This window comes from Rhinatrema bivittatum, chromosome 2, assembly GCF_901001135.1.
Source record: "Rhinatrema bivittatum chromosome 2, aRhiBiv1.1, whole genome shotgun sequence".
NCBI lineage: Eukaryota > Metazoa > Chordata > Amphibia > Gymnophiona > Rhinatrematidae > Rhinatrema > Rhinatrema bivittatum.
In genome coordinates, this window is record NC_042616.1 from 585,469,048 (window position 1) to 585,609,190 (window position 140,143).

General features: G+C 44.6%; 1 protein-coding gene across 1 annotated transcript; it reads left to right on the forward strand.

The window, feature by feature from the left end:
* Nucleotides 1-28,640: 28,640 nt before the first annotated feature.
* AKAIN1 (A-kinase anchor inhibitor 1) lies at nt 28,641-119,147 on the forward strand. Its single transcript, XM_029587159.1, has 2 exons — nt 28,641-28,740; nt 118,300-119,147. Exons 1-2 carry the CDS (start codon nt 28,641-28,643, stop codon nt 118,491-118,493), a joined length of 294 nt encoding a protein of 97 aa, XP_029443019.1. The 3' UTR covers nt 118,494-119,147.
* The last annotated feature ends 20,996 nt before the right edge of the window (nt 119,148-140,143 follow it).

Consider the following 140,143-nt stretch of genomic DNA (forward strand, 5'->3'; position numbering starts at 1 on the left):
CAGAGTGTCATTCTTTGAACCATCAGTATGGTATCCTGCATAGTTCAAAGTGCAATACTCTGACCTCACACTGCAGCTGAATAGGAAACTGCCTGAAGTACTGCACTACTACTGCATGTGCTGTCCACTTCTACTGGCATGTATGCTCCACCTGGTCACCTGCAGTGATTCTGCAGATAACATGTAATTCTGAGTCAAGGGCCAAACTGCAAGAGACTAGGAACCCTGATCTTAGTGTTATAACATGAGATTGCTGTCCCTATAATCACCTCTTAGCTTCATACTTATTTTTCTGTGTAAGTTTGGAAATAGTCTTGATTTCACTTTCAGACTTTCTGTTTTTATCACGTGCTATATTAACTAGGGGAATAGTGTTTTAGCCCTGGATTCATCAATCATGTTGTCTAAGCTAGATGCTCTTCTAAACTGTCTCTGTGGATTTGTCTCACAAAAAAATAATATATCCACTGTTTAGTTTAATTAGAAACGCACAACCTTGCTTCTTCCCACTTCACATTTTAAGAAAGATTATTTGAAGGGCTTAATATGAGTTTTCTGGTATTACCTGTAGTTGTCATTATTTCAGTCTTTGGGGAGCCACTGCTACAGTATGTTATTTTGTATAATGTTTGCTATTGTTTACTATTATAAAGTGTAAAAGGAATAGGTGAAAATATTTTTGTTGGTACCTTTTCTCTGTTCTAGTGCATACTATTTTCTAGTTTTCAGCAGCTTTTAATGGGAAAATCTCAGTTTATTTTCTATTTGATAAACCTTTAGGTTTTGTGTAAAATAGATTTCTTGTTTTTAACTTGGCATTTCTTTTGTGTAATTCTTTTGGTATAATTTAATTGGCAGAAAACAAAACAAAGAGCTGTGGCAAAAAAGAAATGTGATGAGAAAATACAAATATATAATAATGTAAATATAAATGTAATAAAATATAAAGATATCATAATAAAATAAGTAATAATAACACAATCTGAAACCAATCAACAGTAGAAATAAGTTAACAATTTATTAAATAACCACCAAGTTCAAAAAATAAAATATTTCCAACATGGCTATGTTTTAGTTAATTGCCTGCATCAGGGGAAAGAAAGCTGGAGTGAATTTTACAAACAATTTAAAGACATGAAAAAATAAATAGAATCACACAAAATACAAAACAATATATCAAGTAAATGATGTTTTTAAATGCACATGGGAGTGTCTACATGTAGACAATTTCAAAAGCAGATGTGAGCCATCTATCAGATGCTTTTGGTGTAATTTGGTCCAAAAAGCTGAAAACTGTGATAATGTAAGAGGAATCTGGGGTTAGGGGTGGGGTGTAGGAGAATTTATTGTAAGTTTTGGTTTTATACTGTCAATGGGGAATTTGAGAGGAGAGTTGTCATGTTCTTTTATAGAATGTGGGATGGGTTTGAGGGAGGAGTTATGTGGAGATTGTTTGGATTAAGGTGGTATATCAAGTCCAATAATAAAAAGTGAATTTTAAAAGTGTTGCGCATGTAAAAATGAGTACATGCACACAAAGTGAAGAATTAAAAAAACCCAGCATGCATCAACATCAGGAGATATGTGCACAATGTGGCGCAGGAGGTGGACCCTTGGGCCAACGTGGGGTTGACACTACCCGCAGAGCGAGCCCTACGGGTCCCCACTGTCGGCAGGCAGAGCTGGCTGATTGAAGGAGGCCAGCTAGAGATTCGCCAATACCAGCCCTCGTTCCTCGCAGGTTGAGCCCTTGGGTACCAGGGCCGGCTGGTCTTAGGTGGGCCTCCGTCCAAGGTCTTCCCAGAAGCAATGTGAGAATCAGGCAGGGGCCAGCAGCACCAAAGAGATCGGAGAACAAGTCCAGACAAGGCTGAGTCCAGGAGACCCAGGCGCCAAGGGAACTAGGAGCAAGACAGTGTTCTTGAGTAGGAACAGGCCGGAGCCTGAGAGGCCAAGTCCAGAGTAGATTCAGCAGAGGTGTGGTAGAGCAGGCTGAGATCAGGACAGCCGGAAGGCAAGGAGAAGTGGCAAATGGACACGGGTCAAACCGGGAGTCAAACAGAGGATGGTCAGGCAAGGCAAAAGTCAATCCAGGAGTCAAGCAGGAACATAGTCAGATGAAGCAGAGGTCAAGCCTGGTATCAATCAGTAGCGTAGTCATACGAAGCAGAGGTAAAAGCCAGGTATAAATCAGTAGTGAGACAAACAGGGTAGAAACTGAACTCAGGAACAGGAATGAATACCAGAAGGAAGGCAGAATCAGGAATCAGGAACACAGATGAAGCAGGAACAAACCAGGAATCAGGAGCACAGAGGAAATGACAAGCGTGGAGACCTGTTGCCAAGGCAAGGAAGTACTGGCTGGGCCCAGCCTTATATTCCAGGACCCAGTGATGTCATCATCTTGGGCCGCGGGATGGTTTCCCGCCACGGCCCCTTTAAAGGTAGGCTAGTTACGCATGCGCACCTAGGGAGAGGCATGGCGTAAGACGATGGCGTCTCCCTGCGGACTGCGCCGGGAGGCCCGCCACAGAGCTGTGGCATCCGCAGAGGAGCTGGGAGCAACGGGAGCAGCCCGCGCACGAAGGCGGCTGCCCACAGCTGCAAGAGAGGTGGAACCAGGTGCTGGAGCAGGCAAACGGGGTAAGTGGGCCCGACCGCGGGCCTGCCGTGGCCGGCACATGCAACACACAAGTCTGGCTTGCATGCGCCCACCAAATATTAAAAGCCACCCAGATGCATGCATATCTCCCACTGTGCGCACATCAAACAAAGAATTAACAAAATGGTGGACCATGGGTGTGGTCTGGGTGGGACATGGGCATTTCAGGGCATAGCCAAGAGATGTGCACATAAATACTTACAAACCTGGGCACGTGCCCAGATCTGCTGTTGTCTAACTTTATTTCTGATAGGGATGAGGTGTAAGTTAAAAAAAAATTAAAGAAATAGCATTCCTGAGAGTTTTTAAGAGTCTGGGGTAACTGGGGGGATTGTAAGTTATTCATCCAGGGGGCTTTGGAGGACCTAGCTGTTAACTTGGTGAACTGGTGAATGAACTGGTGAAACTGGCAATGGTGTGGGGTACACACTCCTGTTAAACCTGGGGTGTCCACACTGATACCCTTATATAATGCCTTTTATGCTTTGGAAACTGAAGCTGCTCCTCCAACAGATAATAAGTGGATGTCTGTAAAGGAAGACGCCACCCAGCGCAACTGAAAGCCCTTTGACATTATCAAACCTCATTAAAGAAAGCTCCATCTGATAGGAGATTCAGTCATTAGAGGAACTAATTTGGGACTTCTTTTCAAGGGCGACACCAAAGTTAAATGTCTTCCAGGATCTTCAGCTGGTAGAAATGCAAACCAGGTAGTTGGTGCAATTATAGAATAAAGTAAAGATTTTAATATCAATGTTGTCATCTTTCTGGGGATCAACAACCTCTCTAGAAACAGTATCCAAGAAGTACAGAAAGATTTCCAATTTCTGGGATAGGAGATTAAACCCATAGTAGAGAATATTGCTTTATCTGAAATATTATCTGCTCACAGAAAGGGAAAGGAAAGGATAAGAAAGATAGAAAATGTATAAATGACTCAAAATTTGGTGTAAAGAAAGTAGATTTGGATACAATGGAGGCTGTGGTCGTATATGGAGCAGTAAAAGACTATACAATATGGATGGCCTACATTTGACAGTCCAATATACAAAAAATTTCTACTCAGCAGGTGAACAAAATGATACACAAAAAAAGAAAACTTGAACACTTAGAAAAACCAGTTATTGTGAAAAAAACTGCTCAATAACTTCTCAACTAATATATAGAAATGGTGGGCAATGGTTGTTTCATACTTATACAGTCTATGGTACCAACCACGATACCTTATGTTTCAGATTGTAATCATTAACTTACCACCAACCACCTTATTTAAATATCAAAGTACCACAAAAACATGGTTCTGAATTTTTTTAAAGAAAATTTTTTATTGCACTTAAAATTGACTGTCAAAAGGCTTTCAGGCCAATGCAGCAGCATTGCTTGGCTCAAAGTGCAACTGGACATGTGTTTGGATGCATGTCCAAAATCCCAACTGCAAAACAGTGGGTAGTAGGGATGTGAATCGTTTTTTGACGATTTAAAATATCGTCCGATATATTTTAAATCGTCAAAAAATCGTTAGGGCCACGATACAATACCAATTCCCCCGATTTATCGTTAAAAAATCGTAAATCGGGGGAAGGGGGAGGGCAGGAAAACCGGCACACTAAAACCCCCTAAAACCCACCCCGACCCTTTAAATTAAATCCCCCACCCTCCCGAACCCCCCCCCCCCAAATGCTTTAAATTACCTGGGGATCCGGCGGTGGTCCAGAACGGCGGCGGTCCGGAACGGCCCCCTCAATAGAATCGTGTTGTCTTCAGCCGGCGCCATTTTTCAAAATGGCCGCCGCAAAATGGCGGCGGCCATAGACAAAAACGATTCGACGGAGGAGGTTGTTCCGGACCCCCGCTGGACTTTTGGCAAGTCTTGTGGGGGTCAGGAGGCCCCCCCAAGCTGGCCAAAAGTTCCTGGGGGTCCAGCGGGGGTCAAGGAGCGATTTCCTGCCGTGAATTGTTTTCGTATGGAAAATGGCGCTGGCCATACGCATGGCCGGCGCCATTTTCCGTACGGAAAATGGCGCCGGCAGGAGATCGACTGCAGGAGGTCGTTCAGCGAGGCGCCGGAACCCTCGCTGAACGACCTCCTGCAGTCGATCTCCTGCCGGCGCCATTTTCCGTACGAAAACGATTCGCGGCGGGAAATCGCTCCCTGACCCCCGCTGGACCTCCAGGAACTTTTGGCCAGCTTGTGGGGGGCCTCCTGACCCCCACGAGACTTGCTAAAAGTCCAGCGGGGGTCCGGAAGGACCTCCTGCCGTCCAATCATGTTCGTCTATGGCCGCCGCCATTTTTCGGCGCCATTTTGGAAAATGGCGCCGGCTGAAGACAACAAGATTCAGGAGCAGGAGCCCGTTCCGGACCGCTGCCATTCCGGACCGCCGCTGGACCCGCAGGTTATTTAACTCATTTGGGGGGGGGGGGTTCGGGAGGGTGGGGGGTTTAATTTAAAGGGTCGGGGGTGGGTTTTAGGGGGTTTTAATGTGCCGGTTTTGCGATTTTTAGATTTTTCACGATTTTCACGATTTTTCACGATATTTTACCCCCCCAAACGGCAACAATACGATTCCCTCCCCCTCCCAGCCGAAATCGATCGTTAAGACGATCGAGGACACGATTCACATCCCTACTGATTATTCCTCTCTCTATGCAGCCCAGCATTCTTCTGGATTTATCTATTGCCTTGGCACATTGCTTTGCCACTTTCAGATCGCCAGACATTATCACCCTAAGATCTCTTTCTTGCTCCATGTATATCACTCTCCCCCCCCCCCCCCCCTCGCTTTCATCATATACAACTCTTTTGGATTATCACATCCCAGATGCATGACTCTGCAGTTCTTGGCATTGAATCCCAGCTGCCAAATCTTTAACCACTCTTTAAAGCTTTCTTAAATCACTTTTCATTTTCTCTAGTCCTTCAAGCATGTCCAATCTGTTGCAGATATTAGTATCATCCGCTGTAGAGACCCGCCGGGTAGAAATCCATTGCTTGAGCTTTCCCAGGCCAGTTCCCTCTGCAGGATCCTACGACCAACAGAGCTGGAATATGGGCTAAAAGCACACGTGAGTCTGGAATAGCTTTGGTTCTCCCCTTCACTTCTCCCCTCCAGTACCGTCACTAATAGAAAGCAGTTCCCTGCTGTCTAGTTTGTCCCCCAGTGCAAAGACTTATATATAAGGCAGTTCAAAGCTGGCTGCCCTGCCCCCAGCCCGGTGACTTCTTCACCGGCTGGGGAGGATTGCCACCTCTCCCTTTGTAGCAAACCCACAGGCTGAATTATTCACTTTTCAATGCCAAGGATTTCAGCTTTTCCCACTCCTCTCACTGCAGTCCAGTTGGGGACTTTATCTGCTGCCAAATGCCAGCTACTTCCCCTCCTTCTTTCGCCATGCTTTCCTCTAGGGATGTGAATCGTTTTTTGACGATTTAAAATATCGTCCGATATATTTTAAATCGTCAAAAATCGTTAGGGCCACGATACAATACCAATTCCCCCGATTTATCGTCAAAAAATCGTAAATCGGGGGAAGGGAGAGGGCAGGAAAACCGGCACACTAAAACCCCCTAAAACCCACCCCCGACCCTTTAAATTAAATCCCCACCCTCCCAACCCCCCCCCAAATGCATTAAATTACCTGGGAGTCCTCCGTAGCGGCGGTCCGTGGCTAAATCGGGGGAAGGGGGAGAGCACGAAAACCGGCACACTAGATCGTGAGGTCTTCAGCCGGCGCCATTTTTCAAAATGGCCGCCGCAAAATGGCGGCGGCCATAGACGAAAACGATTCGACGCAAGAGGTCGTTCCGGACCCCCGCTGGACTTTTGGCAAGTCTTGTGGGGGTCAGGAGGCCCCCCCAAGCTGGCCAAAAGTTCCTGGGGGTCCAGCGGGGGTCAAGGAGCGATTTCCTGCCGTGAATCGTTTTCCATACGGAAAACTGCAGGAGGTCGTTCAGCAGTCGATCTCCTGCCGGCGCCATTTTCCGTACGGAAAATGATTCACGGCAGGAAATCGCTCCTTGACCCCCGCTGGACCCCCAGGAACTTTTGGCCAGCTTGGGGGGGCCTCCTGACCCCCACAAGACTTGCCAAAAGTCCAGCGGGGGTCCGGAACAACCTCTTGCGTCAAATCGTTTTCGTCTATGGCCGCCGCCATTTTGCGGCGGCCATTTTGAAAAATGGCGCCGGCTGAAGACCTCACGATCTAGTGTGCCGGTTTTCGTGCTCTCCCCCTTCCCCCGATTTAGCCACGGACCGCCGCTACGGAGGACTCCCAGGTAATTTAATGCATTTGGGGGGGGGGGGTTCGGGAGGGTGGGGATTTAATTTAAAGGGTCGGGGGGAGGTTTTAGGGGTTTTAGTGTGCCGCTGGACCACCAGGTAATTTAAGGCATTTGGGGGGGGGATTTAATTTAAAGGGTCGGGGGTGGGTTTTAGGGGGTTTTAGTGTGCCGGCTCACGATTTTAACGATTATGACGATACTTTACACACACAAACGGCAACAATACGATTCCCTCCCCCTCCCAGCCGAAATCGATCGTTAAGATGATCGAGGACACGATTCACATCTCTACTTTCCTCCTCCGTTTGGTTTCCCCACCAACTTTGGATATCCGGTAGCTCCTTCTTAATCAGGTCACCACCTGGTTCCTGGTCTTGAGCAATCTTCTTTTCCCTCAGCACTGTGGCCCTCTGGGAGGTGAGGTTATCACCTCCCCCAGCCCTAGTTCTGCCTACACTGGCTTCCCCTTCCTCTTCACTCCCCTTTAATCTGAGTAAATGGATGAACCTCCCATTACATTCATCCTCCCTTTTTTCACAGGTCCCTGGTTCCTTCCCATTTTCAGAGGGAATTGCATCTTGGGAGAAGAAGTCTGCATTTCTGTGATCCCTTCCGGCCCAATGCTGTACTGTAAATTTAAAAGGTTGTAGGGCCGTGTATCACCTCATGAGGCGAGCATTTGAAGTTTGCATCTGGTTGAGCCATTTTAGGGGGGCATGGTCTGTGATCAAAGTGTAGGTTCTACCTAAGAGATAATATTGGAGAGTTTCCATGGCCCACTTAATTGTCAAGGTAATTAAACAAAGGGAATTTCTTTTTATACCACTCTCTGATGTCATATAACTGTATTACGTCACAGAGAGACCACATACATAGAAATATAATTTATTATTTATTAGAAATCACAAGGTATTCACCTCTCTAGACATTTTAAAATCTAAACTCACACATTCAACCACCATTCATACACCAACATAAAATCTATATTGCACAAACAATGTATCAACACTCCTAAGATACAATTAACAAGTATACATCATTTTTACTACTTTAATTTTTTCAAATGTTTCTTGGCTTTTTTCTTGTGTGACCACATACATATTTCTATGTATGTGGTCTCTCTGTGACGTAATACAGCCACTTAATTGTCAGACACTCTTTTTCTATGGTGGCATAATGTTTTTCATTTGTCCCTAACTTTCTGCTGAGATAGAGGGCTGGATGTTCCTCATCCCCCACTCATTGAGAAAATTCTGCCCTCAACCCTATGTCTGAGGCACCTGTCTGCAGTATAAATGGGTACTGAAAATCAATGCATTGTAATACTCGGTTCTAACATAATTTCTGCCTTAATTCCTTGAAAACCCCTTCAGTCTCACTATCCCACCTAACTTGATTTGGGTGGTCCTTTCTTAGCAACTCGGTTAATGGGGCTGTGAGATCTGCGAAATTGGGAATAAATCTCCTATAATAGCCTGCTCACCCTAAAAAGGCTCTTGTTTCTTTGTTTCAAACCGGGGAGTTTTCTCACTGGCCTCTATTTTCTTAAGCCTGGGTCTTATACGTCCATGCCCTACCATGTGTCCCAAATACTAGACTTCTGCTTTTCCAAGCGCACACTTTTTTGGATTCACTGTTAATCCAGCCTGTCACAGTGATTGCAGGATCCCTGTTAGATGTTCCATTTTTTGACTTGTCAAGTTTTTGAAAAAATTATAACATAATCTAAATATGCTCCCACATAAGTCTGATGTGGCCTTACGACTATGTTGATCACCCGTTGAAAACTGGCAGGAGCCCTGTGTACTCCAAACTGGAGCACTTTAAACTGGTATAGACCCCTGGGAGTGATAAAGGCCATTTTTTTCCTGGCTCTTCTGGTCTAATAGGATTTGCCAGTATCCCTTGGTTAAGTCTAGGGTTGACAGGTATCGGGCACTTCCCAATTGCTCGAAGAGATCCTTAATTCTTTGGGTATGCACTGAAGCAGGAGATGGCATTTACTTGTTGAAAATCAATGTAAAATCGTGTCATCCCATCAGCCTTTGGGACTAAAACCATGGGACTAGCACATTCACTATGTTATTCTTCAGTCACCCCTAACTCCAGCATCTCTTCTAGTGGTTTATCAAATTCCTTCCTTTTGGCTTTGGGGATTCTATAGGGTTTCTGCCTCACTATTTTCCCTGGCACCATGTATATTTTGTGTTGGATTATCCTAGTCCTCCCTGGATATTTAGAAAATATGTCCTGAAATCGATCAATCACTGCCTGCACCTCCTGTTTCTGTTCCTGGGTGAGTGTGGGGACAATCTCTATGTCTTCCTTTCCTGATAACTGGCCTACCTCGGGGCCCACATCCACTTCCTCTTCCTGTCCCTAAGGCATCTCTTTCAAACTAGGGTTTTAGCAAGTTTACATGGAAGACTTGAGTTTTGTTTCTTCCCTGGGTAACCTCATAATCCACTGGTCCCAGCTTCCTGTGGATATCACAGGGCTCTCACCACTTGGCTATCAAGCAGTGTGGGGAAGTGGGTACCAATACTAGAACTTTATCTCCTTCCTTAAATTCCCTCGCTCGGACCCCTTTGTCATAATAGCTTTTCTGGTGTTCTTGGGCTCTCTGTAGATTATCCCTAGCTATTTTGTGGACCTTATACAACCTTTCCTTCAACTGCACCATATAGCTCACTAACTGGGACATTCATCAAAATGTGTTATGGCGTTAACGCATGCGAAAAGAATTGTAACACACGGCGTGAATGCAAATTTTTGGGAGGGGTGGGATTGGAGAGGAGTTTGGGCAGGATTTAGTTAAATGAGGGGCAATATCGCACCGTGTGATAGCATAACGCATGCTATCTCATGTTTTTAATGCTGGAAATAACTGCACCTTTTTCCTGGCATTAGGCTGTGCAATATGCCTCAAATGGCCATAACACAATTTGTGATAAATTTATTGAATTGCATTTGGCCATTTCTGGGCTTGGGGTGGGGGAGAAGGGGGAGAAGGGGGAAAAGGGAGGAGTGGAGTAGAGAGAGAGAGAAAGAGAGCGTTTCGGGGGAGGGCCTCACTGTGTGCACCTTTTTATATCTCTATAGGAAGGCCATCTAATAGGTCGAGGTGAGGTGTTGGTGGTGATTTAGGGGCAGCTTCGCATGTAGAGTGAAACATACAAACAGCACAGTTCACCTTGGTGAAGATTTGACGTCATTTGGAGTGAGGAAAGTCTCACAAAATGAAATTTTGTACTGTGTTATCTCACCCTAGCTTGATGGAGCAGTGTCCGAGTCTCTTTTGCCTGTTCCTCTAATAGCCTCAGGAGCAGTAGCTATTGTTCATTCTACTGTTGCAGGGTCACCTGGAGGAGCTTGCGTGTAGTTTCCTGTTGTTTTTGCATCTGTTCGATCAATATATTCTCCGTCTCTATCCCGCCGGCACCTTCGGGGAAACAAACAAAAGGAGAAAACCCGAGTGCGGTCTCCCACAAGTCCAAAGACCCCCCCCTCCACCCCCCTCACAAGCTTTGCCCCTTACCAGAGCTTAGTTTAACTCCTGCCTTTCTAACACCGATAAATTCCTTCTTGAAGTCCCGACAGTCAAAATTGCAAGACTGAACATCACCTTCTCCATGATAGGCCCCCCTGCTTTGAAATTTTATACCAATGACACTAAGACTCATAACTAACCCTAAAGGATTTAGAAAAAAACTAAAAACCTATCAATGTGTCACTGCCTTCTATCTCCATTACCCTGAATAATTGCTCCCCAATTTCCATTTTATTACCCATTCCATTCATATCACGATGTTCGTCTTAACATTCCAAATCTATATTTTAAGTTTCAGTTTTTACTTTCTGACTATAGTTTTTGTTTTATCTCATATTATTAAATTTTATTTTATTATTGTTTACACTTAAAAGTCTGTTTTATCATTTTATCTGTTAGGATTCATTTATGTATGTTTTTATATGTAAACCGCCTAGACCATTACCCATGTATAAGTGGTATACAAACTTTTTAAAATAAATAAAACACTTGAACAGCTCCCTTTACCTGGTTATCATCCCCTCAGAGCCCAGGTAATTACTTTCCTTTCTCTTGAGAGGAGCTGTTGCCTGTGCCAGGGAGGTTTCAGCTATCTGCTTCTGAGCCATCTGGGTGGTCCTGTCGCAATCCCACTGCTTCCGCCAGTTGTAAAGACCCACTGGGTAGATGTTTGCTGCTTGAGCTTCCCCAGACCAGTTTCCTCTGCAGGATCCTATGACCAACGTTGCTGGAATATGGGCTAAAAGCACATGTGTCTGGAATAGCTCTGGTTCTTCCCTCTAGTACTGTCACTCTGCTGACTAGTTTATCCCCAGCCCAAGTACTTCACTGGGTGGCAGTTCAGTGCTGGTTGTTTTGTCACCAGTACAAGGACTTATATTTAATGGTAGTTCAAAGCCAGCTACCCTGCCCCCAGCCCGGTTATTTCCTCACCGGTTAGGGAGGATTACCACCTCCCCCTTTGTAGGAAACCCACAAGCTGAATTACTCACTTTTCAATGCCAAGGATTTCAGCTTTGCCTACTCCTCCCGCTGCAATCCAGTTGGGCACTTTCTCTGCTGTTAAATGCCAGCTGCTTCCCCTCCTTCTTTCCCCCTGCTGTCCTCTTCCGTTTGGTTTCCCCACCAGCAATGGATATGTAGTAGCTCCCTCTTAATGAGGGCAGCACCTGCTTCCTGGTCTTGCACAATCTCCTTTTCCCTCAGCCCTGTGGCCCTCTGAGAGGTGTAGTTAATTATACCCCCCCTCCACTAGTTCTGCCTACACTGGCTTCCTCTTCCCATTCAGTCCTCTTTAATTTGAGTAATGGGATGTACCTTACATTACTCTCAAATAGACAAACTTTACATTCTATTCCTTCCACAATGTTGCTCACAAGATATTGAACAGAGTTGGTCCCAATACGATCCTTATGGCACACCACTTATCACAGTTTTCTCTTCAGAGTAGGTTCCTTTTACCATTACGCTCTGTCTCCTGTAAATCAACCAATTTGTAATCTACTCTACCATCTTGGCGCCGACACCCAAGCTTCTCATTTTATGCACAAGCCTCCTTTTCATGACTGTATCAAAAGCTTTGCTGAAATCCAAGTAAATCACATTGCATGCTCTTCCTCAATCCAATTCTCTAATCACAATGAAAAAAATCAGATCTGTCTGACAGGACTTTCTCCTGGTGAATCCATGCTGCCTTAAATCGCCACAGGGCTACTTAGCTGAATATTTGCTGCCATTAGTCAAATTATTTAAAACTTATGTGGCTATATTTATAGTACATGCCACATACTTTTAGTTAGTAAACATGTTGTTGGATAGATGTATGCATATTTATATATTGTGTGCATATTTGCACGCATGGTATAAAATACATGTGCATACATGCCAGTATCCATACAGATCACCTGAAGTCTTAGTGCCATCTCCACTCGTACCTTTCTGTTTGGTACGAGTAGAGACTGCACATACTGATTGGCAGCTTAAACATATGAGGCACCGTTAAGCCTATGGAGCCTTCAAGAGATTATGAGCTACTTGTTCTGCATTAAGATACGTCTGTGCTGCGATTTATGTGCGATAACCCATAGGAATAATTCCCAATTTGCTACAAAATTCGACAAAGTTATTTGCAAAACCCCTGAGGCAGCTACTTGGATGTGGCGAAACTCAGCCTGAGTCGGGCATTTTTATTGTTCTCACACGTCTCCAGCCAATAAAGATATTGAAAAAGACATTCTTTGGCATCTACTTTCCTATGTTTGCTCATGGCTTTTCTAGATTGCCTACCTTGTTGCTTTATGGGCCCATACCTAGATGATAACCTTGTCTTTTCTAAGGATCTTGCTACACACCGTGCAGATGTGCGCATGGTCCTTGAACATCTCCCTGAGAATCATCTTTTCACAAAGTTGGACAAGTACCTCTTTGAACAGTCTGGTTTGCCCTTCCTGGGGTATATAATCTCACAGCAAGGATTTTCCATGGACCCTGAAAAAAGGAATTCAAGACTGGCCTTGGCCCATAGGCCTCCAAGCATTGCAATGATTCCTTGGATTTACAAACTATTACCACCATTTCATTTCCTGTTATTCAACCTTGGCAGCTCCTCTCACTGCGATGACCCATAAGGGCCAAGATACCCGGAGCTGGACCCTGGAAGCCATTACAGCCTTTCAGCACCTCAAAGAGGCTTTCCTTGCTGGACCCTGCCTTCATCATCCTGACCCAAACCGCCCCCTTCCTGATCAAAGTGGAAGCCTCTGCTATTGGGGCCGGGAAGGTTCTGAGTCAACATTCAACATCTGGATCTTTGGTTCCATGTCCTTTCTATTCTCGCAAGTTCTCCCCTGCAGAACAAAACTATAGTATTGGAGACCAAGAATTACTCGCTATTAAATTAGCCTTGGAGGAATGGTGCCCTTTATAGAGGGTGCTCAGCACAAATTTACGATATTTACTGATCATAAGAACCTTGAACACTTGAGTCATGCCCAGTGTCTCAATGCCTGTCAAGCCTGATGGGCTTTGTTCTTCTCTACTTTCAACTTTGAACTCTGGTATCGCCCAGCTGAAAAGAATCTCTGGGCAAATGCCCTATCTCATTCCTTTGAACCCGAAGACATTCCCGAATAACCCAGTCATATCATTGACCCAGCTTCTATCTGCTTGTCTGCGACTCACCCAGTTTCAGCTAGGAAAACTGTTGTGCCCTGTCACCTCCGTGAAAGAGTTCTCTGATGGGCACATGATTCCAAGTTTGCTGGCCACCCAGGATGAGCACAAACTCTAGCTCTGCTGCAGCGTTTCTTCTCGTGGCCCACTATTGTTACGGCTATGGCTGCTGTGCAACCACCTCACCACCAGGGGTCCCTCTAGAGCTGGCTCTCCTGACAGGCCCAGTCTATCTCCCTTCTCCTCTCTATGTTCTGGGCTTTCCCTTATAACCCTGCCTGACAGTTCCCTCGGTGCTTCGGCATCGAGCTCGCCTGGGCTCCCTGCTCTAGCCTTCCTTGCTTGCTGTGCGTGTGGTCCTTTGACCTTGCTTTGCCTAGCCTTGCCTTCGGGCCTTTTCTCTTGCCCTGCCTTGCGTGGCCTTCGGGCCTTCTGTCTTGCCTTGCCTTGCCTTGCATTGCGCGGCCTTCGGGCCTTCTACCTTGTCTGTCTTGCCTTGCCTTGCGTGGCCTTCGGGCCTTCTACCTTGTCTTGCCTTGCCTTGCCTTGCATGGCCTTCGGGCCTTCTACCTTGTCTTGCCTTGCCTTGCCTTGCGTGGCCTTCGGGCCTTCTACCTTGTCTTGCCTTGCCTTGCCTTGCGTGGCCTTCAGGCCTTCTACCTTGTCTTGCCTTGCCTTGCGTGGCCTTTGGGCCTTCTACCTTGTCTTGCCTTGCCTTGCCTTGCGTGGCCTTCGGGCCTTCTACCTTGTCTTGCCTTGCCTTGCGTGGCCTTCGGGCCTTCTACCTTGTCTTGCCTCGCCCTGCCTTGCGTGGCCTTCGGGCCTTCTGTCTTGCCTTGCCTTGCGCGGCCTTCGGGCCTTCTACCTTGTCTTGCCTTGCCTTGCCTTGCATGGCCTTCGGGCCTTCTACCTTGTCTTGCCTTGCCCTGCCTTGCGTGGCCTTCGGGCCTTCTGTCTTGCCTTGCCTTGCCTTGCCTTGCGCGGCCTTCGGGCCTTCTACCTTGTCTTGTCTTGCCTTGCCTTGCGTGGCCTTCGGGCCTTCTGTCTTGCCTTCGGGCCTTCTGTCTTGCCTTCTGTCTTGCCTTCGGGCCTTCTGTCTTGCCTTCGGGCCTTCGGGCCTTCGGGCCTTCTACCTTGTCTTGTCTTGCCTTGCTCGGCCTTCGGGCCTTCTACCTTGTGCCGTGTATGGTCTTCGGACCTTCTGCCCTGCCCTGCCTAGCTTACTGTGCGTGCGGTCCTACGGGCTCTCTGCTCTACTGTCTGTGTGTGTTTGGCCTACGGGCTCTCTGCCCTGCTTACTGTGTGTGGCCTACGGGCCTTCTGTGTGGGTGTGGCCTACGGGCCTTCTGACCTGCCTTGCCCCGCTTACGGTGTGTGGCCTACGGGCCTTCTGTGTGTGTGTGGCCTACGGGCCTTCTGACCTGCCTTGCCCCGCTTACAGTGTGTGGCCTACGGGCCTTCTGTGTGTGTGTGGCCTACGGGCCTTCTGACCTGCCTTGCCCCGCTTACGGTGTGTGGCCTACAGGCCTTCTGACCTGCCTTGCCCCGCTTATGGTGTCTGGCCTACGGGCCTTCTGTGGGTGTGTGGCCTACGGGCCTTCTGACCTGCCTTGCTCTGCCTCCTGCCCTGACCCAGCCTGAACCTAGACACTGCTATCTGCCGCCTGCCCTGATCCAGCCTGAACCTAGACACTGCTATCTGCCGCCTGCCCTGACCCAGCCTGAACCTAGACACTGCTATCTGCCTCCTGCCCTGACCCAGCCTGGACCCAGACCGTGCTAACTGCCGCCTGCCCTGACTCAGCCTAGACCCAGACACTGCTACTTGCTGTCTGCCCTGACCCAGCCGGGACCCAGACACGGTTTCCAGCCATCCCTGTCTCTCTCCACCTGGAGCCACCCTTTTGGGTGGTGTTCACTACCCCTGAACTCAGCCCAAGCGTAACAGTATGCCGAAGCCATCAAATTCCAGGGGAAGAGATAGGTCTGTGTGCTACTGGTGAGTCAACTTTTTTTTCACTATTACAAGATGCCTCCTTCAAAGTTTTATACCTGCAATTCCTGTCAGACCTTGAATTACCTAAGCTATCAGAACTGTCTAGCCTGTCAACTTGCTGGTCAGGAACACTGGTCGTGCAGTAACTGCAATAAGAGAAATGTCTCTGTCTATCAAGAGTGTTTAAACTATTCTACTCCACAGCCAGGATGGTGGAAATGTTCATGTATTCCGTGCCTTTTGCCTCCAGGCGAACCCTGCCCCCGCTGCAAAGCTAACGGGCCATCTGTTTCTCCCAAAAGCTCAGCTAGTTCTACTACCGGGCGTTCAGCTTCTGGCCCTGTTAGCAACATTATTTCATGTAACAGTTTATGGATTAAGTATTCTAGCACTTCATCTCTGGACACTTTGGAAAAAACTTGCTACCAGGAAACAAGTATTAATTCTGAAAATCTTAGAACTCACCGGGTTAAGAAGCCTTCTATAACTTCCACGCTAGAGCCTCAGAAACAAAAGCTGAGAGAAGTAATTAACTCTAGCAGAGCTCTGCTTCCCACAGCTGCAGTTAAGACACTAACGAGCACCTTCCCTAGACGTCCTAGAACTGCCTGTGCCCTCTCTAAGCAGCTCCTCCAGAAACAAAAGCAGGAGCTTCTGACTCAAGGTATCAAGCCCACGGCAGTACAATCTTTGTCTTCCCTGCGCCTTAATTCTAACCTTGTTGCTCTGCCACCCAAGCATGCTGCATTACCCCATGAGGGGCCTGAACCTGTTGCATCATCCCGAGCGGGTTCCAAGACTGCTGCATTACCCCAAGAGGGTCCTGAGCCTGCTGCACCACCCCAAGAGGGGTCCAAGTCTGCTGCATCACCCCGCAAGGGGCCCAAGTCTGTGGCATCACCCCGCGAGGGGTCTGAACCTGTGGCATCACCCCGAGAGGGGTCCAAGCCTGTTTCATCACCCCGAGAGGGGTCCGAACCTGTTGCATCACCCCGAGAGGGGCCCAAACCTGTTGCATCACCCCGAGAGGGGCCCAAACCTGTTGCATCACCCCGAGAGGGGCCTGAACCTGTTGCATCATCCCGAGAGGGTTCCGAGCCCACTGCATCACCTCGAGTGGAGTCCGAGCCCGCTGCTTCACCCCCGGAGGGGCTCGAACCTGTCCTGCTGCTGGCCCCGGAAGGATCTGAACCAGTCCTACTGACAGACTGTGTCTCTCAGCCGTCTGACACTGCCGAACCGGTCTTGCTGCCGCCCCTGGAGGGGTCCAAACCGGTCTTGCTGCCGCCCCTGGAGGGGTCTGAACTGGTCCTACTGACAGACTGTGTTTCTCAGCCGTCTGACACTGCCGAACCGGTCTTGCTGCCGCCCCTGGAGGGGTCCGAACCGGTCCTGCTGCCGCCCCTGGAGGGGTCCGAACCGGTCCTGCTGCCGCCCCCGGAGGGGCTCGAACCGGCCTTGCTGCCGTCCTCGGAGGAGTCCTAACCGGTCCTGCTGTCGTTCCCGGAGGGGTCCGAACCGGTCCTACTGACAGACTTTCTGACTCAGCCATCTGAGTCTACTGAACCGGTCCTGCTGCCGTCCCCGGAGGGGTCCAAACCGGTCCTACTGACAGACTTTCTGACTCAGCCATCCGAGCCTGCTGAACTGGCCCTGCTGCCGTCCCCGGAGGGGTCCGAACCGGGCCTGCCAACAGACTTTGTTACTCAACCATCTGAGCCTGCTGTACCGATCCAGCTGCCGACTCGGGAGGGGCCCGTACTGGTCCTACGGTCGCCGACCCTGGAGGAGTCTGTGCCGGCCCTGATGCCGATCCTGGACGGGTCCGGACCAGTCCTGCTGTCGTCTCAGGAGGGATTACGGTCTATTTCTCTGCCCCAGGTGGGGTTTATGTTCCCCTTGTCACCCCAGGAGGGGTTATGGAAATCTGCACCGCCTCTGCTACCCCAGGAGGGGTCTAACTCTGCCGCCTTGTCCCAGGAGGGGTTATGGACTATGTTGCTGCCCCAGGTTGGGGTTGCGTCTGCCTTATTACTCCAGGAAGGGTTATGGACTGCCTTGCTGCCTCGGGAGAGAGTTGAACCTGCCGCATCGCCCCCGGAGTGGTCTCACGTTATTATTGAGTACCTCCTGCAAAAATGGGATCCAGGAGGAGGGGGAGGCCTTGAGGGGGGGGGTACTGTTACGGCTATGGCTGCTGTGCAACCGCCTCACCACCAGGGGTCCCTCTAGAGCTGGCTCTCCTGACAGGCCCAGTCTATCTCCCTTCTCCTCTCTATGTTCTGGGCTTTCCCTTATAACCCTGCCTGACAGTTCCCTCGGTGCTTCGGCATCGAGCTCGCCTGGGCTCCCTGCTCTAGCCTTCCTTGCTTGCTGTGCGTGTGGTCCTTTGACCTTGCTTTGCCTAGCCTTGCCTTCGGGCCTTTTCTCTTGCCCTGCCTTGCGTGGCCTTCGGGCCTTCTGTCTTGCCTTGCCTTGCATTGCGTGGCCTTCGGGCCTTCTACCTTGTCTGTCTTGCCTTGCCTTGCGTGGCCTTCGGGCCTTCTACCTTGTCTTGCCTTGCCTTGCCTTGCGTGGCCTTCGGGCCTTCTACCCTTGTCTTGCCTTGCCTTGCGTGGCCTTCGGGCCTTCTACCTTGCCTTGCCTTGCCTTGCCTTGCGTGGCCTTCGGGCCTTCTACCTTGCCTTGCCTTGCCTTGCCTTGCGTGGCCTTCGGGCCTTCTACCTTGTCTTGCCTCGCCCTGCCTTGCGTGGCCTTCGGGCCTTCTGTCTTGCCTTGCCTTGCCTTGCGCAGCCTTCGGGCCTTCTACCTTGCCTTGCCTTGCGTGGCCTTCGGGCCTTCTACCTTGTCTTGCCTTGCCTTGCCTTGCGTGGCCTTCGGGCCTTCTGTCTTGCCTTGCCTTGCGCGGCCTTCGGGCCTTCTGTCTTGCCTTGCCTTGCCTTGCGTGGCCTTCGGGCCTTCTACCTTGCCTTGCGTGTCCTTCGGGCCTTCTACCTTGTCTTGCCTTGCCTTGCCTTGCGTGGCCTTCGGGCCTTCTACCTTGCCTTGCCTTGCCTTGCCTTGCGTGGCCTTCGGGCCTTCTACCTTGTCTTGCCTTGCCTTGCCTTGCGTGGCCTTCGGGCCTTCTACCTTGTCTTGCCTCGCCCTGCCTTGCGTGGCCTTCGGGCCTTCTGTCTTGCCTTGCCTTGCCTTGCGCGGCCTTCGGGCCTTCTGTCTTGCCTTGCCTTGCCTTGCCTTGCGTGGCCTTCGGGCCTTCTACCTTGCCTTGCCTTGCGCGGCCTTCGGGCCTTCTACCTTGTCTTGCCTTGCCTTGCCTTGCGTGGCCTTCGGGCCTTCTACCTTGTGCCGTGTATGGTCTTCGGACCTTCTGCCCTGCCCTGCCTTGCTTACTGTGCATGCGGTCCTACAGGCCCTCTGCTCTACTGTCTGTGTGTGTTTGGCCTACGGGCTCTCTGCCCTGCTTACTGTGTGTGGCCTACGGGCCTTCTGTGTGGGTGTGGCCTACGGGCCTTCTGACCTGCCTTGCCCCGCTTACGGTGTGTGGCCTACGGGCCTTCTGTGTGTGTGTGGCCTACGGGACTTCTGACCTGCCTTGCCCCGCTTACGGTGTGTGGCCTACGGGCCTTCTGTGTGTGTGTGGCCTACGGGCCTTCTGACCTGCCTTGCCCCGCTTACGGTGTGTGGCCTACGGGCCTTCTGACCTGCCTTGCCCCGCTTACTGTGTGTGGCCTACGGGCCTTCTGACCTGCCTTGCTCTGCCTCCTGCCCTGACCCAGCCTGAACCTAGACACTGCTATCTGCCGCCTGCCCTGATCCAGCCTGAACCTAGACACTGCTATCTGCCGCCTGCCCTGACCCAGCCTGAACCTAGACACTGCTATCTGCCTCCTGCCCTGACCCAGCCTGGATCCAGACCCTGCTAACTGCCGCCTGCCCTGACTCAGCCTAGACCCAGACACTGCTACTTGCTATCTGCCCTGACCCAGCCGGGACCCAGACACGGTTTCCAGCCATCCCTGTCTCTCTCCACCTGGAGCCACCCTTTTGGGTGGTGTTCACTACCCCTGAACTCAGCCCAAGCGTAACAACTATGGTCTCTGATGCACGAGCGTATGTGGATTCCTGCAATACCTGCGCTCAACAGAAAGCCACGGTTGGTCGACCTTGGTGTTTGCTTCAACCACTTCCCGCTCCTGAAGAACCATGGACACATCTCTCCACAGATTTCGTTGTGGACTTACCACCATCTAAGGGTCACACGGTCATATGGGTTACCATCGACAGGTTTTAAAAAATGGCTCATTTTGTTCCATTGCCAGGCTTACCTTCTGCTCTAGAATTGGCATGCCTGTTCTTCCTCCACATATTTTGTCTGCACAGCTTACCCAAGGACATCATTTTGGACAGTGGTCCACAGTTTGTTGCCCATTACTGGCGCACTCTTTGCAGTAAGTTTGGCATCAACATCAGCCTCACCACAGTTTACCATCCACAGGCCAACGGACAAGCCAAACGTATGAACTGCTCTTTGAAGGCCTTTCTTCGCGCCTATATAAATGACCGTCAAGACAACTGGTCTGAACTCCTTCCTTGGGTGCAGCTCTCCCACAACTCCCATATTGCCACTGCCACAGGCACATCGCCTTTCTCTATTTATTGTAAGTAACCCTGACCACCTCTACCCATACCGTTATCAGTACCTTGTCCTGCTGCGCAAGCTACTGCAGATGCCTTTAAGGCTCTCTGGAATCAGACGAATCTTCGCCTACGTCAAGCCGCAACCCTGGCCAAGAAGTCTGTGGATACTTATCGACGCTCTGCTCCTGAGTTCTTCCCTGGCCAGAAAGTCTGGTTGAGTACACGATACATTCATCTTAAGATACCTTCCCAAAGGTTTGCACCTAGATACATCGGACCTTTCCCAGTCACCAGTCGTGTTGGACCTGTTATTTGCTAGCTTCGGCTGCCACCAACCTTGGGAATCCATAATACTTTCCATGTGTCACTTCTCAAGCCAGTAATCCTATCGTGGCCTTCGCGCAAGGTTCCTGAACCATCCCAGCTGGTTGCGGAGTGAGGCACCACTTACAAGGTCCATGAGGTTCTTGATGTTCACCCTAGGGGCCGCCGGTGGGAAAACTCCTCTCCTGGGAGAGGTACGGCCCTCCCAGAAGAGAATTCATGGGAACCAGCTCGTAACATCCTGGATATAAACCTCCTCCTCCAGTTTCATCGTGCCCATCCAGGCAAACCACGACCTCCAAGGGGGGGGGGGGGGCATAGGGGGGATACTGTTGCATGTGCCAGGACCTCTTACCCTCTGCTGCCTAATCCAGTATCTGGCTCCCCTTGTGGCTGAAGGCTGCTGTCTCCATCCCCGGGCTGCCCCCGGCACTCCTGGTTCTACGATGGACTCCTGTGCTCTGCAGCAGACCTCTCCGCATGGTCCATGGAGAGACACCGCCATTCAGCGCTGCGCCTCTCCCTAGGCGCGCATGTGCGCATCTCTGCTTCCTTTGAAGGGCCTGCGGTGGGAAATTGGCCACGGCCCTGGATGATGACAACTCTGAGGCTCCGGTATATAAGACCTGGCTCAGCTCCTGTTAGTTGCCTTTGCAACAGGTCTCCACACTGGTCATGTACTTCATTGCCTCCTGGTGATTCCATCATGTTCCTGGTTCCTGATCCCTTCGAGTTCCTGTTCCTGGTTTGTCTTCTTCGTTCCTGTGTTTGTGCTACCCAGCTTAACTTATGGACTGATCTTCTCCTGGACCCAACCACTGCTTTGCCTGACTACGCTATTGATCTTCTCCTGGACCTGACCACTGCATTGCCTGACCACGCTATTGATCTTCTCCTGGACCTGACTGCTGTTGTGCCTGACTACGCTATTGATCTTCTCCTGGACCTGAACGCTGCTTTGCCTGACTACGCTATTGATCTTCTCCTGGACCCAACCACTGCTTCACCTGACCACGCTACTGATCATCTCCTAGTCTAGACCTTTGCTTCGCCTGACCACCCTACTGATCATCTCCTAGTCCACACCTCTGCTTTGTCTGACCACGCTACTGATCATCTCCTAGTCCAGTCCTCTGTTTTGCCTGACCATGCTATTGTCTCTCTCCTGGTCTTGACTTCAGCCTTGCCTTGCCACCGCTCCTTGATTGCCACCTGCCCTGACTTCAGCTTGTTCTACGATGCCTCCACTGTCTTCGTCCTGGACTTGGTCTTTCAGGCTTTGGCCTGTTCTTGCTCGGGCGTCCCCTGTCAGACTTTGGTTCCTATTGGCACCGGGTCTCCAGGACTCCGCCTCGTCCAGTACAGACTCTTCAGTTTCACTGTTGCTGCCTATGGGCTGACCTCTCCATCTCCTCATTGACTACTACACACGGAGGCCCACCTAACTCCAGCTGGCCCCGGTACCCAAAGGCTCAACCCATGGGGAACGAGGGCTGGTATTGGCAAAACTGCAGCCGGCCTCCATTAGTCAGCCCACTCCGCCTGCCGACGGAGGATCTCTCCTACGGGTAGTGTCAACCCCACCTTGGCCCAAGGGTCCACCTCCTGTGCAACAAAAAGTGGTCTAGGGATATTCCAGGGTGGGGCCAACAGTTATGTTCATGCACATTTGGCAAATTACTTGCATAATTTTACACCTGCTAAATATCTTGCTTAATGGAATCAGACTTGTTTATGGTGCAATAGTGGCTGGATGGGAGATCTGACTGAATTGTGGGGAGTTCAGGCTGAAGAACTCGGAGGGGCTAGATGACCTGGAAAAGGACTGGGCAAATTGGTGAAGGAACTGGAAAACTGGTAATTTCAATTATGTACATGTTTTAAAATATTTTGACTTCAGCATGTAAATTGGGTTTTACGCGAACAAATCCTGCATTTTTTTTGCACATATATTTTTAAAATAGGTAGGAAAATTACACAAGTTCAATGCATTAAAATAGAAACATGACGGCAGAAAAAGACCCTATGGCCCATCCAGTCTGCCCATCCATCCAATTAATTTAGCATTATGATTCTCATTTCTTCTTTAGAGATCCCATGTATTTATCCCATGCTTTCTTGAATTCAGATACTGTTTTTGTCTCCAGCACCTCTACTGCAAGGCTGTTCCACATATCGACCACCTTTTCTGTAAAATAATATTTCCTAAGATTACTCCTGAGTCTACTCCCTTTCAACTTCATCTCATGACCCCTTATTTTAGAGCCTCTTTTCTATTGAAAAAGACTTACCTCCTGTGTGTGGAAAGCTTTTAGATATTTGAATATCATATCTCCCCTATCTCGCCTTTCCTCTTAAGCTATACATGTTTAGATCTTTAAGTTTAACCCCATATACTTTAGAATGAAGACCATTGACCATTTTAGTAGCCACCCTCTGGACCGACTCCATCCTGTTTATATCCTTTTGAATGTGCGGACTCCAGAATTGTACTCAGTATTCCAAATGAGGTCTCACCCAGGGACCAATATAGGGGAAAAATTACCTCCCTTTTTCTGCTGACCATTCCTCTCCCTATGCAGCCAAACAGCTTTCTGGCTTTTACTAAGGCTTCATCCATCTATTTGGCCACCTTAAGATCATTAAATACAATTAGCCCCAGATGTCGCTCTTCCTTTGTGCTTAGAAGAATTTAATCCCTAATGCTGTACCTTTTCCTTGGGTTTTTGCATTTTAAATGCATTACTCTGCATTTTTTAGCATTAAATCTTAGCTGCCAGACCTTAGACCATTCCTCAAGCTTCTCTAGATCCCTCCTCATGTTTTCCACTCCTTCTTGGCTGCCCACACTATTACATATTTTGGTATCATCGGCAAAAAGACATACCTTTCCCGTCAGCCCTTCTGTTATGTTGCTCACAAAAATGTTGAAAAGAACCGATCCAGGGAATGATCCCTGAGGCATATAACTAGTAACTACCCCCTCCTCAGAAAAAATTCAATTTGCCACTACCCTTTGTCACCTCCCATTCAGCCTTTTTCTACAGTCATTCAAGGTTCCATACCAAGGGCACACAATTTATTTATAAGTCTTCTGGCAGAACCGTATCAAAGGCCTTGCTAAAATCCAACTACACTATGGGGTAGATTTTTAAAGTTATGCGTGGGTGTAGATTTGTTCGCCCAAACCGGCGCAAACAAATCTACGCCTGATTTTATAACATGTGTGCGCTGCCGCACGCATGTTATAAAATCCAGGGTCGGCACACCAGGCGGGTGCACAATCGTACAACCTGCGTGCGCCAAGCCAAGCAGCCTGCCTCTGTTCTGGATTTATGCGCGCAGGACTTTTAAAATCTGCCCCTATGTCTAGTGCTTTCCCTTAATCCAACTCTCTGGTCACCTGATCAAAGAAATTGATCAGATTCATCTGACAAGATTTATCTCTGGTAAAACCATGCTGCCTCATATCTTGCATGGTTTATATTTGCATATAAGCATACATACTTGCATATGTTGGAAATAGATATATGTGCATTTTATAATACAGGTGTATTTGATACATGATGTTATAAAATACTATTGTAGATCTTCATACGGTCATATATGCGCATAAATGCAGCCACATGGAGTTGTTTAAAAGTTATCCTCTATATATTATAAATGTTCTTGATTTCTGTACCATGACCTGCATTATGCTACTCAAAATCATCTCCTGCAATGCATCTGGGGAGTTTGAAGCATTTGAACCCAGAGATAGCTTCTGCTCTGGCTCCATTTAATTGTTTTTAAAATTGTAAATTTTTCATCAAACAAGGAGCAAAAAATTGTCAAAATACTTATAAGAAAATATGTTTATTTTATACAGTATGTGAGACCTTTCCTTTATAATCCTCATTAGAAATTTCTCTTTGAATAATTTAGATTGCAGGTGCGTCTATAGTCATTAATTTTAGCACTCTAATTGCATATGCTATTTCCTGCTACAGAGGACAGTGGTAATGGCAAGGGATGAAATGACCAGAGATTGAATAAGAATCTGCGATGACACAGGAGATGAGGCAATTTGGAAGACATGGGGGATTTTCTGATATTTTCTAATAGCCTTTGTCACCAATTATCTGACATTTTTTGCTGGATACAACCTAGGGAACGTGCTCATTTAGTGATTCTAAATTAATCATGTTTGGGATCTGGAAATAACTGATTTTACTACTGCCAAATTAACTGTAATAGAACAGTATTTTTCCATCTTTACCTGTGTAGAAGCAGTTAAGCAATCATATGGTAAGACTGAATGGATCTCTGATCTTCTTTCAGCCTAGTAAACTATGGGCCTGTTTACTAAGCTTTGGTACAATGCTGCATTACCACATCATATTACCACAAGAAAATTCCCACGTGATTTATTAAATCTGAGTACCGCAGTTAAGTAAATCCCACAGGAATGTTCTGCTTGTTGCCACAGACAGGAAAATCACTTGTTCCTGGCCTGTCCTGTTAGATTTAAAGGGGCATGTAGCCCTATAGGCATCCTCACCTTTGTGGCCATATGTAGTAAATAAAAAAACCCTCCTTACTCCCTCACTGCCCTGCCCCCCCCCCCCCCCCATCCCAGCATAACAACCTCTTACCCCAAGCAGTCTCCCCAGAGTAAGAATTAAGCACAGGAGACTGGTGAATAAAATAAGAAGCTTAGCAGTGAGTGTCGAGGTGGTGACCTGGATTGCAAACTGGTTGACGGACAGAAAACAATGTGTGATGGTAAATGGAACTTACTCTGAAGAGAGAGCGGTGTTGAGCGGAGTGCCGCAGGGATCGGTGTTGGGACCGGTCCTGTTCAATATCTTTGTGAGCGACATTGCGGACGGGATAGAAGGTAAGGTTTGTCTTTTTGCGGATGACACTAAGATCTGCAACAGAGTGGACACGCCGGAAGGAGTGGAGAGAATGAGACGGGATTTAAGGAAGCTGGAAGAATGGTCGAAGATATGGCAGCTGAGATTCAATGCAAGAAGTGCAGAGTCATGCACATGAGGTGTGGAAATCCGAAAGAACTGTATTCAATGGGGGGAGTAGGGCTGATATGTACGGAGCAGGAGAGAGACCTTGGGGTGATAGTCTCTAATGATCTGAAGTCGGCAAAACAATGTGACAAGGCGATAGCTAAAGCCAGTAGAATGCTGGGCTGCAAAGAGAGAGGAATATTGAGTAAGAAAAGGGAAGTGATAATCCCCTTGTACAGGTCCTTGGTGAGGTCTCACCTAGAGTACTGTGTTCAGTTCTGGAGACCGTATCTCCGAAGGGACAGAGACAGGATGGAGGCGGTCCAGAGAAGGGCGACCAAAAAGGTGGAAGGTCTTCATAGAATGACTTATGAGGAGAGATTGAAGAATCTAAATATGTACACCCTGGAGGAAAGGAGGAGCAGGGATGATATGATTCAAACTTTCAGATACTTGAAAGGTTTTAATGATCCAAAGACAATGACAAACCTTTTCCATTGCAAAAAAATCAGCAGAACCAGGGGTCACGATTTAAAACTCCAGGGAGGAAGACTCAGAACCAATGTCAGGAAGTATTTCTTCACGGAGAGGGTGGTGGATGCCTGGAATGCCCTTCCGGAGGGTGAAGACCAAAACTGTGAAGGATTTCAAAGGGGCGTGGGATAAACATTGTGGATCCATAAAGTCTAGAGGATGTGAATGAAGAGAAGAGGCAAGGGGTGGCTTGCTTGCGAGAATGACGGCTACTATCTGGAGATTAATATCCTTATTCAATAAACATACACACAGTTAATGTGACTCCAATATTGCTCTATGCTTCAACGGCAAGAGGAAATTTGGAAAAAAGGATTTGCATCCACAAAAAAGCAGGGGATTAACTTGCTTTTTACGGCGGTTACTACCCCAAGTCAAATAAGCCTGATACTTCACTTTCAATGCACATCCAGCAAAGCTCTCTCCTTCAATGGCAGGGAAAATGAAGAAAAGATGATTTATATTCAGCATCAACCAAGGAATGAATTACATAGTCTGGGTAAACAAATAAGCAGGGGAGTAGCTTGCTTGTTACGGCGGTTACTACCCCAAATCAAATAAGCCTGATACTTCACTTTCAATGCACATCCAGCATAGCTCTCTCCTTCAACGGCAGGGAAAATGAAGAAAAGATGATTTCTATTCAACATCAACCAACAAGGAATGAATTACATAGTCTGGGTAAACAAATAAGCAGGGGAGTAGCTGGCTTGTTATGGCGGTTACTACCCCCGAATCAATTAAGCCTGATACTTCACTTACAATGCACATCCAGCATAGCTCTCTCCTTCAACGGCAGGGAAAATGAAGAAAATATGATTTATATCAGCATCAACCAACAAGGAATGAATTACATAGTCTGGGTAAACAAATAAGCATGGGTGTAGCTTGCTTGTTACAGTAGCTACTACCCCGAATCAATTAAGCATGATACTTGACTTGGAATAAGTATCCAGCACAGCTCACTGCTTCAGCAACAGAGGGAATTAAGTAAAGAGGATTTTTATTCAGATTACCAACAATGGCTGAATTGCACATGCAGGGTAAACAATCGGGAGTAGCTTGCTTATTACGACGGTTACTACCCCAAACCAATTAGCTAGATACTTCACTTAGATGCAGCTCCAGCACTGCTGTCTGCATCGATGGTGGAGGTGGAAGGGAATTGGAACCAAATAGTTACCAAAAGCCCTGACCTCAGCAGTCAGAGTAACAGATTATGAAAACAAATAGGTGTGAAAGCTTGCTGGGCAGACTGGATGGGCCGTTTGGTCTTCTTCTGCCGTCACTTCTATGTTTCTATGTAAGATCTGCTCACTTGCAAATCCCCCCCCCTACAAATTTGATCCAAATCTTGCTCCCTGGGTTATTTCCTCCCTGGTGCTCTTCTCTCCTCTTCTTCCATATCTACTTCAAAAATGGTGCTGGCTGTTCTGCAGCTTGCTTTTTTCATGCAAATAGGTCAGCATGTTGTGAGATGGATGGGAGCATGAGCCCCTGCACTGCGACGTAACTGTCACAACCTTGGGGCTGGCCATGGTTCATGCCACTGGAGGGTGAGTGCATCTGGGCATGGGCTGGCTGGAACAGGAACACTTGAATGTCCAACATGCACCAGGAACTGAGATCCAGCAACCCATGCTGGTCTCTGGGGTAGCCCTCTGGCCACTTTGTAAGCCCTTTCAGACTAACTGTTTAGGAATGGCTTGAGCATAGGATAAACGAAGGCTGAGCAATCTGGATACTCATGACAAGATGAAGCTGAAGACTCTGAAGATACATGACAAGACAAAGGCTCTGAAGGCTTGGAACAAGACGAAGGCTCAGGACTTGACAGGCAAATGGCTGGAACAAGAACTCCTGAGACCAGGGACAGAACTCAGGAACTCGGAACTTGGACTCAGGAGCTTGGACTCTAAAACCAAGGACGAGGACTCCAACGGCATGAACCAGCACCGAAAACTTGGACAAGACTCTGAAAACTTGGACTAAGACCTCAGAAGGCAAGGTCAGGAACACCAGTCTTGGACATCAGGTAATGAAGGCTGGATCACAAGACCTCTGGAATGCAGGAGACAAAGATGGGAACACCACACCAGGAACTAGAACAAGAGACCAGGAACAGGGAGGACCCTGAACGCCAGGACCTCCATGGAAGACCATAGGACCTGAAGACCACAGGAAACTCTTGCGAAGGCAAAGGCTGAGTAGACTGCGGAGCCCTTTTATAGGGCTGGCAGGAAGGACGTCATCAAGAGGAGGGTGGTTTTTCCACCATGGGCCCTTTAAAGCTAGAGCTGGCGTGCACATGTGCACCTAGGGGACACCAGGCAGGAGCAATGGTGTGGCTGCAGTCGGCGGGATTTCAGGCCACATGAGGGTGTCAGCCATGTGGCTCACAGGCCACAGCATCACTTGGCGGCGTCAATGGCCTTTCACTGTCACATGGGACAGGCAGCATTAGCAGCGGCTCAAGGATGCGAAAGAAGCAGAGCTGGCATCTGACCCAAAGTGGGAGAGCGGCAATCAAAGCCGCACAAGACACAAGTGGCAACATCGGCCAGGTGGCATCGGGAGGTATGTGAGACCGCTCACGGGGCCCTCCCATGAGTGGAATTGCAACACAAACAGCACCATTTTGAATTTTGGTGCAGGAGGGCATCACTCCTGCCCCAGATGACCCATAGCTTTTTTTTTCTGAGGAAGGGAGATGGGGAAGAGGATGGGGCTGTGGGGTGGGTATGATTTGGATCAAACCTGGGTAGTGAGTGGGATATGCAAGGTGGTAGTTCTTAATTTTACTTTGTTTGGAGGGAGTGCTAGTGTTGACAGGAAGGAGGTGTTATGCTGGGATGGGGGCAAGGCAAAGAAGGGATAAGGGGGTTCATTTTTATTTAATGTGTTTGGTTGTGGGGTTGGGATGTCTAAGGACTACATTCCCACCTAATTGTTAAGGCCCTGTGGTGAATCAAGAGCATCGGAAGGCACGTTAGCCTGCTGATGCTCTCAGGGGAAACAGCTATACCACTTGAGATATAGTTAACTTTCAGGAGTAGTACAATTTGCAAAGTTTTTTGTGAGCCATACTACTCCATTTGTCTAACAATGAACTGCATTGCATGCATTTGCATGTAACACAGCTCATTTATTTTCTCACATTGTGCCTCATTTTTTCTGCAGTAAGATAAGTAAGGTGTGAAATTGCCAGGGAATGTAATGTATGCCTTACTGCAGCTTAGTAAATGAGCCCCTATATAACTGTGCATGTCTGTGATTCCCAACCTTATCTTGTTCTGCCTTTCAGGATAGTTATCTATCATGAATATGTTCCCTCTGCTCCAACCCTAAGGAATTCAGTCCCTTTTGACATTCATCTACAGCCCCACTGCCTATCCTTTAGAAGGATATTAAAGGCTTGGTTTGTTGAACAAGCATTTATGGAATGTTCTCATGAGGCTTAGAGAAAGTCTCACTGGATTTTAACTGGAATGGGAGGTCTTAGATTTGAGGCTAAAATGCTTTGTCCAGTTAAGTTCAAGACCTAGCTGGACAAATCATAGGATTAAAATATAGTCATTAACTAGTAAGTTTTTAGTTAGATTAAATTTATCTGGATACATTGAAGGAATTCTGAGGCATTCCAGGACAAAGCTACGTTATCTGGAAAACCATTGATAGCGTTACATGGGTAGGTGATTTGGGTGTGTGGTCATGTTGCATACCAGTCCTGAATAAGTTTATCCAGATAACTTGGTATTGACTGGTTATATTCAGTGATGTGGCTGCACTTCTCAATATCTGGTTTAAGTTATCTAGATATGTTTACCTGGGAAATGTACCTGAAGAACCCACCACTGAATTAGATTTTATTGTAGTTTGTTTTTTTGTTTTAGATATTTGTACTTTTGTAGCCTTTTTAAAAATTTTGATTTGGGACACTAGCGATATAACAAAATATTAAGATTAAATAAACAAATTACTTTGCATACATAGGCAATGCAGTATAAGCAAATCCATCTCATGCATGCTCTCTATGGCATTGGCTATGCAAAAAAACTAGACTAGTTACCTGTGCTTCCAGGACTAGATTTAGGAAACACTAATTTAAAACAATAAAAATCAAAGTCTCTAAAAATCCAGGTGATTTGTGTACATGAGAACAGGTCACACAAACACACTTTTAAGTGCTTGATTCGCCTCTATAGTTTAGGATTTCCATGTGGTGCTTAATAGATGAATATTGTGTGTTTTGTTTTTTTTTTTTAAATATCTACTGTCATAAAAGAGTTTATTTCAGGGATACTTGGGGCAAGCAAATAATACTTTTGTGTGGAAAGAAAAAAGAAATTTGGGGCATGCAGGAAGTGAAGCCACCATAGACATTCTCCTAGCACCATTCCATCTCCCTCAACCAAGACCACCGTAGGATAGTCATCCATTGGAATGAAATATGAAAAAAAAAAAGTGTCAGGAATAAGGCCAGCACCTTGACTGTAGGGAAAGACTTAGTCCTGGTTCTTTATTTATTTATTTATTTATTTAACATTTTTCTATACCGACATTCGCACGAGACATCACATCGGTTTCCAGACAACAGCAAAATCAGCCAACAGGGCTTTACATTGTAACTGATATTTTAACTGGGGGGGAGGAGGGGGAAGGGGCAGGGCAGTAACTTGGAGCTAATGAGTATGCTGGGAACAGGGGAGGGGAGTACAGGGTTAATTTACAAAAAGCAGGAGTAATGTACATGCTATATACAATCTATTATCCATTACATGGATGGACTTCTTAAGATACTGGAACCAGAAGTTTATGCATGCAGTAGGAGTAAAAGAAGAATTGGCTCCGTCTCTCCCTGCAGACATGGAGTTATATGGTAACCCTAGTCTGAAGATATTTCAAAGCACTTTTTCACTATTTTTAAAGAGATAATACTGCTTTTTCTAACAAGGATCTTGGTGCTCTTTTAAAAGCAGCTTATTAGGTTCCACACATATCCCTCCATATCATGCATATCTCATGCTCATGTTCTCTCTCACACATCTGCACTGTACCCATGTGCACACATAAGCCTGCAGTCATTCACATCCATACATTTGCTTTTTCATATCTATCATATTTGCTCACACATCACAAAACCTATTCCAAAACACGCAGAAGATAAAAACTGCCAAAATAAAACAAGTTTAATGTAAACAATTAAAAAAAATAGCATTTTAAATATTTTGGTTTCCATTCCAGGGTGAGCAGCAGCTCACTGGGCAATGTTGCCTGGGGATGGGGTGGTGCTGGGGGGGTTCTCCTTTTGTTGCATCACCATCCTGTCTCTGCCTCATCCTGGGTGTCGAGGAGCAGCATTGTCATGATAGGCTGAAAGAGGAAAAAAAAGAACTTGAGATTCTTCATACACAACAGAGTATCCAGCAAGTGTTCAGCAAGGCGAGCCAACACAACCTGCCATGTCTTCTATTCTATGGTAAACCTCAAGGCATCCAGGTCTTCACTAGTGGTAAGCTTCGCCTGGGAAACGTGAGCTCTTAGCAGCAGCTGTGGCATAGTCTGCCTGCAGGCAGGGGTAGACATAAATAAAGATGATAACCAGCCCTGGATTTGTCAATAGGCACCCGTTATGTTTGTGTCTAGGGTGGCAACCATTTAGAGGCATCAGGCTGGCTAAGATGTAGAACCTTCAAGCTCTGCTGATGCTCATTCAGCAGAGAACAGCTGTCAGCTACCCTGAAACAGATCCCTACAGGGATGGGGGGGAGTGAAAACACCAAAAGTGCCTAGAAGTGGCAAAATCCTAATTCCATCCCTGGTGATAAAAGTCTCTTATGCTTTCTTAATGTGCAATAATTAATGCCCCTAGAGATATTAGTCCATTAATTCAATTTCATCAAATAAAGATCCATGAGAATGATTCCTCTAGCTAATATAACATTGCCTTTTAATTTGGTAGTTTTCATGTATTTAGCTTTCTTGTATGAAGTTACCTTCCACCATGTTAATCTCTTGCATTTATATGGATTTGTCATTTCTCTCTTAAGTTTGAATGTTATCTGTAAAACACTGCTGCTAATACCTATATTTATATAGCGCTGTTGTGAAATATTGTTGAATGTGAACCGATGTGATGTTACTAAACGAACGTCGGTATATAAAAACCGCAAATAAATAAATAAATATATAACTATAGACAAGAAATGGAAGGCTACTATAACCAGAAAACCAAAAGGACACAGTGTAAAAATGGATAAGAATGGTGGGAGGTACATTGAGACATGGAACTCATTCTGCAAATTGGCAGCATGTTCCTTTTTATGGCATTCATTAAGGGCCATGGCCAAGTATAGAACTCAAACTACAGACAGCAAAAATGACAGAGACAGAAGCAACTGACATCAAGTGTAGAAAGCTGAACCTCTATGAAACATAAAACAGCTGAATAGAGCACCTGCTAGCTTAGCACACCAGCATGCCACACAGGCACCGTCACCACATGCTGGACAAAAGGCAAGTGAAGAATCACAAAACCATCTTCCACCAGCCACACTTCTTTCCTAGACCCTTGTACCCCTGTGGATTCTCCATTAACTTGGTCAATCTGATACCCATGATGTAGGGTGCTCCGCTCCAACCCCTAGAACAGCAAGATGGGTGTGGGTCAGTCTGAAAAAACACAAAAAGATAATACATTGATTAGTTCACAGGCTAGCCAGTCTTCCAGAAACTTCAAAGTCATTATTATTGCTTATTCTCATTTTGGCAGTACATAGTGGACCATAAGAAAATGATTTATTTATTTGTTTGTAAAAATTATAGCCAGCACTCATACTGGCAGTTCACAGGAATATAACATACATAATTTAAAAACAGTAATTACAAAAATATAAAAGAAAGCGGAATATATCAATTTACAAAGAGCTTGCAGAGATGGTTTAGACTGTATCTGATATGAGGGCCATTGCTGAAGCTTATAGAACTTCAGAAATGAATTAGTTCCATGCAAGGTCACCAAATTAGTTTTTATTATCTTCTTGAATGATTTAACACATGATATCGTTTGGAGCTTCTCAGGCAGCGCATTCCATAGGCATGATGCCACAACGCACCAGGATGCACAAATTTAATTGAAGGAATTTCTAGAAAGTTGTTATTAGTTGACCTTAGAAGTCGGGCAGGCTGATATAACACACAATATGGCATTAAACCAGGGTATGGAGCTGTTTTGAAGAAGTCTGTGTATTAAGGGCAGAGCTTTAAAATGAAAGCGCCACTGGACTGCCATCCAGTGCTGGCAAGACAAAATGGGAGCACTATGGTCGCGCATCCCTGCACTGGTTTAGCAGCTGAGCAGCAGCATTTGGAACAATCTGCATGGCTCTGATGGAATTCCTCTGCAGCCCAAGTTACAGGGTTACAGTAGTCAAGGCCTGACAAAATGAGACCCTTCAAAACAGTGTGAAGGTTTTGTGGATTTAAAAGCAGATGAAGATGCCTAAGCATATGAAGCTTAAAAAAAGGAAGATCTGACAATATTCTAAATATGCAGTTTTATAGATAAATTGGCATCAATAATGATACCAAGATTCCAAGCGTGTTGCCTGATTGGAATTGTGTGATCATTGAAAATGAAAACCGAAGGAACATCAGATGGAAAATCTTTGAGGGCAGTAAACATAACAAGTCTAATTTTGTTAATATTTAACAAATTTGTTATGAAACAGCTATCTCTTGATGAGTTTAAGCAAAAGGTTATAAGACTGGTTGTATGGGATCAGGGTGAAGTACAAGGAACAAAGAAATGGATGTCATCAGTGTAAATTCCATAATTCATGCCTACACTTTGCATAAAGTGTAAGATATATGTTAAATACGGTTGCTGACAATGCTGACTATTGAGGTACCCTGGGGATCACACTGTATTCTGGAATCAAATCTGCTGTTGATGCTCTGTGAGATAAAATGAAAACCCATTCAGAACATTTCCTTTTATCCCAAGTGACTGCAAGCATGATAAAAGGATGTTATGATCATGAGTAGTGAATACTACGGATATACAGTATCTAAGAGAACCAAGACGTTTCAAAACCTCTTAACATGGTGTCATTACTGGAGATTAGTGGGGTCTTGGTGTTGAAGCCCTGATTGGAAGTTATCCTACAAAAAATTATTAAACCAAGAAAATACTACAGATTTGATTATCTTAGCTAAAAATGGGAGGGAAGAAATTGAGCTGTAGTTAGCAATCAGCATTGACCTTTTTCAAGATAAATCTAATTGATGCTTACTTGAGGGAGGGTGGCAAAACATCAGATGACAGAGAGAGAGAGAGATTAACGATATTAGCTACAGGTTTAATAATAACCTTGCCAACTACTTTCAGCAAGGATGTTGAGGAGGGATTGAGAGGACATGTGATGTTATTCATCTTTGCCATTAACTGTGACAAGGTAAATTCAGAAACAGAATCAAAGGAGATCCAGATATGTAGATCAGTAGGCAGATCATTCTTATTAGCTGTAATATCACTGGAGAATTTGGCAAGGATATTGACTACTTCTTAGGAAAAAAAGGTTGCAAACTGGTTGTAAAGAGAAATAGTATGATCAGTGTTAGAAAATACATTCAAAGATTTAGATGTTAATGACTTCACAGTGTAGAAAAGCTTGGCTGCATTGTTAGCCGAGGAGCGAATTCTACTTGAAAATACTCCTTCTTGGCCATATTAACTTGGTTTGTGTAAGATGATAATTTGGCAACATAGATCTGTTTATTAGAAGCAGATGGATGTTTGTGCCATTTATGCTGATTCTTCCACAGTTCCTGCTTGTACAGTGTCAGAGAAGGGGTGTACCAGCTGGCATAGTTAGAACGATTAATTTTTATTGACTTTAAAGGAGCAATTATGTTAGACACCTCTAGAAAAGTTGATTGCCAAAGATCAGCTGCTTGAGTGCTGGTATTTGGATTAAAAGTAGCTACTCTAGGTAATAGATACGTTTTAAATTTATCAATGTTGATGTGACACCCACCTCAAGATGTAATGTGGAGGGTTTTTTTTGGCAAATGACGTGGCTGAAGCTGACATGAACAGGAAATTAAATAATGATCAGACCAAGGAACTGTCAAAATAGAAAGATCTAGAAGTGGAATTGATAACAAATCAGGACATATAAATCTAGATTTTGGCCATGATTATCAGTAGGGGAATTAATGAAGTGCTCCAAGCCTAGTCCAGACAATGTGGTGAATAGTGTATTGCTAGCTGGAGGTACTGGATCTTGATTTATAAGAACATTAAAATCCCCAAGTACTATTGTATCCTTGAGATCTAAACCTAAATCTGACAATCCTTAAATTAGAGGAGACATATTATGAGACCAGGAGGGATGTAGACTAAACTGAAATTTACAAGTGTAGATGAAACCACAATGATTTCATAAGGAAGAACAGTATCTAACTTTAAATGTATTGGTTTGTACTTCTTATGAATAATTTTCATAAAACCATTACCAGGCCTGGATGGTCAAGGCTGAGAAAAAAACTTCATAACTTGGGTGGGGAGAGATCTGGTTTACCAGAACCAAGTCAGCATCACACAACCATGTCTCGGCTAAACAAAGACAATTAGGAGAGTTTGGACAAAGAAAGTCAAATAAAATAGTGATCTTTTTCTTTACATTCTGAACATTTACCAACAATAAGACTAAAGAACTTCAGAGATCAAAACTGAAAAAGAGCTGGAATTCATAGGCAGTAGATAATGAGGTTGTAGAAAACCAGGTTCCCATTATGACCTTGACCTATAACAGTTGGGATGACAGATGAAAGGCCATGGCTAAGAAGAAAACACTTGGGATTATTTGATGTCATCAATGTCACTTAGTTATCCACGAAGGAGCACACAAAGGAGGACCCCTCTAAATCTGACCCTTAATGGAGTTTTCCTTAGCTGTTATAACCACAGTAGTCTCAACTACTTGGCATGCCAGTAGTAGAATAGGTGATCTCAACAGATCCTGCTTTGCTAGTAAGGTCAGTATAGATGGAAGTGTATTAGGAGGTATGGCACTCCCCAGTGGGAGGGATTATAGTTTTGATAAAAATCCCTGCACTCTTGAGATGCAAGAGGGTATTGTTGGGAAGTCTGCAAGTTTGAAGGTGAAATAGAAGTCAGTCTGTAAACCGTAGTTTAGATTGTCATCTCCCCATGGAGTAGTGCTAGCAGGGTCTTTCCTTCCATAGAGAAAGCACCAAGTGTATGATCTTCTCTCGACTGAGGACTATCTGAAAAGAACAATTCCTGTCCAGTGAAGGGAACAGAGACACAAGGTCATGGTGCATGGCACTTCTGGGAGGAGAAGTTCTTGGGGTTCAGCAGAGAGAATCCTGAGAAGCCTGAGGAGAAGACTGTAGTGAGGAAGCAGAGGTGCTTATAATTTCTCATCTGACTGGGAGAAGTTATTGGAAACATGTTACCTAAGAAAAGATTTAATCTTTGGTGGGAGTTTTAAACAAGAATCTTCCCAGCTGAGGAAGAAGTCCTAAGGCCTTTCTGGTGGAGTCAGCCAGAGGCTGTTTAAAGTGGGAGAAGCTGCTGAAAGAAAGGAAGGGAGCTGCTATCCAAGCAATTACCTGGGAGGACCCAAAGAAGGAGAGTCCATGTCCTGTTTTGGGAGGGTACAATTTTGCTGCTAAACAAAGACAGATGTATTTTTTTGTGCTATTTTGGACTTTGTGTTGCTGTTTGATGCACTAGCCATTGGTGTATCATTTTCTGGATTTTGTTTTACCTGCTATAAGTGCCACCTTTTATTTTGAACAATAGTTTGGGAGACTGCATAGTGTTTTTTGTGCATTTTGCTGAAGAGAGCAGAAGAGTCCTGAGAGGAGAAACTATAAGATTTCTTCTCCCCGTCCACCCCCTTGTCTAGGAACCCTGAGAGGTCATGAGGCATGCTCTTGGCTTCAAGCTTCCCTGCTCAGCCTTTCATAATAAAAGAGCTGTTCCATCCCCTTTATCATTTTTTTGCCTTCTCTGCACCTTTTCTATTTCTGCTATATCTTTTTTGAGATGGGGTGACCAGCACTGCACACAATACGAAAAGTGCAGTCATGCCATAGACCTATAGGAGGCATTGGAGACCCAGTGCCAGTAATGTTCAGTTATTATTTTATTAAATACCATTCAACTTTATTATTATATGATTATTAAGAAATGAAAATATGCATTATTATCAGTGCTCCCTAGATTAAGCAGCAATCGCAAACCTTTTTGCAGAAAATCAACTACCTGTAGAGTTTTCAAAAACTCTAACAGCAATGCACTTTACAAAACAGTTGCATATTTCTTATTGTAATTAGGGATGTGCAGGGGAAAAAAATTTCATTTTCATTTTCGGGAGATTATTTTCCCACAAATTTGTTTCCTTTGTGTGAAAAAATGAATCAAACAATAAAAATAAAATGGCCAAACAACAAAAGTGAAGCCTCCCACCCACTTACCTGGAAAAATGCCAAGGCTTTGATTCCCCCAGCCCCCACTTACCCAGTCCAGTGGGAATCCACCAGCAAGGCCTAAGACAAACCCTAGGACTTGCACAGGTTGATGCCTCAGCCTCGGCCAGAACCAGCCCAACTCCAGGGCCTTGGCCTAGCCGGAGCCCGGAACCAGACCGGATGCCACAGCCGGGCCCAGAGGCCAGGGCCTTGACATGGACCCAGGCTCTACACTAGCTCCGCCTGGATGCAAAGTCTCAATACCTGGGCCTAGGCCTAGGCTGGAGACCAGACCCAGGCCCGATGCTGTGACCCAACCCGGAAGCCGGGGCCCAAAACTGGGGCCTCAGCCCAGACCTAGACTCCATGGCACAACCCAATTGGGAGGCCAGGTTCTAATGCCAGGGCCCCAGTCCAGACACAAATCCAACACCATGACCTGACCTGGAGGCTGGGACCCGACATCTAGGCCTGAGTCTGGGCCCAGGCCCGACACCATAACTTGAACCGAAGGCCAGGTCCTAATGACGTGGTCTCATCCCAGACCCAGGCCCGATGCCACAATCCACCCCAGAGGCCAGATCCCAGTGCCATAGCCGTGTCCTGTATCCATGCCCAATGCCAGGGCTTCAGCTCGGAGGGCAGGTCCTGACTCCTTGACCATGACACAGGGTCAGGCCTGGGTGTCTTGGAGCCATTTTGATGTACAAATTCATACAGTATTGTTGTACATCAAAATGGTGCCATCTGCTGGAGTGAATGCGACTTTGGTGCGACCCCAGCGGACGGCATCATATGGCTTTCAAGCACCAAAGAAAGACAATGACAAAGTAGAGGAGCGCCCAGGCCTGGGCTCCAAGGCCTGGCTTTGTGTCCAGGCCGAGGCCCCAGCATCAGTACTCGGCACTGGGTCAGGTCGAGGCTTCAGGCCTCAGTTCTAGTATCGGAACCTGGCCCTCTAGGTCCAATCATGGCATCGGGCCAGGGTTCAAGCTGAGGTCCCAACATTGGGACCTGGCTTCTGGGTCGGGTTTTGGCGTCGGGTCTGGGTCTGGGCCAAGGCCCCAATGTTGGGATCTGGCCTTCAGATCAGTTCATGGGATAGGGTCTGGGACCAGGTTCTTTCCTAGGATGAGGACCCGGCCTCTGGGTCGGGTCGAAGCATCAGGCCTGGGTCTGGGCCAAGCCCTGGCATCAGGACTCGGCTTTCATATCGGGTCACAGCGTAGGGCCTGGGCCCGGGCTCTGACCTGGGGTGAGGCCTAGGCATCGGGATCCAGCCTTTGTCAGATACCTGATGGATCAGGTAATTTTTTTTTTTATTTTCTGGAATCTTGGCCAAGGTCCTAGTGTCGCCCTTGGGCCTAGGCCGTGACCTAGAGCTTTGGGCTTCAGCCTATGTCCTAGGTGGGACCCTGGCTTTGGGCCTGGACCTAGCCCAGATGCATTAGTTTAAAACGAATGGAATGAATAGTTTGTTTCATTTGGGGGCTCCTGATTCTGTCTGGGGCGTCCCGAATGAAACAAATTAGCCTTACTCATTGTGTTTTGCACTTTTGTTTTAAACGAATGCACATCCTCAGTTGTAATAGGCTACTTGACTAAACAATTCCCAACCATAAAACTCCAGCTCCCCAAGTAGTTTCATAATTTAAGACGGCCTTTTTGCATCTAGGGTACATGTTTTTGTTCCCTCACACTCTCACACAACACACTCACTTTTAAGTGACACCCCAGTTTCATCAAAGATAATAAAACCAGTTCCTATAATATAGCAGTCTTATTCATAGATTAAATAGTATTGCGTTCAATAATCCTCGTACTTCTAAACAATTGGAGGTAGGTTTTTTAGAGCCCTGCGCATGCATCAATTTGGGGATGTGCACAAGTTGGACTCGCTTGCGCCCATCTAATTTTGAAAGCCATCTAGATGCATACATATCTCCTGCTGGTGCACACGTCTCAAAAGATTTCAAAAAGGGGCAAGGTATGGCATGGTCTGGGAAGGACTTGGGCATTTTGGGGCATGGTCAAGAGATGTGTGCGTAAATAGTTATGAGCCTGGGTGTGCACCCACATCCTGTGCTGTATAAGTTTACTTCTGCTATGGAGGAAGTGTAACTTTAAACATAAAAAGAAAGTGCAATTTCTCAGGGGTTTAGAGGGTCTGGAGTAACTGGGGGGGAGTGCAGACTATCAAACAAGGAGTGAATAGAGGACCTAACTGTTAACTGGGTGAACTAGTGGATGAACTCGTGAAACTGGCAATGGTGTGGCTGTGCGCCCCTTTTAAAATTCCCAAACTTACATGGGAGAAGCGGGATTTACACGCACACAGGTGGATTTTAAAAGCTCTAGTTGCGTTAAAGCTGGGAGATGCATGAGTATCTCAGGCCAGCACATGCTGCGTGGATTTTAAGAGGCACCCGAGAATGCACGTATCTCCAGATACGTTCACAAATCAGTAAGTAAAAAAGGGGCAGGGAGTGAGCGTTCCATGTCTTTAACCTGAAGTATGCCTGTGAGTATTTATGAAAATACTAAAAACGGGGACACCCAAAAGTGAAAGAATCGTAAACCACACAGAATGCTAAGGATCTCACCCGTGAAAAATGTCTTGGATATGTCAATAAACTCACTATATTAAATATTAGTGACCTTCATATTGCACTTGTCAGACACGAATGATTTCACGTTTCTGACAAACCAAGTGTGCAAGGTTATAGTCATTGGTCAATATGAAATATTTAAATGTCCTTATCATGAGCCAATAGTTCTTTTTTTTAAAGCATATTTTCTTTGCAAATAAAAAACTTGTACTAAAACACAAGCTGAACTTATCTTAAGCTTGTCAACCAATCCGGGAACAAAGATGGCTTCTCGGAGCGCTGGTGCACAAGACAAGAGCAGTCTTCCTTTGTGCAAACCTCAGCTTCCACCCGACATTGCAATATGTTGGAACAAGAGCCCTTCTTCAGGAGTAAACGCTAACCTTGCATCTCCTTATTAAACTGCCCGGTTTCTGTTAAAGCTTCCATCAACCTCATAAGCAGGTAAGCCAGTCGGCAACAATGTTGGGCCATGTATCTGGGCATGCGCTGATGGACATGTATCAAAATGCTTGCGCACACTGGTTTGAAAGTTACCGTCCCTGAACTAATGTCTTGCAGGCCAATTGTTTAAACTATTCCATAATATACTTGAAGGTTTTCCATTTACAAATATGACAGCTATCATGGATGTGAGCCCCTGGGCTGTGGTTTGATTGATGCAGCCTAGCAGGCGAACCTACTAGGCCCACGCTGACAGCTGGTAGACTTGCTCTTACTAGGACTGTAGCAGCCCTGTTCCCTGCAGGTTGAGCTCTTGGATTCCAGGAGCTGGCAGGGCTTAGGCGAAAGTCCTATAAAGAGTGGTCTGATGTTATCAAATCTTGGTCAGTGGTCAAGACTGGCAGTGAGCAATGGTATATGGATCCAGGCCAAGGTCAGGGCAGGCAGCGAGAAGGCAGGTCAAGGTCCAAGCTAAGGTCAGGGCAGGCGGCAGTCCAGAAGAGTAGTTAGTCCATAGCAGAGGTCAGAACTAGGATTCAGGCAAGAGTCAGACAAGACAAGGCATAGGAGACCAAGATACAGGCAGGGTGGACAGGTAGGTCAACAGAGAGACAGGGCAAGGCAAGGAGACAACGAGACAAGTTAGGCAAGGAACAACGAAGCAATGCAGGGCAACACAGAGGCAAGGCAAAGGCAAACACGCACTGTGATGCAGAAGGACCTGTAGCTAAGATATCGAGGGAGAGTGGGGCTGGGCCTTAAGTATCCAGCTGCACTGACGTCATCATCCAGCACTACCATTGCCTTCCTGCCATGGGGTCTTTAAAAAAAATTAAAAATTAAAAAAGAATTGTTTAGGAGCAAGAAAACCATGTAACCATGGAAGAAAGAGGATAAACTTCAGCTATAGATGCAAAATATATGGCATCTTGTTGACAAGATAGAAATGAAACCTGACCAGGAATAATAAGGACTAGTACTAAATCTTGAGATTTGCCCTTGTTGTATTTTCTGTAACCTGTAGTTTTACTTTACTGTTATTATTTTCTAATATTTAATCTCTTTTATTCCTTTTTTATTTTAATTGTTATGTATAAAACTTTGGCAACACATGCACAATTGTCATGCCAATAAAGCTATCTGAATCTGACAGGAGGGGAGACCTTGTCCCACCCTTCACAGAGCAACTGCAAGATATATAACAACCCAGAGCAACTGTAACACACACATGCAGGTCATGGAGTCATAAAATGAAGTTGCCAAGCAATTCTAAGCTTGTTTTCTTTTAGTAGGATCTCATTTATTTATTTGTATTTTTTTTTATGAGGCTGTAGTTGTGAATCCTGGAAGCAGAGGAGCTATGGTTTATTTTTATTACCAAGATCATCAGTCATGGCTGACAGTGCAATGTGAGAGAAACTTGTGTAATTTGAAAGACTGAATGGTGGAAAGCAAAGCATGCAGTTTATTTGAGAAGTATGAGTTTTGCTTTGTTATCGAATATTTCTTATTTATGTATCAGATATGACCGACGATTTTTCAAGTTATATAGAGATGTGGTTAGTGTCGTCTATGTTTGTTCTGATAACATTGTGATCCCATCTTTTGTTATTGCAAGTTCACTGATATGTTAGGATCTGAAGCAAATGTGAAGAGAAATCTGTGTGAGCTGTTAGACTGAATGAATGCGTTTGACTTGTATGCCTATGAGCGTGACATTATTTGATGTGTGGTGAAGTTCGCCGGCGGCAGGGACGCTGCTTTGATGTCACCCTCTTGCGTCCTCACACCGTCCTTAGGCCGATGTGCATACAACAGCACTCGAGTTAATTTTTTTTTTTTTTTTTAATTCCACTTTTTGGCACTTCAAAGAGGATTACATGCAGGTACTATAGGAATTTCCATATCCCCAGAGGACTTACAATCTAAGGGCCAGATTCATTAAGGCTTTTCTCCCATTTTGTGTCTATGGGAAAAGCTCTAAGGGGTAGATTTTAATACCTACACGCGGGCGTAGATTTGTGCGCGCAACCCGGCGCGCACAAATCTAAGCCAAATTTTATAACACATGCGCGCAGCTGCACTCATGTTATAAAATCCGGGGTCGGCGCGCCCAAGGGGATGCACACTTGCGCGCGCCGAGCCCTAGGTGAGCCCCGATGGCTTTCCCTGTTCCCTCCGAGGCTGCTCCGAAATCGGAACAAGACAAAGATAATATATTTCAAAATTTTCTTAGAAACAAATATGCTCTATTTTGTGGACAGAAAATTCAAGTCTTCCCGGATATTTCCAGAGCCACAGAAGCTCGTCGGAGACACTTTTTGTCTCTTAAAGGGCGGACGGTGGCTCTGGGAGCTTCTTTTTTGTTGTGTGAATTTTCAGGGGAAGAAGTTTAGATTTTCTGATCCTTTACATTTAGAGACCTTTTTATTAGATAAGAACCCAGCTCAGATAACAGAGAATGATGACCAGTAAAGTGATAAAGTAACCCCTAACCTTAATATTTTCTATTGTGTTTGTATGCATACACCTATAGGTAGATACTATGGGCTGGCATATTTTTACATGCTTATATCTCCCCCTGAGTATGGGTTATAAATGCAGATGTATGCTTATTTGGGTAGAGTGTTATATTTTCTGTATATTGATGCATGATATCTAATAAAGAGAAAATTATAAAAAATATTTGTAGAATGTTCTCTTAACCTAGCTTGATGTTACCCAGGTAGAGAGTCCATCAAGCTGGGGTGAGAGAGTATTGTACAGATCTCATCTTTGTGTGAGTTTCCTCACTACGAAGAACATCAAATCTTCACAAGAGTGTACAGTTCTGTTCATACATCTCACTTTGCATGTCAAAGTGGCCCCTAACCCCTACACTACTACCTAAAGCTCACCTTGACTTACTAGGTGGGCCTCCTATAGAGATATAAATAGCTTACTACTAGAAGAGGCTTGTAGATAAGTCTCTCTCTCTCTCTCTTTCTCTCTCTCTCTCTCTCTCTCAGCACCTGGGAAAATGCAATTATCTAGGTATTACTGCAATGTGCTAATATGCCCCTTTTTCTACCACATGTGATATTTACAGTACCGTAATTTGATTAAGGTAGCTGGATAAGAAGTCAGTGAGTTGTTTTGAGAATCTTGCATTCTCTCATTTGTTTTATTCTTCATGATTTGAATATTTTATTTATTTTTATTTATTTAAAATTTTTATATACCGGTATTCATGTTACAAACACATCATGCCGGTTTACATATAACAGGGGTGTACAATGAACAATTGAGTAACCTATTGGTGTGGAAGGAAGCAGTTACAAATAACAAGGTAATAGAACTGGGAGAAGAGAAGAAATGGAGCGTATAACATTAGATGAAGGTATTTACATTAGCAGAAACATATTTACATGAGTAAGTGGTAGATCTGGCTGAATAGAATTAATCGGTGTCCGGGAATGCTTTTTTAAACAGCCAGGTCTTAAGTCTCTTCTTGAAGGTTGGGAGGCTGGGCTCCTGTCTAAGGTCCGGAGGGATGGAGTTCCACAGAAGGGGGCCAGCTGTTGAGAAGGCCCGATCTCTCAAGGTAATGTGTCTGGTGGTTTTGGCTGGGGGCACTTGAAGAGATCCACTGAGTGCGTTTCTTGTTGGTCTGGAGGAGTTGTAAATTTGGAAAGGGACTTGTAAGTCTAGAGGGGTGTGTTGATGGATAGTTTTGTATATTATGGAAAGAGATTTGTAGAGGATTCTAAAGTGAACAGGCAACCAGTGGAGATCTTTTAGGATTGGAGATATATGGTCCCTCCTCCTGGAATTTGTCAGTAGTCTTGCCGCAGCGTTTTGTAACATCTGAAGGGGTTTAGTGTAGGAGGAGGGTAGGCCCAGAAGGATAGAGTTACAGTAATCGATCTTAGAAAAAATGATAGCTTGTAGAATGGTTCTGAAATCCTGAGTGTGGAAGAGTGGTCTGATTCTTTTCAGAACTTGGAGTTTATGGAAACAATCCTTGGTGGTTCTGTTGATGGAGGCTTTAAGGTTCATCCTGTTATCAATTAATACTCCTAGATCTCTCACCTGTGTAGTAGTTGGGATAGTTGGAGGATTTGAGATGGAATTGTTATCTGGGGAGATGAGTAGCATTTCTGTTTTAGAGGAGTTTAAAACTAGGTTTAGGTTAGACAGGAGACGTTTAATTTCGGAGAGACAGTTTTCCCAGTGAACCAGTTTTTGCGTAAGAATCTTTAATGGGTATCACGATCTGGATGTCGTCGGCGTAAAGGAAATGTTTGAGGTTAAGGTTGGAGAGGAGTTTGCAGATTGGTAACAGATAAATGTTAAAGAGTGTAGGTGATAGTGAGGAGCCCTGAGGGACTCCTATGGTTGCGTCCATTCGTGAGGATTCTTTGTTCTGTATCTTAACCTTGAAGCCTCTGTTGGAGAGAAAAGATTTAAACCATGAGAGTGCGGTGCCTGAGATACCTATAGAAGCCAGAATGGAAATAAGAATGGAATGGTTGACCGTATCAAAGGCGGCTGATAGGTCCAGTAGAATCAGAAGGAAGGATTGACCTTTGTCCAGGCCCATTAGTATGAAGTCAGACATGGAGATGAGGAGGGATTCAGTGCTCAATGATTTGCGAAATCCGTATTGTGATTGGAATAGGATTTTGTTTTCTTCAATGTAGTCGGAGAGTTGAGTATTGACAACTTTTTCTAGAATCTTGGCAATGAATGGGAGATTGGCGATAGGTCGGAAATTGTTGGGGTCTTTAGGATCCAAATTGGGTTTCTTAAGTAGAGGTTTGATGGAGGCCAGTTTGAGGTCGTCAGGATATAGACCTTGGGAGAGTGAGCAATTTATGATGTCAGACAAAGTTTTAGCGATGGATTCAGGGATGGCCAGGAGCAGTTTGGTGGGGATAGAATCCAAAGGATGTGAGGAAGGTTTCATTCTTCTTATAAGAGTTTGTATCTCTAAGATAGAGATGGGTTCCAGTGTTTCCAGACCATTGTTGTTGAGGGATGACTGTTGAAGAGACTGGTGAAGAGCAGGGTCGGTGGGATTAGAAGGCAGTTGTGTTAGAAGGCTGTTGACTTTGTTGTAAAAATGAAGTGCAAGTTCTTCAGCTTTGGATTGTGCTAGGTTGGGAATCTCCTGTGGGGTGATTTGGGTGAGAATGGAAACATAGGCGAAGAGGGCTTTTGCGTCGAAGATTAAGTGGTGAATTCTGGATGCATAGTAGTCCCTTTTGGATTTGGAGGTAGCTGACTTGTATTGATGGAGGGTGGCTTTGTAGATGGATTGTGTATTGGTGCTGGGGGATTTGCGCCAGTCACTCTCTTTCTGTCTTAGATTATTATTTTTGTCCTTCTTGTTTATGTGGTTCTGTATATTCTGATGATTTTGTTAAATCATATTTGTTTTTGAATAGCCATGTTTTTAGTTCACATTTAAATTTCTTTCATTCTGGTAAAATGTGTAATGTCTCAGGCAGAGAATTCCAGAGGTTTGGACCTGCTATTGAAAATACTCAATCTCTTATTTGCATCAGATGTGTGCACGGTATTGTGGGACCAGACAATAGTTCTTTATTTTGAGATCTTAGTGATTGTTGAGGATTGTACAGTTGTAGCATCACTCCTAATAAGCCGGTGTTATTGTAGTGAATGATGTTGAATATTATTGTTAAAACTTTATAGTAGATTCTGAATTGAACTAGTAACCAATGTACCCCGGGATTCATCATTAGCAGAATGATGAGTTGCAAATAAAAGGAGCAGGGGGGGGTTAGTGAGCTGGCGGATGCATCACGGCGGTGCATTTTTGTCCGTTGTGGTTGTGTTACGCTCTCCTCCTCCAGAGGGGAGGAGTTAGCAATCTATTGTCACTCACCCCACCAGGAGGGCAGAGTTAGCAATCTGTTCTGCTTTTCTCCTGAAAGGGGGAGGAGTAGCAATCTGTCATGATCTGCTCCTCCAGAGGGGAGGAGTTAGCTATCTGTAGTGCTGACCCTGCCAGGGGGGCAGAGTTGGTAATCTGTTAGCGAACTGCTGTTAGATGCTCCTGTAAGAGAAAGAGGTAGCAATCTGTTATGGATCAACTCCCCAAGGAAGAGGAGTTGGCAATCTGTTCAATGATATTCTTCTGAGGAGAGGAGCTAACAATAGGTATATTGTACTTCGCTACTGAGATAGCAATCTATCAAGCCTTCGCTACGGAGTAGCAATCTGTTATATATAGGCTGCTGGCAAGTCCCATAGAAAGAGAAGGTAGCTATCTATATAATCCGTAAGCGGTATTAGTGGTCGATAGTGGTTGGCTCTCACAGAGTGATAGTAGTGTAAGGAATGACCACTTGGAGGAAATGGTGAATCCCTGGGCCGATGACAGATGACAGTGCCCCCAGGAGGAGATCCTGAGAGGAACCACCAGCTAGGCTAGAATATGAAATAAACACAAATAGTTCTTTATTAAGCTGGAAGCTGGACCACCAGTGGTGGCAGTAGTGAGTGAGTCGAGGTGTCCAGTAGGTCTTAAGTCCTTCTGATACTGGAATATAATCTCTGGGTCGCTGAGCTGTAGAGAGAGACTAGAAGTAGTGAGTAGACAGGGTATACTGGATACAAGATGGTACACTCACAATAGTAGATGTCTGCAATGGTCTCTATGCCACAGAGAGTCTTCAGTATATTCAGGAACAGGAGCCATAGGCGAGCACTGGTTCCTCTAAACAGTCTGTAATAAGAACTCACAATAGTTGTAAATGAAATGGCTTCTAGAGTAGAAGAGAGTCTGTAAAGGATTCTAGGAATATGGGCCCTAGTGGAGCGAGGGCCCAGAAGACTTGCCAATATAACTCTCGATCTCTGTACCTGCGATAACGTCTTGGAAGGAAGGGAGTCTTCAGAACTAGAGGAATGTAGGCCCTCGTGGAGCGAGTACCAATTCCTATCTACAATAGAACTCACTGTATTCACGTCCGCGATCACTTCCAGGCAATGAGGAGTCTTCTGAGTATTCAGGGACGTAGGCCCTCGAGGAGCGAGTATCGGATCCCGTCTTGGCAATCTGAAATCAAGAAGAGAGAGCGGAGCCCCCGTGGAGCGGGTACTCCTGGTAAGTTTGAAAAGGCCGAGCAGTGGAAAAGGATTCCCCTTGCTGACTCGGATCATTGTTGCAAGTATCGTGGACTGCCGAAGCAAATCCTGTTGGAGTTCCTTGCTAACTCGTTAGAGGTTAGCAAACAAAGACCTTTTAAAATGGAAATGGATGACGTCACTACGGGGGGATGCCCCCAAGGTTCACGCCCTTGCTGGTACAAAGTCTGGAGCACGCGCGCGTGCCCTTACATCATCAGGAACATGGCGGATCTGTAGCGTCAAGCCAGCCCGGGGACACCGGGACCAAGAGGCAGGGAGAAGCCACGGCTGCATCTGTCCATCAGAACCGAAGGGAGTCGCTCCCAAGGTAGAGAGGGTGGAGCGAGGGGCGAGAAGAGGCATGAACGCAACAGGTTGTGGCCATACTGCACACAATCATCCCCATAGCACCAATGGGAAAGCTGTAATTAATTCTGGCCCTATTGCCGGCGATAATGTGTAAAACATTATCACCTGCAGAGGTACCGGCATTAACATTTTTTTAACCCCCACCCAAACTCTGCCCCAACCCCTCCCCATTCCCTCATTTAAATGTTAAAGTCGCGTCGCGATTGCAGCCTATTGCATTTTGATGAATGTCCTTGGTAGTGATATCAGCGAAAGTGTAATGTGATCATATTTCCTAGATCCTAATAATAGTCTTGCTGCAGCATTTTGTAGTAGTGGTTTTAAGTAGGGATGTGAGTCGGGCTTCTGATGATTGAAAATATCGTACGATATTTTCAAAATCGTCAGAAATCGGGGGCTCCCCAAAACCGATAGGAAAACCCCATGAAATTGTTTGTGGGGGTTCTCTTATCGTTTTGGGGGAGGGCAGGAAAAACGGTACACAAAAATAACCCCTAAACCCACCTGACCCTTTAAAACTAATCCCTTAGCTTCCCCCACCCTCCCGACCCCCCAAAAAACTTTTTACAGGTACCTGGTGGTTCAGTGGGGATCCTGGGAGCGATCTCCCGCTCCCAGGCCGTCGACTGCCACTAATCAAAATGGCGCCGATGGCCCTTTGCCCTTACCATGTGACAGGGTATCAGTGCCATTGGCCGGCCCCTGTCACATGGAGGGAGCACTGGATGGCCGGCACCATCTTTATAAATGGTGCAGGCCATCCAGTGCTCCTACCATGTGACATGGGCCGGCCAATGGCATGGATACCCTGTCACATGGTAAGGGCAAAGGCCATCGGCGCCATTTTTATTAGTGGCAGCCGACGGCCCGAGAGCGGGAGATTGCTCCCAGGACCCCCTATGGACCACCAGGTACCTGTAAAAAGTTTTTTTGGGGAGTCGGGAGGGTGGGGGAAGCTAAGGGATTAGTTTTAAAGGGTCGGGTGGGTTTTTTGTTTATCAGCTCGGGCGCAGCCGATAAAAAAAAACTCGATCGGGCCGGACAAAAAAAAAAACACGATGTGAATCGAAACCGGAATCAGAACCGATTCCGGTTCTGATTCACATCTCTAGTTTTAAGTGACTTGCTGGAAGACCTAGTAGTAAGGAGCTACAGCAGTCAAGGTTTGAGAAGATTAGAGTTTGCAATACAGTCCGGAAGTCTGCAAAAGTTAATAATGGTTTCACCTGGTGTAGAGTACGTAACTTGGTGTAACCTGTCTTAATTAATTTACTGAGGTACATTTTCATTGTGAAGTTCTCATCTAGCTGTATACCTAAATCCCATACTTGATTTGAGGGATTAATTTTAAAATTACCCAGATCAAGGGCAGGTGGTTTGACTGTTGATGAGTTTCTACTCAACCAAATGATTTCAGTCTTTTTGTAGTTTAATGTCAGTTTAAGCTGCGATAGTTCGTGTTGTATTGGATTCATGTAGATAGAAAGTATCGAAGCTGTGTTTTCAAATGATCTGGAGAGTGGGATGTAAAACCGTAAGTCATCAGCATATGAGAAGAAAGATATTCCTAGAGTTGTCAGTAATTTACACAGTGGGAGCATGTAAATATTGAATAGTGTTAGGGCTGAGCCTTGAGGGACACCTGTATCACTTTAGAAAGTGTCAGATATATGGTTAGGTACATAGGTATGACGTTTTAAAAATATGAAGGCTGTAAAACAGTGGTTCCAAACTTTTTTTGTTTCTTGGCACACCTGGCACAGGGTTCACTTCCTTGTGGCACACCATTCACTTCCCCATCATCACTGTCTCTTCTCTTCCCTTGCTCCTAATGCCATTGGCATCACCTACCCTCTCCCCCTACCCCTTGGCAATATCATCGTCTCTTCCCTTCTTTCTCTTCCCTTCTTTCTTCCTCCACATTCTTTCTTTCCTTTTCCCCCACCCCAGCATCATAATCACTTTCTCTAGCTCTCCACCTTTCCTACCTCCACCTCTACCACCTGGCATCATCATTATCACCTTCCCTCTCCCACCATCTCTTCCCCCTAACATCACTACCTTTCTTCTTCCACCACCCGCTCTTCCCCACCCCCTGGAATCATCATCACCTTCTCTTTTCACTCCACCTTTTTTCTTCAAACCTGGCATCATCATCATCAGCCTTATTTTCCCTCTACCCTTCTCTCTCTCCCCCTGGCATCCTTACCTTCTCTCTCCCTTCCTCTCTATCTTCTGTACCTCCACATCATTATCATTATGCCTTTCCCTCTACCCTTTTCCCTCAAACCATGGCCTCATCACCTTCCTGCTGCCTCCATCACCTGGCATCATCACCATCTCTCTCCACCTCCTCAATCCTGGTATTATCATCATCACCCTTTTCCCTCTACCCCTCTCACCCTCCCCCTGGCATCATTATTTTCTCTCTCGTTCCCTCCCTATTCTCTGCACCTTTCCCACCATCATCAATCCTTTCCTTCTACCCCTTTCCCTCACCTCCTAGCCATCATCACTTTCCCTCTCTCCTCTACCCACCTGGCATCTTCACTTCTTCTCTCCACCTCTTCACCCTTGTTTCATCACTACCACCTTCCCTTTCCTTCTAGCTCTTTTCGCCATTACCTGGTATCATCATAATCTTCTCTCCCTCCCTCCATCTCTTCTTCTTGCCCCCATCATCATCATCATCATCATCACCCTCCCTTTCCCTCTCTCCTGCCCCCTGGCATCATTATCACCTTCCCTCCCTCTACCCCCGGCATTATCACCTTCCATCATCATCACATTCCCTCTCCATTTACCTCCCATCATCATCACCATCTTTGCTCTCCCTCCACTTCTTTCCCTCACCTCTTGGCATTATGACCTTCTCTTTCCCTTCCCCCACCCCCTGGCAACATCATCAACTTCCTTTTCTCTCCAGCCACTGGTATTACCACATTCTCTTCCCTCTCTCCCCACCCCCATGCTAATCACCTTCTCTTCCCTTTCCCTCCACCCACTGTTGCACCTGCCCTCTCCATCACTTTCTGGCATCTTCATCATCTTTCCTCTCCCTCACCCCCTGACATCATCACCTTCCTTCTCTTTCTCTCCACACCTCTTCCCCACTGACATCATCATCATAATCTTCCATTTCCCCCTACCCCTGTCATTATCTTCTCTTCCATTCCCTGGCAACACCTTCCCTTAAACTCACTAATTGGCAACATCACCTTTACTCTCCCGCCCCACTCCCTTGAAGATTCATCATCTTCCCTCTTCCTCTTCCTCTCCCTCCACCCCCTCCCCCAACCCCTGGCATCATCACCTTCACTTCCTTCTCCCCCATACCCAATGGCACATTCAGCAGTCCTTTTCACCATTCTACTCCCTATCCTTGAGCAGCAGGAGTCTGGGAGCAGGTTTACCAAGTGCTGCTTCTTCCTCCTTTGCCAGCTTCTTTCTGCAATCACAACTGCACGGGGTCTGCAAGTCTCAAACTTATAGAGCCCCGTGCAGTTTCTACTACAGAGGAGACCTAGCAGAGGGGAAGCAGGAGCAGCTGCCAATAAGTGCTGCTATCTGATGCCCCCCTGCTGGCGGGAGGCCATCCTACAGGCCAGGAGGGAAATTGAAAATGAAACTCCAACTGCGGCACATTTGTACTTCAGTCATGGCACACTAGTGTACCACGGCACACCAGGTAGGAAAGGCTGCCTTAAAACATGAAAGGGTTCATAGGCTTGTGATCCAGAACACTTTGGCTCTTCAGGATCATAAAGAACAGGAGTTGTGAATAACTGGTTTGCTAGATTGTTTAGCATCTCCTGGAATTGGTAAAATCCCATAATAGCAAGTACCATTGATAGGACTTTAGAAGACAGTAAATGAAACTCTTGCGAGGAGGGTTAGTTACATTTCTGTGAATTAGTAGGAAGCTAGTAAACTGCCTTTTTAGAAATGAAAAATAGGCTGGTTTGTAGATATCAAACCAAATGACTACAATGGCCTCAACCATTAAAACCTTCTGCAATTTTCTTTCCCTGAATTACAATTAAATGTTTGATTATTATTTGCTCTTTTTGCTGTAGCTGTACATGAATCTGTTTGCTACTTCTGCTACAACCATTCCAATTTGTAATCCCATTATACTTTTATTTTGTTTTCTATTTCCTTACAAATCCAATTTGATTTTTTTTTTTTTTTTACAGCTACAGGCTTCCACATAATGAGCGGGATATTGTTTTCTAATCAGAGGTTAAAATAGTGTTTTCTAAACATTCCTCTTTCTTCCCTCATTTGCTGATGCTTATTATGATAGGAAGCAAGAAATTCTAGCCAGAAATAAAGAAGCTTACTTACCAATACGTTGTGCATGTGCATGGTTGATGCAAATGCATAGATCTGGAAAAAACCCACCCCAGTCAGAATCCTTATGTTTCACCAGACATATCCTGAAATTTGGTTGTTAAGATGCTAAACACAAAAGTTGTTAGACACACACATAAAGTGATCTCATAAGCTCTTGTTTCTCTTTGGTAAGTAGGCTACAAAATATCATGGAAAAATACAGATTTGTGAATTTTATGATAAACAGGGGTCTATTTATCAAAGAACATTAGTGCTAATGCAGGTGTTTAAAAAATGTGTTAAATCAATGTGGAAGTCCTCGCATTAATGGCAATGTACGTTTGTAAACATTAATATGGACTACTACATTAAAAATGTAAATAAGCAGACAAAATGCAAATATATATATATTAGCTCACTTAAATAAAGAACACTGCATTTACTTATGCATTCCCATTAACACCAGTGTTACATCTCTAGAGGTGCAGCTAAGTGTTTGCATTAATGTAAATGCATTAGTGCGTAGACAGAGGTGTAGTGACTGCACTAATAGAAACATTAACACAGATGTGATAGTTATTTTAAGAAAGACACAAGGGAAAAATAAGTACTCTGAGCAGAAACTGCATAAATAGTAAACCTCCCATACCAAAACAGCACCAATTTCCAACACTCAAACATTAACCACCTTACCTAAGAAATGGCAACACTGAAAATGTTACATCAGGCCTTAAGACATCAATACACCTCCTATTAGGAAAACAGAACAACCAGGCTGCTATAGAGCCTTATAGAAACTACATACCAGCAGAATACCTCACCTCATTCACATATGCCAGACCCTCACCTACAAAGAATAAAGAGACTATAAAGCATAAATAAAGAGACTATAATGCAGACAAAAACTGAACTGGAAACCACAACAAGCCAGAGTCTATGTATGCAGTGCAACAAAGGAAAAGAGAAATTACCAGTCCTCATAAAATAAAGCAAGAAATATAAAATCTGTAGCAGTAAAACCATACTAACAAAAAGAACAGATTATTTCAAAACAGCAGATAAATAGAATATCCAATAATTAAAAACTCAAATAGAAAATTTCCAGACACCAATAAAATATTTCAAAACAGCAGACACAAAGATCAAATAATTAAAAATAATAAGGCTAAAAAATGCTTTGTTCTGCGTACCTGGGAACATTTGATATCCAGGTGCCCCAAAATTGTTTTGAATTAGCAGGACGAGGAATGATTTTATTGCAAATTTCTCCTCTCTCTCAGTCACACATATGCTCTCTCTCACACTGGTTCTCAATCACATACATATACACATGCTGTCTCTCCCTCTCACTAACACAGGCTTTCAATCGCGCACATATACACATGCTTTTTCTCTCTCACGTAGGCTCTTAATCACACATTTACCCACATGCTATCTGTCTTTTCACACTTACACACACACACACACACACACACACAGGCTTTTAATCACATACTTAATACACGCTGTTTCTTTCACACACATAGGCTCTCAGTCACACACACACATATTCTCTCTCTCTAACTTATACACACAGGTTCTTAATCATATATACACATGATTTCTCTCAACCTGCAGGTTTTCAATCATATGCTTACATTCATGCTATCTCTCTCACACACAAAGGATTTCAATCATACACAGACTCTCAATCACATACATATACTCTCCTTCACACAAACAGGTTTTCAATCACACCCTTATTCTTACAGGCTCTCAATCACTCACTTACATGCTGGCTCTCTCTCTCTCTCTCTCTCACACACACACACACAGGATCTCAAACACATATGCTTGCTCACTCACTCACTCACTCTCTCTCCCCCCACTGAACTAGCAGCAGCAGCAGCAGTGGCCTCCTCCACTTCCAGCCCTCGCAGACTCGAGAAAGGAGTCTTATCAGCTGCAGGAGCTGATGTTGCTCCTCTTTTGCTCCAGGCCACACTGCTCTTTGGGCCAATGCTGCCCGCACTATCAATGTCTTTTCTTCCCATGTGCGCAGCCGCTGCATACCACTTTCTCTTCCGGGCCACGGAGATGAGAAGAAGAGACCGTTGACTCCAGCTTTCCTGCTGTGTTCCGCCCAGGCTATCAGCATTTTAAACTATTTAAAAAGTTCTGGTAGTTTATAATTTTAGATATTCTGTACATTTTTATGGTGAGAGAAAAGACCTCAGGACTGGCAAAGTATCTGATAAACACAGAAGCTCTTAAGCCAGTTGTTTCAGTCACCGGTCTTTTTATCTCTTTTTTATATTATTAAAATAATTTTTTGTTCCTTCTTGTTGTAATCTTTTTATTAATAATTATTTTAAAACAAAGCAGTTGGTGCACTGGAAACATATAATATACAAAAGAAGTTGAAACCATATGACTTACATTCAGTCACTCTGGGCATTGATATACAAGAAAATCTCAGTAAGGCAAATAAAAAAAACACATCCAGGCTAGCCATGATTATCCTAAATCCACAGTATAAAAGAAAAAAAAGAAAGAAGAAAGAAATAGAATTAAGAAGAAGAAAGAGGAGGAAAAAGACAGGTAGCAAGAAAGAAGAAAATGTAGGGAAAAAAAAAAGACAAGAATTAGATAAAGGGTTTCAAGGTGGGAGAGCATGGTAATGGAACAGCAGAATTGTTTTATGGTAGAGTAAGAATGTGGACGTCTAATGGCTTCCACACCTGAGACCATAGTGCTAGTCTGTTACATTTAATGGCCATAGCCTTCTCATATTTACTGTACAGACAGACCGAGTTCCACCAAAGATGATGCGATAACATATCAGTATGCTTCCAGTTGTACGCAATATTATGTAAGGCTACGGTGATAAGAAAATCTAATAATTTCCTATAGGGAAAAGAGAGATCTAAGGAAGGATTGGCCCCCATAAGGAAGATCATAACATACGTGATGGGCTAGGTAAGGGATAGGATCGAGGAAATGGTTTGCCAAATTTGTGTCCAAAAAATGTTGACATATGAGCACGAGAAAATAATATGGTGCAAGGTTGCCTTAGGGGTCAAACAAGTCCAACATTTGTGAGACATAAGAAGGCCTGCACGATGCAATTTCCAGGGAGTCCATAGGGCTCTGTGCATTATGAAAAAGGAAGATTGGGTCAAACTGGAAGATAATGAAATGCGTGTGGAAATGGACCATATATGTCGCCAAATTGTGTGAGGGAAATGTTCGTTAAGGTCTGTAGTCCAAGCAGAATCTAAACGTTTTTTTAGGGGACACACAAAAGATATGGTTATCAATTTATATAAGCGAGAGACTAGGTATCCCTTAGTGCCATGTTCCTGATAGAATTTGAGAAGAAAAGGACATTTATCCTCTCGAGTGGTTAGGATTAAACCAGAGTGTAGAACATTTCTTAACTGTAACCAGGCATAAAACTGAGCATTAGGGAGGCCAAATTTTAATTGAAGTGCTGAGAAAGGTAATAGAGCTGAGCCCTCCGTTATTGAGGAAAGAAACCAAATACCCCTATTTTGCCATACCAGCCAATTAATAAAGTGGTTTCTGATTTTCAATAAAGGGTTGTGCCATAATGGTATCATATAAAATAAAAATAAAAAAATAAATATTAGAGTTTTTTCAGGAGCACTCATCCTTAGGATGGATAGAATTAAATGCCACATAAGCTCTATGTAGGGACCATAATATAGGATTGGATGCGTGCTGAGGAAGCAGTTTCATGCCAAGGGAAGCAAAGAAGTGGATATGGAGAGAAAAGGCTTTGCTCAGCACACAACCATCTGGGAGTGTCCCAAGGATCCCTCTCAAGTGTGAAATGGTGATATGCCTGTTGTAGAATATACGCTTGATGATATGCGTAGAAATCAGGGAAGTTAACCCCGCCATCCATTTTTGTAGCCTTCAATTTAGATAAAGCAATTCTAGGAACCTTATTTTGCCAAAGGAATTTAGTAAGAAGTCTGTCTATATGTTTATAAAAATCGGTTGAGAAGAATATGGGCAGCATGGAGAGTATATAAGTAATCTTTGGGGCAATAAACATTTTCATTTTTTCCAATCTACCCCACCAGGTTAAATGAAGGGGGGACCACCGGAGTGTTAATTCACGAAGGGTTTGCAATATTTGTGCTTCCGCATTGCCAATAGTGGCTTGCGGTGGATCAGGGAGGCCATAACTAAAGATAATCGACTGGCCAGTATTTTGGTAAAAATCTTATAATCCGTATTTAGAAGCGAGATTGGTCTGTAATTACCAATGTGAGTCTTATCTCTGCCTGGCTTTGGAAGCACTACTACATGCACATGCCTCTGAAAAGTTGGATAAAAGTTCTGGTTGTAAAGGAGCTGCTGAGTAGTAGGAATGTAGATGAGGCACCAATTCCTTTTGAAAAGCATGATAAAAGTCTGTTGTAAATCTGTCTGGTCCTGGAGCCTTGCCTGTGGATAAGGCGGTAATGGCCTTAGTTATTTCGAGGAGTGTTATGGGCCTGTCAAGGACCGCCATTTTCTCAGGTGAGAGCGAGGGATGAGAGATATTAGAGAAGAAATTTTGAACTGCTGAGTCCAGAGAAGTCATTTCAGATTGGTAGAGAGTATCATAGAAGTTCCGGAAAGCCTGTAAGATGTCAGCATCCATGGTCAAAATCTGGTAGGATGGAGAGAGGACTTTAACCACACGTTTTTTTATGCCCTTTTTTTAAATAGGAGGCCAAAAAGTGACCACATTTATTATTTTCCGCATAGTAGAGAGCATTGGATTGAGATATCTGTAATTGCACCTTGGTGTTCAGCTTTTGATTATAGAGGTATTTAGCTTTTAAGAGAGCATCCAATGAGGATTTATTTGGAGACTGAATGTGAGCCAACTCAAGAGCAACCACTTCCTTTTGAAGAGCATCCAAGGAACTCTGCTGTTGTTTTCACCAATGGGAGGAATAGTTGATGATATCTCCCTCCCCCCCCCCCCGATTGTAGCCTTAAAAGCAGCCCATAATGAGGATTCTGAGACATCCGGAGTAGTATTAAATTGGAAGTAGTCTGAGATTTCCCCACAAAGCATTTCAATAAATGTTGGTTTGGACAGCAATGAGGAGTTGAAGGGTCACATCTTGTCTATGTTAATGGAGGACTGAAGGCTACACATAAGGATTAGGGGTGTGCATTCGTTTTGAACGCATATGTAAAACGCAACGTAATTTTTTTTTTTAACTTAAAAAAGTGATGAGGCGAAAACGATCGGATTTCCAACTTATTCAACATAGCTATGTTGAATACGTTGGAAATCGCGATTGTTGATCCTAAATAAAAATTTAAACCCCTCACCCTCCTTAATCCCCCCCCCCCCCAAGACTTACCAAAACTCCCTGGTGGTCGAGCGGGGAGTCAGGACGCCATTTCTGAATTCCTTTGCGAGGAGCACGTGATGTCGGCATCACGTCGGAGTGACGCGGACGTCACGTGATTCCCCGCGCGTTCGCTCCGGGACCCTCATTGGACACAACCGGAACTTTTGGCCGGCTTGGGGGGGCCTCCTGACCCCCCCAAGCTGGCCAAAAGTTCCGGTTGAGTCATACGAGGGTCCCGGAGCTAACATGCGGGGAATCACGTGACGTCCACGTCACGTCGGAGTGACGCGGATGTCACGTGATTCGCCGCGCGTTCGCTCCGGGACCCTCGTTCGACTCAACTGGAACTTTTGGCCAGCTTGGAGGGGCCTCCTGACCCCCCAAGCTGGCCAAAAGTTCCGGTTGTGTAGAACGAGGGTCCCGGAGTGAATGCGCAGGGAATCACGTGACGTCCGCGTCACTCCGACGTGACGCCGACGTAACGTGCTCCTCGCAAAGGAATACAGAAATGGCGTCCTGACTCCCCGCTCAACCACCAGGGAGTTTTGGTAAGTCTTGGGGGGGGATTAAGGAGGGTGAGGGGTTTAAATTTTTATTTAGGGAATCGGTGCACGTATGGACATAGACTCAACTTATAGAATTCTACATATGTCCATATTGACCGAAATTGACCCCCCCCTTTCGACTTATGGACTTATGAACATAAACTTTTTGTCTGCACATCCCTAATAAGGATAACAGCTGCATGATCTGATATTAAATTTGGAGCAAGAATTGCAGATCGAATGTGAGTTACTAGGCGATGTGAGATTAAAAGATAGTCTATCCTTGAGTACGATGAATAAGAAAAAGAATAGAACGTATAATCTGTGGCAGTGGGATGTAGTAAACGCCATGGATCAGAGAGTCCAAATGAAGACATGAGATATTTTAATGCCTTGCATGATTTGGAAATAGTAGGGCGAGCTGTAGATTTTTTATCAAGAAAAGGGTCCAAGGATTGATTAAAGTCCCCTCCAATGATGTTCTGTGTAGAATCCATGTCTAGCAGATGAGCAAACGTAGTATGAAAAAAGGAAGGGTCATCCACTGTCGGAGCATAGAGATTGAGTATAGTGAAAGGCTCCTTGGTATGGAAACTTGGATTAGGTTCCATCTCCCATCAGTATCTGCAACTTGCTGTGATACTATTGCGTCCAATCTTTTTGTAGCAGTATAACAGTGCCTCTCTTCTTATGTATGGTGGGACTGAAAAAAACCTGACCAACCCACTGTTGTTTAAGTTTGAGGGATTCTTTAGCGGTTAAATGCGTTTCCTGGAGCATGGCAATGTCCGTGTGTAGGGTCTGCAAATACGTAAGAACTTTCTTCCTCTTGATAGGGTGTGATAAGCCGTTGACATTTAAAGATACCACTGTGAATGTAGAAATCTTGTTCGCCATGTGTAGTGGAAATATGATAATGATGATATGTGTTCAATACCATGCACCATAAAAAAAGGATTGTGAACTGAGCACCCAGAAAAGATAGAGGACATAAGAGGGAAAATAAGAAAGAAATAAGAAAAGAAAAGTAGAAATAAGGAGAAAGTCCGGTTTAGAAGCCAGACAGAAAAATGAGATTGAGAATGCATAAATTGTGCCACTGCACTGAAATCCAATGCAACAAATAAAGAACCTCAAGGTGGACCACTGGCCCCCCCGAGACCACCACTCCGTGAATATCATCGAAAAAATAATTTAGCGAGGGGAAAAAGGTATAACACTATGTTATTAAATTATCCTGGGAAAGGAAGCATATAAGCCTCCTAGAAACAGGATAATAGGAGTACTTCAGTAGTCAAGTAGGACGTGACCAGTATAGTGGGTATTACAAGGTCTACCCCATGTAAGCGGGGACCTAGAGAAAAATAAGTCCAAAAAAAGAAAACTTGAAATATTTAGCTGTAAGGATTCTGATCTGAAGCACGGAAGCATATTGGAAGAACTGCATCATCCCACTCAGGTGACCATTGATTGCGCAGTTTCAAAGGATTGCAGAAAGCCATCCAGATCTTGTGGGCTATGGAACAATTTTGTTTGATTGTGGCATATTACCCACATCTGAGCTGGGTATAGCAAGCCATATCTTGCCCCTAGCACCTGTAAACAAGGCTGCAAGGCTAAGAAGATCTTCTGTTTGTCAGCCGTAGTTTTCGCAAGGTCTGGGACAAATAGAATTGTATGTCCTTGATAATGGATAGGAGCTTGCGTGTGAGCAGCGGCAAATATAGCCAAAACTTGAGGATATCATAGCACTTTGAAGATGATCGGCCTGGTATATTTCGAATTCTGGAGGGGTTTCGATGGGATTCTGTGCGCGCGTTCTATTTCGAACGGGTGGTCAAATTCCATATTCAAGCTTGTAGGGATCATTTGAGAAAGAAATTGCATTACATCCGAACCCTCAGACCCTTCGACCCCTAAGATTCTTATATTGTTACACCTATTACGATTAGAAAGATCCTCAAAGTTCTGTTGCATTTTTTCCAGGTCTTTAGTCAGGCACGGAACCGAAGCTGTGGTTAGTAAAAGAGACAAGACTTGAGTTTCACCGTCATCAATTCGGGTTTGGAACGATTCCATACGCGCCGGCATATCTTGTAAATCGCTCCAGATGGCTGTCGTCATCTCAATATTAACCTGGATTAAGCTGCTTAAGCTCCATGAGTACTAAATCTGCCGACGCCATTACCTTCGGTGGTGGGGCCTTGTCTGGTGACGGAGGATCCAGTTTCGCTCTCTTAGAGCCAGACGCCGCTGCACACGTGGCTTCAATTTTCCCCGATTTGCTGGTGGCCATCAGAACAGGTGGAATCGGAGCTAAATGTCTGAAAAACTTCCGTTATCCGGTCTTTTTCCCCGTTTATAGAGTGAGGTCAGACGGAGCTGTGGGCTCAGGTGGCCATCTTAGTCGCTGTTCAAGAGCGCCCCAGAATTTTTTGTTCCTTCTAATCAAATTAAGAAATCACTTAAATGTGCTGCAGCATAAGTCTGTCATAGTGGCGATATTTTGCCAAGCAAGTTAACGTTGCCAAAATAGAACTTGTTTGAGTTCATGAAATGTCCAGCAACTTAGTATTGACAACTTGATTTAAATCATGGCAACTTGAATTTAACTAAGAAGCCCAATAAATTCTTCAGAATGGAGCAAACTTCGTGTATTCACGTTTCAGAATGGGAAATTCTCACACATTCAAAAATTCTGAAACATATCCCGACATCTTAATGAAAACCGGCACTTATCTGGCAACTTGTTTCATGTTTTCACTTTTCCAAAAGAAGTCTGTGCTGATGTATCACTACTGAATCTCTGTCAGCCGCCGCCGCCAGGGTCTTGTTATGAGACCCTTGGTCTGGCAGCTATGACAATGATGTATAAGTCAATTGATATAATCTGGTGACATGATAGAGGTGCTCCTGAAGAAGCTTTTTTGTGAAACATTGGTCTCTGTCGAGCTGTGATCTTTGTTACTCTTTTTTACCTGCAAGAAAATTTTTTTTGAAAAAAATGCAATGTTTCTAAAAAAAAAAAGAGACTTTCACAGTATGCAAATGATGTAGCAGACCGGATGGCCCAATTAAATAGGGGCACACCATCAGGCTTGCTGATGCTTGCATTATAATTAGAGTTGTGCATTCGTTTTTGCCGAATTGGAAAATTTCAACGAAATTGTCCAATTCGGCATGTTTCAGGGAGCCCGAAAAAGATCGGGATTTTCCCGTTTTTTTGCAAAGATTCGTTTTTTTGATTAGTGCGCACTAAACGGGAGTCAGTGCGTGCTAACTCCCGTTAACGCGCACTAACAAAAACTAACAGAAAGTAACAAAATCTAACGGTTTTTGTTAGTGCGCACTAACGGGGAGTTAGCACGCACTAATAGGGAGTTAGTGCGAACTAACTAAAAATCGATTTTTTGAGAAAAAAAAAGACCCGAACCGAAAAAAAACGACATTTTCCATGGCGGCCGAAAAACGAAGAACAACACAAACACAAAAAACGATGCACATCTCTATAATAGGCACTAACCATCTGGTACATTGGGATCTAATTTGATATTTGCTATTGTTTGATTTTGCCTTTTTTGGTGTTTGGTGTCATTGTTTTTGGAAATTCTCCTGGCTCTTTCTTTGTGTTTTGACATTGTTATAACATTTCCCAAGGGCTTTTGCACATACATGTGTGAGTGTAACTCAATTTTACACATGCTTTTATGTCCACAAAAGACAGGTGTTCCGAATAAAAGGGGGGAGGATGAAACTGGGGGAGAGTTGAGATTGATGCGCATACTTTTGATTTTAAAAAACATGCACAATAAGTAACAAGCACAAGTCCTGCCATGCACAGAGCAGGCATAAGTCTAAGTGAGTTAGTTTGAGCACTTTATCATGGATAATTTTCAAAATGAACTCAATGAGTTTGCTTTTAAAATTGGCATTACTTATGCATTTTTGAAATGCAAAAGTTACACAGATTGTTATAAAATTTCCCTCCCTGTGTATGCAAATACATCTGAATAATCATTTTGAATATTCTGAAAACCGGGCTTATTTGCAGCCCTGAATATCTCCTGTATATCATTGCCTTTCATTTTTCCTCACTTCTTGCTTTATCTGTTGCACTAATAACTTCTGGTAACGTGTTAATACTGTCAACCAAACTGTGTACAAATCAGTCCTATAGGCAGCAGAACCATAGCATCCGTTTGATAACCAAAGGACACTGACATGAACACCACCTTGGTCTTAAAGGACCGATGTAATGTGGTGAATGAATATCATGCATGGAAAGGTTTAAAAACTGCCAAACAGATGCTGCAAGCCCAGATTCTGTCTCCAGTGAAGGACACTGAAGGAGAAAGGAGAGTGGTGCAAATTTTCAGTTCAGTTCATTTTTTCATTTTGGAGTTTGTTTTATTTTTATTCAGTTTGTTTAATGTTTTTCTCATTTCAGTTTGTTTGCCAAACTATAAAAAAAGCATACATATAACAAGGAAAAAAAAAACACAAAACAAAAATAAACTGAATCAATAATAAAAAAAAAAGGCCTCTGGCAGCCAAAAATGGGCCTTCATGGGCCAAACATTGCTTAGGCTTGGCACTGAAGCCTAGGACTAGGTCAGGCCCAGTGCAAAGGCCTAGCCTAGGCTGGCCCCAGAGCTAAGGCTAAAGGCCGGGCATGGCCCAGGCCAGGCTCAGCACTAAGGTTTGGACTGCAAATTTATATGTCAAATTTATATGTCAAAGATGATACAGAAAATTGCTTGAAAAAGGATCTTTATTATAATACAACTATGCTAAACATTTCCACTACTATTGTGGTACTCAGTTGTTTTCTAAGTAAGATGGAGGCAAAAATAGAACATGAAATTAAAATGAATTAATGTATGTGCTCAGTATTAATCTTTTAAAATGGAATACTTACCAAGACTTCTAAATTGCACTGATGTATATAGCTTTCATCTGCTTACAAAACATTGATTGCATACATATTATAATCTGAGAGTCATTACTTGACACAGAGATTATTAAATATTCATGGTCCTGAAGGTTATATGTGGAAATTGATCCTTTTTTTAGTTGCTGAAATACTGAAGCTTCCCCCACCAATTCTGTGTCTATGGAAAAAAAGCTTAGTATAGCAGACCCTTATTAATAAATAACTGATTGTACATGCCACCACACATGTGCAGGAATGAAATATGTTTTACTTAAAAAATGAACTGTAATAGCAAATCCTTTTATAACAAATAGTAGAGTACTCTGGGAATTATAGGGTCAATCAATACACCCTTTTAGAGACATATAAGGAGGTTGCAGAGCATATCTTCTTTTAAAAGCGGCTGCTTGAGAAAGCAAATACAGGTGAAAAGGCCATAATGAGTATATGATGGCTTTTATGTAGACCCTTCTCCATGAAGTAAAATGCTTTATTAGGGATGTGCATTAGTTTTACCTGAATGGGTAAAATGTGACAAATGAGTCTATTTATGTTTTGATTCATTGAAACTGAACTGAAACATTGATTCTTTCAACAGTATCTGAAATCTTTTGGTCCAGCAAGTAAGGCACACTATTAGCAAATAGCATATGCTATTGGCCAACAAATAAAAAAAAATCCCCTCCTTGATCCTCCGCCATCTCCCTGCAGCCTCCCTTACCTCTTCCATGGGGTCTCCAATGAAGAAAAGGGAAGGAGTAATCCCTAGTCACACTGGCCTTTCAATTGGCACCAAGTTGTTTTATGGCCATATTGCTTTATGTCTGTAAACTTGTGGCCCGTCTCAGGACCATCATGCACCATTTTTTCAATTGGAGCCAGTGAGGCCAGAGTTAATGGGGATCCTCCCTGCCACTTTCTTCGCTGGCGACCCCATGGAAGGACTAAGAGAGAAAGCTGGGGGAAGGGGACCTTTCTTTTTTTTTCTTTGTGTTTATTTTTAATGTAATGCTTGTTTTGGTTTGGTACATGAACAAAACCAATCTAAACATTAAGAGGTCGATCTTAAAAGTGTTACTCGAAGCAAAATTGCCCACATCCATGTGTACGTGGGCTGCGTGCAAGCAACGTGGATTATAAAAGCCTCTAATTATGCACGAATGTACCCATGTGCAAGTGAGGAATAAGGAGGCTGGAAAGGGGTGGGGGTGTGGGAATTCCAGGGTGGGGCCAACACTTAACATGCGTAACTCTGAATTTTAAAACTGAAAGCCGCTGCGCATGTACGCGAGATAGCCGCTTAACTTTACTGCTGCTCCTGATGAGGAGCAAGTCTGTAGATTCCAAATTGTAGGGCTTATAGGAGAGGGTGAGGGTCTAGGTCAACTTCAGGTCAACTGCATGTTTTAAAATTTGCTAACATACACGCATAAAAGGTGACAAAGTCCTATGGAAGACACATGCACTAGCTGTGTCCAAGTAACCTCTTATAATTAGGAGCATACTTTGCATGGTTGGTGTATTTTAAAACAGACTCACACAAGTGCGCATGATTAAATATTCCAGCATATCTTCACTCGCACGCCGACGCAAGTGCGTATGGGAGCATGTACGCTCGTTTTAAAATTATTGTCTAAATAAATCAAAACCTGAGCCAACTGAACCCCTGAAATGAAAAGAAAAAAAACCCCTGAAGATTTTACCCCTGCACATTTCTATGCATTTGTGATGTGTGGCATGGGTGTGAACCTACGAGGCCTACACCAACAGTTGGCAAATGTGCCCTGAAGCAGGACAGACTGGAGCTTCTTCTATACCAGTCGCCTCCACATAGAATGAGTCCTTGGGTTCTGGTGGCCGGTAGGACTTAGGTAGGTCCCTAGGGCAGTGGGATGAGCAAGAGTCTAGGAACATGCCAGGGTCAGGATAAACAGAAGACTGGAGATATGGGGAACAGGCCAATGGTCAGGGCAGGTGGCAAACAAGCATAGTGAGGTCCAAGGCAATGGTCAGTTCCAGTTGGCAGGCAAGAGTAGTCAGATCCAAGGCAATGGTCAGGTCCAGGCAGAAGGCACGAGTAGTTAGATCCAAGGCAATGGTCAGGTCCAGGTGGCAGGCAAGCTTGATCAGGTCCAAAGCAAGAGGTCAGTACCAGGAGATCAGGCTGAAGGCTGGATGAGGGCAGGAGATGAGAGGAGACACTAAATGATAGAGATGTGAATCATTTTCCATATCGTCTTAACGATAGAAATCGTGTGGCAGGGCAAGAAAATCGTGTTAGGCACGATTTTTTAGTTAAAAAATCGTTAAAAATCGTTTTTTTCCGATTAGTGCGCACTAACTCGAGTTAGTGCGCACTAACGGGAGTTAGTGCGCACTAACTGGGAGTTAGTGCGCACTAACTGAAAATGATACAATTTGACACTTTTCAGGTCAGTTAAGGTCAGTTTAGGAATGAATATGTATTCTAATTGGCTGCCCTCTTATTTATTCATGTTACCAAGCTTCCCACTGACAGTATATGGGGGATGGGAAATGGAAACAGTTGGTAGCTTGACAAAACAAGTAATGTGATCAGTCAATGTGACTAGAACTTGTGCCCTAACCCTGATACCAGGGGTATTGTGATCTTCCTGCACACAGTGCCCTATCCCTATTAATACCAGGAGTGTTGTGATCTTCCTGCACACAGTGCCCTAACCCTGGCACCAGGGGTGTTGTGATCTTCCTGCACACAGTGCCCTATCCCTATTAATACCAGGAGTGTTGTGATCTTCCTGCACACAGTGCCCTAACCCTGGCACCAGGGGTGTTGTGATCTTCCTGCACACAGTGCCCTATCCCTATTAATACCAGGAGTGTTGTGATCTTCCTGCACACAGTGCCCTAACCCTGGCACCAGGGATGTTGTGATCTTCCTGCACACAGTGCCCTATCCCTATTAATACCAGGAGTGTTGTGATCTTCCTGCACACAGTGCCCTAACCCTGACACCAGGGGTGTTGTGATCTTCCTGCACACAGTGCCCTATCCCTGGCACCAGGGGTGTTATGATCTTCATGTACACAGTGCCCTATCCCTATTAATACCAGGAGTGTTGTGATCTTCCTGCACACAGTGCCCTATCCCTAATACCAGGGGTGTTGTGATCTTCCTGCACACAGTGCCCTATTCCTGATACCGGGGGTGTTGGGATCTTCTTGCACACATCCCGGTATCAGGGATAGGGCACTGCATGCAGGAAGATCACAACACTCCTGGTATCAGGAATAGGGCACTGTGTGCAGGAAGATCACAACACCCCTGGTATTAGGGATAGGGCACTGCATGCAGGAAGATCACAACACTCCTGGTATTAATAGGGATAGGGCACTGCATGCAGGAAGATCACAACACCCCTGGTATCAGGGATAGGGCACTGTGTGCAGGAAGATCACAATACCCCAGAGGAGTGAGGGTCAGGCAGCTCACCCCTGTCTGTGAAGCCAGCCTCTCACTAGTAATGCAGGGAGGGAGCTGTCTCAGACTTCACCATCCTCCCCCCCCCCTCACCCACACACCATTCACTAGCTGGGACATGGGGGAAGTCAGGAGTGAGGGTCAGGCAGCTCCCCCCTGTCTGTGAAGCCAGCCTCTCTCTAGTAATGCAGGGAGGGAGCTGTCTCAGACTTCACCATCCTCCCCCCCCCTCACCCACCCACCATTCACTAGCTGGGACATGGGGGAAGTCAGGAGTGAGGGTCAGGCAGCTCCCCCCTGTCTGTGAAGCCAGCCTCTCACTAGTAATGCAGGGAGGGAGCTGTCTCAGACTGGTATCAGGGATAGGGCACTGAGTGCAGGAAGATCACAACACCCCTGGTATCAGGAATAGGGCACAGGTTCTAGTCATATTGACTGATCACATTACTTTTTTTGTCAACTACCAACAGTTTTCATTTCCCATCCCCCCAACCATCACCTCAGTTGGAACCTTGGTAACATCAATAGATAAGAGGGCAGCCAGCCAATAGGAATACATATTCATTCCTAACTGACCTTTACTGACCTGGCTAGTTTCAATAATTTGTATCATTTTCTGTTAGTGTTCCTGAGTTTCCATTTCCATTTCCCATCCCCCCAACCATCACCTCAGTGGGAACCTGGTTAACATCAATAGATAAGAGGGCAGCCAGCCAATAGGAACACATATTCTTTCCTAACTGACCTTTACTGACCTGGAAAGTGTCAATTTGTATCATTTTCAGTTAGTGCGCACTAACTCGAGTTAGCGCACTAACTCGGAGTTAGTGCGCACTAACTCCCGTTAGTGCGCACTAACACGATTTAACGATTTTTAACGATAAATCGTTAGAATTTCTATTGTATCGTGTTCTATAACGATTTAAGACGATATTAAAATTATCGGACGATAATTTTAATCGTTAAAAAACGATTCACATCCCTACTAAATGAGACGTGCTGGACAAGGCAAGGCTGGAACACCAGAACACAGGAACAACAGTACGCAGGAGCAACACACACTGCTCTAGGCAGGAGACCCATTGCTGAGGTGGCATTAGGCAGTCCACAGAGCCCTTATATAGTCAGGTCTTGCTGATGTCATCAACGTGTGCCACAGGGCTTTTCCACTGCAGGCCATTTGATGATGCTCTGCGAATGCATGCACCTATGGAGACCCGATGGAGGGGGGCAGCATCAGAGTCACATTGGGAGCATGGTGATGTTCAGGCAGCGTTGGAACAACATAGGGAGCTGGACCCCATTGGTGTGCAGCTGTATTCCTGCTGTGCTGGGAGGTTGTTGAGGTGAGTTGGAGAATGCACTGGTCACAGGCCTCCCCATGGCCGGCCAAATGTAACAGCATTACCTTCTTCATAAAATATCCATAAGGCTCACTATTTCTTTTCTGACATGCAAAGGCACTCTGACATCAGCAACATCTGAAATTTAGTAGAAGAAGTGCACACAACATGATCTAGGAGTGATGTGAGCACAATCTAAATCAAGAATTCAAAAAACTTGCCGACATTTCTTCTCAATCCTGCTTTCAAATATTATCTCAAACACTTATAGGACCTGGATCTTTAGGATATAATGGGTGAGAAGCAGGCATCAGTACTCATAGGTAATGTTTTTTTCAGTAACCAAAAAATCCCACCCATAAGGGGGATTTTTTAAGATTTAGGAGGAAGATGAAGACATTATTTTTAGAAGCCTTTAGATAACTTTGTTTTAAGCTACATTGCACTCTACTACTATTTGTGATTATTATGATTATCCATATTAATGGATATGGAAATGGGGAATATAAGTGAAATAAATAAATAAATAAATGGTTTAGATGTTACGGCTATGGCTGCTGTGCAACCGCCTCACCAGCAGGGGTCCGTCAAGAGCAGGCTCTCCTGACTGGCCTGGTCCATCTTCCTTGTTTTCTCTATGTTCTGGACTTCCCCTTATAACCCTGCCTGGCAGTTCCCTCGGTGCTTCGGCATCGAGCTCTCTTGGGCTCCCTGCTCTAGCCTTCCTTGCCTTGCTGTGTGTGTGGCCTTCGGGCCTTCTGCTCTGCCTGCCTTGCCTTGCTGTGCGTGTGGCCTTCGGGCCTTCTGCTCTGTCTGCCCTGCCGTGTGTGTGTGTGGCCTTCGGGCCCTCAGCCCTGCCGTGTGTGTGTGGCCTTCGGGCCCTCTACCCTGCTGTGTGTGTGTGGCCTTCGGGCTCTCTGCCTTGCTGTGTGTGTGTGTGTGGCTTTTGGGCGCCCTGCCTTGCTACTAGGTACCTTGACCCAGCCTGAACTCTGACTCTGCTTGCCTGCCGCCTGCCCTGACCCAGCCCGGACCTTGACACTGTTGCCTGCTGCCTGCCCTGACCCAGCCTGAACTCTGGCACTGTTTGCCTGCCGCCTGCCCTGACCCAGTCTGGACTCTGACACTGTTGCCTGCCACCTGCCCTGACCCAGCCTGGATCTTGATGCTGTTTGCCTGCCACCTGCCCTGACCCAGCCTGAACTCTGACACTGTTTGCCTGCTGCCTGCCTTGACCCAGCTTGGACTTGGATCCTGTTCCCATCCAGTTCTCTGCTCCACTATCACCATTATCAGAGAGTTTCCAGCGATCCCTGTCTCTCTCCACCTGGAGCCACCCTTTTGGGTGGTGTTCACGACACCGGACCATTGCCCAAGTGTAACATTAGAATTGCTGACATAGATGGTTAGTATATGTGAAAATACTACAGAGCATTTTCCGTTTCTGCAGTCTTTTTTCTACACCACTGAATAGCAGCTGCCCTGTTCATTAGGATACAACCGCGGTCTCTCTGTTGGCAAAGCAAACCTTTATATAGACCATTCAGCAATTAAGACCTACATTGTTTTCCATTCATATAGTATCCTAAAGCAAGAATACTATACAATAATTTGCATATAGGTATAATGAATTCCTTCCACAAAGAGTTTTCAATCTAAGTGGGTACCCGGGGCAGCAGGAAACAAAATGGTGTGCACACATAAACTGTGGTGAACACACCCATGTGCTACAATTATTTCACGTGTAAAATATAAGTGCACTTTTATAAAATAGGTATAGAAAAAATATGTGTCTCCCTGCATTAAAAAAGTGTGCATGAACTGAAAAAATATGCACATACTTTCGGTGCTCCTGTCCTGCAGTTTATAAAATACAGGCATAACTTTGTGTGCATGTGCTGATTTTTACACACTGTTGAAAGCCACCCTCATGGTTCAGAATCAAAATGCATAATATTATATCTAGGGATTATGATTTTAGGTTTTAAGTGATAACCCCCCCCCCCCCCCCCCCCAATAAAACATCCCTTGATATGCAAAAAATAAAATTGGTGTTTAGCAGAGAAACACCAGAAAAATACTTCTACCCTTAGTACTCTCGCCCCTCTCCTTTGTCTACTATGGATCTTTGTTTTTATGTCTTTTCCACACTAATGGTTCTTCAGCTGAACAAATGTATGTATTTGATTCAACCAGAAAAAGTACCCAAAAATAGCACCTGTGCCGCAAAATCACCGATAAACACAAATTTAGTATCCCCAAAGAACTCCTAATTAGCTGGAAAATAAACACCTACATTTACAATTTATAAACACCTAAAATCAGAAGGCCTACTTATATTTCTATCATGTTTGCACTTTAACCTACTTTTTATATTTTCATCCCAAACTATTTCCCCCCTGCCCAAATCAGTTAACATCCAACAAACAACTTGAGAAAGATATAAATAAGGTCCTTCATTTTCAGTTTAAACTGATTTTCACCCATAAATTCCCAGATTTTTGAAATATGACAATCAGTGTAAACTGATATTCACCCTAATTTTAGGATGATTAAAAAGCTGATCCAGAGCTTCAAGCTGCAGGGTTGGCCCACACTGGAAGCAGTGTGAGCCAAAGTGCAAGCTGTGTTTCAAGTCCCTCTCTTTACCAGTGAAAGCGCTCACCCTTCAGTGCCGTCCATGCCATGTTTCAAGACCTGCTGCCTCACCCCCCCCAAGCAGCCAAAGTGCCAGCTGTCTGATGCCGTGAAGGCTTTTGAAGCAGGCCCTGTTCATCAGAATCACCTGTTTAATATTTTATCGTTTTGGCTTCTGTCAACCAAAACAAACTCCGATATTTACCTGGAAAAATAATGAGTCATTCTTTTCATCTCTTTCTTCTGCTTTTGTTCTTGTCATAATAAACCCTGATAAATTCCCCCCAAAAATAAAGAACAATTATACATAAAAAATGAAGATCCCTAGATATAAAAGAATAAGAAAACATATAAATTCAATTATTCAAAACAAGTGTAACTAGCTTAAATTTGCTGATTTTTTCAGGAAGGAATTTACTTTCACCACTCACACAAGGGTTCTTGCAATTGGGAGGTTTGCCGTTCCCTTGTTAGTATGAAAATATTTTATTCATCCGAAAATGAAACAGGTACTGGGAATAATAACTCTTATGTTTGTCTGAACAGCTTCTCTTCTCTCCAGCACCATGTACATGATGTACAAGATAGACAAGAGGCATTAAGGGTCTGAAATGAATTAATACAACTTCTCTAATTTTCAACTGACAACAAAGCATGCTTGGTTTGGCTGGAAATCAGCTTAGGGCCTGATTTTCAAATGCATTTACACACTTAAAACTGGGTTTTACATGTAAAATTACACTTTACCTGTATAAGTGGGCTTTTGAAAATTGCTACAATATGTGTCATTGAATTGTCCATAGGATTTACCTATGTTAAGTGTACTTATGCAGGTAAATGTCTTTTGAAACTTGCTATGATAGTATTTTACATTTACAGACATAACTCCTTTGAAAATTCATCTGTTTATGTTTATTCAGTACTTGATTAATTGCAAAGTCTTAAATCAAGAAATCAATCAATTTAATAAGCCATATTTTGACTGGCTAAGTTGGGCACATATCCCTTCATATTTAGATCTTTAACTCTCATCTCATATGCCTTTTGTTGACCTGCATCATTTTGATAATCTTTGTCTGGACCTCTAGCCTGTATATATCCCTTCAGTGGTATGATATCTAGGACTAGACACAATATTCTAGGTGTGGTTTCATTGATAATCTGTACAGAAGCATTATCACTATTCCTCGGACAGTTTCACATTCACTCCACCACTTTGGGTCCTACTCCTAGCCTGCTTAGTTCATTTATGAGCCTCCTATGTGAACAGGATCAAAGGTTTTACTGAAATTGCAAGTATACAACTTCTCTTTAAGAATGTGCATTTATTTGAAACTAATGGGCATTCTGAAACAAATGGGACCTTATTTGTTTCATTTGTGGTTCCCTGAAATGAATGGAGGAGTCTCTCAAATAAACAAATATTATTTGTCCCATTCATTTTTGTTCCCCATTAATTTCTATGGCCCATTGAAGCTTATTTGCCATATAAATGAAAAGGAACAGTTGTAAGTAACTATAGCAACCAGCCCTTCCCTGTGAGTCATGTGTGATCTCACTGCCTTGTCAGAGCCTGGGCAGGATATGTTGGCAAGGAAACTACATACACAACAAATACAGTGAAACATTTTCTTATCTAACTTATCACTGCCATCTGGATCAAGTAACAGTGACCCACTCCTACTCTAAAGTCTGTGAACATGTGCAAGAAGCATTATTTACTCTCTAGTTTTCTTTGGAAAAGGACATCTGCTGAAAAGCTCACTCATAGTTGAATTATTTTTTGGAGTTTTGGAACTGGTGGGCTGCTTTTGATCTTCTCTCTGCTGTATTGGTCTCACTCATGGTACCAGTGGCAATTGCTGCTCTCTTCATTGGGTGAGATTAGAGGGAGGATGGAAGATAGTGTGAAGAGTTGCAACAGAGCTAGAAATATTTTTGTTTCTGTCTGGGCACCAGTGAGTGACCAGTGCACAGACATTGAAACAAAGAGTCTTACCAGGTTGCCTGTCTTTTCAATTGATGTTTAAACTGTTTATTTTGTTTATGTGTGTGTAGTATGTCAGTACTGCATGCAGCATGTTACACACTATATACACTATATTGTGTATATGTGTGTGTGCGTGTGTGTGTGTGTGAGACAGGCAGTTCTCCACACACACAACAAAGTTGTACTGTGAGTGGGGATATATAGTTTCAGTACCAATGCATAAAAAATATCTGTAATATCCAGTCTCCCAGTACACAGTGCATTGACTTAATAAATAATAGCATCTGGAAAAGTGAGAGACAAGAATTGTGGCAGGAGTAACAATAAAAAAGGGAGTCCACACCTAAACTGAAGAGTGAGTTTTTCAGAAAAGAATGGCAGCAGAAGGAGGCAGCTATACACAGAAGAAATTGAAATTTGGAAAGGATGCGTTACTGCCATCTGTTCTTCTCTTTGTTGTTTGGCAGCAGAGGAAAAATGTGGGAGAAGCATCTAACACTGATATTAACAGGGCAGCAGGGGTAGCAGAAGCACCGTCACTCAAAACCTTAGTTACTACAAAACCTTAGTTACTCAAAACCTTTCCTTAGTTACTACAATTGAGGCAGTGAAGAAGATATTTTCATCAACTGATTCAGAGGAAGAATCTTGTCTTATCAATGTTTTACACTTAACTTGACAATGCTTATGCTTTTTCCTATTTTCTTCAGATGGATCCTTCTTCCAATTTTTGAAGGATTTATTTTGACTAAAATAGCCTCTTTCACCTCACCTTTTATCCATGCCGGTAATCATTTTGCCTTCCTTCCACCTTTCTTAATGCGCGGAATACATATGGACTGCGCCTCTAAGATTGTATTTTTAAACAATGTCCATGCCTGTTGAACACTTTTAACCTTTGCAGCTGCACCTTTCAGCTTTTTTCTAACAACTTTCCTCATTTTATCAAAGTTTCCCTTTTGAAAATTTAGTGTTAGAGCTGTAGATTTACTTATTGCCCCCCTTCCAATTATTAGCTCAAATTTGATCATGTTATGATCACAATTGCCAAGTGGCCCCACCTCTGTTACTTCTCTCATCAAATCCTGCGTTCCATTAAGAATTAAAAGTAAAATAGCTCCCTCTCTTGTTGGTTCCTGAACCAATTGCTCCATGAAGCAGTCATTTATTCCATCCAGGAACTTTGTCTCTAGTAGAGATGTGAATTGTTTTTTGTGTTTGTGTCGTTCTTTGTTTTTTTGGCCGCCGCAGGAAATGTCATTTTTTTGCGGTTCGGGTCTTTTTTTTCGCGAAAAATCATTTATTGAGTTCGTGCATGCTAACTCCCCGTTAGTGCGCGCTAACTCCCATTAGTGCGCACTAACTCCTCGTTAGCGTGCACTAACAAAAAACATTAGATTTTGTTACTTTTTGTTAGTTTTTGTTAGTGCGTGCTAATGGGGGGGGTGGGGGGTGTCAGATAGGGGGAAGGGGAATCAACCCTCATAAGTTAAAAAGTGTTGCACTGGAGGTGGAACCTTGGCCTGGCGCAAGATTGGTATGGCCCTCTGAGGGGACCCAGAGGGCACCTGCCATCAGGAGGCGGAGCACACAAGGAGACAGAGGCTAGCTGGAACTTCACCAATAATGTCCTGGGGGTTCTGCGGGTTGAGTCCTTGGATTCCTGGACTGCCTGGGCTTAGGTGGACCTCTGGGGTCTCCCAGAGAAATGATGGAGAGGTGTGCCCACGAAGAGTAGAGGTGCATGGCTGACGGTGAACAGACGAGCTAGACCGCAACAGAGAGTACCGGAGACCATGGCTACGAGGCAGGAACTGAAGGTCCTCCGGGCAGAGTAGGCAGGGCCTAGTGATCTAGCTCAAGGAAGGCCACGGGCAGCGACAAGGCAGGAGGACCTGGTGGTCACAGGAGAAGTGAAGAGAGTGTCCGAATGGAGCGCAAGGGTCAAAGCCAGGGTATCTGTCTGAGGATTGTCAGCCAAAGCAAGGGTCAGTTCCAGGTATCAGTCCAAGCGTGGTCAAGGGCAAGTGAAGGTCAGTTTTGGGTATTGGTCCAAGAAAGGTACAACCTAGGTTGCGGAATGTGGAACAAGACTCAGGAACGAAGGAACACAAGAACAGGCTCTGGAACACAGGAAGGACCATGGGAACACAGGAGCAAATGCAGGAACACAGGAACAGACGCAGGAACACTGGAACAAGCACAGGAACACAGGAATGAGGACGGCAACTAGCTCACACAATGGTGACAACCTGTTTGCCAAGGCAAGGAACTGGGGAGAGGGCCTCGCCTTAAGTAGTCGATTCAGGTGACATCATCCCGTGTGCCGCGGAGTGAGTTCCCGCCGTGGACCCTATAAAGGGCTGCAGGATCCACATGCGCGAGCCTAGGGGCATGGTCCCGGCGAGGGAGGATGCCGAGAGTCTGCGAGATGCTTGCAAGGTGGCCTGGAAGGTCGAGGGCCCGGACGGAGCAGGAGATGCCGACGAGGAGCACCAGGGACAGCAGCGACTGGCTGTGGCTGCGGGAGAAGCTGAACCAGGGCCTGTTGGAGCACGAGCGAGGTGGCCGTCCGCGGTGGGGCTGTGAACAGAGCACGCAACAAAAGGGGGCTCTGTTCATATGGACTAGCTAGATGGCCTGTTTGCAGCCCTGCACAATGACTTGCAGGAGACCTGGGATTGATTTTCAGAAATGACTCCTATTTCTTAGGTTGGGAAAAGCTGAAGATTTGGCAGCGTCAACACTTACAGCCCATGGGGATGGGGAGGTAATCCCAGATATTACATAAGAATAACATTTAGTTGTTGACATAAGTATATACTAAGGAGGTAATTTTCATAGAAGTTAAGCGCGTAAAGGTAACATACTATTACAGCATTTTTCAAAAGCTATTTACTTGAGTAATGTGCACTTATGCAGGTGCATCCTATGGACAATTCAATGGCATATATTGCAGCATTTGTCAAAAGCCCACTGACATGCGTAAAGTGAATTTACACATGTGAAACCCAGTTTTATGCATGTAAATGCTTTTAAAAATCAGACCCTTAAAGGTTTCTAAAGGTGAAAATATTATTGCAGCAATGGCTTGAGTATAGAAGGAGGGGTGTGGAGATAATAAAAAGAGGGAAAACCCTATCATAAAAAAGGCAAATAAAAAGAAAAATTAGCATGGAATTGAAAATCCTATAACAATTAATTATGATAAACATCATGTTCCCAAGTTAAACAATGGATGTATAATAGTATAGTGGCAGGGTGGCATAATGTTAAGCATCTGTTAATTCGTTGATGTTAGTATATATATCTCCTGAAAAAAATATTTTAGATTGCTTTTTTGTTAACTACTTCATGTGATAGAAAGACTATGTATGGGTTTACCGTATCAAAAACATATTCTAACATAAGAAGTCTTACATTTCCAGATAGTCTTCAGTCATCACACTACTGTGGTTCTCATATTCAAAAGACTTATCAAAATTAATTTCAGCTGTTGCTTCCTCACCTCATTTCTACACTGCTGATTGACTGAGCACATGTTTGTCTGCAAAGCCAGCTGTATTTACCTGGTTATATCTGTGACCACGGATACCAGGTGGAATGCAATGAGAGTAATTTGTATTTCTCATGGCACCTTTCTAAACAAGATTTAATTAGACCAGTGATGGTAGACTCCAATCATGTGATGCTACAGGATAGTCATAATGAATATTCATGAGATTCTTTTGTGTACAATGACTCTAGTCTATGCTTGATTTACCCATTTTGGTTATCTCGAAAACCAGACTTGTTTAGGAGTCCTTGGGATTGGAGCTTGCCATCTTGGTAATAGGATTTTCCTTAATACTTCTTAAGAAATATATATATATATATTGCCATCTCTGTCACACTCATTAATTGAACTTCAAAGTTGATTTTATGGGGAGGACAATTTTCAAAGTGATTTACACGAATAAAAAATTGCATTACTAATGTAAGTTTGCTGTCTGAAGATTGCACTCCCTCAGTAAAGCTAATAAAGACTTTTATCTACACCTTAGGGACGTGCTTAGGTTGTGGGAGTCAAAATGCACATGGAGATGCATATACTTTTCAAGAAAAGTTCCAACTGCACAAATAACTCTTGCAAGTGATCATGCATATACAAAGTGTATAACTGGCAGTTCTAAAAATGAAAGTCCATGCATACTTCCCCTTTAAAAATTGGTGCAAAGACTGAAGGTGAAATATATGAGCAGATTTTGTACCAACGTGAACAGTTTGAAAATCCCCCCCCCCCTCCTTAATTGTAACCACAGTTGTACCAATAAGGGCTGTATAACATAATCTGGGTAAAAACAAATAAGCATGGGTGTAGCTTGCTTATTGCGGCGGTTACTACCCCTACTACCTCTAACTACTCAAGCTAGATATTTCACTTGGATGCAGCTCCATCACCGCTCTCTACATTAATGGTGGGGGTGGAAGGGAATTAGAACCAAGAGCTAAGAGAAACAGATAAGTATGAGAGAAGAAATGAGGGAAGCTTGCTGGGCAGACTGGATGGGCCATTTGGTCTTCTTCTGCCGTCATTTCTATGTTTCTATGTTTCTATGTTTCTATGTACTCTCTGTTAAGGATAACAAATATTCAATGAAAATAGATTGATACAGAAAAAAAAATAAGGAAACAAAAGATAGGTGGTCAAAATCTCTTTACAGAAAAATTAATTTGAGGAATTTGGTTAGTTATTTTGATAGCCCTGGAAAGTTTAGGGGCTGCTTCTGCTTCATACCTGCTTGGCTGGAATTAGAAGAAGCTCCTAAATCCAAGGGGGTCCTTACTAGGGTCATCAGGCCCAAATAATATCAACACTCCCCCCCCCCCCCCCCAGCACCTCAGGAATTCACTACTGGCCTAGCTCCACCTTCTATGGGAACCAAAGCAAAAAGGCTGGGACTAGAAGCTGGAGGAAGATAACCAATGGCAGATTGACAAAGAGAATCACCAAAGGGGGTTTGCCCTTTTATCTCCCTTCATGTTACAGAGCTCCCAGATGACTGGATAGTGCCCTTCAGCTACCTCTGTCTCTCAGGTGAATCATCACAATCATTTTTTATTCTTCCTGACAAATCTTACACTTCTTCAAGATGTGTTTCACTGCTGACTATCAGCTACTGCCCAACTTCCTCCTCTATTGCTACAATCACTGGTCAGAGAAGATACACTCCAAACTACACTTTCTATCTAATCCAGATGATTAATTTCTGGAGTCTTAGGACTCCAGAAATTAATCATCTATTCCTTGAGAGAGTTGCAGGACATAAGTGACATGAATGCTGTCCAAAAATGCTTCCTAAATTTAATCTTTTTAAACCTCCATTCAGTTCATAACAAACTAGACCTACTCCTCAATTTATAAATCAAAAGTGTCACCTGACATCCTTGCCTAACAGAAATCTGGGCACAGGATGCAGTCACTCACCAATGGGTCTAAATCTGTCCACAAGGTTTCTCTTTCTTTCATATCCCTAGAAGAGTCAAAAGGGGTGGCAGGGTAATAATAAAAGAAAAAATAGAGACCACCCACCAAAATGTGCAAAGAACAAGAAAAAGAGAAGCAGAACTATAAAAACAGATCAACAAATACATGATTAATATTCAATAAATAAACTAGTTCAATAACTTGATAATAATATAAATATACATTAATACAAAAAAAATCCAAATGGTGTAATTCCATAAATAACAAATCAGTTAAAACCCATAACAAATAAGCTAAAACCCCAACTTGGCTATGTCACGACATATCTGCCTGCATCAGGGGTGTAATAATTCACAAATCATTCTATACATAAAAATAAAATAAGACTGGCAACAAAGCATGGACAAAAGACAGAGATATAATAATTATACATAAAATCAAATTATAAAAATTGAAGTATAAAGGAGTGGATATCTTTCAATCAAAGTATTTTTTAAAATTTGATTAGGGTTTTTAATTTAGTAATTTACCCCTAGGTTCATCAAAATGCATGGATAATGACTGGGCTAAGAAAAAGGGGTATGTTTAGGGAAATTGTGATAATTCTTATTTTTGCATCTTGTGGGGAGAGAGAAAGAAAGAGAAAGACTATCTACAAGGCTGTTATAATAGTAAAGTATTTATATCTCTATAGAAGGGCCATCTAATAAGTTGAGGTGGTGTTGGTGGTGGTTTTGGGTTTAGGGGCCAGTTTCTCATGTAGAGTGAGGTGTACGAACAGCACAAAAGAAGAGGCCCTCACAGTGTGCAACTATTTATATCTCTATAGGAGGGCCATCTAATAGGTCGAGGTGAGGTGTTGATGGTGCTTTAGGGTTTAGGGGCCAGTTTCTCATGTAGAGTGGGACGTACGAAAGCACAGTGAAGATTTGATATCATTTGCAGTCAGGAAAGTCTCACAAAGATGCAATTTCTACTATGTTCTCTCACCCTAGCTTAATGGACTCTTTAACAGGGTACCATCAGCTAGGGTGAGATAACATAGTATAAAATGTCATCTTTGTGAGTCTTTCCTCACTCCAAATGACATCAAATCTTCACCAAGGTATACTGTGCTGTTCATACGTCTCACTCTACATGAAAAACTGGTCCCTAAACCCTAAAGTACCTCCAACACCTCACCTCGACCTATTAGATGGCCCTCCTATAGAGATATAAATAGTTGCACACTGTGAGGGCCTCCCCACAGGCTTACTCTCTACCCTCTACTCCACTCTTCCTAGTCCCTTCCCAGCCCCAAAAATGTCCAAAATGCAATTCTAAAAATTTATTACAAATTGCATTATGGCTATTTTGGGCATGAAAAAAGGTGTAGTGTTATATCCAGCATTAAAACCTTGCAATAGCATGCATTATGCTATCACACAGTGCAATATTGGCCCTCATTTTCCTAAATCCTGCCCAAACTCTTCCCTGATCCCAACCCTTCCAAAAATTTGCATTTGTGCCATGTGCTAGTGTTATTATCGCATGTGTTATAACGTTAACACATCCGTCAACGCATTATCATCACATGCGTTAACACAATAATGCATTTGAAGAATGACCTGGTAAGTGTCTTTTAAATCTAAGGGTTCTGAAATTTGATTATTAGGTGTCTTTTATGTTTGTAAATGACCAGCAGTAGGACTAAAATTAGTCACTAATGACTACTTGCCCTGGAACCAGTTATCTCAACTTCTCAGATCAAGTAAGTGACCTTTGTAAACTCACATTAAAGTTAAAAGCTAATATACATTAACTCTCCAATAAATCTTTTTGCAAGATTTAAGCACTCTTTCCCAGCAAGTCCAACTTACCACCACAATAGATGATGTTTTTGCTGTCAGCATTCCCTCAGGATTCATTGATCAAGATATCTAATATGCTACCGAGAATCTTTTTAGTAAAAAATAAAATAAAATCATGTGTTCATAGTGCTGATTTATCACTGTAGCAGATCTCACTGTTAAGAACTGCACTGTTTTTTACTCACATTGGTACACAAAACGTCTCTGTAACTTTGGAATTTGTCATCACATTCACAATATTGATTCACACATATCTTTCAGTCATTTAGGTAAATCTGTGTATTTTTGCCATAACGTAGCCAAATTCTTTATCAGATACATAACCACAGTACAAATGATCCTATGAGTCTCACACAAAGATGGTAACTTTAAACCAAACACATGGAGACCCATATGTGGGCGCATGATTCCACATACACTGGAATTTTGAATCATGTGCGCAAGTACACGCATATGAATTTTAATACACCCACTGCACTTGTGTGTTCTCCTAATTTTAAGCAGTTACTTGGCAAACATATTTTGCATATCTTTCTTAGGACTTTGCCGACTATAATGCATATAAGTATGGTAAGCGGATTTTAAAATATGCTCTCATGAAGACCATTCCTAGTTTTAGCAATTAGTCCACCAGTTTGCCCAGTCTGTCTCTAGGTCATCCAGACCCTTCTGGTTCTTCAGCGTGCACTCCCCCCAGTTGACCCAGAACCCTCACCCCAGTTGATTTAGGCCTAAATAGAGATTTATACAGACTTAGACCTCATCAAGAGCAGAAGTAAATAAGTAAATATGTGCAGCTAACAGACCACCATGTGCTGTGGCCGCCGAATTGAAAATATGGATTTATGTGGATAGCTTTTTTCCCACCCTGAATGCCCTTGACATGCCCCAACTTCACCCCTTTTTCTTTAGCTCGCTCATGCACATATACGTGGTGCAATTTGTGGCTTTTAAAATATGTGTGGCTCACATGCTATCCAGATATTGCATATATCTGGGCCTTTTCATTCAAGCAACGCTTTTAAAATTCACCCCAAAGGATTTATTTTCTCATACACTGCACAGTTTTCCTGCTTTACAGGGCAATCCTTCTCACAGTACTTACTTAAAACGTTTGGGTTTAAGGTTTTATTCCATCTAGACTTCCTTTGGGTTCCTCCGCCTCAGGAAAGTTAACTTCTCTGAAACACGTTCTCTTTCCAAGATCTTCCTAGCATAGTTGTAATACTATTTCTTTCTACAATTTCTGTCTCCAGAAAGAAGATGGCTTAGCAGTCTCACTTTAATTTTGCCCTTTTACAGCCTATGCACCCTGCTTTTTCTTCACAGACTTCTTTACTGCTCACAGATCTGATACAGGGCACACATCCTCTGCAAATGTAATACCTTTTCTTTCACATACTCACTTGGTTCTTTAGCTCCCATTCTCATTCTCAGCATTTCTCTATTTTTCAATGCATTCACTAACTTTCTTCCTCTCAACAGGCCTTCAGAAACTTGTCTCTCAACCCATTCACATGGGCTGCGGGCTGCCTGATTTCTCTGGAGATCAGTCTCTCTTTACTGCCCACACCAATGCCCCATTGCTTTCCTTTCTCTAGGTGATAACTTTACTCTCGCGGCCAGGGGCCAGAAGTGTTCCTCTCAATGTTTTCCCAGAAAACCTTGTGACTGCAGCCAGACCAACCTTTGGTGCAATTTCCCCTAGGGAATTATATCACTGTAAGGCTAGCTTGCTGCTAATGCTCTCTGCAACCTCTTATTTAAAAAAAAAAAAAAAGCCAAAACAAAACTGGAGCTGCTGAATCATAACCCTAGGGGATTGCTACAATTTTCAGTATTCCATAAAGAAACAGAACGCAGCTACTCCCTTCCATGCAGAAATGCAAATATAAACCTTATTTCTCTTATAATATTTATCAATTTGACCCCTGGCTACAATAATCACTAGATTGTTGAGTGTTGACTATACTTTCAGTGGGTCCCATGGCACAAAAGAATGATGTTAGCCATTATTTGAACAGCCATCACTTTATTTGTTTCCAGAAATGCTTTTGGAGAATTCCTAAGTATAACAGTGATTATACAAAACACTTACATTAGTTAAGTGATCCCATTTATGTATTTAATTATAGCTCTATTTAATGTCAGCATTTATTGCCTGTGCTCAGCACAGAATGACTAATTATACAGAAATCCTTAAATAGTAACTTAGAGGTTCATACTCTGCAGGCCAGGGAGCGTAACGTTATCTGAGTAACTTTAAGCAAGACCTTCAGCAGGACTTACCTGTGTACGTCTGTCACTGAATATAGTTGCCTAAAATTAAAAGTTAGCCAGGTAACTTTAGGTCAATGTTTTCCCCAACCAGACTTACCTGGGTAAGCTTAGCTGTGCAGTGCTAGAGGTATCGGTGCTGCTCAGCTCTAAGAAGCCCCCTCCACCATCCCTGTTTTACCCAGCTACATTTTATATGTGTATAAAGTTATTTGGACAAAGCTTAGCCACTGAAGGGAAGGGGGTAGAATGTTCTATGCAAATTGTTTCTCCTTGTTGCCTTGGCCAAGCACCTTTGAGCATGGACCTCTTATTACCTGGGATGGTGACTTTCAAACCGGTGCACGCGTTCAGCGGCCTGGGCCCAGGGACGCGGCTGTTTTATAATTTGCACGCATATATGTGCACGTGTCACAAAACAGCCTGGCCGCACGCACGCGTGTGCCAGTTATTAAGTGGCTATGCGCAAGCGAGTGCAAATGCCGCTTCAACTACGAAAATGGGGGGATTTTAAAAGGGGCCCGCGCCGATGCCATTTCAAGTTTCACCAGTTCATCCCCAGTGTGCCCAGTTAAGAAATAGGTCTACCAAACCCCTCTGATTTAATAGCCTTCACTCCCCCCCCCCCCCCCACAGTTCTCCCCGACCCTTAAAACCCTGCCGATCTGCCTATTTATCTTTATTTTATAACATACGCGGCATCCATAGCAGAAGTAAAGTTACGTGGCACCAGAGTGCATAAGTATTTTCAGGCATTTCTCAGCTTCACAGCCCCAAATGCCCATTAACCCACCCAGACCAGGCCCACATCCTACCCCTTTTTTGAAAACTTTCGAGATGTGCACCCTGCAGCATTTCCGCGTGTATCTGCTTGGCGTGCTCGAGCTCGACATATTCACGCATCCCCTCATTAATGCGCACACCGGGCTTTTAAAATTCACCTTTATATCTGAATGTAACATGTGATTACTCTTAATTACATTTATAAAATAAGCTGCACTTTTCACTTTTTAACATATTTTTTCTAATTCACCTACATAAAAAGTTATTAAAAGGGACAAGAAATGTAGCTTCAACAGCTTTTCTCCCTCGTATTTAATTTGGAAAGGTGTACTCTTTGTTGAGATCGTATTGGAGCATGCTCAGGTTGGGCACATGAGATTGCTTGCTCATGGCTGCAAGAGATCAAGATCCCTACACATTTTTTTTACTGATTTAATTTTTATGAGACTACTAAGACTTCTTCCCCTCTTCAGGCTTGAAAGTCTTGGTTTTAAACAAAAAACATGCAGTGAGGCATTCCTCTAGGTCTAGGATAAGCACACATTGGATGAAATTTAATATTGGAATGCAGGCCTAATATGCCTGCAGCCCTGCTAAAAATACCACCTTCAACAATGGTGATGTTAAAATGACGTACTCTGAAATTTATTCTCAAGGAGTTCCCCTCCTGGACCTTGTCTAGCAGGAGGGGAATGGCTCAAAGTCTAAAGAAATTGTGACTGGTGCAATTTTTTTTTATTGACAATACATAGTTATCCTTTACTTTTTGGAATGAAAACAGTTCAAAATTAGAGAATTGAGCAGTTTTCCACTTTTGAGTCAGTAGCTCACTATTTTAATATTTTGTGCCACTTATTCATGTTGCAGACGCTTTGTGTCCTTCTGAGGACTCTATAAAACGAAACCCTAACCCCTATCCTGTAAGAAGAGATAGTCTCATTAAAATATACATCTGGCCAGCCATGGAGTGGGAGGTGAGATATTTTATGAAGTGAAATAATGTAACAACTTTAAACTCCAGTGCTCACTATAAATAACTATGTTGCCGCAACTGAGCCTCAGAAATACCAAAACACAATTCTACCTGCAAAAGGACAAATCCAGCCCTGTATCTTATCACAGCCTGATTTTCTTCATAGATCTAAAGACATCCAGATTTTGTTTCCTTTGATTTGTGTGCATGTTAAAATATGTAGATTGACCTCTAAATTCTTCTGTACATTTTTCTTGCCCAAGTCAATTATTGTTGCTAGAAAGATATTTAGGACTTCTGATATTATTTTTGTTTGACCAAGACATAAGTGAAACCACATTCTCAGTGCTTAGTACTGTCTAAAAAAATTGCAACTCTGAGACATATTTCTAAAGTATGTTAAGGTCTTAATATATGTTAATGCCTGCATTGGCATCTTTCGTGTTAAAATGGCATTAATTCTCATTAACGGTAATGCACACATTTGTGTTATCATTAACACTGAAAAGATTTAACATGGGAAAATATTTAATGAGCTCCATTCATGCTTTGCATGACTGCAGCTCATTGAGTTACTTCGGCCAGTGACACCAGGCACTCCTTCACAAATGCATTAACGATGGTGGTAAAAACCCACTTAACATAGTATTTGCTAAAAGCTTTATACTATTCAGTGAACAGTATGTTAAAGCCGGTGCAATAATTATCTTTGAAAACATGCTTATTTAACATGCTTTCAGCTTTAATAAGGAGGCCCCTAAATGAATTCTTGATTAGGTCTTAAAAAATGCTACTTCAGTACACATCAGGAATGGGTTGCTACAGGGTAGAAAAACAATTTTCCCCTTCATTTGTCTCATGGTTTTACTTGCTGTGCAGTCTTCCCATGCCAAAGTTCAGCCTGCTGCACTGTCTTCCCTCCACCTGAAGTTCTCAGCGAACCTTACTAACTACCTTGCCAGTTACCTCCTCACTGATGCTAGTTTACTCAAGCCTCAACCCTACTTAGCCAGGCCTGCTCTTGCCTCTTCATTGAGTCACCTAGGCTCTCTGACCTGTCCATGTTTTCCTTGCTATTCTACTTTGCCTAGACTTATGGCCTCTGGGCCTCCTACCTTGCCTTGCCTTGTGGCCTCTCTTCTTGTTCTGTGGCCTCTTTTGGGGCCTCATTTTCCAATATTGCATTGGATACCAAAAAGGGGTGTACCTTATGCTAATAAGCATGTGTATTGCAAATTGCAATATCAGCTATGCAAAAAGTTGTTATTGCAAGTTGCACTATTAGTGCAATTTGGTTCACAATGTTGAGAGAGAGAGAGAGAGAGAGAGAGAGAGAGAGAGAGAGAGAGAGAGACTTGCTATAGTGCCTCCTCCCTAGACAGGTATTTGTATCCCTATGGGAGGCCCACCTAGTAACTCGAGGTGAGGGTTAAGTATTAGTGTAGGGGGTAGGGGCCACTTTGACATTCAACGTGAGATGTACGAACAGAACAGTGGTCTCTTGTGAAGATTTGCTGGCCTTCAGAGTGAGGAAACTCTTGATGTTATCAAGCTAGGTGGAGAGAACATTGCACAAATCTCATATCTTCAGAAGAGACCACTGTTCTGTTATTCGTCTCATGTTGAATGTCAAAGTGGCCCCTACCCCCCTACACTAATACTTAACCCTCACCTCGAGTTACTAGATGGGCCTCCCATAGGGATACAAATACCTGCCTAGGGAGGAGGCACTATAGCAACTCTCTCTCTCTCTCTCTGAAATAGGCCTGTCCGCAAACATCATGAACTGCAATAAACCTTTACTGGCCTCTAGCACACAACATAACACAAATGAGGCTGTTAGCACAATTTGCAGAATTATCACCCACGGAAACTCCTTGGAAAATGACCCACTTGGTCTCTTTCCTTGCTCTGGGCCCATCCAGGCCTTGCTCTGCAACCTCCCTGTGCTCTTCTGTCTTACCATATGGCTTCTGGGTCTACTAGGATTACCTTGCCCAGTCTCATGCCTTGTTGGGCATTTTTGACCCTTGGTATCTGTCTAGTCCAGCCCTGCCCTTGTCTAGTGTTGCTCTGTCCTTGCCTTGTCCAGTCCTGTCTTTGCCTGCCCAATCCAGTTCATGCCCTTGTCTATTCCCCAGGCCTTGCCCTTATCCTTTGCCTCAGATCCAGCCCAAGCTTATGCTCTTTCTAGCCCCAGTCAGTACCTGTATCCAGCTCTCAGCCAGTACCTGTATCTATTCATCAGCTTCTAGCCTGTGCCTACGTTCAATTTCCAGCCTGTGCCTACCCTCAGTATCCAGTCTGCCTTGCCTCATCTCGTCCAGCCAACCTTGCCTCATCCAACCTTCCCTGCCTCCTCCAGTCTACGCATGACCTCAGATCCCAGCCTGTACTCAGCCCATGCCCTGATGTTCCCCAGAAGACAAGTCCTTTCAGCCCTCAGAACCAAAGAGCTCAACCTCTGGGGAGGGGGTGTGTTAGGCAGAAGACCAGCTCCAGTTCTGCAGGCCTTGCAGCTCTGTTCTTCTTCTGTGTGTGTGTATGTGTGTGTGTGCTGGGCCTCCCTCTCTCCACTATCAAACCCCTCCAACTTTTACAGAATGCCATGGCCAGAATCCTAACAAATGCATGTAAATCTGATCACATTACCCCTATCCTAAAAGACCACTGGTTACCCATAACCTCATGCATAAAATACTAAACACTTGGCTCGAGAATGCACCTCTTTTCCGATCATCTATCCGCCCCTCCAGATCCAACCTTGCTGGTACCCTATACACCCCCTCCCTAAAAACTGCTCACCACACCTCAACCAGAGAAAGGGCAGGTCCTTCCCTATGGAACACCCTGCCCACGGCCCTCCGTCTAGAACCTAACCTGTCTAAATTTAAAAAAGGGTTCAAAACCTGGCTCTTTCCCCTCACCCTCCTTTAAGCCTAACCTACCATTCCCCCCCCCCCCCCCCCTCCACACCTCTCCCTGTCACTGCCATCACTGGTCTGGTACCTACCAGCCCACCTGTACATAGTGTCTATTGTTAATTTTATTTTCTTCAAATGTTCCTATCAAATTTTTCTCTTTCCCTATCCTTCCTACTGCTGTCCTCTCTCCTCTTTCATTACTGCTCCCCCCTTCCCTTCCATGTTTATTGTATTTCTCTCTCTTGTTATTTTGTTACAATGTAAACTGGCATGATGTTCCGACAAATGTCGGTATATAAAAATCAACAAATAAATAAATAAATAAGTTATGTGTGTGTGTGTGTGTGTGGGGGGGGGGGGGGGGGGGTCCCTTACTCCAACCTACCAGTCCATAACAATTTGACTGTTTAAGAACATATGAGCATAAGAACATAAGACTTGCCATATTGAATTAGAAAAAAGGTCCATGAAGCCCAGTGGCCAATAGTGGCCAAACATTGTCACAAGTACCTGGCAGGATCCCAGGGGGGGGGGGGGGGGTAGATCAATTCCAAGACGCTTATCCCAGGGATAAACTGTGGATTTCTACAACTCCATCATAAAAAATGGTTTATGTACTTTTACTCCAGGAACATGTCCAAACCTTTTTTAAACAGTTACACTAATAGCATTCATCACATCCTTTGGCAACAAATTCCAGAGTTTCATTACGCACTGAATAAAACAATATTTTCTCTTTTTAGTTTTAAATGTATCACCTTGTAACTTCATTTTGTGTCACCTAGTCTTCATACTTTTTAAAAAGTAAATAACCAATTAACATGTACTCGTTCCACTCCACTCATTAGTTTATAGATGTCTATCATATCCCCCCTCAGCCGTCTCTTCTCCAAGCTGAAGAGTCCTAACCTTTTTAGCCTTTCCTCATAGGGGAATTGTTCCATCCCCTTTATCATTTTGGTCGCCCTTCTCTGTACCTTTTCTAATTCTGCTATATCTTTCTTGAGATGTGGTGACCTGAAATACACACAATACTCAAAATGAGGTCACACCGTGGAGCGATGTGGAGGCATTATGATATTCTCTGTTATATTCTCCATTCCTTTCCCAATAATCCCTAGCATTCTATTTGCTTTCTTGGCTGCTGCTGCTGCACACTGAGCAGAAGATCCTTCTCTTGAATGGTGACTTCTAATGTGGAAGCTTGCATTGTGTAACTATAATTTGGGTTACTCTTCGCTAAGTGCATCACTTTACATTTGTCCACATTAAATTTCATTTGCCATTTATATTCAGTTTAGTTTGAAAGTGACTGAAGTTCATTACTATCTCACTGTAGACTCTCTTTATATGCAATCTAAGTTGCTGGTATCAATTGCATAAGAGAAGTGGAATAATGATTTGAATGCATGGAAAGATAGAATAAAAATTATGAAAAATTTTACTTAATTTGTAGTCTTTCTTGTGCATTAAAAACAGGAGCAGAGTCCCAGATGATTATAAAAATGGCACTGGGAAAAGTACCTTCCTAACATTCTCCTTCCTTCTTAGTCATAGCCTCTATGTGTCAGGCCATGGGGCACTTCCATTGCTGATATTTAATGAATTCAATTCCTTCTTTTTGGACTGAATGTTCTCATCCATATCCATTAGGTGTTGTTGAGCTGAAAAGCATAAATAGAAATGAGTCAGTATGGGGTGACTCATCGGTGAGAAGTCAGAGATTTCATGTTACATTTAGATTTCTTTGCAGCAAGGTCACCAGCGAAAGAACAGGATAAGTCTTAAATGGATTTGTTGAGATTCTGGGACAGGAGCAAGAGATAAAAATCGACCTCAAGAGGTGGAGTGAGTTTTTGCACTGTGAATACTGTTACATTTGGCAGCTTGCAGGATGCCCCTGCAAGCTGCCGCACTTGCCCTGAAACCACCAGCACCTTCCTTTGCAGCACATGCCTCTGATATCCCCATGTGAGGCATGACACTGCCAGAGCCATCGTCTCCAGCCCTTGCTTAGGCGGGTGCGTGCCCGATGTTTCTGCATTTAAAGAGCCCGTGGCAGGAAAATGCCGCAGTGCTCAAGGATAATGTCATCTCCTTCAGCCCTATAAAAGGGCACAGTAGACATGCCTACCTTGCCTCAGTAACAGGTCCTCCTACCTGGTATAGTGCATGTTGCTATCCTCCCAGCCTTTCTTGCCTTGTCCAGCCTTGCCTCATTCTTCCAGCTTGCCCTACCTTTCCTCAAGAGCCAAAAACAGGTCTAGTTTTCAGGATAACCACAATAATTATGCACGAGAGAGACTTGCTTGCATTGCTTCCATTGTATGCAGGTATATGACCATCCTGAAACCCAGGCCTGTTTGTTGCCCTTGAGGACTAGGGCTGGATATCCCCTGACCTTCTCTTTGGATTGACTACCGCTACTACTCTCTCACCTGGATATGGACTTCTCTGGATTGCTGCCTACCACTGACCCTTCACCTGGACATCAACCTTGTTTGTTTGCTGCCTGCCTCTGACCCTTGCCTGGCCCTGGACTACCGCCTACCCCGTTCTCTGAGAGTCTCTCACCTAAGTCCTGCCAGCCCCCAGAACCCAAGGACTCAACCTGTGGGGAGAGAAGCTGGTAAAGGTGAAACCTTAGACCAGTCTTCCACCAGAGAACCTCTGCCAGTTGACGATGAGGGCCTACGGGGCTCATCCCATAGGCTGCGTCAACCTCTCCACACTTTTATAAACATATGCAGTGACACATTTCTTACCCATTATTGTTGGCTTTAGGCATAAACATGAGTTACCATGAACACTTATCACGCTTTAGAAAATAGGCCCCATTTTGAAAACATTCTGGGAAGCTTTTATTGACCTTTCCTCTAATGTACCCGTTCTTTGGGCAATTTTAAAAAGCCACTTATCCATGTGAAAAGCAATGTTCCCAGGTAAACTGACTTTCTGGGTATTGCCCAGCCTTTACCCAGCAAAAGGTACTTGTGGGGGTCAACAATGCAGGTACTTTTAGATGGGCAATAACAAAGTGAGCCTGGGGGTGTTCTTAGGTCGGGGAATGGGAAATAACATGCATAGATTACATTTTCAAATCTACTCACATTATTTTCCATGGAAAAAGTACCTGCAGCAAAAGCAGAAACAAATCTCTGTGGGCACCTTTTAACCTGGGACACTTTTCAAAGGGAAAGTATGTTTGTATTTTCCCTTTGAGAACTGGTGCAGAAGCAGCGGACTAAAAGTACCCATGGACTTTGCATCTGTGCCGGAACTTTTGAAAATCGCCTCATCTATGAAGAAATGGAAGAATTAGAAAGGCTCGTGCTTTTCTTTTGTGCTATGCGCCCAATGCAACTCAACATGTCAAAATCTGTTAGCTTGAGAGTCAGTAAAAATAAGGAGCCCAGCTTTCAAAACTGCCTGCAGTATACCATTTGCACTTGTAAATAGGCTTGTGGAGATTTATACTAGTATTTTTATAATCTGCATGGCAGAAGCCTCACAGTTGATAAAATACCACATATTTCTGCCCCAAAAGTACATGGGGTAGATTTTTAAAAACTGCGCGATCGCGTACTTTTGTTGCGCAGCAGGCGCAAACAAAAGTACGCTGGATTTTATAAGATACGCGCATAGCCCGGAGGGAGACGTAAATCCACGCGCGCTGCTGGCGCGCCGAGACCCGACCCGGGGGCAGTTCCGGAGGGCGCGGCCATGCCCCCGGAACGCCCCAGCCCGAAACCATGCCCCAGGGTCCGCCCCCGAAATGCCGCACCCCGCCCCAAAATGCCACGTCATTCGGCCCCGCCCCCCGACACACCCCGACACGCCCCCGTCCAAAAACCCCGGGACCTATGCGCGTCCCGGGGTTCTGCGCGTGCTGGCGGCCTATGGAAAATAGGCGTGCCGGCGCGCAAGGCCCTGCTCACGTAAATACGGGCGGATTTACACGAGCAGGGCTTTGAAAATCTGCCCGCATGTGTATATTTGTAATGAAGAAACATGCATACATTTTCTATGTTATAAAATTATGAACATATATTTTATGCACATAATAATTAAAACAATGCATGTGATTACTCAGAATTAAAACACATAGGCAGATATTTTATAAAGTATGAGCATCCTCTACTTTCTTACTTGCATGTCTGCGTGAAATCACCAGTTTGCCTATACCCCCACCAGTTCACCCAGATCTTCACCAGTTCACTTAAATCAGTGGTGGCCAATAGGGATGTGAATCGTTTTTTGACGATTTAAAAAAATCATCAGATATTTTTTAAATCGTCAAAAATCGTTAGAGTCACGATACAATAGAAATTCCCCCGATTTATCATGAAAAATCATAAATCAGGGGAGGGGGAGGGCGGGAAAACCGGCACACCAAAACAACCCCTAAACCCACCCCGATCCTTTAAAACGAATCCCCCACCCTCCCGAACCCCCCCAAAATGTTTTAAATTACCTGGTGGTCCAGTGGGGGGGGGGGCCGGCATGATCTCCCACTCTCGGGCCATCGGCGCCATTTTGGCTGCCACTAAAAAAATGGCGCCAATGGCCTGATAAAAAAAAAACCCACCCGACCCTTTAAATTGACCCCCTTAGCCTCCCCCACCCTCCCGACCCCCCCAAAACCTATTAAAATTACCTGGTGGTCCAGTGGGGGCGTGGGGAGCTCTCGCTCTTTGCGCCCCCACTGGACCACCAGGTAATTTTAAAATGGTTTTTGGGGGTTCAGGAGGGTGGGGGAGGGTTTTTTTGTTATCGGTTCGGGCACAGCCGATAACAAAAAAAAAAAATCGAGCCGGACGATAAAAATTTTAAGATTTTGAATCGGAACCGATCAGATTCCGGTTCTGATTCACATCTCTAGTGGCCAATTCTGATCCTCAAGAGCGAAAAACAGGTCTCGCTTTCATGATAACCACAATGGGGCGGATTTTAAGAGCCCTGCTCGCCTAAATCCGCCCAAATCCGGGCGGATTTAGGCGAGCAGGGCCCTGCGCGCCGGTAAGCCTATTTTACATAGGCCTACTGGCGCGCGCAGAGCCCCGGGACTCGCGTAAGTCCCGGGGTTTTCGGAGGGGGCGTGTCGGGGGGGCGTGTCGGGGGCGGGCCCGAACCGCGCAGCGTTTTCGGGGCGTGTCGGGAGCGTTCCGGGGGCGGGCCCGGGGGTGTGGCTACGGCCCGGGGCGGCCCAGGGGCGTGGCCGCGCCCTCCGGATCCGCCCCCAGATCGCGTCCTGGCGCGCTAGCGGCCCGCTGGCGCGCGGGGATTTACTTCTCCCTCCAGGAGGCGTAAATCCCCCAACAAAGGTAAGGGGGGGGGTTTAGACAGGGCTGGGCAGGTGGGTTAGGTAGGGGAAGGGAGGGGAAGGTGAGGGGAGGGCAAAAGAAAGTTCCCTCCGAGGCCGCTCCGATTTCGGAGCGGCCTCGGAGGGAACGGGGGTAGGCTGCGCGGCTCGGCGCGCGCCGGCTATACGAAATCGATAGCCTTGCGCGCGCCGATCCTGGATTTCAGCGGATACGCGCGGCTACGCGCGTATCTACTGAAATCCAGCGTACTTTTGTTTGCGCCTGGAGCGCCAACAGAAGTACGCCTATTCGCGGTTTTTGAAAATCTACCCCAATGATTATACATGAAATAGACTTGCTTTCGCTGCCTTCATTGTATGCAGATATATGGCCATCCTGAAACCCAGGCCTGTTTGTGGTCCTTGAGGACCAGAGCTGGCTACCCCTGACCTAGACTCTCCAGTACATCACCCTGAATCCACACCCGTTCACCCAGACCTCCCATCCAAAACTATTGAAAAAAAGACAAATGCATTTCAGTTGCACATATCAATTAGCAGATATACAAGCATATGGAGAAGTTTGGTAATATATGTGTGTCTACTGCTTTCAAAATAGCAACTTGTGTGCGAACCTCTGAACCTCATCTCAGAACCCCCCCCGACCACCACTTTTTTCCCTGTTCCTATTTATATGTGACACTACAAGTACACACATAATCTCAAGATTTATAAAATAGTGTTACGATTCCTCCTGTAGCTGCACCACAGGAGGCATCTCACCTTTTTCTGGAGGCCGCTCCGAAGCCAGGGCCTCACCTGAGCAATTGTCCGGATCCTCCTCCACGGCCTAGGAGGCCTTCAGTGTTGGTCGGGGCCTACTCGAGGCCTGTTCCACTGCATCCTGGATGCTCTGGTGTGACTATTTAAGGCTGGGGAGGAGGCGGGAGTGGCCTCAAAGACCGCTCCACCCCCCCAAAAAAGAAAAACAAATAATGGAAGGGGAATCACAAACAAAAATGGGAAAACACCAACTCCCAAGTGCCCCCAAGAGAGGGCGCCTGGGACTAATAGAAATAATAAGGGAGGGAGGGGGAATATTGAAGACTAGGGAGGTGGGAGTGGCCTTAAGACCGCTCCACCCCCCAAAAAAATAAAGAACAACAACAAATGGAAGGGAAGTTACAAACAAAAATGGGAAAAACACCAACTCCCAAGCGCCCCCTAGAGAGGGCGCCTGGGACTAATAGAAATAATAAGGGAGGGAGGGAAGGGGGAGCCTTAACAAAAAGGCCACAGGAAACCCTGTGGCCTAAGAAACCAGACTCACCTCTGCTGCAATCCACTGCTCTGGCACTTACCTGCTCTTAGGTGCCCTCAAGATTTCCTGCCTGCAGGCCCATTGGACAGGCCTTCCATGCCCACTCCATCATCATGAAACGGGGGGGGGGGGGGGGGGGACCACAGGGTGGCAGCTCATGCTAACGCTACTTGTAGGCAAAGGGCTGCCTTACCCCATCTAAAAAGGGGGGGGAGGGGGGTCAATGACCTCAGGAGTAGGGGGCCCGCAAAAATCTGCCATGAGGGGCGGGGGATGGGGCAGGGAAGGGGGGCCGCCGATAGAAAAAGGGGAAGGGGAGGGATCCCTATCGGGACCAAGAAGGGGAGGGGGGAAGGGGCCCCCTCACCCTCACAGCTTTAATCCTTAGCGGGGGGTGAGGGGAGGAAAGGTAAAAAACAAAGGGGAAAGGGACACCCAAAAAGTGCACAAAAATAAAACAGAACTATAACACAAAAAACTCAAATCAAAGGGATTAACTCAAAAAGGGGAGGGAGGGGAGGGGAGCAGAGCACCCCGTCCACTGCCCACCGGCGGGTAAACTCCTCCACCCACCCGGCGGACAGCACACAGAAGTGCTCTGCTTTCAGCTGGACACGCACCGTCGACCATAAGAGGACCTCGCACCCGAGGGACCGGCCCTCGGCCAACATCTCCTGCCGTGACCACCAGACTGAGGATCTGGCGGTGGACAGGAGGTAGTTGACCAAGGCGTCGCTCTGGCGTAGAGGTCCCCTCTTCAGTGCACGCCCGTGACTGAGGTGGTGCGGGGTGAAATGTAACCAAAAGCACAAAAATAAACCTTTCAAAAAGGACAGGAAGGGGGTGAGCCTGGGGCACTGAAGCCCCAGGTGGAAGAGGTCCTCCTCCTGCCCGCAACCGAACGGACAGGAGGGATCCTCCCGGAAAACCCGCGCCTTGAACCGGCCGGTGGCCATGGCCCCGTGCACCAACCTCCAGAAGCGGTCCCCTTCATAGCCGGGGATCAGTTCAGAATAGCAGAATAGAACGATCCCCAGCGAGGCCAGCTCCCGTCCCCGCTCCTCGGCGGCAACACCTCCCGCCAAGGAGTGTTGGGCCTCAGAGCGAGGGCGAGGCGATGCACGGTATGTAGCACTAGCCAGCCCAGGACCTTCCGGGACACGGTCTGGAAGTCCGCTACGGGCAGTTCCCACAGCCTGCTAAGACTGTGGGCGCAAGGAGGAACGTCAGCTCTGCGAGGGGGCCCACCGTCCTCGGCAAACCTGGGCCCTATAATCAGCGCCGGGGGGCCGGAGGGTGCAGTTGGGCGGGGATCCCTGGGCTGCAGTGGGCCCGCCTCACTCACGACTCTCGCTAGAATACGGAGAGCATTGGGCACAAACTTGAGAATGTGGCCGACGACTTGAAGCGGGGTATCTAGCATGTTCCCGACCTTGGTCACCTGGGCACCGACCAGGTAGCATCACAGGCTGGTGTTCTCCTCCAGCCCCACCAAACCGATAGCGCGGTTATGTGAGAGGGGCTCCCCCAGGAGTTCATCCGGCCTGCTCGGCAAGCCCCTGGTCAGTCCCAGCAGCATCCAAGCCTTCAGCATTTCTCGGTAGAATCCTGGCAGCTGCGAGAGCCTCTTGGGGGTGAAGCCGCTCGGGTCAAGGACCAACAGCTGCCCGTCGTACCGCAGGTTGCCAGTCTGGAGCAAAAAATGGGTCGCCAGCAGGTGCCATCGCGGAGCAGGGTCCGCGTACAGGTATCTCTGCAGGGCCTGTAGACGGAAGGTGTGCACTGACTTCTCAGGCACACGAGCCCGTGACTGCCCTCTCCCGACGGGAGAGCCAGGACCCCCGCAGAGACCCAGTGCTTCCCGCCGCCACAAAAGAAGTCCAGCAGTTTCTTCTGAGTGCGAGCGAGGAATTCCGGTGGCGGACTCAAGGCGGTGAGGCGGTGGTACAGCATGCTCGCCAGCAGCTGATTCACCACCAAGGCCCGACCCCGGAGGGACACTAGACGCAGCAGAGCCCTCCAAGCCCTGAGGTGAGCTTCAAGCTTCTCTCCGAGCTCGCTCCAGTTAACGGAGGCAGTGGCATCTGCGATGGACAGATGGACACCGAGATACTAAAGGGTCTCCCTGCCCCACGACAGGGCAGGGAGATGGATGTCCACCCCCTGCAGCACTACCAAGAGGCCGGAGCTTTTGTCCCAGTTGACCTTAGCGGATGAGGCTGCGGAGGATAGCAAATGTAACCCCAATATTTAAAAAGGGCTCCAGGGGCGATCTGGGAAATTACAGACCGGTTAGTCTGACTTCAGTGCCAGGAAAAATAGTGGAAAGTGTTCTAAACATCAAAATCACAGAACATATAGAAAGACATGGTTTAATGGAACAAAGTCAGCATGGCTTTACCCAGGGCAAGTCTTGCCTCACAAATCTGCTTCACTTTTTTGAAAGAGTTAATAAACATATGGATAAAGGTGAACCGGTAGATATAGTATACTTGGATTTTCAGAAGGCGTTTGACAAAGTTCCTCATGAGAGGCTTCTAGGAAAAGTAAAAAAGTCATGAGATAGGTGGCGATGTCCTTTCGTGGATTGCAAACTGGCTAAAAGACAGGAAACAGAGAGTAGGATTAAATGGGCAATTTTCTCAGTGGAAGGGAGTGGACAGTGGAGTGCCTCAGGGATCTGTATTGGGACCCTTACTTTTCAATATATTTATAAATGATCTGGAAAGAAATACGATGAGTGAGATAATCAAATTTGCAGATGACACAAAATTGTTCAGAGTAGTTAAATCACAAGCAGATTGTGATAAATTGCAGGAAGACCTTGTGAGACTGGAAAATTGGGCATCCAAATGGCAGATAAAATTTAATGTGGATAAGTGCAAGGTGATGCATATAGGGAAAAATAACCCATGCTATAATTACGCAATGTTGGGTTTCATAGTAGGTGATACAACCCAAGAAAGAGATCTAGGTGTCATAGTGGATAACACATTGAAAACGTCAGTACAGTGTGCTGCGGCAGTCAAAAAGGAAAAACAGAATTTTGGGAATTATTAGAAAGGGAATGGTGAATAAAACAGAAAATGTCATAATGCCTCTGTATCGCTCCATAGTGAGACCGCACCTTGAATAGTGTGTACAATTCTGGTCGCCGCATCTCAAAAAAGATATAATTGCGATGGAAAAGGTACAGAGAAAGGCTATACAAATGATAAGGGGAATGGAACAACTCCCCTATGAGGAAAGACTAAAGAGGTTAGGACTTTTCAGCTTGGAGAAGAGATGACTGAGGGGGGATATGATAGAGGTGTTTAAAATCATGAGAGGTCTAGAACGGGTAGATGTGAATCAGTTATTTACTCTTTCGGATAGTAGAAAGACTAGGGGGCACTCCATGAAGTTAGCATGGGGCACATTTAAAACTAATCAGAGAAAGTTCTTTTTTACTCAACGCACAATTAAACTCTGGAATTTGTTGCCAGAGGATGTGGTTAGTGCAGTTAGTATAGCTGATTTATCTTCAGTCTCTTAAAGTGGATATTGCCTATCTCCAGGAGACCCATCTTTCTTCATTTGAATCTCTCAAGTTGAAACAGCAGTGGGTAGGCCATGTACTTTTCAGCTCAGCAGTCCACAAGAAAAGAGGTACGGCGATTCTCTTACACAAATGCTTGGATGCCCAAATTCTCCATCAAGTCTCTGATATAGATGATTCTTGGAATATAGCTCAAATACAAATTGCACAGCATGCCTATACATTACTCAATCTGTATGCCCCCAGTGCTGATGATCCAGATTTTTTTCACTCTGTGTTTGCCAACCTTCTCATCACAGAACCACTACCAGTGATTGTGGGAGGAGATTTCAACCAACCCCTGGACCCATTTCTGGATAAGACAATTACTCTACGTCCACACTACTCTCGTTCCTGTACAGCTTTAAAGCATCTCCTTCATTCGCATAGCTTATTTGACCCGTGGTGTCTCCTTCACCCTACTATTAAGGATTATACCTTCTACTCGCATCCACATTCTTCGTATTATTGTATAGATTTTTTTCTAATCTCCAATCAATTTATTCCTTCTTTACAGTCTGCATCAATATGTACAATTCTGGTCTTTGATCACGCAGCAGTGACTATTACCTTACAATTACTTTCCCCTATACAAGCTGACTTTCGATGGGTTTCAACCTGGCTCTTTTGGAGGATCCTTCTTTTGTGATAGAATTGCAACAGAAAACCAAGGAATACTTTCAATTGAATAAGACTTCTGAGATATCACCTGATACGTTATGGAATGTCTATAAGGCTACTATTCGGGGGAGTTATTATTAGTCATACCATTATGCTTCGGAAATCCTGGAAAGCAACTTTACAAACTCTTCTAGATGATGTAGATCAGCTGGAACATGCTTACATCACTACTCCTTCCACAGCCACCCTCACTTCTTTGCTGCAAGCGAGATACAAGTATAATCAACATCTGAACAATCAGATACATATATCTCTCACCCGCTCCAAAGCTTCATACTAAGCTGAAAGTAATAAATGTGGTAAAATGTTGGCTGCATATCTTAAAAACTGACAAGAACGGACTCAAACTGCTTCAGTGATGTCACCCACGCTACAGCCATTGACAACTGATACTGACATATTACTTGCTTTTCAATCCTTCTATGAATCTCTCTATCAATCTGAAATGACTTCTTCCTCTGACGTGATTCATCAATTTTTATCCCAAGATTTCTCATCCCTCTCTCACAGAACTACAAGAGTCTCAACTAGATGCACCTCTTACGACAACTGAAATCTCAAAAGCCATCTCTTCTCTCTCCAGTGGCAAGGCACCGGGTCCCAATGGTTTTACCACTGACTTTTATCTTAAAATAGACTTGGTGCCACATTTGCATGCATATTATGACTCTTTTCTGACTGGAATTCCTGGTTCTTCTACTTTTACGGAGGCTTGTATTATTGTTCTTCCAAAGCCAGGTAGATCTCTCTGAGAGATAGATGGAAACTCACTAATGTTGTAAGCAGCGATGACTTCTTAGCAGAAGTGGTATTCAGGAGCTGGTCCGGGATGTGGGCCCTCGAGGAGCGAGTACCGGTTCTGGACTGCGACCTGAAAAGAAAAAGAGAGAGTGAGGCCCCTGAGGAGCGGGTACGTCTAGGAGGCAGAGTAGCTAGGTTTGTGGAGAGTGAGTCCCATCCGCACGATACCCGGAGGTAGCAAATCCCATACCTTGCTAACTCATCTTGTGAGTGAAAACTGAGACCTTAAATATCTGATGACGTCATCTCAGGGGGATGCCCCCGAGGTCCGCGCCAATGCCGGTACATCAGTCAGCCTGTGCGCGTGCGCCCCTAGGCATCCGGCCAACACGGCGGCCTGCAGCACCAAGCCGGCCCGGGAATGCCGGAGGAGGACGGCCTGGAGACGCCGTAGCAGCCAGCCCTCCATCAACCCTGGAGGGAGTTGCCAACGAGGTAAGGTGGGCGGAGCAGAGACGTCGGATAGTGACGGACACAACAACATATGAGCAACATTTGTGCAGTATGAGAAAAATGTGGCAGAAACAAATGACAAACATAGATCTGCAGTAAACAGCCATTCTGAAGAGTGTCTGCTGAAAATTTGCATGCCGTCAGTGTCATTGGAGACATGCTGGCTGCTAACTGCACTCTCCTGAAAGGTTTAAAACCTTGAAATCAGAAAGAAAAGCTGTAGGTAATGAACATGCAGCCTTACAGACCTTTGGTAGGGGTCATATCAGAGTTACAACAGCTCCTTTTCTATTTTCTTCCATCTGGGTTCATATTTGTCCTCTAAGTCACAAGCTCACATCCAGTCCTCTCTGAGAACCACAGCTTCTGATGGAGGTTCAGGAGTTGTGACTGAAAGGAACGGTAGGACACTTGTCCATAGGCTTATACTTCCATTTTCATGCTTTCATTTCTTCAACTTACTTCCTGGGTCTCTAGTATTTTCTCCATTTATCTGCTTTTCTACTGGAGATTCTCATCCTACTTATTGTGTGTCTTGTAGAATCTAGCTTACTCTGTATCCTTTGCAAATAGCTTTGCATCACATATTTGGTGATAAAGTGCTTATCATGATGCATCAAGGTCATGGTGTGTGGACATTTTCCTTGGGGTTTGTTTGGAGTTCCTTGAATATGATTTGATATCTTGAGATATCTTTTCAAGTAAGAATATTATGGGCCGGATTTTCAAAAGGTTAAGTGCGTAAATCCAGAGGATTTATGCGTGTAACCGGCCTTATGCATGCTGGGCCTATTTTAAAAAGGCACGGCGACGCACGTAAAGCCCCGGGAGGCGTGTAAGTCCCAGGGCTTTAGTAAAGGGGCAGTCCGGGGGTGGGGCGGGGGCGGGGAGGTCCATGGGCAGAGCAGGGGCGGGGCCAGAGGCCTCCAACACAGCGGCCATTGCTGCTGTGTCGAAAGATCATGTGCCGGCAGGCTTCCGGTGCGCGCAACTTGCACCTGCCCAGAGGCAGGTGCAAAAGGTAAGATAAAAATTTGGGGGGGGGGGGTTAGAGTAGGGCTGGGGGGGGGAAAGGTTAGGTTAGGGGGAAGGGAACAGGGGAAAGCAGTGCGGCTCGATGCACGCAAGGTGCACAATTGTGCACCCACTGGCGCGCGCTGACCCCTGATTTTATAACTTGCTAGCTCAAGTTATAAAATCAGGCATACATGTGCACGCGTCGGGTAGCACGCGCACATGTACTCCGCACGTGCTCCTTTTAAAATATACCCCTATATGTACAGGCAGAGGAAATATTTTTTGTTCTGAATTCTAAGGATGTTCAGAAAGCAGAGCAGCTAGTTTTGCCTAATATAGACCCTGTATGAGAGTTTTTCTGAAGCCTTTTTTCTGAATGTTAAGTGTTTCTGGTTGTTTTTTTGCTTTGTTGACCATACAGTAAACTAAAAACTTCCTACAGCTTTTTGAGATAATAATTTGGCCTAGAGCGGAGGAGATCCAGATGTTTAATCAAATTCTGGCAAGATCCAAGTGAAGGTATAAAAGAGATCACATTATAGGTAGTACATGAGGATGCAGGCCGTTTTTAAAATTCTGTGAAAGAGACAAAATCTGAGAGATCTTGGTTTTGTGAGCAGTAAGATATAGAGTTCCATACTACTTTTTGGTGCAAATTGGAATGAAGATTTACAACAGTTAAAAAAAAACCATGGAAAGTTATGGGAGTGACATTGGTGCAGCAGAGCTTTAGCCAAAGTTCTTCCTGCCCTGACAGAAATAAATATATTTGAGTCTGAAGGTGAATAAATGATGCATACGAATTAGGATGAATTATTATATTTTGAGGTAGATCCGTGGTCTGAATGGAAGGAATTAATGGTGACTTTTCTTCCTGCCTGCTATAAGTATCTTTTTCAGGTCATTATGAATAGCTTCATTTTCGCTGAATATCTCCTGAAGATCTGTTTTTTACAACACTTGTTATTGGAGTTTTTCCTACTTCCAGAGGTCAAAAATAATTTTGGTGAAATGAACCTAGGGAGGGGAGAAAAAATGGGAGCCCACAGAGAATAAGTGAAAAGAGTGAAAGAATTACTCCTGAAAATGCACAGGACTCTGAAAAACTGGCAAGAAGAAACAAAATGGCACTAAGAAGAAATGAAAAATGAACAAGTGAATTCAATTAGAATTTATAATAGGAATAATGATCAGTATGAACAAAAGAAGAAGGAAAAAGAAAAGGAAAAGAAAGAAAGAAAGAAAGAAAGAAAGAAAAGTTAATTACCAATCCCAAGAGCCCTAACTACAACTTTCTGTTTAACTTCATTCAACAGCTGGATGCACAATTTTCTGTCACAAAAGATGTAGAATTCTCCTGTACAATGTACTTACAATTAAACTAGAGGAGATTCATTTTGAAATGCCCTTTTTTATGCTGGCAAAAATGTTCTTTTAGCTTGGTGAGGGTACTGAGATGTATGAAAAAGAACTTGAGCTGTATTCCTAATTATTTTCTTCTGGCATCTTTGATGACCCTAATTGTACTAAAGTTAGATGCACTACAGGCATGTATAGCATTCATGGAGAATTTTGACAATACATCTTTCCAGCACATATTTTTATATATATATAGCCCACTGCCTAAATGCAGGATGGTTTAACCCCTTTGCTTCTCTATTTTACAAGTGAGTGAGCTGCTTCTTTCTGTAAAGTCATAGATACATAGAAACATAGAAATGACGGCAGAAGAAGACCAACAGCCCATCCAGTCTGCCCAGCAAGCTTTTGCACTCTTTTTTTTTTTTCTCATACTTACCTGTTACTCTTGGCCCTTAGTAACCTTTTTGGTTCTGTTTCCCTTCCCCCCTCCATTAATGTAGAGAACAGTGTTGGAACTGCAACTAAGTGAAATATCTAGCTTAATTAGTTAGGGATAGTAACCGCTGCAATAAGCAAGCTACATCCATGCTTGTTTACCCCGACTATGTAATTCAGTCCTTGTTGGTTGTTGTCTGCACATAGATCTACTTTTCTTCATTCTCCCCTGCCATTGAAGCAGAGAGCTATGCTGGATATGCATTGAAAGTGAAGTATCAGACTTTCTCCCTTGCCGTTGAAGCAGAGAGTAATATGCATTGAAAGTGAAGTATCAGACTTTCTCCCTTGCCGTTGAAGCAGAGAGCTGTGCTGGATGTGCATGAAGTATCAGTATTTCTCCCTTACTGTTGAAGCAGAGCGCTAAGCTGGATATGCATTGAAAATGAAGTATCAGGCTTATTTGGTTTGGAGTAGTATCCTCTCTAACAAGCAAGCTACTCCCTGCTTTTATGTGAATGGAAATCCTTTTTTTTTTCCCACATTACCTCTTGCCGTTGAAGCTTAGAGCAATGTTGGAGTCATATTAACTGTGTATGTTTATTGAATAAGGGTATTATCTCCGATAGTAGCCGTCATTCCCGCGAGCCACCCACTCTTCGTGCACATTCTCTAGACTTTATGGATCCACAGTGTTTATCCCACGCCCCTTTGAAGTCCTTCACAGTTCTGGTCTTCACCACTTCCTCTGGAAGGGCATTCCAGGCATCCATCACCCACTCCGTGAAGAAATACTTACTGATATTGGTTCTGAATCTTCCTCTCTGGAGTTTTAAATCGTAACCCTTGGTTCTGCTGATTTTTTTCCGACGGAAAAGGTTTGTCGTTATCTTTGGATCATTACAACATTTCAAGTATCTGAAAGGCTGTATCATATCACCTCTGCTCCTCCTTTCCTCCAGGGTGTACATATTTAGATTCTTCAATCTCTCCTCATAAGACATTCGATGAAGACCCTCCACTTTTTTGGTCGCCCTTCTCTGGACTGCATCCATCCTGTCTCTGTCCTTGTGTAGATATGGACTCCAGAACTGAGGACAGTACTCCAGGAGAGACCTCACCAAGGACCTGTACAAGGGGATAATCACTTCCTTTTTCTTACTCGATATTCCTCTCTTTATGCAGCCCAGCTGTTGCGACCATCGCTGCCCGACGTCTCCACTCCGCCCACCTTACCGCATTGGTGACTCCCTCCGGGGTTGATGGAAGGCTGGCTGCCGCGGCGTCTCTCTTTCGTCTTTGTCCAGCGTCCACGGACTGGCCCGACGCTGCAATCTGCCATGATGACCTGATGCCTAGGGGTGCGCGTGCGGCGCAGCCCTGCCTCAAGTACCAGAAGTAGCGCGAACCTCAGGGGTGTCCCCCTGAGATGACGTCATCCGCTTCAGATCTTTAATGGTCTCTGAATTGCTAACAACTTGAGTTAGCAAGGATAAGGATTCGTTCTATCTATGCTACTCTGCCTCCTCGGACTAACCAGGGGTACCCGCTCCTTGGGGGCCTCGTTCTCTCTTACTTTGTAGATTGCAGTCTGGAACCGGTACTCGTTCCTCAAAGGCCCTCATTCCCGGACTTCTTTGGAATTCACTTCTGCCTGGAAGTCATCGCTGCCTACTACATCTGTGAGTTACCATCGCTCTCTCAGAGCTTTCCCTGGAACCAGGTACTCGCTCCTCAAGGGCCTACTTCATTCCAGTTCCTGGGCTTCTATGAGACATTGTGTGAGTATTACCATCAGGTTCTGTCCGTGAACTCTGCATACCCTGCCTACTCACTATATTTCAGTTTCTCTACAGCTCAGCCTCCAGGGATCGCTGTTCCAGTATCTGTGGGACTACAGCCCAGCCGGGCATTCCAGCTCACTACTTCCACCTCTGGTGGTTCAGTATACTGTCTAATAAAAGAACTAGTGTGTGTCTGTCTCCCTCTGAGCTTGACCAGTGGTTCCTCTCGGGATCTTCCCCTGGGGGCATGGTCATCTGCTACCGGTCCAAGAATCCACCCACAACTCTCCTAAATATTAGAAATTTCTAACTACATGGATCCAGCACAACTCAATGCCTTGCAGGCCCTACCGGGCCTGGCCCAGCGCATTATGGAGTAGCAAGACACCTTGGAGAAACTTACTGTAGCATTTTATCAGCTACACACACAGAAGGTTCAAGGCACAGCCTCCAACCAAGAAGGCCAGTTACCGGAGGTAACTTTGAAGACTGTTGTACCATTGGTGGCACCAATCCGCTTTTCTGGAGAAATCCAGAAGACCTGGGGCTTTTTGAACCAGTGCTGCATGCACTTTGCCTTACATCCATCTCTATTTCCTACAGCTCTCTCCAAGACTACCTACATCCTTTCTTACCTGGATGGTAGGGCTCTGTCTTGGGCATCCACCTTGTGGGAACATAAGGACTCTATTTTGCAGGACATAGAAGGATTTATGGACTTGTTAAATCCGTTTTTGATGACCCTGCTCGAACTTCTGAAGCCGGTTCTGCTTTTGTGGATTTGAAGCAAGGCAACAAATCATTGGCTGAATTCGCCATAGAGTTCAAAACTCTTGCGGCAGAACTTCACTGGGACCCTAAATGTCTCAAGTCTCTCTTTTGCAGAGGCCTGGATACCTGTTTAAAGGATGAGATGGCTGCTTGTGAAACACCTGACTCTCTGGACGGATTAGTAGCCTTGGCCACTCGGATTGAACAACGACTCCGGGACAAGGTGAAGGAACTCTGGCCTAGGGTGTTCCCTGGGTTGAAACAGGCCAGTGCTGTCTCTACACCTCGGATGGTTCCAGTAATCCCTGTTGCTGATAAAGATGAATCTATGCAACTTGGTCATGGACGCTTGACTTCAAAGGAGAGAAGATGCCGGAAGAAGCGCGGACTTTGCATGTACTGTGGTCAACCCGTCCGGGAAATGGATGGGCCTAAGTCCTGCAGGAGGACTGTTCTTAGGCCATACCACAACATCTCCTCCACTCTCTCTCTCAGTCTCTTTGACCTACGGACTGATCACGTTCAGACTCCTGCCCTGGTGGACTCAGGGGCAGGAGGCAACTTCATTCTCAGACGGCTAGTGGAAGACCTGAAGATTCCCCTCATCAAGTTGAAAGATCCACTACTGTTATCCTCCATTCATGGGGAGCCCTTACCAGGCAATGTGGCTTGCGAAACAGTACCAGTTACTCTTCGCACTGGGGTGCTCCATACGGAATCAATTTCCTTCTTTGTACTGGAGAGGGCTATGCACCCTATCGTCCTGGGGTTACCCTGGCTACAAGTGCACCAACCCCAGTTTGACTGGGCATCCCTGAATCTCTCCTGCTGGGGCCCAGAATGTCATGAGAAGTGCCTTAAGGAGATCTCTCCTATCATATGCATGCCTACGACTCCAGCGATGCCAGGACTGCTGCCCCAATACGCATCCTTCGGGGATGTATTCTCCAAAGAAGCAGCTGATATTCTTCCTCCAATAGGCCTTATGACTGTGGCATAAGGCTCAAGCCCAATGCTGAGCCACTGAAAGGATGGGTGTACCCCCTCTCAGCTAAAGAGAATAAAGCAATGTCGAAATACATTGAAGAAAATCTCCAGAAGGGTTTTATCCGACCATCAAAGTTGCCAGCTGGCGCAGGCTTTTTCTTTGTGGGGAAGAAGGACGGTACCCTACATCCATGTATCGATTACCGAGGTCTAAATGAAATCACGATCAAAGACTGTTACCCCTTGCCGTTAATCTCGGAGCTGTTTGACAGGCTGCAAGGAAACAAGATATTTTCAAAGCTTGACCTGAAGGGCACCTATAACCTCATTCACATTCAGAGCGGCGATGAATGGAAGACGGCCTTCAATACGCGAGACGGCCACTTCGAGTATCTTGTAATGCCATTTGGGTTGTGCAATGCACCCGCCATTTTCCAGAATATGATGAATGACATCTTGTGGGATCTGCTGTACAAGAATGTTGTGGTATACCTGGACAACATACTAATCTTCTCCCAGGATTTGGACACCCACATTACAGATGTCAAGCAAGTACTCCACCGTCTTCATGACCACCGGCTGTACGCCAAACTCTCTAAGTGTGAATTTCTCAAAGATTCAGTGCCAAATGGACCCTCACAAACTTGAAAGTATCAAGAATTGGACTCAACCTACCAGCCTGAAGGCTTTAAGAAGATTCCTGGGGTTCACCAACTATTATCAAAGCTTCATAAAGAACTACTCTTTGTTAACTGTACTCTAGACTGCAATGACTCGCAAGGGTGACAATGCTTCAAAATGGTCAGCAGGGGCCATTTCCACGTTCGAGAAATTGAAGACTGCCTTCTCCACAGAACCATGCTTACGGCATCCAGACCCCAATAAGCCCTTCATAGTAGAAGTCGATGCTTCGGATGTGGGGGTAGGGGCTGTGTTAAGCCAAGCTGGAAACTCAAAAGCTTTATGTCCCTGTTCATTCTTCTCACGAAGATTCTCTCCAGCCAAGAAGAACTTCGGGATCAGCGACAAGAAGCTCCTGGCAATAAAGTTTGCATTCGAGGAATGGTGGCCTTGACTTGAAAGCACTCAACATCAAATACCCGTCTTCACGGATCATAAGAACCTTGAGTATCTCTGCCACACACAACGGCTGAATTACAGACAGGCCAGATGGTCTTTATTCTTCAACTGTTTCGATTTTGTGCTTAAGTTCCACCCTGGAGATCGAAACACCAGAGCAGACACATTGTCACGCTCATTTCATTCAGAGGATGTGCCTGATGAGCCATAATTGACCCGAATAAAATCCTCTTGACATCCACTCAGTCTGTGCCCATTGGAAAGACTATCGTTCCAAAGAACCTCAGGAAGAAAGTGCTTTTTTGGGCGCACGATTCCAAGCTGGCTGGCCATCCTGGTCAATGCCAAACCCTGCTCAGGATACAGGAGCTGAATTGGTGGCCTACCATCAAAAAGGATACCTATTCCTACGTGGCATCCTGCACTAACTGCGCCAAGAACAAACCAGCCTCTGGATCACCGTGGGGTCAAATGCAACCTTTGCCAATTCCTGATCGACCCTGGTCGCACATCGCTACTGACTTTGTAGTCGATTTACCTACTTCTGGAGGAATGAACACCATCTGGGTGACTGTGGATCGCTTTAGCAAGATGGCACACTTCGTGGCACTCCCTAGTATACTCTCAGCCTAGGAGCTTGCAAAGCTCTTCATAACGCACATATTCCGCCTCCATGGCCTACCTTCACACATCATATCTGACCGTGGGTCCCAATTCACGGCACGATTCTGGAAGGCTTTGTGCAAGTTGTTTGACATCACTCTAGACTACACCTCAGCCTACCATCCACAGTCAAATGACCAGATGGAACGGATGAATCGCACAGTGAAGCAGTTTATAGAAACATAGAAACATAGAAATGACGGCAGAAGAAGACCGAATGGCCCATCCAGTCTGCCCAGCAAGCCTCACACATTTTTTCTCTCATTCTTATCTGTTACTCTTAGCTCCTTGTTCTATTCCCCTTCCACCCCCACCATTAATGTAGAGAGCAGTGATGGAGCTGCATGCAAGTGAAATATCTAGCTTGATTAGTTAGGGGTAGTAGGGGCAGTAACCGCCACGATAAGCAAGCTACACCCATGCTTATTTGTTTTACCTAGACTATGTTGTACAGCTCTTGTTGGTTTTTTTTTTTTTTTCTTCTCCCCTGCTGTAGAAGCAGAGAGCCATGCTGGATATGCATTGAAAGTGAAGTATCAGGCACATTTGGTTGGGGTAGTAACCGCCGTAACAAGCCAGCTACTCCTCGCTTTGTGATTGCGAATCCTTTTTTTTCTTCACCCCTGTCGTTGAAGCTATGCAGGATATGCGTGAAGCATCAGGTTTTTTTTTTTTTTTTTTCCCCCTGCCCTTGAAGCAGAGAGCTATGCTGGAAATGCGTGATGTATCAGTCTTTCTCCCATGCCGATGCAGGAGAGAACCATGCTGGATATGCATGGAAAGTGAAGTATCAGGCACATTTGGTTTGGGGTAGTAACCGCCGTAACAAGCCAGCTACTCCCCGCGTTTTGAGTGCGAACCCTTTTTCTTCTCCTTTGCCGTTGTAGCAGAGAGCTCTGCTGGATGTGTGAAGTATCAGTTATTCTTCTCCCCTGTCATTGAAGCAGAGAGCTATGCTGTATATGCATTGAAAGTGAAGTATCAGGCATATTTGGTTTGGGGTAGTAACCGCCGTAACAAGCCAGCTACTCCCCTCTTTATGAGTGCAAATCCTTTTTTCCATTACCTCTTGCTGTTGAAGCTTAGAGCGATGTAGGAGTCACAGTAAGCATGTGTATGTTTATTTAGTAAGGGTATTGTGTCAATAGCCATCATTCTGGCGAGTCACCCACTCTTCATTGGTGGCCTCTTGACTTTATGGATCCGCAGTGTTTATCCCACGCCCCTTTGAAGTCTTTCACAGTTCTGGTCTTCACCACTTCCTCCGGAAGGGCATTCCAGGCATCCACCACCCTCTCCGTGAAGAAATACTTCCTGACATTGGTTCTGAATCTTCCTCCCTGGAGCCTCAAATCGTGACCCCTGGTTCTGCTGATTATTTTCCTACGGAAGAGGTTTGTCGTTGTTTTTGGATCATTAAAACCTTTCAAGTATCTGAAAGTCTGTATCATATCACCTCTGCTCCTCCTCTCCTCCAGGGTGTACATATTTAGATTCTTCAATCTCTCCTCGTACGTCATCCTATGAAGATCCTCCACCTTCCTGGTCGCCCTTCTCTGTACCGCTTCCATCTTGTCTTTGTCTTTTTGTAGATACGGTCTCCAGAACTGAACACAGTACTCCAGGTGAGGCCTCACCAAGGACCTGTACAAGGGAATAATCACTTCCCTTTTCTTACTTGATATTCCTCTCTCTATGCAGCCCAGCATTCTTCTGGCTTTTGCTATCGCCTTGTCGCATTGTTTCGCTGTCTTCACATCATTAGACACTATCACCCCAAGGTCCCTCTCCTGCTCCGTGCTCATCAGCCTTTCCCCCCCCATCGAGTACAGTTCATTCGGATTTCCACTCCCCATATGCATGACTTTGCACTTCTTGGCATTGAATCTCAGCTGCCATATCTTCGACCACTCTTCCAGTTTCCTTAGATCCCGTCTCATTCTCTCCACTCCTTCTGGCGTGTCCACTCTGTTGCAGATCTTAGTGTCATCCGCAAAAAGACAAACCTTACCTTCTATCCCGTCTGCAATGTCGCTCACAAAGATATTGAACAGGACCGGTCCCAACACCGATCCTTGCGGCACACCACTTAAAACCGCTCTCTCTTCAGAGAAGGCTCCATTTACCATCACACATTGTTTTCTGTCCGTCAACCAATTTGCAATCCAGGTCACCACATCGGCACTCACTCCCAAGCTTCTCGTTTTATTCACCAGTCTCCTGTGCGGAACCGTATCAAAAGCTTTGCTGAAATCAGCCTATGTCACGTCCCGACAAAATAACTGGGCCGAATTGCTTCCATGGGCTGAATTCACCATGAACTCTCATTCAGCAACATCTACTGGACTGTCACCTTTTGAAGTGGTCTTTGGACATTCTCCAACACCGCCACTTCCACTGAAGCTCTCAATGACGTCTCCAGCAGCTCAATCCACTGCTGATGATATCCATAAACTGTGGGTTCAGACAAAGGACATGCTAATCAAAGCAGGTGACCGTGCTAAGAAGTACTACGATGCGCACCATGCGCCAGCTCCAGTCTTCAAGTCAGGAGACAAGGTCTGGTTGTCAACCAAGCACCTCAGACTCAAACTACCCTCCTCTCGGTTTGCTCCTCACTATGTGGGACCATTCCCAGTTCTTCAACGTATTGGCAATGTCACCTATCATTTGAAGCTATCGCCTGGTCTCCACATTCATAACGCGTTCCACGTTTCACTGTTGAAACCACTCATACTCAGCAAATTTTCTTCCAAGACTCAAAATCCACCTGTCATCAATGCAGAAGATGACTTAGAATACAAAGTCGAAGAGATTCTGGATGTTCATAAAAGATGCAAGTCTTTTGAATACCTTCTAAAGTGGGAAGGTTTCAACCCCGAAGAAAACTCTTGGGAGCCTCAGGCCAATATCCTGGACAAAGAGATGTTTAGAAGGATCTCGCACATCCTTCTAAACCTAAACCTAGTACCTGAAGAGGAGATCGCCCTTTGAAGGGGGGTACTGTTGCGACCATTGCTGCCCGACGTCTCCACTCCAACCACCTTACCGCATTGGCGACTCCCTCCGGGGTTGATGGAAGGCTGGCTGCCGCGGCGTCTCTCTTTCTTTCTCATCCGGCATCCCTGGACCGGCCCAACGCTGCAATCCGCCATGTTGACCTGATGCCTAGGGGCGCGGTGCGGCCCCACCTCATGTACCAGAAGTGGCGCGAACCTCAGGGGCGTCCCCCTGTGATGACATCATCCGCTTCAGATATTTAATGGTCTCTGAATTGCTAACAACTCGAGTTAGCAAGGATAAGGACTCATTCTATCTACACTACTCTGCCTCCTCGGACTAACCAGGGGTACCCGCTCCTCGGGGGCCTCGTTCTCTCTTACTTTATAGATTGCAGTCTGGAACCGGTACAAGCTCCTCGAGGGCCCTCATTCCCGGACTTCTTCAGAATTCACTTCTGCCTGGAAGTCATCGCTGCCTACTACATCTGTGAGTTACCATCACTCTCTCAGAGCTTTCCCTGGAACCAGATACTTGCTCCTCGAGGGCCTACTTCATTCCAGCTCCTGGGCTTCTATGAGACATTGTGTTGAGTGTTACCATCAGGTTCTGTCCATGAACTCTGCATACCCTGCCTACTCACTATATTTCAGTTTCTCTACAGCTCAGCCTCCAGGGATCGCTGTTCCAGTATCTGAGGGAATACAGCCCATCCAGGCATTCCAGCTCACTACTGCCACCTCTGGTGGTTCTGTATACTGTCTAATAAAAGAACTAGTGTGTGTCTGTCTCCTAACTCTGAGCCTGAGCGGTGGTCCCTCTCGGGATCTTCCCCCGGGGGCGTGGTCATCTGCCACCGGTCCAAGGATCCGCCCACAACTCTCCTAAATAATAACACCAGCATTCTTCTGGCTTTAGCTATTGCCTTGTCACATTGTTTCGCTGACTTCAGATCATTAGACACTATCACCCCTAGATCTCTCTCCTGCTCCGTGGACATTAGCCCTTCATCCCCCATTGAATACAGTTCTTTCGGATTTTCACACCCCATATGCATGACTTTGCACTTCTTGGCATTGAATCTCAGCTGCCATATCTTCGACCACTCTTCCAGCTTCCTTAAATCCCATTTCATTCTCTCCACTCCTTCTAGCATGTCCACTCTGTTGCAGATCTTAGTGTCATCCACAAACAGACAAACCTTACCTTCTATCTCATCCGCTATGTCGCTCACTTAGATATTGAACAGGACCGATCCCAACACCAATCCTTGCGGCACTCCGCTTAACACCGCTCTGTCTTCAGAGTAAGTTCCATTTACCATCACACATTGTTGTCTGTCCATCAACCAGTTTGTAATCTAGGCCACCACCTCGGCCGTCTCTCCTAAGCTTCTCATTTTATTCACCAGCCTCCTGTGCGGAACCGTATCAAAAGCCTTGCTGAAATTCAAGTAGATGACATCGAGTGCTCTTGCTTGATCCAATTTCCTAGTCACCCAGTCAAAAAAGTCAATCAGATTTGTCTGACAGGATCTTCCCCTGGTGAATACATGCTGCCTTTGGTCCAGCAATTCTTCAGACTGTAGATAGTTCACTATTCTCTCTTTCAGCATCGACTCCATCACTTTACCCACCACTGAGGTGAGGCTAACCGGCCTGTAGTTTCCATCCTCCTCTCTGCTCCCACTCTTGTGAAGCGGGACCACCACCGCTCTTCTCCAATCACTCGGCACCACTCCTGTTTCTAGTGATCTATTGAACAGGTCACGCAGCGGTCCCGCCAGCACATCTCTTAGTCCCTCAGTATCCTGGGATGAACCTCGTCAGGATACTGAGGGAGCTCAGAGAAGTCCTAGGTTTATCTGTAAAGTTATCAGTTTATAGAGGCCAGCAAAACTCAATGCTTCTAAAGTGTTTTTTTTTTACCACCATTTGGGTGTTTTCTCCATGGATTGAAGTCAAACTGACATGGTGATGGTCTTCTGGTGAAGGGTTCCTCCAAGGGTCCAGAAGACCAAGCTGTAGATCTACTTAAATAAACCCCTAGATTTAACAAAATGCTATAAATATAGCTGAAATAGCATCCATGATAAAAAAGGGGCGTAGTTAGGATAATTTCTCTGCTCCCGCATCTCATAGGTAATTTCTGCAAAGCGCAATACATTTATCACACTTGCACTATTTTTTGCTTCATGTGTTGATTAATGTACCACAGGTGTGTTACCAGCAAAAGTTTTCTCTCTCTCTCTCTCCTGCCCGAATGGCATGTGCGATAAAAGCCTTTTCCCAGTACCGTACAGCTACTGTGGGCACAACGTACAGGAAAAAAGGTGTGGCTATTTCTGGCATTAAAAAAACCCACATTGCTGTGCGTTACTCTATCACATTTGACATTCATTATCATTAACTCCACCCAAAATCCTCCCATTTGTACAGCAAATGTGACATTTGCATACAAACGTGCATTGTGCTATTTAGCACGTGTGTTATGGCCTAATGCTAGTGTTAAGGCCCTAATGCGAAATGATAAATGACCCTGAAAGTTTGTGAGAGCAGAAATGTCTGTATTGTTAGGTTACATTGAGGAGGAAGATATGGAAATACTAAAGAGTTTTCCAGACGAGTAGTCAAACAATGTTGGTAACTTGATCTGAGATTGGCAGAGACATAGCCAAAGGTCAGGCTAAGATCTGTACTAGAGGATCACTCTTAAACAAGACTAGGCCATAAAAGCAAACACAAGAATAAACAGAAAACAAGATCAAGCAGGAATATATAGGAGCAAATAGGAATTTATCTGGTAACCAACACATAAATACAAGTTACTGTATTGGTTAGAATTTAGATAATTCATAGGGGTATGCAAAGCAAAATATTTTGATTTGGTTTGTTATTTTGGTTCAGTGGTCAATTTTTATTTCATTTTGTTTATTTCTGTTCTTAACATCATTCTTTTAGAAATAAGACTAATGAAAGATCTAAAACTCTTTAAAAAAGGTTTAAAAACATGGCTCTTCAAAAAAGCTTTTTACAATGAGAGTGGGGAGTAAGGAATACTAGCAGACAAGAAAGAGAACTCCGACACACTGTTAAAAGTCAACAAATAGCAGTTATCCCTCCTTTATTATTTTTTCTCATACCTAAAGATTAATTTAAGAGTACAGTATTCTCATATATGGATATCCTATTATTCATATAAATGGAATTTCCAATCCACGATCCAAATAGCGTATATTATTTGAATCATGTAACCGAAACTTTATTGGCACCTACTAGCTAATTTATAATCCTAACCAGACTTATTTATGTGCCTATCTGTAAACCGTTGTGATGGTATACTACTAAACGACGGTATAGAAAAGTTTTAAATAAAATAAATAAATAAATACATTTGTTATGTTGTTTTCAGATGCCTGATTCTAAATGTTAACAGCAATTCAGAAAGCACTAGACGGGATCCTAGTAGGAGCATACTGCTATCCTGGCAGACGTGACAGTTTTTGAAAGATACCGGGAGGGTGGGAGGGTTATGGGATGAGGAGGTGGGGGGAGGGAGGGAGGGAAGAAGGCCGAGGAGGGGTTCTTATTTTAAACCTGGCCTTAATAGGGAGCAGATTGGTAGGGGCAGGGGGGAGAAGCTGGTTCCAGACCCCTACCACTTCAATTTTTTAAATGCTGTCAGAGGGGTTAGGAAGGAGCAGAAGAGGCTCAGCTTTTGTTACATATTAGGTATGGGTGCATGCTTTGGACAACCTTTTTTTTTTTTTTTTTTTGCATGAACTATATAGCCACTTAGCTGGCCACTTGAGACTGTATAGTTTGATGTAAGGAACCTCTGGTTTTCCTTAATAAAAGGAGTATGCTAACTATGGGGCCGATGCAATACAGTGCACTCAGCCAAGCACACTGTATAACTCGCGGTCGGACGCGGGTTAAAAAGGCGTTAATCCACCCCCTAATGCAATTAGGGGATTAGCGCCTATTTAATGCGCATCCCACACGGAGTGAATGGGATAGTGCTCATCATATGCAAACGCCTGCCTGGAGCAGGTCTTAATAGCTGAGTGCATTGAAAAGAAGTACAGAAAAGCAAAAAAAAAAAATGCTTTTCTGTACTTCTTTTAAAAGTTTAAAAAAAAAAGACAAAAAAAAAACTCAGCTGAAATACCGACGTTGATATGCTCGGTGTTGGTTTTCATAACCAGCTGGCTGCGTTATGAAAACCGACGCCGAGTTTATCGGCGTCAGTGTTCATAACCGGCAGACTGCCAGTAACCGCGGGGGTCGTGTTAGCAAGGAGGCACTAGGGTCGCCTCCTTGCTAATGCGACCCCCTAATCATAATATAGCATGGCGCCCCCCTTGCGGGCGCCATGCGCACATTAAAAAAGCAGATGCTGACTTTTCAGCGCCCGCTTTCCGTGCTTTTTTTTTGCATCAGCCCCTATGCTGAGGAGGTTCAGAGCCATTCAGTAAATAGAGAAGTTTGGGTTTTACTCCCCATGTGGGAGCTGCAGATAGTGTGTACTAGCTGCTTATTATCTTCAAGAACTACCACTCTTTGTGGATTTTAGTTTGGATTTCCTGAAGGCAAGAGCTCGCTGTCCCCTGTGGTTTATTTTCTGCTAAATTATTCTTTAAGGGTTGTATGTTTTTTCCTTTGTGGTAGGTCAGCCTGAAGCTTGACCTGCTTGTAATTGCTCTTTGCTCCTGTAATCCAATTTTGGGAGACATCCAATTGTGAGACTCTTGTGTGAGCTGGGCACAGAGGATTGAGATATCCCTGTGTAGTGTGTTTGGTAAAATCAAGGGAAGGGACGATTCTGGCAGAGTTCTATCACTCCTCCAGGGGATAGACCTGTTAGTGACCCAATGCAGTGGAGTTTCAACTTTAAAAGATCTGTTTTTGTACTATCTTCTCAGTTGTGAGGCAAGGAAGGTTTTGCACCCTTCCTGTCTCTTATTTGGGGTTTCCCCTTTTTGTAAAAAAAAATATTTTCATTCCACTTGGAGCTGAGTGCCCTTTGGTTCCAGGGGCTCGGTTTCCATATGATAGGGAAGAAGTGTCCTTTACCTAAGAAGTGGACTTGTGACTCTAGTAATAGGGAAAGAGATGAAAGTATTCAAGGACTGTGTTTGCTTCTGATTCAGGTGTGCTACACTTGTAAGGAGAAGGCCCATCTGATACTTCACAAGGAGAGATAAAATATTATAGATTACTTCAGGAAAGGTATGGGAATTGGGACTTATGTTCTGAAAGTAGAGATAACAAATTGGAAATTGAAAAGAAGATTGAACTATCCTCAGTCTGAATAATATGAGTAATTGGGAAGAGAAAGAGATGATGTATTAAGATGTGTGCTTTCAGAGGAATTGGAGACTTTGCTATAAGAATGAGGTCATAAGTTTGTTAATCTTTTCACTGCATTACTATTATTGACTCTCTTATGAAAACAAATTAAGTGCTGTAAATATTCTTCATTTATCAAATCAATTATCAGTAAAGAATTTGGAAACCACATTGCTTCTCAGTGGGCTTTTTAGATGCAAAGAGACTGTGTTTATCATTAATGTTGTGTTCAGAGAAGGAAAAGGAGCTTCTACTGGGACCAATGCAAAAAGTTCCTGAGGTTAAGCCTCCACCCACAGGGAGCCCTGGTACTCAGAAATAATTGCTATCCATGGCAAGACTGAAAGAACTGTGTGCAGAAAGGGTCCATCTCTTTTCCTATGTGCCCCTGGGTGCATCTTAAAGGATCCGTCCCACCCAGGGATTACATTTAGGACTGTTCTGAAATAGGTCTAACGTTATCCGGCTAATTTAGCTGGATACAGCTGAAAATTGACTGTTAGAAAACTTAAGCCTGCCCCACCCCAGAATTCCTCTATTTATCCTGCTGAAATCTAGTAGGATAAGAGCCCCAATATGTATAAAGATGATATAGTTTTAAAGTGGCAGATTTCTGCAGATAAATACCAATTTAACTGCATACATCTTTTGGATACGGACTTCCAGTTGTCTATATATCTCCTCACAGGCACATTCCACTATGGCACCTGCAGGAAGGGGTGCTGTTACAAATGGAACATGATGTATACTCCATACTTCCAAAAACATCTTCTTGTAAATTAAATGCATATACTACTGGGGAATCTAAAGGCTTCATACACTTGAGAGATATTAAAAATGTGAGTGATAAACCTCTGGAAGACTATGCTTTTGTATCTAGTTGAAATGTCTTCCATACGAGATTATTTTGGGGCACAGGAAATAACATAGAGCAATACATTTATCTAAGACATTTATAAGAAAACTAACGTTTGGGTACTTGCCAGGTACTTGTGGCCATGGTTGAAAACAGGGCTTGATGGACCTGTGGTCTGACCCAGTATGACATATCTTATGTTCTTTTGTTAAACATGAGGGGCAAATATTTTTAACCAATTTAAAAATTGTGACTAAGTTTATTGTGCTTCTCTAATAGTTTTCTTTAGGGATGTGAATCGTTTTTTGACGATTTAAAATATCGTCCAATATATTTAAAATCGTCAAAAATCGTTAGAGCCGCGATACAATAACAATTCCCCCGATTTATCGTCAAAAAATCGTAAATCGGGGGAAGGGGGAGGGGAAGGGGGAGGGCGGGAAAACCGGCACACTAAAACAACCCTAAAACCCACCCCGACCCTTTAAAATAAATCCCCCACCCTCCCGAACCCCCCCAAAATGCCTTAAATTACCTGGGGTCCAGAGGAAGGGTCCCATGTGATCTTTTACTCTCGGACCTCCGTGCGTTGTAGAAATGGCGCCGGCGCTACCTTTGACCTGTCATATGACAGGTCAAAGGTAGTGCCGGCGCCATTTTGTTTTTTTGTCCCCCGACGTCAGGAGCGTAGGACATCGCTCCCGGACCCCCGCTGGACCCCCAGGGACGTTTGGCCAGCTTGGGGGGGCCTCCTGACCCCCACAAGACTTGCCAAAAGTCCAGCGGGGGTCCGGGAACGACTTCCTGCACGCGAATCGTTTTTCCGTACGGAAAAACGATTCGCGGTAGGAGATCGCTCCCGAACCCCCGCTGGACCCCCAGGGACTTTTGGCCAGCTTGGGGGGGCCTCCTGACCCCCACAAGACTTGCCAAAAGTCCAGCGGGGGTCCGGAACAACCTCCTGCAGTCGAATCGTGTTGCCGTACGGCCGGCGCCATTTTGCGTGTTGCCGTATGGCCGGCGCAAAATGGCGCCGGCCGTACGGCAACACGATTCGACTGCAGGAGGTTGTTCTGGACCCCCGCTGGACTTTTGGCAAGTCTTGTGGGGGTCAGGAGGCCCCCCCAAGCTGGCCAAAAGTCCCTGGGGGTCCAGCGGGGGTCCGGGAGCGATCTCCTACCGCGAATCGTTTTTCCGTACGGAAAAAACGATTCGCGTGCAGGAAGTCATTCCCGGACCCCCGCTGGACTTTTGGCAAGTCTTGTGGGGGTCAGGAGGCCCCCCCCAAGCTGGTCAAAAGTCCCTGGGGGTCCAGCGGGGGTCCGGGAGCGATCTCCTACGCTCCTGACGTCGGGGGACAAAAAACAAAATGGCGCCGGCACCATTTCTACAACGCACGGAGGTCCGAGAGTAAAAGATCACACCGGGACCCTTCCTCTGGACCCCAGGTAATGTAAGGCATTTGGGGGGGGGGGGTTCGGGAGGGTGGGGGATTTATTTTAAAGGGTCGGGGTGGGTTTTAGGGATGTTTTAGTGTGCCGGTTTTCGATTTACACGATTTACACGATATTTAAAAAACCCAAACTGCGACGATCCGATTCCCTCCCCCTCCCAGCCGAAATCGATCGTTAAGACGATCGATCACACGATTCACATCTCTAGTTTTCTTACAAGATGCAATTTCGTTGAGTAGGAACCACAGTTGTTATGAATTCCTTCTTAAGATGTCCTTTCCTTAAAATCATTTAGGCGAAAAACCTGGAAATGAACCAGAGGAAGCTAAGCTGCAGAACACCAGTAAACAGATTGTGCAGACGGCTATTCTTCAGGCGGTAAAGCAGGTATCTCAGGAAAGCCAGCAAAAAGAGCTGAAAGAAGAGTGCACTGTGAGCCAGCACCTGAAAGAAGAAGAATTAATCAAGAAACATGACAAAAAGAAATGAACTAGTTTAAATCTCCCTCTGTCATCCTCCTTTTCTAAGCAATTCTTTCCACCACTTAACATCAAATGTATAGCTAGCTAGCTAGTACTATGCTACTGCATACCAAACCAAAGCATAATTAGAATGCAGCAATAGGATAGATCTGCACAAATTCTCTGCTATAAAGCACATTTTTCTGAGTGCATAGGAAAAATGACTTTTTATTGATGCAGTGCCTCTTATTATTGTTGAGAAAATGCAAATCTCAGCATAAAAGTTGTTATAAGCACAACATTTTTAATTGCATTGTTTTATATTCAAGATTTTGCTGTCAATTGCAATTTGTCATTGTATTTCTTGGTCTTGTACATTTAATTTCGTGAGAAGCATCTCTTTCTGTCATGTATGTCTCTTTATTCATTGTCTGAAGTACCTTAATGAACTCTCGATTAATTGACTGGAAGGCTGTTTGATTTGTTTTGTTTTGATATCGACTTGCGGTACTTAATTTTTAGAAAACTGAGAAGCCAACTAACTTTTAGCTAGAAAATATGACTCTTAATAGTCTAAAGATTAAATTAACACAAATTTATTCTTAACTTCTTGTCATTGCAGGATGAAACATCAACATATCTCTTACCATTCCACTATAAGAAGGTGATTTTCTAATAGCCAACACACTCGTAATATACTTGACTGCTTTTAGCTTTCATACTTTATGCTACTTTTCAAGGAGAAAATACTCAGTTACTTTCTCATTGAGAATTAGCATAAAGTATGCATATTAAAAGCAACGGTGCACTTTCTGTTTGCTCTTTTGTGCGAGTGGCTGAGAGGGGTAAAATTGCATGAACGTATACTATTTTTCTCTCCTGACCAAAGCCTGCCTCTGGGGACGCCTTCTTGCAGTCTGGCTAAAGGTTTGCATGCTATGGAGGACCACACATGCTTCCCGCTAGACAAAGGAGAGCCTTTTTCAGTCAAGCCTTTTTATCTGGGGAAATAGCTATTTACCAATGTAAATGGCTTTGGAAATTGTCCTCATAGTGTGCAAAGCTAGTTTTCAAATTTTAATGTCATCATTTTCAAAAGATTAAAAAGCTCACCTTGAGGTTCCTTGGTAGTGCATTAGCTATTCCTATGATTCTTTCATCGCAAAAAGAAAACACAGGTTAGACTTATAGATCTGCCCAAAATATAATATCACAAAGAGTGGCGATATCAACACGAGGGAAGATGAAACTAGAAATTAAAATCCATAAATTCTGAATTTATGAATACTTTAAAATGGCATTGATGTGATTGTCAAAATTAGTAAAATAATTTCCTCTATTGCTCTCTTGCAGGCTCTATACTGTAAGCTGTCCAATTTAACCCCTCATTTTAGACTACTTCTCATAGCTTTTTGAAAATTAAAAATTCTGATCATTTGATTGCTATTTTAAGGGGACTCTTTTCTTGCCTCTCAGTCAGAGAGCTTCATTTGCTAACATTCTACCTCTTTATAGGTATTCTCAAGATTTATTAATTACAATCTCATAAAACAGCGAAACATCCTACCCTTTCCTGTCGTGACCTGTGAATAGCTCTCACAATGGAGAATTAAAATAGTTGACTGTAGGCACACTGATTGATTTACAAAATACTGAATGAGACCAGTTTAGAACAAACCATATTTTCTGTAGATACATAAAAATAAACCTTCTCTTGGAATTATTTCTATATTCTGGCTTCCAATTTGCTGCATGCCTCTCTCCCTTCCATGCACCCATTGATAAAATATATATAGTTATCAATTTGGGACTCAATATATAGTTATCAATTTGGGACTGTACTTAGATTAATGGACATGTCTTGCTTCCAGTAATAGAAATATTAATTATAATTAGACATAAATGCTATGAAGAGCGGAAAATGAGAAATAAAACTGAACAGTTATTTTCTATAATAAATGTCTATGTTTAAACATTTAGATACAATTTGCAAATATGTGCTCACTCCTTGTCTTTGCATTTCCCATCTGTATAAGCAGCAAATACAATAACTAAAAATGTTCCTTGTTATTTATTTTGTCTGGTTGTTCAAGAGAAACATTACCTTTCCATGTAATAAACTAACCATACAAATCTTTATTATTGTAATACTCAGGAAACCTGTAAAGGGATTGCTTGTTAACATTCAAAATCAAATTCAGATTAGATGGGAATACATTTCACCAATGAATCATAATGATCGGGAACTCTGAAGCCTGTAACTGCCATAACTAAAACATGGACTGAGAAGAAACGAAGGGTGTAACATTTATCACACTATGGAGGCAGTACAGAGGTGATTGGAGTCTCTTTATAACAGAGGAGTTCTGAGAGGAATGCAGAAGCCTGGTTCTTGCTCTGACCTTGGATAGAATTGGATTTTACTGTAGAAAAGGTGAATTTTCAAAGCTATACACACCCAAACCTGGAGATGCACATGCATCTAGCACATGCTTGAGTCCGCCTGATTTTATAAGCCTGCCACATATGCACACAATTCCGATAAGTGCACATCTCATATCAGGGAGAAAAGGGGTGGAATCAATGTGGACATTCTGGGGTGAGGCCAACAGATATGCACGCATGCAGCTACGAGCATGGGCATGTGCCCAGGTATTTCTCAGTGCAAAGTTACTTCTGCTATAGATGAGGTGTAAGTCTGACTAAAACTATTTCTAGCTATATATGAACTGCTTGAGGGGTTTGGGTTAACTGAGGGAGTGCATGCTAAAGAACCAGAGGTGTCTTGAGGACATATAGACTAGGCAAACTGGTGGACGAACTGGTTAAATTGGTTATTTATGTTCATATGTATGCTAACTCAATCCCTCCATCCAACTTCTAAATCCCTTAATCCAGCGGTTCTCAACCGGTGTGTCGCGACACCCTAGTGTGTCGCCAAGCACCGGCTAGTGTGTCGCGTGCTCTGGGTCTCTCCCGCTGCTCTTTCTTCCTTGCTGCCGTTGCCGCCGGGCTATCAGCACGGTCAAGCCCAGCGGGAACGGCAGCGGCGCTAAAAGAAGCTGTGGCACTTGTGGCTGGCCTTTTCTTCTTCCCGCGCCCCCCCCCCCCCCCCCCCGTGACCCGGAACAGGAAGTGATACGCGGTGCGCGGGAAGGAGAAAGAGCCGGCCTGTGCCGCGTGATAAAGTACCAGCGGCAGCAGCAGCAGCAGCAGCAGCTTCATCGACCCCCGGGCAATCGAAGCAGCCGGTAATCGAGAAAGGAGAGAGCAGCTTGAGCCTCCCGCAGTCGATGGAATTCTACTTTCTTGGCCTGCGGGGGCTGGAGGAGGAGGCTGCTGCAGTTACCATTTGTGCTCGGGGGGGGGGGGGGGAGGAAGTGAGTGAGAGAAAGAAGCAGCCAGCCTGCGTGTGATTGAGAGCACGTTTGTGAGTGAGAGAAACTGGTCAGAGAGTTGATGTGGTGTATATGTGAGAGACAATGAAAGTGACTGCTCAGGGAGATGACTGATGTGTATGTGAGAGTGTGAGACATTAGTCAAGGAAGTGACTGATATGTGTGTGTGAGAGAGAGAAAAAGCATGGAAGTGAGAAATCTGGGTATGTGAGAAAGCATGGGCGTAAGAAGCCTGGTGTTGGCGGGGGGGGGGGGGGGGGGAGGGGGTGTGTGTGTGAAAAAAAGCATGGGAGTGAGAAGCCTGATTATGTGAGAGAAAGAGCATGGGAGTGGGAAGCCTGTGTGTGTGAGCATGCATGAGAGCGAGAGACTGGTTGGTAAGGTGACGGGGTGTGTGAGAGAAAGAGACTGGTGTGTGTGAATATGAGAGAAAGAATGTGATTCAGGGAATGAGAAGCCTGTGCAGTGGAGAGCGAGCATGGAAATGAGAGAGAGACTGGTGTGTGTGTGTGTGTGTGTGTATGTATGTGTGTGTGTATGTATGTGTGTGTAACAGAGAGAAAGTGATTATGGGAATGAGAAGCCTGTGCATGTGAAGAGAGTGAGCATGGGAGTGAGAAACCTGGGTGTGTGTGAGACACAGCATGTGAGGGAGAAGCCTGTATATGTAAGACAGAACATGGAAGTGGAAAGCCTGTGTGTGTATGCATGAGAGAGATCAGGTGACTGGTGTGTGTGTGTGTGTGTGTGTGTGTGTGAGAAAGAAAGTGATTATGGGAATGAGAAACCTGTGCATGTGAAGAGTGAGCATGGGAGTGAGAAACCTGGGTGTGTGTGAGACACAGCATGGGAGTGAGAAGCCTGTATATCTGAAAGAACATGGGAGTGGGAAGCCTGTGTGTGTGTATGCATGAGAGAGATCAGGTGACTGGTGTGTGTGTGTGTGTGAGAGAGAGAAAGAAAGTGATTATAGAAATGAGAAGCCTGTGCATGTAGAGAGAACAAGCATGGGAGACTGGTGAGTGTGTGTGAGACAGAGAAAGTGATTATGAGAGTGAGAAGCCCGTATATGTAAGTAGAACACGGGAGTGGGAAGCCTGTGTGTGTGTGTGTGTGTGTGTGTATGGCATGAGAGAAACTGTTCAGGAAGGTGACTGGTGTGTGTGTCAAAGACTGGGAGATGATTAGTGTGTGAGAGACAGAAACTGGTCATGGGGGCATGACTGGTATGGTGTGTGTGTGTGAGACATGGGCATTAAGGAAGAAGACCATGATTATAGAGCTTAGCCACTACTGCTGCTTCTGGTGTGTGCCACGGCCTGCATGGAAGAGGAGTAGGAGAGCTGCTGGAGGGGGTAAGTAAAGGTGGCTTTTAAAGTTTATTTTTCTTGATTGACTGCCATTTTAATTATTTAATATTATGTGATGTGTCTGCTTTTTTTGAAATATTTTATTGGTGTTTGGAGAATTTTTTAATAGTTTTTATGAGTTTTTAATTGTTGGATGTTATTCTGTTCATAGCTGTTTAGAAACATTTATTCTGCTTATTAGTATAGTTTTACAATTATTTCTGTGTGGGGATCTATAGCTGCTTGCTAGTTCTGTTTTCCTAATAAGAGGTGTATTGGTTTTTAGGGCCTGATTTAATATTTATAGTGTTGCCTTTTCATAGATAGGGTTGCTCCTATTTGAGTGTATTCCATAATACAGGTGTAACTGTGTGCGGATTAGTTTATGTGCATTACTGCAGATCCTGGGAGTTTGTTAGGTCTGTTCTGTGTCTGTTACTGAGATGAGATATTTTACTAGCATGTAAGTGTTTGTATCGGTCTTATTTGTTGTGTTTCCTCAAGAGGACATGCATTGGTGGTAAACTGCTGTCTTTTCATAAGTAGGGCTATTGAGCCTGGAAGTAGAAGGAGTTTGAGTTGCTGTTACTGAGATGACACCAGAACCAGAATATCTTTTTTGTAGGGTGAGTTGTATGGGGAATGTTGTAATTCTGCTTTACATCCATTATTGTGGGTCAGGGGGGTTCCCGTGGATGCAAACTGTACTTTTACATCTAGCCCTGTGACGATCATGGGTCAGTATGTCATGCACGTGAGAACCATCTGTCAGGTGTGTCCTGACAGAAAAAAGGTTGAGAACCACTGCCTTAATCTACCTTCCCCTAACTGAGGAGGGCAGGCTTTCCTTCCTGCAAGGTTTCTCACATATATCAAGTGGGTTATGTGTTTAATTCTCTTGTTTTTATTTTATTTTATTTGTTTAAAATCACTTGTTTCCTGCACCCTCCAAAGTTTGGGGCAGGTTACATAAAAGCATACATGCTAAAATCACATGAGCAAAGAAATTTAGACAATAAAACAATAATGAGCATTGATATTACACCTGACTAATATGAATCACAGAACTTAGAGCAATAGAGCTGGAATAATCACTAATTTGCTCTGAACAAAGTTTGTTTTAGAGCCTTTCTGAATGCTTTTGGGTCCCTTGTGCTATGCAGTTATGGTGGAAGGGGATTCCAGATTATGGAGCCAGTTATGGAAAAGGCACGTTCTCTAATGGCATAAAGGCACATTAATTGTGGTAGAGGTATGACTAGGAGGTTCTGGTTGGCAGAGCGTAGGGCACATGTTTGTGTATATGTATATATGCATAAAATTGAAGATATCCATGGTGACTTGACATTTGTGAGCAGGTTATGTATTATGGTTATTAACTTGTATTAAATCGCTGTGGCGCTGGAGGGACATGTTTTGGAGCTTGCCTGTATTCTCTACGACTGCTACAGCCTACAGGATATCTCAGCGATTTTTAGACTTTTAATAACCATCGGGTGAACCCCGAACCCTGCCTGTAACACAGCATTCCGGTTTCAGCTGGACACGCCCCCACTTCACACGTCATCAAGGGGAGACGCTTTTAAATCGCTGTGGCGCTGGAGGGACAAGTTTTGGAGCTTGCCTGTATGCTCTACGACTGCTACAGCCTACAGGATATCTCAGCGATTTTTAGACTTTTAATTACCATCGGGTGAACCCCGAACCCTGCCTGTAACACAGCGTTCCGGTTTCGGCTGGACACGCCCCCACTTCACACGTCATCAAGGGGAGACGCTTTTAAATCGCTGTGGCGCCGGAGGGACAAGTTTTGGAGCTTGCCTGTATTCTCTACGACTGCTACAGCCTACAGGATATCTCAGCGATTTTTAGACTTTTAATTACCATCGGGTGAACCCCGAACCCTGCCTGTAACACAGCGTTCCGGTTTCGGCTGGACACGCCCCCACTTCACACGTCATCAAGGGGAGACGCTTTTAAATCGCTGTGGCGCCGGAGGGACAAGTTTTGGAGCTTGCCTGTATTCTCTACGACTGCTACAGCCTACAGGATATCTCAGCGATTTTTAGACTTTTAATTACCATCGGGTGAACCCCGAACCCTGCCTGTAACACAGCGTTCCAGTTTCGGCTGGACACGCCCCCACTTCACACGTCATCAAGGGGAGACGCTTTTAAATCGCTGTGGCGCCGGAGGGACAAGTTTTGGAGCTTGCCTGTATTCTCTACGACTGCTACAGCCTACAGGATATCTCAGCGATATTTAGACTTTTAATTACCATCGGGTGAACCCCGAACCCTGCCTGTAACACAGCGTTCCGGTTTCGGCTGGACACGCCCCCACTTCACACGTCATCAAGGGGAGACGCTTTAAAATCGCTGTGGCGCCGGAGGGACAAGTTTTGGAGCTTGCCTGTATTCTCTACAACTGCTACAGCCTACAGGATATCTCAGCGATTTTTAGACTTTTAATTACCATCGGGTGAACCCCGAACCCTGCCTGTAACACAGCATTCCGGTTTCGGCTGGACACGCCCCCACTTCACATGTCATCAAGGGGAGACGCTTTTAAATCGCTGTGGCGCCGGAGGGACAAGTTTTGGAGCTTGCCTGTATTCTCTACGACTGCTACAGCCTACAGGATATCTCAGCGATTTTTAGACTTTTAATTACCATCGGGTGAACCCCGAACCCTGCCTGTAACACAGCGTTCCGGTTTTGGCTGGACACGCCCCACTTCACACGTCATCAAGGGGAGATGCTTTTAAATTGCTGTCGCACCAGAGGCATCGCACGCCGGGGCGTCGCGCGACGAAGGGGCGCGAAAAAGGGGCTTGCCCCTTTGCGAGCCCCTTCGCGAAACCTGAGCTAAGCTGTTTTCTGTATATGTAGTGTACACTTATTGGTTAGTTGTTATAGTGGTTAGGTTGGTGTAATTATATAAGTGAAAGGAAAGACCTGGGTTGTTCCTGACATTTGAAGAAACCTGCGATGGATTGAGTAATTCTGGTTGCTTTTTGGTTCCTTTGGTAGCCAATAGTCTTATTTAACTGTCATACTAATAGTGAGTATAAAATTATCTGGAGCTTGGTGCCAAGTGTAGGTTAGTGTAATTTTATATTATTTTAACTACTGCGAGTACTCAGGGCAGTATGGCTGCGAGTACTCAGGGCAGTATGGCTGCGAGTACTAAGGGCAGTATGGCCGGATATCCGATTCCAGTCAAAATTAGCTATAATAGAGATTTTGTTTATCAAGATTGGAAACGGTCAAGACCTAGGCAGCGTTATTTGACCAAAGTTTCCTCTACTCCTAATCATCAGTTTATAACACTAGCAATGCTATCGTTATCTCTGGTTAATATACAATCTATTAGTAAAAAGATTCCAGTGGTTCTTGATCATCTTAATGACCATAAACCTGATATTTGTGTGATTATCGAGACGTGGTTACGCTCGTCGGATACAGTACTTATCAACCAGTTACCTCATGATGATTACGATATTTTTTCATGTCCCAGGATAGATAAAAAAGGGGGGGGGGCCTATTATTGCTAGATAACAAAACCTACCATGTAATTCAACAAAAAATTAATATTGCCATACGGTATGAAGTTGCGTTATTTAAATCAAGTTTACTACAAATTTGTTTGGTATATACTCCCCCGGGTTTATTAGAGCATAACTGTTCCCCACTTATAGAGTTGTTTTCATCTATGATTGATATGAAAGTGCCAACTATTATTATGGGTGATTTTAATTTTCATGTTGACCTATGTCCACGTACAGCCAGCTGTGATTCATTCTTAAATACGTTAGAAGCATTAGGCTTTGTACAAATTATTAATGCTCCCACCCATAGGGCTGGACATACTCTGGATTTGGTGTTTATAAATGATGCCCTTAAGGCTAATTCAGTACCTAACATCTTGCCTGTACCATGGTCGGATCACTATTTAATTACTACAACATTGTCTCTTAAAAGGCCTCAGACTAAAACTATATTAAATGATAAAATAGAAATTGAGGTTAAAAAGTCATGTACAACTGAAGACTTAGTTGCTAATTTTCCAGAAGCTATGAAATCATTAAACAGATCTAATACCATTGATGCAGTTAATTCATGGAATTCAGTTATGTCTGAGCTAGCAAATAAATTATGTCCTACTAGTAAGAAGTGGATTCCTATTCAAGGTAAATATAGAGCTCCCTGGTTCTCTATTTATCTAAAAGATCTTAAAAAAGGAGTTAGGAAATTGGAAAGAATTTGGAGAAAAATGCGAAATGATGTATCCCAAGTAAATTATAGAGCTGCTCTACACAACTATAGAGAATCAATTGATATGGCTAAATGTAACTACTATTCCGAGAGAATTCATAAATTCCAGTTTAATTCGAGGATCTTAATTCAATATGTCTCAGAACTTACCAATCTTAGAGGCAATTTGCCTACCTGGGATACCAATGTAAAAAATAAAAGCAATGAATTTGCCTTTTTTTTCAAAGAAAAAATTCAAGTAGTACTACAAGAACTAAGTTCGATGGACCCACAAAGTATTACTCTACCAACTAACCCGTCGGTTAATTGGCCAACCTTTGATCTAGTTTCATCGCTAGAGATAGTAAATCTAATAAAAAAAATGACACCTGCTAACCATCCTATGGACAAAATGTCTATTAATCATCTGAAGAGTGTAAAAGATATCATAGCAAAACCATTAGCTGATTTGATTAATCTATCTCTAGAAGACGGTGTTGTTCCAGATGACTTAAAAAGTGCAATAGTAAAGCCTATTTTGAAAAAAGCTAATTTAGATCCGGAAGTTTTAGCAAATTATAGACCAATTTCTATCTTACCTTTTTTGGCGAAATTATTAGAAAAGGTAGTCAATCGACAGCTTATGGAGCATTTGGAAGAACATCAGCTATTATTTCCATCTCAATATGGCTTTCGGAAGTCCCATAACACGGAAACTCTTTTATTGTCACTGGTAGATACGATTCAGAGAGGCTTTGACCAAAATACATTCTACTTATTAATTTTGTTGGATGTATCGGCGGCATTCGACACCGTTAGTCACGAAGCACTCATTTTAAGATTGAGTGAAATTGGCCTCCAGGATAAAACACTTGATTGGTTTAAATCTTTTCTTACAAACAGATCCTTTAGAGTTAAACTTGGAACAGTAGAATCGGAGCTAGTTGATCTCCATACTGGAGTCCCTCAGGGCTCATCTTTGTCACCGACATTGTTTAACATCTACATGGCTCCACTATGTAGATTTCTATCAGGGTTGGGATTGGTACACTATCTGTTTGCAGATGATATTCAGATACTGTTACCTATTAAAGATTCCCTGGCAGCCACATTAAAACTTTGGGAGGTGTATTATAATTCACTAAACCAACTCCTCAAACATATGTCCTTGGTATTAAATAAAGCAAAAACTGAAATGCTATTTATTTGCAATAAGGTAACTGAGAGGATAGAGACGGAAATTTCAAACTGTCTCCCTACGTATAAGATCCAACAGGATCTTAGAGACCTAGGATGTATCCTTGACTCAGAGCTCAGCATGAAATTGTCAGTTAAGACGATTATAAAAGATGGGTTTCATAAATTACATGTGTTAAGGAGATTAAAACCGTTATTGCATTCTAATGATTTTCGAATTGTTGTCCAGGCATTAATTTTACCCAAATTGGATTATTGTAATGCCCTATGGTTGGGAGTGCCACAACTAACTATTCGCCCACTACAACTCTTACAGAATTCTGCTGCGCGACTTCTAACCGATACTAAGAAGTTTGATCACATCTCTCCTGTATTGATGGGTTTGCATTGGTTACCGGTTCAATTTCGTATACAATATAAATGTTTAACATTAATTCATAAAGCTGTGTACGGTAGGAACTCTGAATGGCTAAATGCTTCATTGCGCATTCATGTTCCAGCACGAAATTTGAGATCACTTGGACAGGCCTTATTGACTATTCCATCACCCAAACTGGCTCATTTGAGCTCAGTAAGAGAGAGATCTTTGTCTTTGGCGGGACCACAGATGTGGAATTCTCTGCCTGTTGAGATCCGGTTAGAAGAGAATATAAATATCTTCAGGAAACAAATAAAGACCTGGCTATTTGAACAGGCTTTTCCCAACTAACTGAGATGACTATCCTATTTCTATAGATGAAGTAGCTACAGCAAGGGTGGAGAAGGGTTAAAAGGATGAAGATTAGATGGATAAGGGAGCGGAGAGGAGGGTTAAACTTATGAGCAATAGAGAAGATATGATTGGGGGGGTTAAATGTATGGAAAGTAGGGTAATTTTAAGTAATAATATGAATGGGTGGGGTTCTACGATTATTTTGTAAAATGTTTTAGTTTAACTACATCATGGTAATGTAAGATGTATTAGGATATGTTTTATATTTGTGTAATTTTTGAGTGTTGCTACTGCAACTCAATTGAATGTAAACCGCCTTGAAATGAACTTGAAAGTCGGTATATAAAGATATATAAATAAATAAATTGAATACACCATTCTATAGACAGACAATGTATTGTAGTATATCGGACTGGGGTCATGTGTTTGTGGATTGAGGTTCCAGTAAGCATTTGAGCAGCAGCGTTTTGGATTATTTGCAGTGGTTTGAGTGAAATCTTGGAAAGGCCAATGTATAGTGAGTTATATTAGTCGAGGTTGCTGAGAATCAAGGACTGTAATATTGCCATAAAGTTAGAGGAGTTTAATAGAGGTTTGAGGTGACGGAGAAGTCAAAGCTTTGTGAAGGATTTCTAAACAACGGTTTGTATATGGGCTACCATTGACAAAGTTGAGTCAAGAGTAATTCCTAAACTGCGAGCTGTTTTGGATATTTTAAGATCATTGCTGCCAAATTGAAATGCCAGGGGAATTTGATACAATAGACATCCTAATATCATTATCTCAGTTTTTTTATGTTTAGTGAAAATGTATGATGTGAGAGCCAGGATTTTATTGAGGAAAGGCATAGGGCAGCAAATTTGACTATATTGTTCCAAGTTAATTTTAATGGGAAATGAAACTGGATGTCGTCAATGTGCAGATTGCATGAGATGCCAAAGTTGGATAGTAAATGACAAAGAGGTGTTAAGTAAATGTTAAATAATGCTGTGGAGAATGAGGAACCCTGGGTACACCAGTGCAAATAAAAAAACAAGAAGAAGTCTGATTTGTTGTTTATGATTAGAAAAATATGATTTAAACCATACTAGGATGGACCCAGCTGTCCCAATTATTATGAGGTGGGTAATCAAAATGTTATTGTTCAATGTATCGAAAGCAGATGTGATATCTAGTGGAACTAACATGTACTGGGTAACAGAATCAAAACCTCGGAGGATGGAATCAAAACTAAATAGTTTCTAAGATTATTATTTGTGCCTAATTGTAAACCGTTATGATGGTCCCTAACTTAATGTCGGTATAGAAAAGTTTTTAAATAAATAAATCAATAAATAAATAAACAAGGTTCTTTCTTGGGGGAGGTTGGAACTCCTATTTCTGCTGAGTTTAGAGAGAAATATATTAGAATTAGGTTAACTTGCTTGCTTAATAAATATCGGGTAGATTTTTAAAAAATATGTGTGCTACCTCCAGGAAGCCTGTGCACTTGGACATGCAATTTTATAACATGTGCGCACTGGCGCGCACATGTTATAAAATCGGTGGGCCGCGCGCAGCGCACGCAAGGAAGGATAGATTTTAGCTACTTTTGCACGGTGATGCATCGCAGCTTTCCCCAGTTCCCTCCCAGTCCACTCCAATTAAGGAGCGACTGGGTGGGAACTTCCCTACCCCCTACCCTACCCTCCCTTCCCCTTCCCCTCTCCTCCCAAACCCCTAAATACATTTTTTTTTACCTATTTGGGGCAACTTCAGCTTCTGAGTTGAAGTAAGTTGCGTGTGCTGGCAGCTGGCCGGCAAGCGAGGCTCCGGGCCAATGAACAATGGCACTGTCCCAGCCCGCTCCCCGCCCCTCCCCTCCCCACCCAAATTACACCTTCTGGCCCACCCCTTCCAAGAGGCCCAGCACTTGAGCACGTACCGGCCTTTACGTGCGTGGCCGGGTCTCTTGGAAGATTCACCTGGCGCGCGTAAGGCCCGGCCACGTGCATAAATTCCGGAATTTATGCGTGCCGGGCATTTAAAATTAAACTTTTTTCTAACTCTGCAGAAGGTTTGCAGCTAAAGTTGTGTAAATATACAATCCTTACAACCCACCTTGCTTCCACAATAAATAATCCCTGACTGAAGAGAATTTCAGTTGTGCCTGCTCATTTAGGCAAAACTGACCATGGTATTTTATGTTTTCTTTCTCTATAATTACGTGCAAGAGTGGAAGATAAGGAGAAAAATTATAGTGTACTATCTGTGGATCTTCAATATTCAGTCAAACCATGTGGAAGCTTCAAGGTTACCCTGTCTGTGCTCAGCTGTCTGGCTTAAAGTGGGAAATGAGCAAACTAAGGCCTGGTTTCTCTAAGGTCACAGACCTTAGAGAAACCAGTGGTAACGGGGGGCAGGGGGGTGAAGTGGGGATGAAGCAGGGGGCAGGCCTGCGAAAGCCGGCAGCCATTGCACCACTGCAGTGTGCTGGCTGCCGGCTTTCACACCAAATAACTATACCATAAAAGGTGTAGTTATTCGGTGCAAAACTGGCAGCGATAAGGGTCTTTACCTTTCGCCGCCAGCGATGTCTCCGCAGAGTCGGCCCCAATGCCTCCCTGACTCCTCCTCTTCCGTGGCCGACTCCGCCCCGACTCTGCCCCCATTTAGTGATCACGTGCAATCGCTTTTGAAAATGACCCCCTAAGAGGTCAAAGGCTTATCGCACGCGATGCAGCCGTATCGCATGCGTTAAGCCTCTATCGCACTCGAAAAGGCCCTTTTCACGTGCGATAGAATGTAAATTAGATTGGGGGCAGAGTTGGGGTGGGGGGTGGAGTCATGGTGGGGAGGGGGCGGAGTCGGCAGTGTCTTCGCTGCCGGTGATAATGTTACTAACATTATCGTCGGCAGTAGCGTGCCGAATAGCACCACCTTTCATGGTGTTGCTATTCGGTGCGATCGCCGGCAGGCGGCGCACTGCAGCCGCCAAAATCGTACTGCCGTGGTGTGAAGGCTGCGGGTTTTCACAGGCCCGCCCCCCCGTTTTTGCAAGATTCAATATTCTGCGATGAATGATGAATCCAGGCCCAAGGGCTGAAGTACAGTTTGTTACACTGATAACACAGGAGCCACTCAATCAGGTATCACAGGCATAAAGACCTCCAGAAAGTAGGAAAGTCCATCTCACTTCAGGCTGTGAGAGAAGTTGGACTGGGGATCTGCTTCATCCTACTTAGCTACAGAAAGTAAACCACACACTTGTAGTGCAGAAGAAGCCTTTGGGGGCACCCAAAACAAGGATTAAAGTTGTGCCTGAAATTTGGTATGGTAAGTACCTTATAGGAGATGGCAGATGCACCCAATGGGAAAACACATTCTGATAGGGACTCCACAATGAGGGGTATAAAATTGGGAAATTACCTTGAGGGGAGGCATGTCATTTGTCTTCCAGGTGCATTAATAGGTTTGTCAGGCTAACTAGAAAAAAGAAAGAAGAATAAATTTTGTGATGTATCTGCACAACCATGGCAAAAGTAAAACACCCACACATCAGACAAACTTGGCAAAAAAAAAATAAAAAAAAATTGAAAAGAACTGCAGGGCTGCTTCCACATAGGAACTGCATGGGCAATGCAGAGACTTCCGAAAAATGCTGTCACTTCAGCACCACATGTGGTCACCAATGTGGCACATGGCCCACATATCTGACTCAGCATATTAATTGTCTTCAAAAAAATACTCCTGCCAACTGCCAGAGCCACTTTCTCAATCTCTTCTTTGGTGGACACTAAACAAAATATTTGTAGACCAGGTAGAAAAAAAAAAATAAGAGGAACACACTTTCAATTTCATTCTGTAGCAACAACTATTTCTACACAATAAAAAGTACAAATGCTATAAACTCTCTGAAAATGTGTTTTGTATGGTAAACACCAATATTGTTTATTCTTGTACATATGTAATAGCTGAGTGGGGGTGGGGGCAATAGATATTTCTGCAAAAGGAAGAATTTTGGTCATTAAAATAAGAAGAGGTATAAACTACCAGTCCAAAATAGAATTTAAGACTGTAGTTATTTCTTTACAGAAAAATGACCATCTTACATTACAAAAGGAACCCATGCTGCAATTATCCAATAACATTTATGAATATCACTGATTTTTCCACATTTCTTATTTAATAAACATTTGTTTTACTTTTTAATCTTTATTCGAAAGAGCACCAAACTTTCCTATCCATAAATGACCTGCAGGTAGAAATGGGCATGTCTTTATTGATAGATTTGCGTTACCAATAGATAGCATCACTTCCATTCCTTTAGTACACTTTCTTAGACTCAAGGATTTTTTTTTTTTTTTTTTTTTACTGAGTCTGCACCAGTGCATTCCTTTTGAGAAAAGCCATCCATTTATAGGGAAGTGGGGTTTTTAAATTTTTATTTCCTCACTAAATTCACATAGGCTCAGTTCTACCAATTTTAGTGGTATGCAAATAATCATTTCCGATGGCCCAGCAAATAAGCAAACTTGAAGTCCAAGTTTGGAGGAGTTGGGATCATTAGAAATAGTCTATAATTGACCTGGAATTGGTTCAGAGTATTATTTTCCCTATGAAAGATATTTCTTTTTCCAAACATCCAATGCTAAATAAACTCAGGAGCAGTTTCTGCACTTTTGGGTACATAAAGTCCCTCTCTGCAAAGGGAAGGTGGAAGAACCCGGCATAGACCAGAAAAGCTTTGAAATGTCTGCTTGGTTTTCTTAGGTCATTTTTCGGCCTTCTTTGTAGTGTGGTGAATTTGCAGGCTCCCTTTATTTCCTTTGCAGCCTCTATCTATTAATTCTACGCAGAAGTGAGTAATACAATAGAGCTAGAAAGCTATCATTCTTTCTGGTGTCTGTAGCAGATGCCTGAGTGTTAGAAAATGCAAGGCCTCCAAACAAGATGCATTTGTTTGGTCTCATTATAGCTTAAAATGGATGCAGAGTTCTGAATGTTCTCTGTTCTCTTAATTTACCCCTGCCTGTGAGAGAAATGAGTACAAGTTTAGACTACAGACTCACAGCTCTAATTGAATGCTGGCTCATAAATGTTAGGATGGCCAACATTTTCTTACATAAACATATTTGCTGTCTTACATTGATAGGCAGGCCATGCTTCCCTCTATTGAAAAAAGAATCTACATTGCCCAAAGCAACAATAGCAGGCAGTGGCACAAGTGTTCACTGCAAAAGCCCAAAAAAGTAGGCTTCAGGACAAAAGAAGGGAACCCTCGGATTCTAGAAAGTTACACTTATGATCATTAGGATAATTAATCATTCTATTGGACATTTCTAAGAATTCTACTGGAAGTTTTAAATAAAAGAAGTGAGGAACCATATTTGGGACAATTCGATCCCTTCAATCCATTCCTGCCCTCTCCTGCCTCTACCCCAAAACAAAATAAAAGAAACACAAAAAACTGGGGTTGGGGTAGAAAAAATAAGCCAATATTAAGGTTTGTACCTTCAAGATCCTGAATTAGGGAGATCCTTAGAATTTAGTAGGGATGTGCATTCGGATTGACCGCATATGGAAAACGCAACTCAAATTTTTTTTTTAACTTAAAAAAAAGATGGGGCGTATACGAGCAGATTTCCGACATAAATGAACATAGATATGTCGGATACGGCGAATCGCCATGCGCGCGCTTTCTCGCCGCCATTACCTGCGACTCGAGCTCGGAGCCCCGGATTACCTGAAAATGGCGGCGCCCCTGCGGTAACCATGCCAACCTGTCTGACCCTGTCCTGTGAGTCTCAGTGACTCACAGGAAAGGGTGGGACAGGTCGGCATGGATACCGGAACGCAGCGAATCTGCGTTCACCTTTTCAGAGAAGCACTGAATGCAGCGAATCGCGCTGTCATTCCGTGCTTCTCTGAGGATTTCCTGACGAGCCAGCAGCACTATAAAAGCAGCAGCAGCACGAGGACTGACGGACATTTTCAGCGATTCAGTGGGGAGGTGGGATGGGATCGTGCTGGGTGGGCTTAGGCAGGCTGAGGCAGAGAAGATAGCAGAACCCGATTTGATAGACAACACAGAACAGAACCAGATTTGATAGACAACACAGAACAGATTCTTTGTTAGGGAAAAAAAAAAAAGAACATTCTTATTGAGTGAGTCTGTACATTTTATCCTGGGCAGTGCCAGGCAGGGCTGGCAGTACTCTGCCTCATATTTGCTATTTTTAACAGACTTAAAAGCATTCTCCTTGAGTGGTTCAGTGCTGGCTGGGCAGCAGTTCCAGGGCTGGGAGTACTCTGCCTCATATCTACTTTAGTTCTATGTGCACTGCAGTGCACACAGACAGACACATTCCGTGCATTGCCAGGCAGACAGTGAGGCAGTGGGCATTGTAAACAGAGTGAACATTGCCCTTCAGCGAGTCTGTTACATTTGCTATTTTTAAACAGACTTAAAAGCATTCTCCTTGAGTGGTTCAGTGCTGGGTGGGCACTGGGCAGCATTTCCAGGGCTGGGAGTACTCTGCCTCATATCTACTTTAGTTCTATGTGCACTGCAGTGCACACAGACAGACACATTCCGTGCATTGCCAGGCAGACAGTGAGGCAGTGGGCATTGTAAACAGAGTGAACATTGCCCTTCAGCGAGTCTGTTACATTTGCTATTTTTAAACAGACTTAAAAGCATTCTCCTTGAGTGGTTCAGTGCTGGGTGGGCACTGGGCAGCAGTTCCAGGGCTGGGAATACCCTGCCTCATATATACTTTAGTTCTATGTGCACTGCAGTGCACACAGACAGACACATTCCGTGCATTGCCAGGCAGACAGTGAGGCAGTGGGCATTGTAAACAGAGTGAACATTGCCCTTCAGCGAGTCTGTTACATTTGCTATTTTTAAACAGACTTAAAAGCATTCTCCTTGAGTGGTTCAGTGCTGGGTGGGGCACTGGGCAGCAGTTCCAGGGCTGGGAGTACCCTGCCTCATATCTACTTTAGTTCTATGTGCACTGCAGTGCACACAGACAGACACATTCCGTGCATTGCCAGGCAGACAGTGAGGCAGTGGGCATTGTAAACAGAGTGAACATTGCCCTTCAGCGGTCTGTTACATTTGCTATTTTTAAACAGACTTAAAAGCATTCTCCTTGAGTGGTTCAGTGCTGGGTGGGCACTGGGCAGCAGTTCCAGGGCTGGGAGTACCCTGCCTCATATCTACTGAAAAGGAAGCTTGTTCTCTGTGCACTCACTGCACACACACAGACACATTCCGTGCATTGCCAGGCAGGCAGTGAGGCAGTGGGCATTGTAAACAGAGTGAACACATTCTCCTTCAGTGGTTCAGTGCTGGGTGGGCAGCAGTTCCAGTGCTGGGAGTACCCTGCCTCATATCTACTTTAGTTCTATGTGCACTGCAGTGCACACAGACAGACACATTCCGTGCATTGCCAGGCAGGCAGTGAGGCAGTGGGCATTGTAAACAGAGTGAACATTGCCCTTCAGCGAGTCTGTTACATTTGCTATTTTTAAACAGACTTAAAAGCATTCTCCTTGAGTGGTTCAGTGCTGGGTGGGCACTGGGCAGCAGTTCCAGGGCTGGGAGTACCCTGCCTCATATCTACTGAAAGGAAGCTTGTTCTCTGTGCACTCACTGCACACACACAGACACATTCCGTGCATTGCCAGGCAGGCAGGTGAGGCAGTGGGCATTGTAAACAGAGTGAACACATTCTCCTTCAGTGGTTCAGTGCTGGGTGGGCAGCAGTTCCAGTGCTGGGAGTACCCTGCCTCATATCTACTTTAGTTCTATGTGCACTGCAGTGCACACAGACAGACACATTCCGTGCATTGCCAGGCAGGCAGTGAGGCAGTGGGCATTGTAAACAGAGTGAACATTGCCCTTCAGCGAGTCTGTTACATTTGCTATTTTTAAACAGACTTAAAAGCATTCTCCTTGAGTGGTTCAGTGCTGGGTGGGCACTGGGCAGCAGTTCCAGGGCTGGGGAGTACCCTGCCTCATATCTACTGAAAAGGAAGCTTGTTCTCTGTGCACTCACTGCACACACACAGACACATTCCGTGCATTGCCAGGCAGGCAGTGAGGCAGTGGGCATTGTAAACAGAGTGAACACATTCTCCTTCAGTGGTTCAGTGCTGGGTGGGCAGCAGTTCCAGTGCTGGGAGTACCCTGCCTCATATCTACTTTAGTTCTATGTGCACTGCAGTGCACACAGACAGACACATTCCGTGCATTGCCAGGCAGGCAGTGAGGCAGTGGGCATTGTAAACAGAGTGAACATTGCCCTTCAGCGAGTCTGTTACATTTGCTATTTTTAAACAGACTTAACCGCATTGTCCTTGAGTGGTTCAGTGCTGGGTGGGCAGCAGTTCCAGGGCTGGGAGTACCCTGCCTCATATCTACTGAAAAGGAAGCTTGTTCTCTGTGCACTCACTGCACACACACAGACACATTCCGTGCATTGCCAGGCAGGCAGTGAGGCAGTGGGCATTGTAAACAGAGTGAACACATTCTCCTTCAGTGGTTCAGTGCTGGGTGGGCAGCAGTTCCAGTGCTGGGAGTACCCTGCCTCATATCTACTTTAGTTCTCTGTGCACTGCAGTGCACACAGACAGACACATTCCGTGCATTGCCAGGCAGGCAGTGAGGCAGTGGGCATTGTAAACAGAGTGAACATTGCCCTTCAGCGAGTCTGTTACATTTGCTATTTTAAACAGACTTAAAAGCATTCTCCTTGAGTGGTTCAGTGCTGGGTGGGCACTGGGCAGCATTTCCAGGGCTGGGAGTACTCTGCCTCATATCTACTTTAGTTCTATGTGCACTGCAGTGCACACAGACAGACACATTCCGTGCATTGCCAGGCAGACAGTGAGGCAGTGGGCATTGTAAACAGAGTGAACATTGCCCTTCAGCGAGTCTGTTACATTTGCTATTTTTAAACAGACTTAAAAGCATTCTCCTTGAGTGGTTCAGTGCTGGGTGGGCACTGGGCAGCAGTTCCAGGGCTGGGAGTACCCTGCCTCATATATACTTTAGTTCTATGTGCCACTGCAGTGCACACAGACAGACACATTCCGTGCATTGCCAGGCAGACAGTGAGGCAGTGGGCATTGTAAACAGAGTGAACATTGCCCTTCAGCGAGTCTGTTACATTTGCTATTTTTAAACAGACTTAAAAGCATTCTCCTTGAGTGGTTCAGTGCTGGGTGGGCACTGGACAGCAGTTCAGGGCTGGGAGTACCCTGCCTCATATCTACTTTAGTTCTATGTGCACTGCAGTGCACACAGACAGACACATTCCGTGCATTGCCAGGCAGACAGTGAGGCAGTGGGCATTGTAAACAGAGTGAACATTGCCCTTCAGCGAGTCTGTTACATTTGCTATTTTTAAACAGACTTAAAGCATTCTCCTTGAGTGGTTCAGTGCTGGGTGGGCACTGGGCAGCAGTTCCAGGGCTGGGAGTACCCTGCCTCATATCTACTGAAAAGGAAGCTTGTTCTCTGTGCACTCACTGCACACACACAGACACATTCCGTGCATTGCCAGGCAGGCAGTGAGGCAGTGGGCATTGTAAACAGAGTGAACACATTCTCCTTCAGTGGTTCAGTGCTGGGTGGGCAGCAGTTCCAGTGCTGGGAGTACCCTGCCTCATATCTACTTTAGTTCTATGTGCACTGCAGTGCACACAGACAGACACATTCCGTGCATTGCCAGGCAGGCAGTGAGGCAGTGGGCATTGTAAACAGAGTGAACATTGCCCTTCAGCGAGTCTGTTACATTTGCTATTTTTAAACAGACTTAACCGCATTGTCCTTGAGTGGTTCAGTGCTGGGTGGGCAGCAGTTCCAGGGCTGGGAGTACCCTGCCTCATATCTACTGAAAAGGAAGCTTGTTCTCTGTGCACTCACTGCACACACACAGACAGACACATTCCGTGCATTGCCAGGCAGGCAGTGGGCATAAACAGAGTGAAGATTGGCCTTCAGCGAGTCTGTTCAATCTGCTATTTTTAAACAGACTTAACCGCATTGTCCTTGACTTGGTCCGTTCATTTTGTTATTTTAAACAGGACTGAGCAATTCTTCTTGAGTGGGTCTGTTAATTTAGTTATTTTAAACTGACCGAACATTATTATTGTGGGACAGTGGGCAGTGTTACCACTAGTACTCATTGACATTAAATCCATAATGTCAGGGAAAGGGAGATGCAAGCGACTTAGTGGGAATGGCAGCGGAGGCACCGCAAAAGACACCAGCGCCAACACCACCAGTACAGGTAAAAAGGCAACTGTCGCAATCAAACGTCTTTGTAGGGGATGGCAGGTCCATGGCAAAAAAAAAGAAATCAGACCATGAAACTTTGCAATCGCCAGCACCTGTTTCTGGCACTGTAGTTTTGGAGGAGAGTGAAGAGGAGGCAGAGTCTAGCCAGACAAAAGTTACACACCCAAGAGCAGCCAGGGGACAGAAGTGTCCTGCAAAAACTTTGCGGGTGACAAGGTAGCGCTGGCACTGTTAGCTTCTGATTCAGAAGAAGAATCTTCTTGGATGGGATTCTCATCAGAAACGGAAGATGTTTATACCTGAGCAATCTTCGGTAGTAGAATTGTCAGTTAGTCCTGTTTTAGCCTCCACCTCCAGAAATCTGCGGCAGGGGGAGACATTCCACTGATATCGAGGAGGAGGAAGAGCTGTCAGAAGGGAGACAGAGGGTGACTGTTGCCCCCGCTGGCATTGCTTCGCCGGGTGCAGTGGG

Excerpts from the sequence above, each read along its gene's own strand:
- AKAIN1 (XM_029587159.1), top strand. The coding sequence starts at position 28,641 with ATGCGAAAGAAGCAGAGCTGGCATCTGACCCAAAGTGGGAGAGCGGCA. Across the intron at positions 28,741-118,299 it reads CGGCCAGGTGGCATCGGGAG|GCGAAAAACCTGGAAATGAA; the intron begins GTATGTGAGACC and ends AAAATCATTTAG.